The sequence below is a fragment of the Rhinichthys klamathensis genome, unplaced genomic scaffold (genome assembly GCF_029890125.1).
Source record: "Rhinichthys klamathensis goyatoka isolate OS25496 unplaced genomic scaffold, OSU_Roscu_1.1 h1tg000961l_1, whole genome shotgun sequence".
Lineage (NCBI taxonomy): Eukaryota > Metazoa > Chordata > Actinopteri > Cypriniformes > Leuciscidae > Rhinichthys > Rhinichthys klamathensis.
The window spans coordinates 135,192-276,890 of record NW_026607279.1 but is presented as its reverse complement, the minus strand read 5'-3'; the positions used below and the strand labels follow the sequence as shown (position 1 = coordinate 276,890).

The 141,699-nt window shown below is 38.5% G+C and overlaps 1 protein-coding gene across 3 annotated transcripts; it reads right to left on the bottom strand.

Moving 5' to 3' along the window:
- Positions 1 to 20,380: 20,380 nt before the first annotated feature.
- Positions 20,381 to 103,127, bottom strand: gli2a (GLI family zinc finger 2a). 3 transcript variants are annotated; one of them, XM_056244330.1, is made up of 14 exons: positions 102,709 to 103,127; positions 87,041 to 87,162; positions 58,560 to 58,662; positions 48,331 to 48,533; positions 45,286 to 45,465; positions 34,266 to 34,467; positions 33,948 to 34,149; positions 32,343 to 32,453; positions 29,967 to 30,095; positions 27,706 to 27,855; positions 26,544 to 26,708; positions 26,141 to 26,422; positions 23,721 to 24,057; positions 20,381 to 23,607 (listed from the first exon to the last, which is right to left on the bottom strand). In XM_056244330.1, the coding sequence occupies exons 2-14, from the start codon at positions 87,153 to 87,155 to the stop codon at positions 21,476 to 21,478; spliced, it is 4,311 nt and encodes a 1,436-aa protein (XP_056100305.1). In that variant the 5' UTR covers positions 87,156 to 87,162; positions 102,709 to 103,127; the 3' UTR covers positions 20,381 to 21,475. The 3 variants fall into 3 exon arrangements, with proteins under 3 accessions (XP_056100305.1, XP_056100306.1, XP_056100307.1); XM_056244331.1 differs by having other exon boundaries at positions 45,286 to 45,462; XM_056244332.1 differs by lacking the exons at positions 58,560 to 58,662; positions 87,041 to 87,162; positions 102,709 to 103,127 and adding an exon at positions 52,180 to 52,795.
- Positions 103,128 to 141,699: the final 38,572 nt, after the last annotated feature.

The following is a 141,699-nucleotide window of genomic DNA, read 5'->3' as shown; positions in this document are numbered from 1 at the left end:
CTTACAATAGTTATACAGTGTTATAAGTTTATTTGATAGTAGGCCTATAACTTAAAGTTAAACAGAAATTAGAGAAGATTTATGCCTCTATGGTTAACTTTAGTGAGTTAAATACATTCAGAAAGTGACTTAAAATTGACAATCCTGGTGTGATAATGTGAAAAAAGTGTAGCTACTGTTAAAAAGTAATACAATCACAGAGGGTTGTTTTGACACATTTTATTTGTTTTTTGTTTTCATTTACCTTGTCAAATTCATATTCTTGATCTATTTCATTTGATTTAAATACAAAGTTTCACTTTCATTGACATTTAATACAATTTTTTTATTGGTTTAAACGTTTATTTGTGAGTGTGTGGGTGATTTTTGCAGTTTAAAAGTAATATAGAAGCAACATGCTCTATAAGTAAATAGACTGCTTGCATAAAGTGATTCCTTGGAGGATAATCTATATTAGAAGACAGGGTTAAAAGATCATTTAGGAATAAAAGAACTCAGGTCCCTATCAGAAAACTCTGGCCTAGTGTAAATGGTTGGTGGATAGGGGTTACATAATGGAGGCACCGCTGGGATCTCCTGTCTTCTAAACAAAAGGTAAAAGAAAAATGTCGGAGAACGACCTTTCAAGGGAACTTTGCAGCTGGTCTGCAGATGAGAAAATTGATCCCCAACATGCTATTTTGCTTGTTGGTGTGCCAGCTGACACCGACGTTGCGTTTATCGAAGACACGGTGCAAACGGTCAAAGTCTTTGGTCGAGTACGGGCTCGTGCAACCAAAGATGGCACAGTTCCTGGGACACTTTTGGTATTGTGTGAGTGCAGAGAGAAAATATGCCCCGCTCAGGTGCCGTCTGAAGTGTTGCCATCCTCTGGAGAGACCTGGGAAATTGTGGTGATAAAAGATGAGGATCCTAATATGAATGCTTTTTCTGACCGATTGGCTCAGTTCTTAAATAGGGAGGGCAAAAGCGTGACTGACCTTCAAAGCCTGATAAACCCCTTGGTTTCAAATGTTACATCACCTGAGACGATCATTCGTGCCATTGGGGAGTTATTGGAGAAAACTAAGCCTACTAGCGATGGTCAAGCTTACCGTCGCTTACGCATATTTTCTGGTCTCGAGCCTACCCCAGTAGGTGAAGAGAATAGTGAGAATTGGCTTGAGCAAGCTAGATTGATGATTTCTGAGTCAGATTGCTCCGCCAAGGAGAAGCACAAACGTATTGTGGAAAGCCTTAAAGGGCCAGCCTTAGAGGTGATAAAGGCGGTAAGAGCCAACAACACAGATGCTACAGCACTTGAGTATATTGAGGCTTTGGAGAGTGCTTTTAGTACCTCAGAGTCGGGTGAGGACTTATATTTTGCTTTCCGTTTGCTTAGACAAGAGCCTGGGGAGGCCTTGTCTAATTTTCTTCGTAGACAAGAAAGATCGCTAACGTTAGTGATCAAAAGGGGGGGGGTTAACTCCTCAAAGAGCTGATCGTGCCCGTGTAGAACAGTTGTTAAGGGGTGCGATTGAATCAGATTTGATGCTTTTGAAATTGCGGCTGCATGAACGGAAAGAAAATCCCCCCACGTTTCTTAAACTTCTCAATGAGATTCGAGAAGAAGAAGAGAACGAAACGGCTAGACGTAAGCTTGGGGTCACTGTGAAAGATAAGACAGTAAAAGACAGAGTGAGAGGCTCACTGTCAAATCGAGACAACTTCAAAGTAGATGCTAAAGAGTTAAGACTACAACTGGGCAGCACAAGTCTGTCACGGACCTCAGAGAGGGATGATGATAAAAGCAAAACTGAGGTAAGGCCCTCAGACAACCCGTTAAATGCAGAGGTTCTAGCCCTAAAAGCTCAAGTAGAACAACTACAGAAACAATTGTCTGTGCTTAGTGTAGGGGCAAGTAGTCAGAATACTCCAGAGTTCCTTGTAAGCCGTGGTTCCGTTGCTCCAATAAGATCAGCAGGGAAAAGCAGTGACGGGTTTTTCTGTTACAATTGTGGAGGAGATGGCCACATCGCCAGCAAATGTGAACATGCTGCAAATTCTGCTTTAGTTATTCAGAAACTGCTACAATTACTTCGCAAATCTAAAGAGAAAAAACCCGCTTCAGGACAGAGAGATACTGATGTAGGGAAGAGTGATTGTTTCTCCAAGAAAAGCCTAATTGAGGTTCCTGAGCCTAGTCTTGTACCAGCTGGTTTAGTAGGGCCATCATCCACAGTCGAGGTCAAGGTTAATGGACAGCCTTGTGTAGCTTTGTTAGATAGTGGGTCACAGGTGACCATTGTCTTTGAGAAGTGGTACTTGCGTCATCTACCCCAAGTACCCTTAAATCACTTTGATGGTTTAGCTATCTGGGGTTTGAGTTCATCCAGCTATCCTTACCGAGGGTATATTGTGGTAGACATGGAATTCCCACAGGCTCTGATGGGCTCATCTGAGGTAATTTCAGTACTTGCATTGGTGTGTCCGGATCCAGTCGGGCCTGAACAAACGCCAGTGATTGTGGGGACCAATGCCAGCTTTTTCCGAAGATTAGTTGACATTTGTACTGGGAGCTCAGGGTCCAAGACCTCTCAAGTCATGAGGATACAGTCTCAGTGGATAACAGATAGGTTAGTCCCTTCACGTAACATTTCTGCTCCCGAAGAAAAGCCTGTGGGTGAGGTGAAGTGGGCGGGTGATAGCCCTCTCACACTCCCTCCTCAGACAGAGACATGTGTGGTGGGTCACATGGACTGTCAGTCTCCTTTGGAGAAAGATATTTACCTGGTAGAGGGTCCTGAGGAGGATGTTCTTCCTGCTGGAGTGTTAGTTCCTCCTGTGGTTGTTCCCTTTTCAGCTATGGAGGCAAACCAACTCAGAGTCTTGGTGCGCAATGACACTTTTAAGGAAAAGTCTATACCAAATGGGACGGTGTTAGCCAGAGTTTATGCTACAGACACAGTGAGAGACGCACGGGAGGAAACAAAGGGCCATCAAATACTTGATCCGGAATTGTTTGATTTTGGTAACTCCTCTGTGCCTCAGACATGGAAAGATCGACTCAGACAGAAATTATCAGAAAGAGTGAATGTGTTTTCCCTTTCGGATATTGATGTAGGGTTAGCGCAAGGAGTCAAACACAATATTCGGCTGAGGGACGACACCCCTTTCCGTGAGCGGTCCCGACGTATCGCCCCTGCGGATGTTGAAGATGTTCGTCGTCATTTAAAAAATCTGTTGACCGCCGGAATTATTAAAGAGTCGCGGAGCCCATATGCATCCCCGATCGTCATTGCTCGGAAGAAGAATGGGGATGTGAGAATGTGTGTGGACTACCGCACTCTAAATAGTCGCACCATACCCGACCAGTATACAACACCCAGGATAGATGACGCATTGGACTGCCTAGCTGGTAGCCAATGGTTTTCTGTCCTGGACCTCCGAAGCGGATATTATCAGATAGAGATGGCCGAGGAGGATAAAGAGAAAACCGCATTCATCTGCCCTTTGGGGTTTTTCCAATTTGAACGCATGCCCCAAGGAATAACTGGAGCCCCAGCCACATTCCAACGGCTGATGGAGAGGACCGTTGGGGACATGCACCTCCTCGAAGCCATCGTCTATCTTGATGATATCATCGTCTTTGGACGAACTTTAGAGCAACATGAAGAGCGTCTTCTCAAAGTTCTCGATCGGTTAGAAGAATGCGGTCTAAAAGTCTCTATTGACAAATGTCAATTTTGCCAGCCTGAGGTTAAATACGTTGGTCATATGGTGTCGGCAGAGGGTATTGCGGCCGACCCTGCAAAAATTGAGGCAGTAGCAAAATGGAAGCAGCCATATGATCTGAAATCGCTGCGGTCCTTTCTGGGCTTTTGCGGTTATTACCGCCGGTTCATAAAGGGTTACTCCTCTGTAGTCCGACCACTCACTGACTTAACGAAAGGTTTTCCACCTGCCGGTAAAGGGAAAATAAAGCCTAAGACCGCTGGTACTCAGGGGTACTTCAAAGAGTCAGAACCCTTTGGAGATCGCTGGACTCCCGAATGTACTGAGGCGTTTAGGGAAATTATTTACCGATTGACTCATGCACCAGTTTTGGCTTTTGCAGATCCGTCCAGGCCCTACATCTTGCATGTAGATGCAAGTATGAATGGTCTTGGAGCGGTCCTTAATCAAGAATACCCGGACGGGTTGCGCCCAGTCGCGTACGCCAGCCGTAAGTTGAGTGAAACGGAACAGCGCTACACCATCCATCAGCTTGAATTCCTTGCCCTTAAATGGGCTGTGGTCGATAAGTTTCATGATTATTTATATGGGGCAAGGTTTACCGTCCGTACCGACAACAATCCTCTCACTTACGTGCTGAGCAGTGCTAAACTGAACGCCACCGGACACCGTTGGTTGGCCAACCTCGCCACTTATGAGTTTACCATTCAGTATAAGCCAGGTCGCATTAATACGGATGCTGATCTGTTGTCCCGCTATCCGCACGATGACCCAGCTCCCATTAAGTGGACTGAGATCTCGCCATCTGGTGTCAAAGCTGTATGCAAACTCGCTCAAGTTGATGTTCCTTTCAGTACTCCTCACAGGTTTGCCGATCAGTTAGGGGTTCATCCGGATGGTCTCCCGGCGGCATTCATTTGTCCTGTACAGTTAGGTGGTGAGTCTTTGGAACTTTTATCCTTGGATGACTTAAAGGAGGCTCAGGATACTGACTCTGTAATTGGAGTTGTGAAGAGGGAACTAGACACCGGTAATGTAATGCCTACTGTGAAAGGAGATAACCCAGCTGTTACCCTACTTCAGCGACAGAGACAAAAATTACGCCTTTTGGATGATGTTTTGTATCGCGTAACGCAGACAGATAAGGGTGAGGAACGTACACAGTTAGTCTTGCCTGAAGTGTATCGCCTGACAGTTCTAAGGTCTCTTCATGATGAGTCAGGGCATTTAGGTATTGACAAGACCAAAGAATTGATTACAGACAGATTTTACTGGCCAAAAATGGGTAGCGACATCGAGTCTTACGTGAAAAACTGTGGTAGATGCATTGCTCGCAAGACTATCCCACAGAAGGCTGCCCCGTTAAATCAGATAACCAGTAGCGGGCCCCTTGATTTAATTTGTATAGACTTTTTATCCCTAGAGCCTGACAGCAAGGGATTTGCAAACGTGTTGGTAATTACCGATCATTATACCCGTTATGCTCAGGCGTATCCCACTAGGGATCAAAAAGCGACAACTGTGGCAAAGGTCCTGTTTGAGAAGTTTTTCGTCCACTATGGTCTACCTGCACGGGTACACTCTGACCAGGGGCGAGATTTTGAGTGCCAACTGATCCAGGAGTTTCTCCGAATGCTAGGCATCCGAAAATCCAGGACCACGCCCTACCATCCACAGGGTGACCCACAGCCGGAGCGTTTCAACAGGACGCTTTTGTCAATGCTGGGCACTCTGGAGTCAGCAAAGAGACAACGGTGGAGCCAATATGTTCCCTCACTGGTACATGCGTACAATTGCACTTTCAATGAGGCAACGGGATACTCGCCCTATTTTTTGTTATTTGGGCGAGAGGCTAGATTGCCCATTGATGTTTGTTTTGGACTTTTTCCCCATGGGAAGGAAAATACTACCCACACGCAGTATGTTCAAAAGTTGAAAGCTGATCTGCAGGAGGCCTACGAACTTGCTTCTGCTGCAGCATTGAAAAATCACCAGAAAAACAAAACTTACAATGATCGTAGAGTCCGACACCAGGTCTTAGTCAAAGGAGACAGAGTGTTGGTTAGAAATTTGGGACTCAAAGGGAAACACAAACTTCAAGATAAGTGGTGTTCCGTTCCGCACCTTGTAGTGGAACAATTGCCCAATTTGCCCGTATATCGTGTGAAACCTGAAAATGGATTTGGGCGAGAAAGAACGTTGCACAGAGATCATTTGCTCCCAATCGGAGAGTTTGTTCGGTTTGCTAACTCTGTTGAGAAAGAAAAAGTCTCTCGTAAACCGGTGACAAGGGCTGAACGAGCAAGGAGAGAATCCACAAAAGCATCAAGAACAGAGGCTGCTCAGTTACCTCGTGTTTCTGTAGATTTTTCAGTCAGCTCATCTAGTTCTGAGGATGAAATGTATTATGGTGAGTCAGAAATTTGCCAAGAGTTACTGGATTCCTTCAGAAAAGAGCCGAAACATGGTGATAAAAAGCCGGTAGTGGTGGCGGAAGATATTTTGTCTGTCAGTGAGCCGAGTGATGTAGAAGAACCACCTGTTGTAACTGATGAAATGGTGGGGAACGATGCTGAGTCTTCCGTGGCTGAAGAAGTGGAGTCGGAGTCTGAAGGGGGAGACAATCCCGTTTCAAATGACTCTGGTAAAGCTGAAGAAAGTAGGCATACTTATAGACTTAGACGCAGGATAGAACCCGTCATTCGACTTAGTTATGATGAGCCAGGAGTACCTACAAACCAGCCTATTACCTTAGTACATCGTGGGCTTGTCATTCGGATAAGTTACGAAACCCGAGATGTTAATTCCTTTGACACGGGTTGTAAATGTGTACCTGTCCCCTCTCAATATAAATGAGCATACGTTTTAAGTTTGGTCTTATGGGGGCATGAAGACCATTTGAAGGGGGAGAGTGTAACCCTGATGTATGTATTTGTCATTTTTCTATATTTACTGAGGGTGAAAGGATGATAAAATGTTTATTTTATTTTTTTGTAATTTGAAATGTTTAATGTTTAATATGTATTGTTTTTTTTCATTTCTATATTAGAGTTTGGTTGTGGGGTACATGCGGAAAACGTGTCTAACATCATTTTGGGTTGTGAATTGATGTGCATTGGTCGATTAAGAGACTGACAAGTTGGTGAGCCAATGAGATTGGGGGAGAGAAAAAAACGAGAGAGAGAAAGTTTGAGGGAGAACAGACATGATTTGAGTGATGCTTTGAGTGTTTGAAAAACGCGAATCTTTCTTGTAATGAGAAGTACTGCTCGTATTTCTTCGCTAAGGAAGTGGATCGTCATGACATCGGACTGTTTCATGTAAGTTGGCAGACGCTGTATGTTTGGCTCGGCCAGAGTTGAACGCTGTGCATGTGAATGTTCTCTGGACTGAAACTGGTGGTGTTATCTGCTTAAACCGAGCGGAGATTCAGGATAAATGTGCAGACTTTCGTTTCCGGGATGAAAAGGACTGCGAGCATTGTTAAGTAACTTTGAGAATTCAACGCGCAAACGACCACCGCATCTGTTGTGCACGGAGATTGCGACACGGGACTAAGGACCGTTTGAATGTGACGAATGTGTTTCAACGCACACTAATAACCAGATTGAGGTAACCCTAACCAATATTTTTGTTTGCTCTTTTGAGTGAAGGGGCCAGTTTCGTTTTCTCGGCCACTACACACTCAAGCTTCGAATCAGGCCTGCAACGGGGTGGGATGTGTATAAACATTTGAGTGCACTAATGATTCTGTGACTGTTTTTTCCCTTTTCGGTTTGAGTGTATATTTGCATATTTGAAAAGCTTAAAGGTTTAGTAAAGCTTACAATAGTTATACAGTGTTATAAGTTTATTTGATAGTAGGCCTATAACTTAAAGTTAAACAGAAATTAGAGAAGATTTATGCCTATATGGTTAACTTTAGTGAGTTAAATACATTCAGAAAGTGACTTAAAATTGACAATCCTGGTGTGATAATGTGAAAAAAGTGTTTAGCTACTGTTAAAAAGTAATACAATCACAGAGGGTTGTTTTGACACATTTTATTTGTTTTTTGTTTTCATTTACCTTGTCAAATTCATATTCTTGATCTATTTCATTTGATTTAAATACAAAGTTTCACTTTCATTGACATTTAATACAATTTTTTTATTGGTTTAAACGTTTATTTGTGAGTGTGTGGGTGATATTTGCAGTTTAAAAGTAATATAGAAGCAACATGCTCTATAAGTAAATAGACTGCTTGCATAAAGTGATTCCTTGGAGGATAATCTATATTAGAAGACAGGGTTAAAAGATCATTTAGGAATAAAAGAACTCAGGTCCCTATCAGAAAACTCTGGCCTAGTGTAAATGGTTGGTGGATAGGGGTTACACATACATACCGAAGCACTGCTACTTGGGCGGAGTGATAACCGCAGCACCTGAGACACGCTCTCAGCTCCTCACCACGGCGCGTCTCAAGCCTTGTTTATACTCGACGCGTCCGCAAGAGCGCGAAGTGCGCGCGGCAAAAATGACGTCATTGCGGTGTGGGCGGTCGTGCGCGTTGGGTGCGCAAGACCCCATTTCGCCTGGCGGTGTGCACGGCACTTTTTGTAACATCGCGCGCGGCGCCGCATCCGAAGATGAACGACTTCGAGCCGAATCTGGCCGAGCTGGTATGTCTGTACCACCATTTATGATCCTTCTATACACAGCTAGAGACATTTGCATTGATGGGCGACCATAAAAGCCTCTCATTTTGTGAATAGGAACACATTTACACTAAGAACCCAGTTTGCACTTGTATAAAGTAACTGCTTACATTTACAAAAGCCTACAATAGCAGAAGTAAGCCCTGCTGATGAAATTAAGGTTTAAACACTCTTCAATAAGGCTTCAGTTGTTTACTAGTTTACATGCAGTGAAAGTACAATAAACCTACTGCATTTATTACTCTTTTTATATGAATCAGAAATTAATAAACTACTAATAAATGGCAAACTACTTCTTCACTGCTGATTCCTGGTGGTTTAGAGGAGAATTACTCCGAGTCGCCCCCTGTCGTTTCACAGAATAGCACAACGGCGAGCGCGTCAAGTATAAACCGGTATAAACGCCTCGTCCATTATAGTCTAGATGGGATGTACCCAAAAAGTGAAAGTGAGGAGCATTTGTGGGTACAAGTCGGGAACCGGCCTACTTTACATATTTCAAGGGTGCTGAATCCAAAAAAACTGGTACCCAAGCGAAATTGTGAGTTGGAGAGGTGAGGTGAGAATGGAGAGGTGCGCGCGCAGGCAGCGGAGACTCGCGCTCGTGCGGACGCGTCGAGTAAACAAGGTGCTGCGCGGTTATCACTCCGCCCAAGTAGCAGTGCTTCGCCTTCAGAGAATATAGTTCCCAGTATTTATACGGTTAAAATATGTCTGTGTCTCATGTGACTTTGTTTTTTGTACACTCTGTGACTATACAAATCACAACATGTAAATAGGAAAATGTTTGCGTTATTTTGTCACTTATTTGGATTAGTATGCTAACTGCAACCATTTACATCCAGTCTTTGTGCTAAGCTAGGCTAGCGGTGGATGCGTCAAACAGACTTATAGCACGCACGGAGATGAAAAAGGTATGTATGGACTTATCTAACTCTGGGGGATAAGGTGAATAGGCTAAAGTCCCAAAAAGTCGGAGTGTTCCTTTAATAAACTTATCTGACTGTACAGAAGGTTACATCAATGTTAGCTCAAGTAGAACAAAATTGTACAAAATCTGGTTACCACTTTTTGCAATGTAGGCCCTACTCAATAAATGATAACTTGTGAACCCAAATGTTATAGAAAACCTGCTGCAAGTATGCAACATTAAGTGAACCCAACTGTTACAGGCATAATATAGGCCAAATAAACAGCGGTTTCACTTCAGGATACGATATAAACAAAGCATGCTGCAAAATAAAAAAACTGAACTAAATCTAGACAATTGAAAAATGAAATGCAAACATGCCAAGGTTTATGGTCTTGCAATAGCTACATGGTTTTGTGAGGTTTTGAACTTATTTTTTTTTAACTCACTTTTTTCCTCTTTCTGCAACTTTTTTAGCAAAGTAGGCCCCAACGTGAAAGGCTGATGCTCTGTAGTGGGTCGTCCGTCCGTCCGTCCGACCCGATGTGAGATCCACCAAAGAGGTTGGTTAAAGAGCATATTGCAGGTAAAAAAAAAATCTAAATTAATATATAACCTTGTATGAAAATACCATATGAAAAGTTAATGCAGGATTTAAAATGTTTTAAAACGACATAAGGGCACTAATTTAGTAGATAAAGTGAGCGTTTCTTGGACTGCTCGTAAAAACGGCCTTTTTTTTCAAAATCGCGTCATTTTACGTCACGCTAGGGAGCCTCAGCCTCGGCTCAGTGCAGAGTAGGCTGGTGTTCAGTGAGAGCGGCCGTGAGTCAGTGTGTTTTCGGTAGTTTTTGTATTTTAATTTATCATCGTCATGGTAAATTATTGTTTGTGGAGGTTGCAAAAACTCCGGCCTGTCAGGACATCGAGTCCACAGGTTTCCATAACAAGAAAAGGGACGGTGTTGTTGTATATCTTTCGTGCCTGGTGCGGTTTGTGCAGGTGAAGAGACGGGATTTCTCTTCCGCATCGGCTTCGAGAAACGCGGTCGTGTGTAGCGTTCACTTCAGATCGGAGGATTATCATCCCGGCGATATGATGGAGTTCAACATGGGATGCCGAAGCAAAAATATTGATCGTCTAATACTGTACCAATGGCATGAAATAGTGTGATATAGGTAGTCATGCCCTAAATAGAGGCAACTTGTAATTGAAAAACAAAATTACTCAGGTTGTTTAAATATTCAAATCTTTAATTTTCTATTTATGTTATAACCCAGGTGAAAAATATGTATTAAAAATGTACTTGGGTATTTTTAGTACAATAGAAATATACTCGAGTATAGTTTTTATACATTTAATAGTATAAATCTACCCTAAAAATACGAATGTCTGCTGGCCTGATATACGATGGTAATAATCTGTACAATATTGTGAGCACAGTGTATATCGTTAGCGAACGTGTATATCTATAAGCACGTCTCTCACCAAGACACCTGTCCTGTTCTCCACTGGTTCTCCTCACACCACAACTCATGGTGTCTCTGACCGTTCTGTCTGACATTAGTCCTGGCCTGTCCCTGCTCTCTTGGCAGCATAGCAGGCTCATAATTGTATGGCTGTGGTCCGTCATACGAGTAAGTACTTCCTCAGCGTCCGAAATGTCATTGCGATCCATTGTTTTCCTGTTGTTTGAATCGACCGCTCTCCCGCCCGTTATGTCACGCCCGCCACGCCCATTTTCAGACGCGGAAGTAAAATTTTCTCACAAAAACGACTCCAGAAGCTTCTGTAGCGTATTTATAAGTATATTTTAAAGAAAATCTAGTTCCTACATTATTTTTCTATACATTGACTCGTTGGGTCCTCTAACCTGCAATATGCCCTTTAAAATGAATAGAGAATATAGGCCTATCTCGTGTTTTCCCGTGAGTGCTCGAGCCCCCCGGCGCCTGCAGACTGCTCTGATGTGAACAGACCTGCTACAGACACACAGCAGTGTCACCAAATCCGACAAGGCATTATTAAAGGTACCGAAAACCGTTACACTCCTTCGCACAGCATGGCTTTAATGTTACCCAAATTCACTCTGGTCGTGTCTACCCACACAGATAGCAAATAATCTTCTCGATGTTATAGGCCTATCCTAAACTATTACTCTGATGATTCAGAGATACAGTAGGGTTAAAAAAATAAAATAAAATTAATGCCTGAAAAAAGTCAACATTTCCAATAAACTCCATAAGCTAGACAGCTTTTTGTGAGGACAATCTTCATAAAATCGTTACAAAATAGGCCAACCATTATCCAGAAATCAACAGCTGTGGAAAAGGCAGGCAATTCATTGTTAAAAAAACGAAATAAAAAAAACCTACGTGCTTAGTATTTATTCCCCCCCCCCTGTGAAAATATTTTAACGTAGAAAAAAAATTATACTCAACATCCTTAAATAAATGTATGAAAGAGTTATGGCTATCAAGCGGTATTTCGTCCAATCTAACACCAGAGGGCATCCTGGGATTTGTATTTGGCTGTGCAATCTGACAAACAGCAAATAACCAGTGTAATGACAGCACTGGAAATATCTAGTAAAAAAAAAAGTCGTTTAATTTTTTGTTTGTTTCCCTTGTTTAACCACCATTTCGCACCAGTCCAAGAGTAAAGAGGAATTTTATCTAGGCCTATATGTAATTGAAATGTGTTCTGCTCTGATCAGGGTCAGAAAAAGATCAGCAAAATGACAGAATGTGGCGAAAATGCACTATTAAACACTTAAAAAGTGCTATTTAAAATGATTACATATTTTAAAGCATTATTTATTGTTTTGTGGTACAATACTTACATATACAATGTAAGTATTGTGAATTGTTTTTATTTCTTTGTTCATTTCATTTCAATTCATTTAATTTAATTTCAATTCATATTGAAACAAAAGATGAGTTCTCTCAGAGCAAAGCTTGTTTTGGCTGCTTGCCTCATGCTCACTCTGATCGGCTATTACATCTTCTCAGTCCATGACTCCTGGGTCATTAAAGACCTCAAAATGGCCACTCTGGCCCTCAGCCCATCTCATGCTGTTTATTTGTCTATGAAATTACTATATTTAACAATAGAAGAAGCTGCCAAATTAAACAGACATAATTCAAAAACTGTTTGAAATCGTTATTTACTGATGGTTTTATCTTTCTACCTTCATGTGAAATGCTTATTATTTCAAGGAAAGAGATCAGACTTAGTAAAGTGTTACAAAAAGAAACAGTGAACTGTTCGTCATCTGAAAAACATTTGAGAATAACTGGAGATTTCCACAATAATAACACTGATATACTTTGGAACAATGCATTGCACTGCATGCACGCATGCACACACAAAATTATTGTACACTCTAAAAAATGCTGGATTATTATTTTTTAACCCAAATGCTGGATTCAGCCTAGGGTCATTTCATTCAAGAAGTTTCTTCTCAGGAAGTTATATATATATAAGAAAGTACATCCTCCTACTTTCAACTGTATGAACATACAAATATTTAACAACTGAGACATAAACTGAACAATTTTCACAGACATTTGATGAACAGAAATGGAATAATGAAACCCTGAACACAGAGGGTTGCATCCGATGTATGCAGTGTGCCTACACTCAGGTGATATGAGCGTTAACGGCCACTGCAGGGCCAGAGCACTAGCCCATGGCAGGAAAGGAGCTTGAGCCCACCGCAGAGCTGGAGGCTGCACTAATGCCCGCCACACACCCTGAGCTAATGCCAATGCCCACAATGGAGCCTGAGTATGAGACCACGTCTGTCCCGGAGCCGAAAGTATCCGCCCAATCTAACCAGGTGTGTGTGCCGACTTCTACCTGTTGATAATACACCTCCACTGCCCAGGCTAGTCTGTCCCTCGGCCCCGCCTTCACTGGCACCCTTCAGTCCCTCAGCTCCTCTATTGGCTCTAACCTGCTCGGATCCACCGTGGACTTCTAGTTTGCTAGCTCAGCCAAGGTGTGTTGACTCCTGTGTTCCACCTCAGACCTCCAGGCCCGTAGCTCCAACTTACCCCGTTGAGCAGTCGACTCCACCTTGGCTCCACCTGGGACCGTCGTCCCCTCGGCTTCACCATGCTTCCTCGTCCCACCGGCTCTGCCTTGGTCGGACTTGGACTTCAGCTCTCCACCCCTTCGGCTCCATCTGGCTTCCCTGTGGCTTCAGCAGGGTCCTCAGTCACTCCGCCTCAATCCTTCAACGCCCAGGTTCCACATCGGCAGCTCATCGCTGCGGCACCACACTGCCCTCCAGGACCTCCGTTGTCGCCTGGGTCCCTTCAGTCTCTCTGCTCCACCAGGGTCTCCAGACCTCTCGGCTACATCGCTGGTCGTGGTACCACTAACTGTGCAATGGCTCCTCCCACCATCAATTCCACCTAGGGCCCACGAATCACCTGTGCTCTGGGCGTCCACCTTTACCATCCTGCCATTGCCTCCTCCTGGTTCCTTCCACCATCAGATCCTTCATGGCGGTGTCCATCAACTCCTACAGGGGTCCTTCCGTTGTCTGCTCCACCCCAGTTTCTCCTGCCTAGTTCTGGTTTTTCGCTAGGCCCTCATCCGCCTCCAGAGACCCCACCCTCCCTATCCCTCTGTCGACCCGTTATGGCGCAAAGCCGCCCGGAGTCACAGGCAGCAATGGGACTATGATTCGGCTCGGCGCGGCACAGGCTTGGCATGGCTTGGTTTGCTTTTCAATTGCAGTTTAGTACCGCTTCAAAGTGGGTGGGATTATAGACTGATCGTTATAGTTGTGCCGCCTCTACTGCCGTGAAATAATCATAAACTCGCCACGAACAAATGCGCAACAAAAAAAAAAAAAAGGGAAAATACAGGAGCAATGGAGCATATCGATGGAATGGTGTTCTTGATTCTCGGCATGTTGATGTTTTTCACTGCAAGACGAAGACGTTTGTTCAGGTTTGGTGTCTCGTGTCGCAAATCCAATGACGCTGGTAGTGACGATTCTCTCTGAGCAATCAGTAATCTACAGTGTTTACACGTCACATTAAAACAAAGTGACAAAATTATACGACTCACTTAAATAGTACCACCTCAGTTGAGGTTCCAAGCGGGCCGTACCGATACACGTCACATTTCACATCGGTACGGCTCGCTTGGAACCTCAACTGAGGTGGTACTATTTAAGTGAGTCGTATCATTTTGTCACTTTGTTTTAATAAACACGCTTCAAGTTGAATCTTTTTCACCATCATTGGACTAAAACGTGACACTTGCGCATGTCTGGGGGGACAATTGGTTACATGTGGTTTGGCACTGCAAGGACGATCAGCTGTCCTTTCTCCCGGTAGCTCTGTCTTAGGCATCTTACATCAATGGAAATTGCAGTTTATTATTATTATCTGTCCACATCTGCAGTTCTCATTCTTCCCTGCAGCAGGACTATGGCATGTTCTCACAGGTGATCAGGGACCCTGGGCATCTTTCTCCATGGTGTTTTTCAGAGTAAGTGGAAAGGTTATTGTAACCATGACACTAATTGTCTATTGCCTGTAAACTATTTGTGTCTTAAGGACTTTTCACATGGTGCACGTACAATAATTGTTCATGGTTCACTGAAATAGCATGTCATTTTTCTTAAACCCTTTCCGATAAAGATCTGTAAAACTTATTTGGATAAAGTTTTTTTCCATTATGGTTTATTTTTAATTATATATTATTATCTCAAACAAATAAATAGCCTAAGCAATTTTAATAGTGGCTTTTATCCAGTCATAACATTTGTTAAAGTTTACCTTTTTAATTTTAATACCATAAAATATATATGCCACCAGGGACTGAAGCCTTTTTCTCTGATCTAGGCATTTCTCAGATTTGAATCAGTTTTAAATAAAAAGTCAATTTTTTTCTGACCCCCACCCTTGTTTTTCAAAGATCTTCTCCTCTTTACTGGCTCTGGACAAGAGAATATTTTGCCCCCCAGAGACCCTGTTCAAACACCACACTTAAAAAAAAAAAAAAAAAAAAAAAAAAAAAAAAAAATGGTTTCCAAGATCTCAGCACACTAATGAACATACTCTCCATCTTCAGGCTGTGGAATGATGGATATCAGATGGTTAATAGCCATCTGGAACTTTACAAGTGTGATATGATGATCAGAAAATGAAATGATCATTATAATTGACATTGAACAATGACATTAATATTAACATTGAAATGTGACACTTGTTACAAGATATCCTGGGCATCAGATTCAGGTACAATGACCTGATCATGGGCGTAGCCATCATTTCAGAAGTGACGGGGACAGAAATGTCAAGTGTTAGGGCTGGTTCACACAGAACTCATGTTTGCTTGGAAAAACGATAGACACGGGCAGTGGAATGGGGAAAACCGCAAAGTCTCGCGATGCTTCTTTCAAAAATTTAACTTAGCCTATTTTAACTTGAGCGCCATGTTTTTAGAATGCTGTGCCTTGCGTGTGATGCTGCGAAAGACGCAAGGCATGAATGCAACGGTCAAACAGATCCGTCTAGTGCTTGTTTCCATAGAAAATATGGGAAAAGTAGCGCAGTGGAATGGAAAAACGCGTTCTGTGTGAACAGGCCCTAATACATTTTTTGTCTAATTGACAGATTTTATTTTTTTCTTATCTCTTGCTTCTAACTGCCTAAGAATACACTGCTGACCAATAACCAATAATTTGTGTTCTATATAAAAATATAATAATATTTCTTGTATTTTCCTAATGACAATTTTTTGGTGTATGCAGGCTAATGTTATGTGCATCACACTTGTGCATTGTCATCATGGATTTTATACAATGTAATAAAAAAAGTTTTTATCACAGAATAAGGCAGAAACTAGGCTATATTGTATAGTTTCTATACTGTAATAAAGTCTATGTCAATTAGCACTGCATTATTTGTATACTTTATTGTTATGAAAATACACTGAGATGGGTTGAAAAACACACTTAAACCATAAATTGTTGCAGTCGTCTGTTTATTGCATTGCCTCGTTTTTTAAATAAAAATAAAATGTAAATCCAGTAAAATTTGACTCCATTTTGGATTCCTAGAGTAAACAAATTTTTGGTCTGATTTTTTTTTTTTTTTTAAGTGTACAGACAACTTCTGTTTAGCAAGTTTTCCCTCTTAATCTTCAAGATATCTTTTGCCTTTTCTCTGAAGAGATGCTACACTGACATTATGACAAGTACAGAGTTGAATGGATGTTTATTAAATAAAAAGTACTTTAACATTTACTTTTGTTAGCAGGCCTAAAATAGTCAACAGATCTCACTTTCCTAGTGCAGTGCTTGGTGCTTAAAGTCCCAGATCAAAGTGAGGAGCTCTTATTGTTCAGCTCACACTACACACAATGTCACCATTCATGCATGGGTGTCTTTTAAGCCAAAAGCCTCTCATAACCCAAAGTATTGCTGGGTAAGGAGAGGAGGGTGCACTTACGCCCCAAACCCTGACCCGGTCAGACGTCTTTGATCCCGAAGCCTGTGTTCTTCGCGAGCATCCTTTGATGGGAAGTATTAACCAACACAATGAAAGTACAGAGGACAGGCCGCAGTAGTGGATTAGTTTAATGTGATGACCTTCTCCTGAGGTCAAATTGAGACAATTTTTTAATGCACTGAAACAGCACTTGAAGCCTTTATGATGCAGGGATATATGATGATGTCATAAAAGCCGGTACAGGTGCCAAGTTATTCCTAGAATAAATATATAGTTTGCATATTTTGTTCGTCCCTGAAATACTTTTTCGACTTGGCCTAAAAATTAAACCCTTTAACCGGGCAACTGACCTTTTCTCAGCTGTTCGATGTCTTCCTAAGATGGGACCACTGCACAATGTCCATGGGACTTTCAAAAGTTTGGGGTCAGTAAGATTTAAAAAAAAAGAAAAGAAATGAATACTTCTATTCAGCAAGGGTGCATTAAATTGATTAAAAGTGACAGTAAAGACTTTCACAATATTAAAAAAAGATTTTGATTGCAAATTAACACTGTTCTTTGGAATTTTCTATTCATCACACAATCATGATAAATAATAAACCAAGGTTTCCACAAAAATATTACAAATGCAGCTTTGGTGAGCATATAACATTACATGTGAGCATTCCAAAACATGAAAAAAAGACCTAACCAACCCCAAAATTTGGAAACATGTCATACCATGTCATTGTACTGTTGGACAAACTTTTCTGGAATCATCAGAGTGGTGCCTTATCAGTTGCTAGTCAACTCCACTTTCATGCTATCCTCCTGTTCTTCATGCTTCTGAGATTTACCCTGGGGCTATTTTTCCTCCATCATTTCTCTGAGAGAATAAAGAATTACAAGGCAAGAGAAATTATTTGTATGCGGATCAAATAAATTCTCAACAAAAAATTTCTGTAAGGCTGGAATTAAATAATTTGCTCCCTATGCGTATCATCCAGTACCCACGATTCGCAGCTATTCAACTAAAATCAATAATTCAAACTATAGGAAGTGCTCAGTATGCATTTAGTTTTTGTTCATTTTCAAACTAGGGTTTATCCTATTTGAAGAAAAGCATTCAAAGTTGTTGTCATGCATACAAATTTAGAAATAAATGCTGTTACACAATGTTACACAACTACTTGCACAACTACTTCCGCGTTCTAGTTAGTAGGCCACATAGGGAGTTTCCGGTTAGAGCGTTCAGCGCACCTAATCACCTACATACATGAGAATGCAGATTATCACTATATTTTATGGCTGCCAATTGATTAAAACAATGAATAAATGATCTCTGTATTAATTATCTTGAGTCTGCTGAAATGTTTCTATAAATATATTTTCTTTCATTCTGCATTTTGAATAATAAATAGGCTAAATATACACTCACCTAAAGGATTATTAGGAACACCATACTAATACTGTGTTTGACCCCCTTTCGCCTTCAGAACTGCCTTAATTCTACGTGGCATTGATTCAACAAGGTGCTGAAAGCATTCTTTAGAAATGTTGGCCCATATTGATAGGATAGCATCTTGCAGTTGATGGAGATTTGTGGGATGCACATCCAGGGCACGAAGCTCCCGTTCCACCACATCCCAAAGATGCTCTATTGGGTTGAGATCTGGTGACTGTGGGGGCCATTTTAGTACAGTGAACTCATTGTCATGTTCAAGAAACCAATTTGAAATGATTCGAGCTTTGTGACATGGTGCATTATCCTGCTGGAAGTAGCCATCAGAGGATGGGTACATGGTGGCCATAAAGGGATGGACATGGTCAGAAACAATGCCCAGGTAGGCCGTGGCATTTAAACGATGCCCAATTGGCACTAAGGGGCCTAAAGTGTGCCAAGAAAACATCCCTCACACCATTACACCACCACCACCAGCCTGCACAGTGGTAACAAGGCATGATGGATCCATGTTCTCATTCTGTTTACGCCAAATTCTGACTCTACCATCTGAATCTCAGACAGAAATCGAGACTCATCAGACCAGGCAACATTTTTCCAGTCTTCAACTGTCCAATTTTGGTGAGCTCTTGCAAATTGTAGCCTCTTTTTCCTATTTGTAGTGGAGATGAGTGGTACCCGGTGGGGTCTTCTGCTGTTGTAGCCCATGCATCCGCCTCAAGGTTGTGCGTGTTGTGGCTTCACAAATGCTTTGCTGCAAACCTTGGTTGTAACGAGTGGTTATTTCAGTCAAAGTTGCTCTTCTATCAGCTTGAATCAGTCGGCCCATTCTCCTCTGACCTCTAGCTTTAACAAGGCATTTTCGCCCACAGGACTGCCGCATACTGGATGTTCTTCCCTTTTCACACCATTCTTTGTAAACCCTAGAAATGGTTGTGCGTGGAAATCCCAGTAACTGAGCAGATTGTGAAATACTCAGACCGGCGCGTCTGGCACCAACAACCATGCCACGCTCAAAATTGCTTAAATCACCTTTCTTTCCCATTCTGACATTCAGTTTGGAGTTCAGGAGATTGTCTTGACCAGGACCACACCCCTAAATGCATTGAAGCAACTGCCGTGTGATTGGTTGATTAGATAATCGCATTAATGAGAAATTGAACAGGTGTTCCTAATAATCCTTTAGGTGAGTGTATTTATCCAAGCTGCAGGAGTCTATGTTCGTCTTCTCATTAACAGTTTTTTTTCTCCTTCTGACATTTCATACCTGTTGGGTTTACATTTTTAAATGAAATTAACTATTAAAATGATTGCTTGTGTGCGCTGGTGTTTATTCCAGTCTTTTAAAATAGTTGAATGAATGAATGCTGGCGCGGTGCCTGTTACGATATTAAATAGGCTATTTAATCAATTATGTACACAGCGTAGAGGAGAATGACATAATTCTAATAATGGGATATTATAGCATTTTGGGCGAACGATTAAAATATTTAATCCAAATATATAAATGTTTGTACTGATGTTATTCATCGTTCTCATACACTCCAGCGTCACGGTCACTATAGTTTTAGACGAACACTGACGATAGTGAAATAATGGCGTATTTTTAACACCCGCTGCTTTCTCAGATTGGCTTGGGTTGGATTAAAAACTTCATGTTCCGATAAGTTTGGAAAATTCTGCACACAGTAAACATCAGAATATACCTTCTCCTGTCAATAAAAATTGCAAAATTTTTAAATCTTATTGCGGACACTCATTTTAGGTGGCGTTTGTTCAACTCGTTGACCACTGTACATTGAAAGTAAACATAACCGGAAATAAGTGAGATGTAACATTTCCAAACGTAAGTGCGTCACGAAGCTCAGTGCAAGTGGTCCATTAAGGCAGTTAATAGAGTGAAATTCCCTCTTACAGTACACATCTACAAAATACCTAAACCTATACAAATGAACAATACATATCTGTGTTATGACAAGCTCATGATGATATTATTACTTTTTGCTACTGCATTTTAATAAACATGCTCACTTTGCACTTTGTCCACACCCATTTCTTAAATTTAAAAGGGTGCGCTAGAGAGCTTCTGAAACAAAACCCACTCCACAAGGAGCAGACAGAAGAGACCAAACAAACCCAGTAAACAGAAAAATTAAGATGCTGTATTGAAAATGTACAAAAGCTATACATATGCTGAGTACTGCAAATGGCATCACAAATACCAACCAACTCCGATAGTTCAGACTTTCAGAATCGCTCTGTCCTTGGTGGGAATTAAATCGGTCCTAAATCAAAGGCAGAAGTCATTTTAGTTTGTGCCTGTGGTTTATCACAAGCTCAAGAGGGTGATGGACCTGTTAATTGGGATGCGATGTCCGCTGAGAGTATACAGAGTACTTGCATATTCCTTTAAAGACATCTCAAATATTCGCACGGGTTGCAGTCCATGGACGTAATGCTACATCACACAGCCAGATGAGAAGCAACTACAGAGATCTGAAACTCCTGGAGCATGCTTCGAGGGAATCTGTCAATACAGATGAAATTGATCAGCTCCGAGGAAATGTGCAGACATTTATGTCCATCAGTTTCTTATAATTCCCCTTAGGAGTGACAAGGGGGTACATCAGAGCATTGTGCACATTATGAAGAAGCATGTGCAGTTCATATGCAGTACACATAATTTAAAGCATGAAGGATATGGAATAACTATAAACAAAACAGCAAAATGCAATAAAGATACCCATAACTATTAGTTTAGCTACATACCAGATTACATAGCATTATATGAGTTTAAATCTTATTACTTCTTTTATGTGAGGCACTTAGTGAATTTCAGTGCACTGTTGAGAAAGGGGAAAATCAGACTTATACAAATCCAATAACCATTACCCTGATGTACACTAATAAGCATTAACAAACAAACTTACATAAAACATATGGCTTTGTGAAACATCATCTTGAGGTTTTTGCCAGCCTGGTTGCATACAACAGTTGTGTTAGCAAATGTCTGATAATGTAATTGACAGTGTCCACCTGAATGCTGCAAGTTTAACTTTTGCAAGATACTGTACTTCAGTGCCTTTGCTCATGAAATAATGCATAAACATGTTTTTCACCCCTTTAGAGAACAAATTAGCGTTCATTTTTATTCTGTGTCACTTTATTGTTCAATGTCTTTACATTTAAAGAACATTAAAAGCCACCCCTGATTTTTGAATAAATTCTTTAATTCTCAAGCCATCATGTTTAAGAATTTGCTTTCCTCTGCAAGGGCCGTTAACATTGAGCTCATGTCACCAATGGCCATGTTGCCAATACCTGCCGGTATCGAGGCTAAAGTAACAGAGTTACGAGGGGTGGTGAGCCGTGAGGAATTCTGCGAAAGACTCTGCAGAATGCCCGGACTTAATGTGCCGGACATTAGGCTTGAATGGTCTCCATCATCCAAAATGGCATCGAAGTCTATTTGAGTGTGCTCAAGGGTTTGAGTGGAGTCCACTGTGCTGGTGACCTGATTAACCCCAGGAGACGGCATTGTAGACACTGAAGCAACAGGGGCTTGGTTTGCGCACGGGGACATGGGTGAACCGTAATCCACACTGGGGTCCAACATATGGATCTCTCCTGAATAGTACACAGTGCCGTTCCCATTGCTGTGTTGACCAAAGTCACCTGGTCTCTTTGGGATAGCTTCTGAGGAGTTGGCGTTAGACAAGGAGCAACCATTCTGCTGAACCATACCTGTCCCTGAGTGTTGCCTATTCAAAGGTTTGGGCTCGGATGGAGGTCTGGGCTGTATCAGTCCTCTGCCTGCATTTTGACCGGCAGTCTGAGTAAGGGGAACATAACTTTGCTGGTTGGCGTTATTCAAATGTGTAAAGTTTGATCTGAAATTCTGCATCTGTTGGTTTTGCACCGCTCTTCCATTATGTGGACCCATGCTGTTGCATGTTAGGTGTTGACTGGAGTTGAAGTTATATACCGGTTGAGGGTTTACTTGCTCGCCGAGATTCTGACATGGATTGGTAATAGACTGCCGACACAGCTGGACAGAGTTCATCCTCTGGATGGTCCTCTGTGGATAACCCTGTTGCATGCTAGCCAGATTCTGGCTCATTGGTACAATATGTTGATTAGAGCCAAAGCCCTGGTAAGGGCCAAAATTCTGCTTCTGCTGAACCACAGCCAAGTTCCCTCTGAGTTGTTGCTGCTTTGGAAGCCTTGCATTTGTTTCTACAGAACCAGAACTGACCTCGTTCCATTGCACAGGCATGTTGTTCTTGTTCATGTCTTGCGTATTGGCCATTTGCTCTGGATGTGAGCAAATAGGCTCTACATGGCTTCCATTGTTGCTTGTCATGCTAATTCGCCGTTGCCCGTAGAACTGTTGTTGTTGAGAGGTCATATTACCATGGAAGTCTAGTGCATGACCACCATTGAAAGAAATCCCTGGGTCCTGATTGGAGCTACCATTCTGGGACCTGAGGTACTGTACCATATCATCCGGAAGCACCAAATCATCCTCTTGCTGATCACCTCCATCACTGGCCATATTCTCCATTAAAACGTTCTCTGAAATACTAGGAGGCCTTTGGCTGAAGGGATGACGGTGCAAGCTGCCATCAGAACAAGCGTTGCTCTGCAAGTTGAAAGCACGTCGATCTAATGCAGGCAGACGAGAAAAGTTCATGTTGCTGATGCTGTTGAATCGCTGAACCCTTGGCAAGGAGAGCGGGTCGAAAGTTGTACGACGAACAGGATCACTTGCTCGTCGCAGAAGATTAGCCTGAACTTCATGAGGCATCATGCCAGGGGCACTGTAGCCGGTGTCACTGCAGCGTCTTGAGTTGACTACACCTTGGGAATGGTGCAAATGTGTTGAACTTTCTTGCGAGTCATTGTACAGGGCCATTCTAGTTCTAAGACTCATGCGATCCATGTTCGGTAGAGGTGTCGGTGGCGCACCCCCTGTGGCTGCAGCGTATTTCGCCTTAAGATGGTAGTGTTGTGCCGGCGTGAGATTTAGTAAACTTGGGAGTCCACCTGCACCGCCGCAGTGGCTAGCTTCACTGGAGCGCCGCGACATATCTGTGGAGATGGGGTCATAGGAATCTGCTGAGCTGACGTTGTTGTTGCGGACTCCAAATTGCGAAGTCTCGCTAGAGCGACGACTGGAGTAGCAGGGTGAAATACCAGAGGACCGACGACTTAGCGTGTATGCTGAGCTCATCGTGCTGGTGGAGCTGTCTCTGCGCTCATGCAGCTGATTAAGGATTGTCATCTCATACGAAGACAAATCTCCTGAACGTTGGGTTGGAGGTCCAGGCATCTGAGTGCCCATATTTGAAGTCTCCAGCAATGAGTCTAAAAAACAGAGTAATGAGAGTAATGTTACTTTCTCACAAAGCATGAGAATGCAAACATGGAACTCAATTTCCAAAGTAATAAATCACACATTTTTTGGCTGCAGTACTCACCAATGGTGGGTATTGGAGGCAGCTTGGTATTTCGGACTTGAGGTGAAGCATTCGCCCAGGAGCAGGAGTCTCTTACAGTTTTTAGTTTTTCCTTCTTGATGTGATCAAGATTTAGTAGTCCTCCCCTGTTTTTACGCAGCTGAAGACCTACTCCTGCAGAAGAACCTGGAGAACCGGTAGAATCTACTACAGGCGTGTCATCTAAAGCATTCAGGTCCCCCAAACTGCCTCCACTGTGTATGGCCATCTCTACTCCACTGTCATTGTTGGTGGCACTGCCAAGTGGCGATGGCTCACTGCTACATGATGACTGACCACCAGGGCTGGACTGATACATCTACAGAAGGACAGTAATAAGCAAAGGTCAGTTCCACAGTTCCATTTAAACACAGAATCAGTGACATTTGTGGAATTAGGGAAAAAATGGTCATGTGAAATTGAAACATTCAGATGTTTGCTGCCTCATATTTATTATCTGGTTAATGAAATCTTGAAATAAAACTAATACTGTTATGTATTTGTTTTAGCATTAAGATTAGTTCTTCATTAATGTTAGATACAAACTTGTGTAAGGGCAAGTTCCTTTGGGTTTCTCCTTGTGAAATGTACAGCTTACTTGCATATAAGGGAACATGTTTAAATATTTTTCTTTTTAAAATGTTTCTACTGATAGTCTACAATAAACTGAATTGAAAAGTTCTTTAATAGTTCTACAGATAATGAGCTTTTAACACTAAAAGCAGGATGTGATAGTGTTGGCCTCTATCATAGCACGCAATGAAGTTAACATCAAATCACTTATTTTACAACTTTTATTTAGTTTCGGTTACAAAGATTTTCACAGTACAACTAAATCAAACATTACTGAAGTTTTTTTAAGTATTGACTTTGCCATGCATTATAAAGAGATTTCTCCAGTGCTCACCTTAGTACAGTCTGTCCATTATTTTCAAAGAGAAGCAAGTTAGTTAAGAAGAAAGGACAGTGTTAGTATATTAGTAGAGGAAATGGTTAGTACATTAGTTTGAATTCTGCATTAAAGGACAACTCCGGCGCAAAATGAACCTCGGGTGTAATAACACATTGGTACAGACTAAATCGTTCCCTGAGATTTGTTTTCATGATAATCGAATATAAAGAGTTTTATCTCTAAAAACAGTTTAGCTTATAACGCTAGTATATTGGGCATCGAGTAAGCAAAAAGAGATCGCTAGTTAATACCATTAACAAGGCTCAAATTAGCCCCACACTAACACGGCAGCATAATGAGTGTCCTTACATGCAAACCGAAGCATTGAGAACTTTGTAAGTGTATAGACAGTTTAATAAGAAGATACTTTACACAGACAGTACAGTTAGCGCATACAGACAGCAGCCATCTTGGAAAACAGCCTCGATCAATCGAACCACGAAGGTGAGCGAACAGTACGTGTAGATATTGAAGATAAGATAAATTATATTTATTTTTTTATTTTCTCTGTTGCGTTCAGTGCTTCTCTTATGCGCTCAGTGCTTTCTTCCGGAAACAACGGACCATATGAGATTCCAAGTCACAGTTCAGCTCACGTATCACCGTGTTCGTGGTTTGACTGATCGAGGCTGTTTTCCAAGATGGCTGCTGTCTGTATGCGCTAACTGTACTGTCTGTGTAAAGTATCTTCTTATTAAACTGTCTATACACTTACAAAGTTCTCAATGCTTCGGTTTGCATGTAAGGACACTCATTATGCTGCCGTGTTAGTGTGGGGCTAATTTGAGCCTTGTTAATGGTATTAACTAGCGATCTCTTTTTGCTTACTCGATGCCCAATATACTAGCGTTATAAGCTAAACTGTTTTTAGAGATAAAACTCTTTATATTCGATTATCATGAAAACAAATCTCAGGGAACGATTTAGTCTGTACCAATGTGTTATTACACCCGAGGTTCATTTTGCACCGGAGTTGTCCTTTAAGAGCATTCCACACAGTACACGATAAACAGCAAGCTCTGCACATGCTGCAATCTGCATGAGATGATTACTGTAAATACTGCATATCTTACATGCAAAAAACTAATATCTTAGTCAACAAAAGTAGTTATGGCATTTATCCCTCCATAAAATAGATTAGACACAATCTTAAATTTTAAATTGCAGCAGCATGGAGCAGCAACAATGGGCATTGTTTTCTCTTCCATTTTATTTGACCAGATAAAAGCTAAATAATGAATTGATTGTACTGGTTGTAAATAACATCACCTTTGATTGTTCAATAACATACCACAGTAATGAATCTTGTACTGCCTCTCTCCCATTGGAAAATAATCTGGGAACTTGCACTTACCATGCACCGTGTAAAACGGCTTTTAGTCAAAAACTTTGACAGAATCTCTCATCAGTGATGTAATCATTTGTGAAGACCGAAACTGACTATTCTTACCACTGTGTTTTCCGTCTTGATAGACTGGACATGTTGGCAATCCTCCACTCCTCGAGTAGTGCTGTTGGCCTCCCCTAACCCGTCTGGTCTTTCCCTTGCATGCTTTGTGTGGGCCTCATTTTCTCCATTCCCTTTAGGGGGATGAGGTTTAGGTGGTACATCACCACGCTGCTTCTTAGTGACATGTGCGTCTGGACCATGAACGGTCTTCACATGTTTCCTGAGAGAACTGGGGTCTGTATAGCGTTTTGTGCAACCTGGGATCTTACACACATATGGTTTCTGCAAAGGAGTGACAGATAGCTTTCAGAGTGCAATGAAATCTGCCTTAAATCAAATCTCTTGGTCTCAATGAGATGAGAAACAAGATGCACATAATGAAACAGATGTTGAATGCTCGAACCTCATTTGAGTGTGTGCGGTTCTGGTGCTTGGCTCGGTCTGAAGCATTGGAAAACGCCTTGTTGCAACCCTCATGCTCGCATACATAAGGCTTCTCCCCTGTGTGGGACCTCAAGTGAGTTTTGAGGTTTTCCAGTCGAGAGTAAGCTTTCGAGCAACCTTCAAACTAGACAGAGAGAGTAAGAGAAAGAGAAAAGCAAGTCATTACATCAGCCCTCTTCAGTCTGAACCCCAAATCAAACAGCTTTATGAGTGAATCTCATAAAACCTGTCAAGAACATGTCTGGGTTATATTGCACCCCTAAATCAAAAATAAAATAAGAAATTATATTTTTCTTAAAAGACAATGTAGTCTATTAGACAATAAAGCATATTTTCTATACAATTCTCATTACAATAATGATTTTTTTTTAAATGTGACCTGGATATGTTTTCAAGAGATTCACCCTTAAAGAAACATTTTTTATTGTGATAACTTTGATCATTTTTTTAGTTCAGATCATGTCATCCTCAGTTATTATGATCAATCTACTGGGTTATATATATATATATATATATATATATATATATATATATATACACACACACACACACTGAAGGTGTGTGGAAACTTCAGTAAAATTTAATAAAGAACCGTGGCACCTTCCTCTCCTCAGACTTTAATTATGTCTCCATCCTGTCAATCAGCACGCTCAGAAGTTCACTTTTTAATAGGGTCTCAAACCACTACAATTGGCTAGAAACGCATGACAGCAGATCAGAGTGCCTTCATGATGTTTTAGGAAAATAAAAGTAGCCAAGATGAAATTGTGTCCTGTTTAAAATCATATGTTCTGCTGAAATAAGAAACAAGCCTATTTATGTAAAGCAATAGCTTGCTCTACTTGTGGGTTCAGAAATAGATGTGTGTATTCTTGCAATTAAAAGTAAAAGCGGTATAGGTTTTTAAATAGTGAGGGGGAGGTAGTAAGTGTGGTTACACTTTATTTCGATAGTCCACTTTAGACATTCTCCTGAGTCCTAACTATAAGTACCTTTGCAAATATGTGTCAACTAACTCTCTTTAGAGTATTAATAGACTGTTAGGTTAGGATTAGGGTTAAGGGTCTGTTGGGGGACCATCAATGAAATGAAGGCCCAATGAGCAGTGGTGCATCACTTACTGTGCACTTATGGGGCTTCTCCCCAGTGTGTCGACGCATGTGAACCACAAGCATGTACTGGGCCTTAAACGGCTTCTGTTCTCGCGAGCACTCCTCCCATCGGCACACAAACTCCTTCTTCTCTCCATGGATGTGGTCATTGTTGATATGCTGCAGGTAGAGAAAAGTGACAACATGGCCTTAATGGAATCAACAATGGCCTTAATTCGTTAACTCTGCAATGAACAGCCAATGATATATATTTCTGTCATCATGACAACTCTCTTGAGTGCTTGTCAAGGTAATGGATATGACAACGTAATATATTTGGTCTTGGCGGAATAGATCTGCAATGATTCCACATATATATATATATATATATATATGTATATATATACATATATATACACAAATAACTGTATTATGTGTAGTTTGAACAGTACTTGCTTTGTATTCTTCTAACAGCACCTAACCTAACCCTGAATGAAGTTCTTCAGGGAAGGATTGCATGAAATAAAATCAAACCATGCCATTATTTTGTTTCTTGAGGTATATAATTTAGATCGCAAGCAGAGAGCACAGACTATAGCCTTAGGACTAAAAAGGGTGTGTAGGAAGGAAGTCCAGGCTCTCAGTTTTGCTCTGGTCTCTAAACATTCCTTTGTTTCCACTTCTGATTCCTCTTCCTTGTCTTCTCTGGCTGTAATTATACCTTACACTTAGTCTCGCTTTTCAAAACCATTTTATCGTATTTCTTTGAAATCCGAATAATGACGGACAGCAATCTTGTAATCCCCAACAACAATTCACTTGCAACTACTTAAGACCATATGTTTATTTGTGCCTTTATATTAGTCTAGTGTGGGTTTTAGAAGAAAGAAGAAAAAAACACACTAGGCTCAGCTTAGACTGGTTCGGGCTTGTTCTGGAATTGGAGAATGGCAGGAACCTAATTCCACTGATCCAGAACCCCAGAGAATTCCAAAGCTCCAGGTCCAGGTCTCATGAGGAGCCAGACTGGCTCGGTGTGTTCCTGTCTAAGCACTGAGTCTGACTCTGGGCCCAAGTGTATCTGTCACATTGTGGCTTTCAGATTGTTAATAACGCCCAGCAAAGGGGCTGAGGTGTCAGAGGTGGAAAGGGCCACTCCAGAGCTGCTGGCATGATGACGGATTTACTATACGGCCTCAGGGAAGTTAAAAGGTCAGAGGGTGCACAGAGACAGGAGCCATACATACGAAAGCATGTGTGTGTAAGTGAATGTGTTCTGCACCTCTGTGGGTATCAACATGCTCATTAACCTTACACGTGTCAGTGACAGGAAAGGATCAGTTACAGCTCTGGCTAAAGCGGTCGATGAGAAACTTGTCCAACATGTGTAGTGTTTCTAATTATTTACAGTTGTTTCTGCTTTAAAAAGGCAGATAAGATGTTTGCAATTTGTGTTTGTTTTGGTTAGTCACAATGACCATTACAAGAAAATAGCTCTGTTCCAAAACTTAGTAAGCTGTCTAGCTTGCCAGCATTTTAAGGCATCATATGCACACCCCTAACATGAAGGCTCTTTTATTTTTTAATTAATTAAGATGCTTTATTAGATTATTCTTCTAACATAGATGCATTAAATTGCTCAACAGTGATAGTGAAGACATTATACAATTTTACAAAAGAGTTGTATTTAAATTAATTGCTGTTCTTTTGACTTTTCATCAAATAATCCTTTAAAACATATCTATAAAAAAAAGCCCTGACTCCAAGAATCAGGGTTCCAAAGGTCTTGAGAAACCTGGAAATTTCAAGTTTATAATATGTACTACTGTTTAAAAGTCAGTAAGTTTTTTTTTTTTTTTTTTAAATAAATGAACACTTTTATTCTGCAAGGATGCATTAAATTGATTCAAAGTGACAGTAATCCTTAAAAAAAAAAAAACAAAAAAAAAAAAACATTTTTGAGCAGCAGATTAGAATGATTTCTGACGGATCATGTTACACTGAAGACTGGAGTAATGGCTGCTGAAAATTCAGCTTTACCATCAAAGGAATAAATTACAATACATTACATAAGACACTTTTAAAAAAAAAACATTCAAAATCTTCTCAATTGATAGTGAAACTAATGAAGTTCCATAACAGTTAGGATGCTGCTACAGAATGTAGGCAGGAGACAGAAAAGGCAGCTCACTAGGTTTTGAAAAAGAGCACTTGTGCTGTGGAAATTAATTGTGCTTAGAGTTAGAATACATTTCAAAATCAAAGGAGTTTAATAGAACAGTGTGACTAACATGAACTAGCTGGTCCTGGGTGTCATACTCTTTGGAACATCCTTCCCAGTGACAGTTGGTCTCATACACAGCCTCAGGTTCTTGCTTGCATTCGTCTTTATCAAGTTCCTCCCGTAATTCCATATGATCCTGTTGAGGAGACAACACTGGTAAACTTTATTTGTATACTTAATTTTATTAAGCCTATCGTACATGTCAGTCAAGAGAAAATGTTGTTGCTCAGTGTTTGCTTTTTAGCTTGTGAGACAATGTTATATATAGTTGATATATTGTAAAAGCGTAGAGCTGTAAGCTATAAGCCATTGACTGATATGGATAATGTAGCTTTGATTATTTGGTCTTGGAAGAATTTGATGAGAACTGTTTGAGTTCATTTTGTGATCTCTGACTTCTGATTCCAGACTTTGTAGTCATGGGAAATCCTGGCAAAGCCTGAGATATGCTTGTCTGATACTCTAGAAGAGACATGATAAGTTAATAGGCTGTTTTTCTCAGAAGAAAAATATGACAAGCAGGGTACCCAAGGAACCATTTGGTCTCACTGTGGTCTAGAAAAAATATATATATATATATATATTAAAGAGATCTCATTAGTGTTTTATATTTCTTATGGGAACTGATCCAAGTCTTGAGTTATTGAGAATCAGATGGGAACTATTGTTGGTGATCATGTCGATTTAGCAACCCTCGTTTCTCTTAAGGTTTGGGAATGTTAAGAATGCTTTTGAGCTTTAATGAAGTTTAAAGCTAAATGGTTCGAAACCTCTATTATGTGGTGAGAGAACGGAATGCTTCATGGCCACATCTAATGTCACCTCCCACATGCTAATTTGTGTGATATCCAGTCAAAAGTCAAGGGTATGTCTACCAGCGAGTGCTATGTTGTTAAGAGCACTAAAGCAACAACTGATAATGGTTCCTTTGAAACTATCCAGAGTTTGGTTTCTTTCATTCCAAGTGTTGAAACTTAAAATATGAAGGGTTTTGAAAGAGGTCCTGTTTATATTTGGCCCACTATTGTGTGCTCATCAATTCACATCTGCCCTGATCACACTCCACACCTCTCCTCATGTATCTTACTAGCACACTGTCACTGAACTGGAAATGAGCCGAGAATTCATCAAAAGAGTAAGATACAAGAGAGACTTAAAAGAGGTGAGCAGAGATGAACAGAGAGATACATATAAACACTGTTGGGTAAGTTACTTTAAAAAGTAATTAGTTATAGTTACTAGTTACTTCTCACAAAAAGTAACAGAGTTACATCATTCCAAAAGTAACTAATTACCAGGGAAAGTAACTATTGCGTTACTTAAAAAAAAAAAAACGTTTAAATATGTGAAATAACTTGGATACCCCCAATATTAAATATGTTAAATGAATGAAATGGACACTAAATAGAACACAGTTTAATTATAAAACATTGTACACTAATCTACACTATTTTAATGTTGCTGTGGGACAATGTGAGAGACACCTATTAACATAAATATTAAAATTATCATTACTATAGTGGAAAAACTAAGCACAATATGGTTTAGAACTTTTAATATTTATTGCACAGACCACAACTGGCCAACAAATAAGTCTAAAAATAAATTATGTTTCTTAAGAAATGTACCAAAAATAAATAAATAGTAATAAAAAAAATACATACACAAACTCTTTGTAGTGCAAATTAAAATTATAAAACTCACACACCTTTACAACTGGTAGACATACTGTATAGCCTACTTGAAGTATTTTCTTCCTCACAAAAGTAAACAGTTATAATATAATACTGAACAATGTACCAACATACCTAATAATAATAAAATATAATATTTGGGGGTTTTATTTTTATAACCTACAGAGAACGTCATCATCAGAGGTTATTTAAGCCAAATTCTAGCTGTGTTTGCCGCACGTGTTCACAACTGGTCAAACAAAGATGTTTTCTTGGAACGTTTCCTGCAGGTTATTTTGGAGTTTTATTTTATAACCATGTAAACTAATTAAAACGTTGCAGATGATAGCCTACCAATAGGCTACAGAGATTATCCTAATGCTGAAATGTGTAATTTACTTATAAACAAACTATATTATGCTCGGACACAGTCGCCCTCTCTCGCGCACTGTCGAGCACGCTCGCGGCGTTCCCTTCGCTTTTGTCCAGTCCGGCTCCTCATAAAAACACACACCAGAGAATTTACATTTTTTTACTTAAATGTAGGGCTGTTTGACTCACAAAGCCATTGTTTAGCTTCAGAAGACTTGGAATATAGAGCAAAAATCATATGGACTATTTAATGAACCTTTAATAGTTATTTTGAGTCCATTTTGAAGCTTGAAAACCTCATGATGACCTAAAGTGATAATGAACATAATCCCACAAACCTGAGAACCAGGTGAGATGGGGTGGGGTCCATCTGCTTCAGTCTTCACCTTTGACCTCTTGAATATCATAGGGTTGACAGTGCTGCTGACAGCAGGATCTCCACCAGCATTCTGCAAGAGAGCAAGGAAAGAGTCATTGGAGACACCATGTCGACGGTTTGGCTTCTGGCATGAGTGGTGATTTCACGCCTACAAAGGCACCATGCTCCAGATGCCATATTTCACAAAGCAACTTGCCGCAGAGACTAAACAGTTTAGACTGCACTATGAGCATCTGTCAGATGGAAATATGAAAAGGAAGAAATTATTACGCCCAGAGAGCGACTACAGACTTTGATCCTCAGATGGATTCATAATTCAACAGACAGTCTCTGAGAAACATGCAGGCTCTCCGTTGAAGTGGGGGTGCTTTTTCTTCCAACCACTATAGTATGGCAGAGGCCCATGTTTTCTATTAACTCAATAACCCTGACATGGTTTGCTCAAAAGTGAGGGAAATGTGTTTCTCATAACTATAGTGTGTGTATGTGGTTTGGAGATCAGCAATAAAGCTGGAATGAAAACTGATTTGGTGAGTGTCTGTATAGAGTGAGAGAAGGTTAGAGGAAGTTTATATTCTGGATGGCCACAGTGTTTACATGGGAGTGGATCCTTGGTCGATGAGCATTACACAGCCTTCTATAGAAGCTGATGAATGAAAAATGGGGATGAATGAAAAGATTAGTTCAGATTAGCCTGAATTCCCTGGTTTGTTTATATGGTGTACCACTATAGCAATGCTATTCACCTTTGCCTTTATTTAACGCTTAAAGGTAATCTTTAAAAACACTAACAATTACATCTTAGATACCAAAATGAATATCCATTTTTCATGCAGTACATTATAATATCGTGATCCCTTAATTCACTTGTAGCGTTTGATGTTTTTTTTTTGTTAGTTAATGTTTTTAATTTACTTAAAAACAAAAGTAATTTCAACATCTGCAATTATTGACCATAATATGAAAGCAATTATTGGCCTCTGTATCGGAAATAATTATTTATTGGTGCATCCTTAAACTATACACTACTGTTCAAAAGTTTGGGGTCAGTCGGATTTTTTAAATATTTTTTAATACAAGTCTCTTATGGTCACCAAGGTGGCATTTATTTTGATCAAAAATAGTCAAAACAGCAATATTGGGAAATATTACAATTTAAATCTATTTTAAAATTGAATTAATTCCTGTGATGGCAAAGCTAAATTTGCAGCAGCCAGTCTTCAGTAACAGGATCGTTCAGAAATCCTTCTAATATGCTGATTTGCTGCTCAAGAAACATTTCTTCTCATTATCAATGTTGAACAGTCTTGCTGCTTAATATTTTTGTGTAAACCGTGCTTAATTTTTTTCAGGATTACGGTAACTTTTAATCAATTTAAATGCTTCCTTGCTAAAACAAAAGTATTTCTTTCTTTCAAAAAACAAACAAAACAAAACAGAAAAAAAACATACTGACCCCAAACTTCTGAATAGTAGTGGATATTATAAACATGAAATTTCCAGGTTCCTCAAGTCAAGACCTTTGGAACCCAGAAAACACGTATGGAAACCTCTGTAAAATCACCTGGCTGGACTCTGTGTTGGTGTCGGCGCTGTTGTTGTTGGTCAGTGCAGCAGCTGCCACCAGCGTCTGCTGCCTGGAACTGAGGGAAGGAGAAGGCTGTAGGAGGGGGGGAGTGTGTCCAAATGGATTCAGACTTCTCTGTTGGGACAGCAGCTGGTGGTATGCAACTGGTGTGATAGGATGTGGGAATGTGAAGGACGGACTGAGATGTGAGAAAAAGGAAATAGTCAAATTTAGTGTGAGTTCAAACAATGGGCAACCTGCAATAACATTTACAAGGAGAAATCAACACAGATGGGAGAATGGTCATTCCTGTACCTGATGGCCCCGACGGAGAGGTGGCCGTAAGAGCTGCTGGCAGCCGAGCTGGAACGGGAGTTATTGATGTAGGCCACCAGAGAGTTGGGCGAAGTGCGGATCATGGTCTGCAGGTCGATGCTGGCATCCGAGACTGGAGAGATGGACAGCGCTCGCTTCCTGCTTACCCTCGGCGTCAGTCTGGGACTGGGGAAACGGGACACTGGAGAGAAAAGACACTTTTTTCACTCTCACCTTAAAGAGATCCGTTCAATTCTCTTTATCTCCAGAATCACTCCTATGTTGACTTGCATACAACTCACTATGAATAATTTCACAGCCTAATCATACCAATCTCACCCAATGAGGTGTTCTGCAGAATGCCAAACCGATGCTATTTAAAGGAGCTGTATGTAAGAAATGTATTTCAATTAATCATAAAATGGCCCTGATATGTCACTAGACATTAAGAAATCATGTTCATTTCAAATACTTATATCACTGACAACAGTAGTCCGGCCAGGATATTGTCATTTAAAAAGTGAAGTTGCAGCCCTCAACTGATGTTGATGTTGTCATGTTGTGTTTTGGTCTGATGCTCCACCCTCCACCTATCTACCAATCACAAAGTCAGTAGTGTTGCGGGATCCGGTTTGCCAGCTCTGCTCTAGTTACCACTTCTTGGAGCAGACTACATTCCTGCTGGATCCTGCAGCCTATCTGGCAACCTCGAGTCAGGGAGGAGGGGGAGGGGATACACCGCTCTACAGTAATTTGAAAGTGATTGCAGTACCAGTTTTGGCCACACTCTTACATACAGCTCCTTTAACAACATTGATCAGAGTAAAATTAGGCAAACAAGCAAGCAAATAATGTTTGGAATGCTGAACAGTCTATATAGAGGAGATTTGAGTAAGATTCCTTAGGAGTGCCTTTCCGTTGATAATTATCTCCAAGAATATATATATCGGTGTATGTTAATCATCTTTAAAAAATAGCCAAGTTAGATTTGTTTACAATTCCGTACAAAGTTTGGGGTTGGTAAGATTAAAAATAAATAAATTATTAACTATTTATTTTACTATTGTGTACAATAATAATAATAATAATACAAAATATACTTATTTAAAAATTACTTAAAAAAACATGCTGAAAATCCAGCTTTGCCTTCACAGGAATAATTTACATTCTCATTACTCCAGTCTTCAGTGTCACGTGATCCTTCAAAAATCATTCTAATATGCTGATTTGGAGCTCAAGAAACATTTCATAGTATTATTAATGTCACAAGCAGTTGTTCTGCTTAATATTTTTGTGGAAACTGATGAAAAAGAACAGCACTTACAGTATTTAAAATTACAGTATTTCTTTAAAAAAAATATATATTCTGTATACTTTACAGACTCCCTTACTGAATAAAATTATTAATTTCTTTAGAAAAAATATTTCCAAAACAAAATTGAAACGAAGCTTCAAATGCTGATGTCAAAAGTTATGTAACAATCATATCCACATTCACACTTGATAATTATAAGGGCAAAAAAGAGGGTGAAAAATTACAAAAGTACTCTTCCACAAAATGTAAAAACGGTATAATTTGCATTTCCATTTGCATTCCAATTGCGGAGTGAGTGTTGACTTAAAGGCCATGTTTCTATGGGCATGTGCTCTGAACTGTAGTAAACAGGTGCTGTGCATTAAGCACTGGTGTAAGCGGACAGAGAACAGCAGACGGGCATGGAGGCTTTTTGGCCCTCCAGGGGGGCATCAGCAAAGGTGCTACAACAGGAAACATGTAATGGGTCCATTAAACTACACACAAACACGAGCACCTCACAAAAAACTTTCAACTGACATTTCAAACAGACGCCTGTCAAACTCTCACAAATCCACAGCCTCCAACCAGTTAATTACTCCCCTGCCATTCTTTAAGCAACAGTTTTAATGTGCACAGCAAACAGCAACTATTATAGGTTGTTACGCTAAAAGAATGAGATTTTGACATTTGATCCCTCAATGCTTCATTTAAAGGTTAAGTGTCATTCTGCACCATTACATCAAACGGAAATGTAATAATTTTAATATATTAGCGAAATTTCACAATTATAGATATTTCAGCAAAAACTAATACTAACTAATGTAAGAAAAAGGCCCTCAAAACAATTACATTAGACAAATTAACAGTCAGCAATACAATAAAAACAAAAACTAATTACAAACAAAACGGACAAATACAACAGAACGAAAATACAAATTAAATAAAAGTTTTTTTTAAAAGTTTTTCAGGAAGATATACTAACAGTGGTATTCAGACAAGTAAATAGCCTACAACAAAAAATGTAATAATCAATTGTAAAAAAACACTGCATAGTCTTACTGTGCACAATAAATATAGATTAATCCTTATTAAAGCCACATCAGTGAGTGATGTTCCTTTGACATTTGTTGTTTGATTATCATTAATGACAGATTGCAGCAGGTTTATTAGGCTGCTGTCACACACGGATCCAATATACAGTACTGTTACACAAGTGTTTTCTTTTTTAACTGTGTACGTTTACATCAGACAAAACCCACCGTTTACGTGAATACTCTCCAAAAAGGCATTTTGACATTTTTGTGTGTACTTGTTTAGGTGGGTATCCGAAGTAAATTTGCTGATTCGTGTTTAGCTCAGACTCGGAGCGCGCGCACAGAAAGCTGTCTGGGTAACAGTGTCTCTTTTGTGGCTTATTGGATGCGCTTTTAATAACACTGTTTAATATCAAACGCGTCCCGCAGTTTAGCAACAATAGACTGCATTTAATGTTTAATGTTAACATCTGATTTAGATGTTAAGTTTGGGCTTTTACGGAGGAACAAAAGCGCACCACTGTGAAGGAAAGGAATGTGCGCTTGACGGAATGCGGCAGTGGCACAATAATCGTTTTAACTCGATTATCTGGTTTTCATAATCGTTGGAAGTCAGAATCAAAAATCAATTACGATTAAAGCAGCACTAAGTAGGAATTCCGTTTTTGTCAAACAGCGACCCCTAGAGTCGCTGTGGAGTACTTGTACTGTCGTGAATAGCACTCACGCAGAGATGGCTCGCACTCACGGCCGGATCCTCTCCCCCTGTACACCGGTACCTGTTCAGTAGGATGGACGCTGTAACGAGTGGAAATAAGGTATGGCCCCTTTAAGAGCTGCGCGCGCCCAACACCACATGTATACGGCGCCGGGTTATTTCTGTTTGATGCTCATTTTATCAGAATTTTATCAGATCTGTTTTTTGCTGTAAAGCAATTCGTTACCTCGCGAGACCTGATATCACACGATACTTCCTAACACCGAGGAAAGTTGCAAGGGTGGTTTTGCGGCTCACAGGCACCAGGGGGGTGCGAGACGACCACCATTCAACACGAAATCAGTAATATAAACATTACAATGACTCCAAAGCTGTTCGGTTAAGGTAAAAAAGTTACTTAGTTCACCTTTAAATCGCACAGCACTAGAGGTAAGTATTAAAAAAAAAAAAGTAATTTCCATCTTAGCAAGACTAAATAAATGAGTAATTTCATTCAGTGTTTTGAAGATTGGGAGGTTGGCTTTGGTTGGAGAGGAGCAGCAATAGTTTGCGAGTCTGGGGTCAGACGGCGAACCTCAGGATGACAAAAACAAGAAACTTGAAATTAGTTTTTCATTTAGTTGTATATATATATAAAAAAGTCTCTCGATTTAATTATACCAAAATAAACTATAAATATACCTAAAACCCCTAATAGATTCTGTCTAAAAACTTTTCCAGTTTTCTGTGCGACTGCCACGTTGATGGGACAGCGTGTGGCAGCACTTAGCAGTCCGCTGCCCACAGAGTGAAGAGAACAGCAGGGGGTAGCAGCGCCTGCCTGCCCTCAGCTGCCGAGTCCCACACACTCTGCAATGGTCTGTTTTTATAGGCAGTGTCTCTAATTTAGGGGTGCACAGGTTCCTGGGAGAGAGCTAAACCAGATGTGCAGTGCTGTGAGGCGGTGGTGGCAGAGGCTGGCTCGGGCAGTCCTGTCGACCCTGTGGGATGGGGAATGGTGGGTAGGAGGAGGTGCTTCTAATTGAGGATCTGGCCTGATATATAGCTTTATAATTACAGGCGCTCTCTGCACGTATACAAAAGAGGCAATTATATTAGGCATCTGCTCTGATGTTTTTATTGGGATGCCAGAAAAAATTATTTGGAAGGTGTTATTCCTATGTTCCTTCTCTGCTTTAATTTCTGACAATCTATCATCTAACCATTATCAAAAAAAAAAAATCAACTAATCGTATAAATCATAAATACTTGAATATAAAAATGAAACAAGTAAATAAATAAATAAATGATGCAATCAGTACTGATTTTGTTTTAGTTTTTGAAAGAAGTCCAAATCTGCATTTATTTGATAAGAAAATTGTAAAAACAGTATTATTGTTTACAATTTAAAATAGAAACAGTTATTTTAAATTGTAAACAATAATACTGTTTTTACAATTTTCTTATCAAATAAATGCAGATTTGGACTTCTTTCAAAAACTAAAACAAAATCATAAATACTTGAATATAAAAATGAAACAAGTAAATAAATAAATAAATGATGCAATCAGTACTGATTTTGTTTTAGTTTTTGAAAGAAGTCCAAATCTGCATTTATTTGATAAGAAAATTGTAAAAACAGTATTATTGTTTACAATTTAAAATAGAAACAGTTATTTTAAATTGTAAACAATAATACTGTTTTTACAATTTTCTTATCAAATAAATGCAGATTTGGACTTCTTTCAAAAACTAAAACAAAATCATAAATACTTGAATATAAAAATGAAACAAGTAAATAAATAAATAAATGATGCAATCAGTACTGATTTTGTTTTAGTTTTTGAAAGAAGTCCAAATCTGCATTTATTTGATAAGAAAATTGTAAAAACAGTATTATTGTTTACAATTTAAAATAACTGTTTCTATTTTATTATATTTAAAAATGTCATTTATTCCTGTAATGGCAAAGCTGAATTTTCAGCAGAAATGACTGCAGTCTTCAGTGTCACATGATCCTTCAGAAATCTTTCTAATATGTCGATTTCTCAGTGCTCAAGAAACATTAGTTATTATCATCAATCTAGAAAACAGTTGTGTTGTTTAATACTTTTGTGGAAACCGCGTACAGTAGATCTTTTCAGGATAAAAAAAACAACAACTTTTGAACAAGTGTACAGTATATTACAATTTAAAAAAATGTTGAAGTGCAAAATGGGAGCGTCTTGTGTTAGTGTCTGTTGTGCAGGCATATGTATGTGTGAGTATGTTGGACTGAGCTGCAGTGGTGACAAGACTCCCTTCCTATACACCCAAAAACCTCCGTTCCAAAACACCAGAGTCCTGCCTGTAGCCGGACAGCAGACATTTGCTTTGGCAGTAACTATTATCACGGGACCTTAAACTGTTCCCTCTGGCTATGCCATACAAATGAGTTCAGCACTTGTTTCCCCCCTCTTTCCATTCATAATCTTGAAGCATTCCTGTGTAAGCAACTCAATTAGAGGCTGCAAACCCCTTCACTTCAACATAGAGTTAAGAAGCAGAGCTGAATTGAGCCATCGATAAAACAGAGGTCTGTTCAACCTATTATCCTGCTGTTTCGGGCATCAGGCAGAGTCTGACTGTGAGCCGGAGGCTGTGGTGATTTATTTATTCACTTTCATCCATCCAGAGGGCGTAAGGCCAGCATTTCCCATCTCACCCATTGAGAAGCAATGACTGAGACTTCTCATAACATTGCATGCGCAATAGATTCACTGAAAGTACACAAAAAGGGCCTAAGGAACGTGCCCATTGAGTAAAAACCCGTCTGGGTGTGATGGGGAAATGCGGCTGTGTTGTTTTTAGTGGCGACTGTGCTTTCAATCGGCGTGTCGCCCTGTCAGACGCAGACCATAATTAACATGTAAAATGCACGCCATTGGCATGCACATGCACTTGGCTCAGCAATGGAGCATTTCAGCAAGACGTGCACTCATAGCCGACGCCGTCTCCTTTCATTGTTTTCCTCTATTTGTTATTTTGGGGCCTGTTGGGGCAAATGCGTTTGGCATTCACATTGCTGGCAGGAGGAAAGTGATCTGTAGGAGTGAGCTACATGTATTCAAAGCTTTTTGGGTTTAAATTCAAGAGGGGGTGATGATCCATCATTCTTGCGTCTTAAGAGTTTACTCTTCCCTTTATAAGTCATGGATGACTGATGTGGGGTTACATACTAATCATATTTAAAGACAGGAGATTTGTTTTAAACACTACTCTCGGCAGCAAAGTCATGTGCATGTGAGTGAAAAATAGCAGTATTCACTGCACTATAGCATATTTATTTAAATTTGCTTGTTAAAATAATAATATAACAAATGAAATAAAATGCAAAAAAGTTAACAAAATAAATAAATCTAAAATGAATTTTTTTTTTATATATAATATAATATATAAAATAGCATTTAATTTTCTCAACTCATCGTGTATTGTGATGGGGTCTTATTGGTGGATTTTATCCAAAGTGGAGTTTGTAGAAAATACAGCTTTACAGTGAGGTTTACAGATATATGAAATGTCAAAATGCTTATTTTGCCGTACAGTGAAGTCTATAACAACCTATTCAACACCGCATGCCTCCAGTTAGTGTCTTGGTTTGACCCAGTAGTGCGTGTAAAACTGCCGAATGACCAAATAAATTTACAGTGCTGCACATGTTGGCTCTAATGACAAGCTGGACAGATTTTCCATGTGCACAGTTTTCATTTTTTACAACAACGATCACCATTTATAGGAAAACCTCAACCTTCTCTCTCCAAGTCAGCTAATGGGCAAATGGGAATCATGAAGGGAAAAACAAGAGGGTCACTTTGTGCATGCTGAACACTCACTCTAGTGGTGGGTCTGCTGAATTTATTAGAACATAAATTGATTTTTAAATACGCATACGAATTTTATCTGCACACCATTCCAAGACAAACGCTAGGCTCTGCAATGCATATTTATCAGGACTTTGCTCTACTGAAGGGCTTGCTTTATGCCACCACGCCATGAGCTGACATCGACCATCAATGAAAGCCCTGTGTCTGTGGGTTGGTGTGGAGAGCCGTGAACACCTGAGTGCCCAGAGTGAGACCACATCAAGCCAGGCGGACGAGAAGGCCAAAGACACAAGCCGGGAAGGGGAAAGGCCCATGATGTGTTGAGCTAACAAGCCTCACTAAACAAACTGTGGGCAGTCAGCTCCGCGGCGGGCAGCGTTAGCAGTCAGAGATGCAGGAACTCTCATGACCGACTCATTACAGTCATAAAAACGCAAAGGTCCGTGTTTGATTTGTGATTGGAAGTAATTGGGGCATGTGATGTGAGCGGGTGCGTGGATATGTGGCACTAAAAGTTACTGTGGGTGGCTGGACTGTTCTATACACAGGTGAAGATTGAAAGACTAATTTTTTTTATGTGGAAAGCTTTTTTACACAATGTTTCGCTAAGTGCAGTACATTAGTTAGCTGTTTGTACTTGCCTGGGTTATTATCATTAGCTAAAACTAAAAACATTTCTGTTAAATGCAATAAAATAAATGTAAACTGAAATAAAATAAAATATAAAAAAATTGTGGCACAATGGCCCCAATATATTCTTTTTTTTTTTGTTCTTCGCTTAGGGGTAAAAATAAGTTCAAAATACCACACTGTTTGGAGCAGTGTTTAAATGAATATGTAAAGATGTGCTGTGCAGTTTCCTTTCAATAAAAAAAACAACAACAACAAAAATGACAATAGTGAGAAAACAGCAGTTAAGAAAGCATCCGATCATAGCGATGTGGATATATGTTCGCACGAGCTCTGCAATTCGGCACTCGAGTCAAGTCACGTTTATTTATGAAGCACTTTATACAATAGATCGCTTCAAATCAAGCAGCTTTACAGTATTAAACATGAAAAAACAGTGTCAGTATCACTTTCAGTTTGAACTACAATTTCAGTTTCTACTATAAAGCAGCTCTCCAGTGTGTTCATGTTTTTACCTGCGTATTACACCTAGCTATTACGTAATAGGCACGGACCAATGGTAGCTTGAAGGTGTTCATCAGCCAGAGCAAACTTTTCCATAAAGTTCACTTTGGGAAGCTGTTTTGAACTCCAGAAAACAAACTCCAAACAAACTTCACTTCGGCCTGATTTTGTTCGAAATGACGTCACACCAGTTCGCTCTTTGATTTCACTTGTAGTATATTGGGGCCTTAAGAGTTACTGTGTGTGGCTGGACTGGATCATAGCAAGAGTGAGTGCCAGCCTGATTACTTTCAAATTAGCTATTTGTACTGGCCAGGGTAATTATAGTTAACTAAAAGTAAAACCATAAAAAAAAAACATTTTTGTTACTTGAAATAAAATAAACGTATGTTGATATAAAATATTGAAAAGTTGAAAAAGTGCGGATTTGTGACACTAAGAGTTACTGTGGGTGGCTGGACTGGATCAAGGCAAGAGTGCGTGCCAGCTTGATTATTTACAATCGCAAGTTTCCTGAGCAGACACCCTACACTGACTTCCCCCTCATCCTCTCTCACAGAGTTACCCATTCACAACACTGTATTTTTTCCCCTAAACTCTGGATGAGAGCCGAAAACCTGCTTGGCACCGTGAGACCTGCAACCTACTCGCCCTGGTTCACCCCTAAAGATTACGCAACGACATGCAATCGTGATCCTCTGGGCATCTTTTAACAATGGTACATTATTTAGCCAGGAGTAATCAGTACCTTACAAGATCAAGAACATACACCCGTCCATTACATGACTAATTGGATCACATTACAAAGAAGCAGAAGGGGGTACATAGCTGCCATAACACATCCTTGAAAACAAAGAGCAGAGATGAAAGACCTGGCATTACAGCCACAGCAAAAAAATATGTCTCCTCCAAACACTGTATTTCCCTTTTAAGGTAATGTTGGAGGGAAGTCGAATGTTACTTATAATAACACATCACACCTGCAGCCCAATCTGAATTAGAGGCCGTAACAGAAACGCCTCGTAAATTGTTGAGATGGCTCATGTTTACAGCCGATTGCCGCGTGAGTCATGTTTTATACACAGGTGAAGATCGAAAGACTTATTCTTTGATGTGGAAAGCTTCTAGTCTATTATTTTTTACACAATTTTTTGCAGAGTGTAGCAAATTAGTTAGCTATTCGTTCTGGGCAGGGTTATAATCGTTAACTAAACCTTAAAACCATTAAAAAATTTTTTTTTGTTAATTAAAATAAAAGAAATTAAATGTTGACTGAAAAAAAACAACAAAAAAAACAACAAAAAAAAACCTTAAACTTATTTTATTTCAGCTAGTTGCCAAGGCAATTTTTTTTCCATTTTTGTTTAGTCTAACTTGAAGTATTAAAATAAAACTTTATAGTTTTTATTAATACATTTTTATTGATTTATTTTCTAGATTATATAGACATTTTAAAAAATGACAAAAACGCACAACAAAATTACTAATACCTGAATAAAAAAAAATGTAAAAAAAATTCTATAATAGTATATCAATGATACTAAAATAACACTGGTACTGATTGCATCTAATTTTGGTCCTGTAAGTAAGACTGTTTTTGTTTTGTGAAGATGTCTAAAGTTTCAGCGCTAATAGTGGCATTAAACAGAATTGGAAAAATAAAGATTATCTCCAAACAGGTTTTCCATACTCCCCCTGTTTGTCCTGCTAGATATACAGGAAGTCAAAACACCATTGGTTGAGTTATAAAATGATATATCTGCCCATTTAAACCTTAGAACAATATTTTGAAAGCACCACAAAGCCACAGTGTTTACACTCTTGGAGAAGCAGGGGTCCAAATAAATAAATAAAAACGAGCCCTTCGGGAGACAGTGGCTCATAAATTTTTACTTTTAGGAGCCAAATGATTTTTTTGTTTATTTTACAAAACTGCAATTGCATTTTTACCTTACTTATTTTAATTGTTAAAATATTAGAATATAATTTACAGTGTAAAAAACATGCTGTTTATATGGCAACATGCAGTTAAAGATGCATGAGTTGGTAATCAGATAGGCTCAGACTCGCTATAATAGATATTGGAATAAGCCTTGCATTAATTAGTTGAATTAATATAAACTGATGACTGCTAATCAGATGAAATCTGACAAGGCCACAAATTGACAAAGTTTTCATTCTTTCAATCTAATATTAGATCTGACATTATTGTCACAAATGTATATTTTGTCACATTTGCGACTTTTTTAAGTTGCACCCATGGGAACCCAATGCTTACTTATATCTCTCTTTACATGAAACAAAGTATTGCAGCACAAATTCCTTAAAGGGGTTGTATAATGCCCTTTTCACAAGATGCAAAATAAGTCTTTGATGTATGCATGTGAAGTTTTAGCTCAAACTACCCCACAGATATTTTTATATAGCATGTTAAAATTGTTACTTTTTGAGGGTGAGCAAAAACACAGTTTTTGTGTGTGTCCCTTTAAATGCAAATGAGCTGCTGCTCCAGAGGGCGGAGCTTCAGGAGCTCCTGTGTTAGCAGCTATGATTACCTCACACAGACATGCACTGAGAATTTCAAACACTTTTAGCCTTTTATGTTCAAACCGGAGTCGATAAAAGATGGAGAGACTCAAGAAGAAGTGACAACATGTAGACAACATTTCTGAATGGTTAGTTGATGAATTTATGTAGCTTATGTGTAGTTATCTTCTAGTCATTGATTAGCATATTCTGTCATGATAATCTTTAAGGCGGGTTTATGTAAATTGTAGGGTTCATGATGTCACTAACCCGGGAAGAATGTTGTGTGGTCCCTACCAGCCGTTTGTTGTAGTCCTTAAAAAGAAACTTTGAGCTTCGTAACTTTGCAGATGTTGTTTATGCTCAAACAGCAACATTACACACTAACTAAAGTTAGAAAAATGAAATGAACCACCCCTTTAAGGTGATAGTATATCGGTTAGTGCTGTACTAGTGGAGAATAACTCACTGTCCACTGGGCTCATGTAGTCAGGGAGATGAGCAGCCGCGGCCCCCGTCTGCATGAGCAGGTCTCCGTAAGGGCTGCGGTGACTGGTGATGAGGTGATAGTACTCTGAGGGGTTGGCCCCAGGGGGGGGAGGGGGCAGGCCAAACAAGCTCCGCTCCTTCAGGTGTTCATGGGTCACTGCTAAGACAGAGAAGCGTTTAGTATTTCAGGAGTCACACAAACACATTCCCCTGCACAATGTTTGTCACATGACCTTATACAGTATTTAAATACAGTATACCGCTGCTTATGAGAGATGTACATGGTTTTTAATTCTAAAAACACAAATTGTAAATTATCTAGCCATGAATTATTCAATGAAGCCTTTTGTGTACCAGATGATTTGGGGCAAGTTGTGCCAGTAGCTTTACTAATATTGATAGTAAGCTTTGCCTTCAAATATTAAATATTACAAATGCTGAGTAATGAACTGTTTAATAACATTGAAAGTAAAAATTTGTCTGTATTTAATCGATCAAAAAAATTCAGTAAAAACTGCAATTTAAAATAACGGTTTTCTATTTAATATATAGTTTATAGTAGACATCTTGAAATATAGCTAAAAGTAAAAAGTGGCACAGATTACTTTGCTCTCCCCTTCCCCTTAAGCCTCTTGCCAAAACTTTAACACCTGCACATAGTAAACGCTAATCTAAAGGTGTCAAAGGCAATACATGCAAGTGATATATTTATTTTTCTGTCTGCTGAGGTCAGATAACCATTAGTGCCTCCTACGTTATTTCCGTAACACTCGCCTACGACGAAGAAATAACAGCAATTCACGCCCATGCTGCTTAAGTTATGGGACGCTCAGGATGGGGGAGGGTTCCACCCCATTCTTGCTTGCTTGGCCATTCATACCATAACAGCTCTATCAGGAACAATTAGGCCCCAGCGAGGTTAAAAAAGAACAGGCGTGTGTTTGTGCTGGATTCATGGCAGAACAAGGCCGTTTATTTTCTCCACGCTCGCCGGATCGTATAACTGCGTCCCTAGAGGGGCTCAGAAACGGTGTAAGGAGGGGTGCAGCAGAGGCTGGGGCTAAAAAAGCCCTGAGGCAGTGGACCAATGAAGGCAGATCAGCAGTCAGAACACCGCTCTGGGGCTCGGGACATCTTCAGTGATCTTAATCAGCAATTCTTTAAGGACCGTCTGTTAAACAGAGAATATGATTGACTTCTGCAAGCCTGAAGCTCTGTCTCAAAGTTAGTTGACTGTATAATGTGCGGACACAATGGATGTAGAGCTAAAAAAAAAATCCAATTTAGACTAGGATTAGTGTGGTATTTTATGCAAATCATTGAATTAATCACCTGTAATTCTTTTATGCGAGACCTTTTAAAGTGTAGGTGGACTGTTGGGAACACGGTGTATACGAGAACGTCAAAAAAGGCTTTTTAGGTTTTATTTGGATCCATTCAAGCTCAATTCCTTCCATTATCTCTGCCACCATTTAATCACCAACACAATCTTTTCCACATTGCTTATTTAAGTGTGAAAGCAAACCCATTACTGGAAGGAGAATGTGCTTGGTGACTTATCTCTGGTTTGGGGTGCTCGTCCCAACCTGTTATAGTAACAGGGCTGAGAGGACCATGTTTTTTGGCAAGGGAGATAATGTCTGGGAAATTGTTTCTTTCTCAATATTAGGCTATCTATTTGCAAATTCAGGCTAACATGCCATGTAAGAGCAGGTCTGCAGTAATGTTTTTAGCATTCCAAATGTCCAAGTCATTGACACAATAAAGGAGATAAACAATGGTAGACAGCGTCTGGGGTCTTTGAGTTTGTGGAGGAGCAGAACCATTAGCTTCTTTCCTCCTTAACCAATATTTGTATTCTTCCTCCTAGACATACAATCCATTTTTAGGTGGTACAATGGGTGATTTGAAGGTGCTCTTGGATTTTTACTGGCACATATTAGCACGCACACACACACACACACACACACACACACACACACACACACACACACACACACACACACACACACACACACACACACACACACAAATATCATTCCAAACCTGTTAGACTTTTTAATGTTTAAAGTGAAGATAATGTACCTGGGGGACTTTCTTTCTTTTTTAAGCACAAAATAAGATGTTAGACAGGATGTTCACAAAATGAAAGTGAATGTTTCCCAGGGGCTGTCAAGTGCACAAAACATAAAAATAAAAATCACAATAGAAGTATTGTAAATGTGCTTCGTTACGGTCTTTCCTCACACAATATTATCATATGGTTTCAGACTACATGAATTACAGCACATGAATCACATTACTTTTATGGTGGTTTTAATCATTTTTGAAGCTTGGTCACAATTCACTTCCATTGTACAGAAACAAGCAATGTGAACATTTTGCGAAACATCTTTTTTTGTTTTTAACAAAAGAAAGAAAGTCATATGAATATAGAAATACATGAGGGTGAGTAAATGAATATTTGAATTTACAGCTGACCTTACAGTACTGTTCAAAAGTTTGGGGTTGGAAAGATGTTTCTGAAAGAAATCTCTTATGCTAAACATAACAAGGCTGCATTTTTTGTGGGGATAAAAACAGTAATATTGTGAAATATTATTGCAATTTAAAAGAACGGTTTACTATTTTAATATGCAACTTATTCCTATGACATCGAAGCTAAATTTCATTACTTCAGTTTTCAGTGTCACATTATCCTTCAGAAATAATTCTAATATGATGATGTGCTGCTCAAGAAACATTCGTTATTATTATCAATGTTGAAAACAGTTGTGCTGCTTAATATTTTTGTGGAAGCCATAAATAAAAAAGAAAAATCCGGATTTTTTGATGAACAGTAAGTTCAAAAGAGCAGGATCTATGTGGAATAGGAATCTTTTGTAACAATATACAAATCTATGTCTCTTTTGATCAATTTAAAGTGTCCTTGCTGAATAAAAGTATTAATTTCTTACTGAACGGTAGTGTATTTGTCAGCGACGACAACAACACACTGGTACATGGAGAACAATATGACACTCACCGTCAGCAGGGCTCAGTCCTCGTGCTGCGGAGATCATGGAGAGAGTGGGGCTGCTGTGGACTGAGCGCAGGTAGTGCTCCATGTGTGGGTTGACATACGGGTGTGGTGGGTTGAAGGGGGATTCTCCGGTAGTCGCAGCGTGAGGCGATAGTCGGATGAGAGAGATATCAGAGATAACTGGACTGCCAGCTAATCCATGAGGTCTAGCAAAAGACAAAGAAAAAGAAGACCGCAGTTAGTTTCTTACACAAAGACAGGGTGCCACATAGTTTAAGTGCTTAAGTGTAGAGTAATTAGGAAACCTCTGTGCAAATCCATGTCTTAAGGTCACGTAAAAATACTTTTTACCATCCCTATCTTTAATCACTGTGTCAGTGACGGACCTTAATTATTTCACTTAAAACAAGCTCGGAACTCATCAGGAAATTACCATTTACTTCCTTAATGCATATTCCTTATTTTATGGTGCAGGATTCATTGACTTTTAGATGACATCACAAATCCATCTGGCTCTCTTCTGGTATGTAACACTCACTTTTCACAATTCAACACATTTCTGATGGATACAATTAAATCTCTCCTTGAATATCCAGTTTCACTTTGAATTATGTTGCATATTAAAGTAAAGTAAATAAATAAAATGGTTCATAAACAGTGTTATTCAACAATCTAGACTTTAAAACGTTGTCTTGCCTTCCATTCAAAATGTCTAAACATTCTCAAAAGTTTACCTGAGAAGCAAAATTATAAATATTCAGATTTTTTTTTTTAAATCAGAAAACATATCTTCAATTATAGAGCTGACCTAACTAACAGTTTATTTTTTTTACCTTATTGACAAATTGTTGTTTTTCTTGTTGTAATGTTATTATGATGTTTCAAGATTTAAATATATATATATATATATATATATTAAAAAAAGATATGTATATACCAAGCGGCAACCTTCAGATCTCTCTCTTGAATCCAACACGGAAGTGACTTAAACTGCAATTCATTGACTGGCCACAAGAGACAGGCTCCAGAAGAAAGTCAATCCCCTAGACCCCAATGTAAATATGCCCAACTTTACAGCAGAAAAAAAAAATGTTTACTTACAGCCTGGTACAAAAAGTGGTTTTGGTCTATATAGCTAATTTTGCCCTTCATGACAACTATGAGGGAGGTGATTTATTTTTTTATAACTTTTTAAAAATTATATTAAGCCTTAAAGTTATGCATAATTAAGGGCAGGGCCACTTGAGTGACAGGTGGATTGCACTGTTGTCACTACTAGCCATTTGTCTGCGGTCTGTTTGCCATCAAGTCACCTCAGCTAATCCCACCTTTTTGCCCATTTTCAATTATCTGGGAGCGACGGCCGGCTCAGCCCACTTTGGGCTTCAAAAATGCTCCAGGTCCAGATGTAACATCTGAAAGCACCAATTGGGTCAAAAAGGGTCTTGGGCTTCAGACCTAGGGTTTGGGATTCAGACCTTTACTGTCAAACTGTTCATATATATATATTTTTTTCACAACTCCCAAACATAGACAAGCTACTCCTCCCTTTACGACTGAGGTATTGAACAAGTCGAAACTGAGAGAGCTGTAGTACATGGTTGGTTGTAATGTTTGCGTGGGATTGATGCCTCTGAAGACACACGCCTGAAGTGTTATGATGATACTGCTTAATACTCCCTCCCCATTTCTCAGTCACTGTTTGAAGAGGCTGATGTGTAGAACAAGATAATGGGGCAGAAGTTCACAGATAGCCCACAGGTCAAGGTGAGGATATAAATGTGTCACGTCTTGGCAGGTATATCATGCCCGTCCAAAGAACACCAGCCAGGAGGCAGCTGCAACTCTTACATTTCCTGAAAGTAGAGCACACATCTCTGATCTTCAGTAGCAAGAGGACTTTGAAGAGATGTTTGCGTGTGGTTCCCTTGATGACATATTAGTATACTGTGGTTAAACACTTGGACGAGAGCAAGATCAGAACCTGATGTCCCACATTTACATTTACGTATTTGGCAAAAACTTTTATTCAAAGTGCAACCCATAATCTTGCCGTTGATATACTGCCATCATCTACTGTTTGAGATACAGGAAGGTCATGAAAGAAAAAAAAACAAACAGCTGGTCATTATTTCAAAATAAACCCAATTATATGATCTGGAACCTAATGTCAAACTGATTCTGACTGGCTAATGCTGTGTTTGACCAATCAGAATTAAGTATTCGAGAGAGCTCTGTAACAGTTGAGTCCCTAAATGGAGCGTTCTTGAACACAGAGGTAATGTCAGACAGTGTTAAATAAAGCAGACCTGTCTATGTCCCCATACTACTTCACTTTCCACTGGGAGAGGAAATGACCATGCGTATGAATTAGAGCCTGCGTTCCACAAGGGTGTGTTCTGCGCTCGGGCTGGAAATTATGGGGGGATGGTCGGTTCTTCTGGGGATTTGATGGCAAGCAGGCTACAACTATAGCTACACATTCATTTTGTATCGAGGAAAATTAGACCATACTCAATGGGGGAGAAAAAAAAAAGCCTTTGCCTAAATGAAAGGGGAATGTTTCTTTTATGAAAGTGTGCGTTGTTTACAATTGTTTGACATGTGAATGAAGAGGATTACAGATTGCCTCCATCAAAATGCATTTAGTTATGTGCCAAATCTTTTAAGTAACAGTTCTGTCATCATCTACTCACTGTCATGTTTTTCAAAACCAAGGAGAAAGTTCAGTCCTGCTCTTTTGCATACAATGAAAGTGAATGGTGACCATGGCCTGTCAAGTTGCAAAAAATGACCAAAAGCACTTTAAAAGTATCATAGGCCCTGTTTCCAGAGGTTCAACTACCTCTGGAAGTGGTCGAAAGTGGACAAGCTCAAAACGTTTTAGACCCCGTTTACACCTGTATTTATTTAGTGTTGTCTAAATGTGATCTGATCGACCAAAACACATCTTAATACCAGGGCCATTCAGGGTAAACAGGTGTAAACAGGGCCAAACATGTAAAATGATTATATTAAAACATTTCTGGTGAGGAACAAACTGAAATGCAATTAGCTAATTATTTAAAGCCCCACTGTAGTCAATCATTTTATCCCTTAAAACTAATCTTTGATCACCAAAATGACATATTTATAGTATACGAGGTTCTATGAATATGCAAATTAGCCCTGCCTCCACCCAATCACACTAGCTCAGAGATCCACTCGTTGACGATCACACATTGACGTGATTGGTTACAAGGTAGTTTGTGACGTCAGAAACACCGGCGATTTCAAACCGCGTTTTTGAGACTCAGCAATGGTGTTGACATGAATTTGCACATGGTTTGTCTTAAACATTAAAAACACCACATAGACATATAAACAACATTAAAAGCTAGATTTTCAACACAGGGGGACTTCTTTCAAAAATCTCCCAATATGACATCAAGACATGTAACAGTAGATTTGATGTTGATGATGCCAAACGCCATTGGTTATTGTGTGGTTAGTAATTGATTATGATGCATGTGTGTATATTCAGATTGCACAAACAACATTTGAGAACCGAGGGGAGGAATTAACTTCAGTAAATAACTTGAATTTTGGTCTGTTTATCACACAAAGCTAATCTATGACTTTATAAGACGTTATTGCACTTATGATGTATTTTTGTAGCTTGACAGGCCCCGATTACAATTCACTTTCATTGTATGCAGCAGTGTGAACATTCTGCTTAACATCTCCTTCTGCGTTGACCTGAAGAAAGACTACAGGTTTAAAATGACATGAGGGTGAGTAAATGATGACAGAATTTGAAACCATTGCTTTAATACATGCATTTTTCAAAAAGGGATAAACCGTTTTTTGTACCTTTAATGAGATGCGAGCAAGGCCTACAGTGACTATCTGAATGGCAGGTATCAGATGCATTATGCTTGGCACAGTCTGGCTTCATCTCAGTCTCTCATTTATACCATCTCTGTTCGGAGGCCAACCTGCACCCAGCCGGAGTCGTGCTCAGTTTCCAGTAAACGCCTGCAGACTACCAGGCTTGTCCTGTTGCCAACTTTCTGCCATAAGCCTCCTTGAAAGGATAGCCATAAAGACGTCTCTGTTCTTGAGGAGCTGAAAGAAAACAGACTCGCCATACACAAACCACCAAACCCTCCCCCCATTTGTAGAGGGGGGTGGGGGTGAAGCAAATGCTCAAAATTAATATTCGCCTGCAATAGTGCTATGATTTTACAAACTGCCAGCAAAGGCGTGTTATCTGCATGTGGCCATAAGCACGTGTTGGTTGTCATCTTGACCACTGACAACAGTATGCAAACAGATGGCATCACCACAGAAAATGTCATGATGGTTGTATTGTAAATATTGTGACCATTGGTTTCAGTGTCCCAAACTGAACATCAAAAGATGTCAATTAAAATGGTTAATTAAAAACACACAAATATATTTGATGCAGAAGACAGCTTGACAGAAATCGCCTTCTTTACATTGACAAATGTAAGTTGTTAGTAGGAGACAGAGTATTCTTTCTTAATGTACTGATTCTTTACACAATGTTTTTTACATTTAAAACCCCCGACTAAAGCTTAAAGCCACGTGAAACACCAATTGCAACCCTCAAATCATGCACAAGAAGTCCAGCAATGTGCATTAAAAAAGTAAACAGGATTAATTTTGATTTCATGCTGACTTTAAAGCTCCTGTAGGTAACTTTTGAAAACATGTATTTGCCAAAACTGTCATTATGTCCTGACAGTAGAATATGAGACAGATAATCTGTGTAAAAATCAAGCTCCTCTGGCTCCTCCCAGTGGTCCTATTGCCATTTGCAAGAAATACACGCTCCCGGTCAGAAACAACCAATCAGAGCCAGGAGGAGTGTCTTAGCACTGTCAATCACGCTCGTGTACGCGCTGATCCCCTCTCTTGCACAGCGCGAGCGCCGGAGCGCGAGCCGTCGTTCAAACTCAAGATTGCCGGCGAGCTGCAGCTGTGCTTATGACGGAGAAACAACCTAAACTGCCAATTCTCGAGTGACACCTGCTCATAAAACAAAGAGGTAAAAGGAAAAAGACTGACGACGATAAACAAGCGAAAAAGAAAGAATTACACAGAGCCCATTGACTCGGTGTCAAAACTCTAGCCGCATAACATGTAGATAAAATGTCACGCACTCTGCTAAGCAACAATTGAAACCTGCTAATTCACTGGCTTGTCATGTTGCTGAAATAATGTACTAGCACACCTTATCTAGCATTATATATCGCTAGAATAATTACTTACATACTCTAACGTTAGTTACCGTTATATTAACGCTATCTTACTAGCTATTTATAACTTATAGAAAGAGAGCAACGTTATAAAGTTACATGTAGGCTATTGCAAAATACATAATGATTTGAGGACCAAGTTTGTAGTCAAAGTATGGGCAGGCCATAGTCAATGTAAAGCATATTGTTGACGTTTAGTCCCTATTAGTGAATGTGCCATATAACTTTTTATCCACCGTCATCGGTGGGCCTGTTTACTAGCCTGCGCGTTCATGACAGGCTCCGCTGTGGAGGACGAGCTGTGGAGGGAGGGCTGTAGCGCAGCAGAGAGCAAGGGGGTGGGACCTGTAAGTTGTGCTTGTTCAAATTTTTAGGCTAAGTCAACGTTTTCTCAAAACTCCCTACTGCAGCTTTAAGCATAATGTCATTATGAATTCTCAGCCTTATTGGCACATAATTAAAGATTTGGAGTAATATTTACAGTGGTTTTGAAGTCTTGCCTACAATAATTGAACTACTATGAGAAAGTATGTCAACAACAGTGAGAGACAACGCTTAAATATACATAAACACATATTAACCCAGTTTTGGGTACATTCCCACATTTCTCAATGTTCGCCAGACAGTCAAAATCGACAAGACAACATGTCAACGCATTAATAAATCAGGAAAACTGCTCTGGGTGTTTGAACCCTCAATAAGCCATTATTTACAACTTTACCTGTCAGGGGATAAGAAAAAGTGGGCCCCTACTGACAAGAATGATAGCCAAGGTCTTGTTGTTACGCCCTCTCTCTGACAAGATGGTACTTGAACAGTTGAGGAGACCTTAGTCATAGACAGGGTATGTCATGGTGCATTTAGAGAGCTTCTTCTTAATAGCTACCTGTCATTTTTAGCAGTCTTCCATCGTAGCACCATGGGTGGTACCAGCCCATAGTAACAAAACACAATAACTGTCTCCATTTGACATTCTTTTTAGTGTCTCTATTACCACACGCAAAAAAAGATGCAATAATAACGTGAAGGTACTGTTACCATCTTACTGCAGTCAATAGCAATGTTCCTCGTGACCTAACTGCTGTAGAAAACCTTTGCAAAAACCACCGACTTGATAAGTAACTTGAAACGGTCATGACAAGTATATTGGCAACAAAGATTATGGTTTTAAGTTTATATATATATATATATATATATATATATATATAGCCTGGATGCCAGCCCGAACCCCGCCCACAACATTTTTTGGTCGGGAAGTTCGGTCTAGACTCGATCCATTGAGGAGTAATTATGATCGGTTCAGAATTAGTCGGGCCAATCAAATTGCCAGGGCGGGCTTTATACGATGATGGACAGATGATCTGCAGTTACGTAATCATCACGTTATCAAAGAGCGCTTGGGTTGAACTGGTTTCCCTCAGAGATGACTGCAGCTGGAGAATTGAGATGTATAGATTCCGCTATTGCGTCTGTTGTAAAAGAAATCGACAGCGCATTAACTTTAAAAGACGAACAGAGAACTGCAATCAAGGCATTTGTCTATCGGAAAGATGTGTTTGCCGTCCTTCCTACGGGATTCGGCAAAAGTTTATTTTATCAGCTGGCTCCGATGGTCGCTAAGAAGATGGGACGCAATGAAAACCCTGTGGTCGTTGTGGTTTCTCCTTTGGTCGCAGTCATTGAGGACCAAGTAAAAGAAGCAACATATTATTTTACTACTTCTTCCAGCGTGCGTGTAGTTGAGTTCTATTGACAATTTGCGTAGCTCATAAAAAAACACTTACTGCGTTGCTCTGATTGGTTGTAGGTCTATCCAATTGAGTGCAGAGTTTTTTTTTTTCCTGGTTCGGTTAAGACACGCCTCATAATCAAAGCCCTATGGAGCAGTATCAGACTCACATTCTGACTAGAATATGAGTATGACGAAGTCAGGCTAATATATATATATAATGCTTCTGTAAACTTCATAAATGCTCATATTTTGACAATATGCGTTATTTCATTCCACAGGCTCTGTGGAAATATTCAGAATATGCCTATTCCCTGCTGACTCCAGAGAGAATATCAGTATGCCACATCTCTGGTCAGGTGCTCTGAATGATTTAGATGAATCACATCTTATCCCACAGAGACTGCAGTTAACTGCCACTGTGGCAGCCGTGGGAACCTTTTCCAAACTCAATGCATGCTCTCCAGTCACTCTCTTTCTCTGCAGTATTACTGTATGTCCAAAACTTACAAACATGCATTATCTACCATCACATTTACCAAAAGATATGTGCAAAGTTTCCCTTCACTATATAAAAAGACTTATTAGTTTAGACAACTTCTTTTTAGTACATTCATTGGTTTGAAAAAAATGTTGGGTGGTGTTTGATACCACTGCAATCTGAAACTGTTTTCCAAAAGAAAAATTATTTTGAGCAAATTATGTGTTTTTCTCATTCACTCTGCTGTCATTGAGGTTTGGGGGAAGGAAAGCTAGATTCTGGATGCTAATTGCTTTGTTTACATGTTGAAATACTCTACAAACATTTAGACATTCATCTGGAAGACTTGTCAACTATTCCTATTTATGTGTGTGTGGAGAGATTTGATTGCTTTGGAAGATTTTTTGGCAATCACATATCTGCAGCATATCTAAATAGATACAAACCACTATTTTAAACTGCTGGCCACAAGCCAAAATATCACGATTGCCAGTGTTATATGACAATAAATGAAGATGTTAATATTGTTGAGTAACTTAAAACCGCTGCAACACTGTAATGGCATCCCGGAATGAATCAGTGTTTGCATGAATCATTTAAGAGAGCAAATCAATTAATCAGAATTAATTAAATTAGCCAGCAGCCATATAGCCAGCAGCCATATCACCCTGTAGCCCAAGACTGGTTGCCCAGTAAAGCTAAGCAGGGCTGAGCCTGGTTAGTACCTGGATGGGAGACCTCCTGAGAAAACCAGGTTGCTGCTGGAAGAGGTGTTAGTGAGGCCAGCAGGGGGCGCTCACCCTGTGGTCTGTGTGGGTCCTAACACCCCAGTATAGTGACGGGGACACTATAATGTCAAAGAGCACCGTCCTTCGGATGAGACGTTAAACCCCCAGGATGTCTTTCGAAAGAGTAGGGGTGTAACCCTGGCATCCTGGCCAAATTTGCCCAGTGGCCTCTGTCCATCATGGCCTCCTAATCAATCCCATATATATATACCAATTGGCTTCATCACTCTGTCTCCTCTCCACCAGTAAGCTGGTGTGTGGTGGGCGTTCTGGCGCAATATGGCTGCCGTCGCATCATCCAGGTGGATGCTGCACATCGGTGGTGGTTGAGGAGATTCCCCCTTCTATGTAAAGCGCTTTGAGTGCTGAGAAAAGCGCTATATAAATGTAATTAATTATTATTATTATTAAATTAATCAGTATGTTTGAACAAATTAGTTGAATTAATGACTCAGTGACTCACTCCTATTACCTATTGGTGTGACATACAAAAAGAGACATTGAAAAATCCCTACCACCAATGCACAGATCTTATTGTATTTATTTGTTTCGCAAATGTTTGTCTAAGGGTGTGTTCACACTTGGCATGTTTGGTTAGATTAAAACGAACCCTGGTGCGATTGCTCAGTTAGTGCGGTTCATTTGAATAAGTGTGAACGCTTTGAATAAGTGAGTCGCGATGTTGCCCATTACAGTTCGGTACAGGAAGTTCTTTCACAAGTTCTTATCAGGGCAAAATACCATCATACAGTATGTAGGCTATGCACATAAAACGAGTGCATTTATCCCAGCACACAGCATTGTTTTTGGACGTTCGTTAAGTTCTGAAGTGAAGTCTACGTAATAAAAGCTGACCAATCAGGTTGTGAACATATCCCTATGCCTTTAGGTTCAGTGCTAAAATGCCAACGTGAACGCTAAGAGGACCAGGACTAAATGTTTTTTTTTGTGGTCCGGACCAAACGAACCAAGCAAACCGGACTATAAGTGTGAACACACCCTAAATGTTCCTCTAACAACTACTCTTACATATGGCAAAGATGTATATATTAAGGGTGAGCATAAAACCTATGTATCATGAATCATTCTATATCCGATCACTAAATCAGACCCTTGCCACTACTACTCCAAAAGATAACATTGTGCTTAATTTGCTGTGCAATACATGTAATTAGGTGAATTGGGCACAGACAATGAAAAGTACAGCTAAATCAAGGTCTTGATGAATTAGGGGGCCTCTGTCAAGGCCAAGTCACATTAATCAAAGAAGCCAGAGCACACAGAAAGAGAGAGGCCAGGAATTCTCTTTCTCGGGCTGTTCTATCCTGTGATAAATTGTTCTGGTGTCGCTGGACTCACAGTATGTACTGCTATCAAATCTGGGATTTTCAATGCAAATGCACAGATTGTTTCACAGATTGTCTTCATATATGTGAACATTTTTTCTTTTTATGATTATGATTTTTAACATAACTTGAGTGAATGCTTAACCTGATAAAAAAAAAAAATCCTTAAAAAATGTCTTATTATTTGGTTTGTCTCATTTGCTTTTAATATATTTAAACCCAAGACTTTCTTATTATTCCCAGGTTTAAACGTCAAAACCTTCCAAAATGGTTTCAGTAAATGCCAGACTCACAGATGCTGTCCAAAACAATGAAATATTACAAGGATGAGAGATGTTAATATTCTGTCTGTGACATGAAACTGCTTGAAACATTGGCATTTGTTTCTCACTACTTGGACATTTGTTCTCCATGTGTTGCACATCTCCGACTAGAGCTGAACAATCTTTCACGCAGAAGACAAACTGCTATACTGGGCGTGACCTGACCACAGCATGTCCTGAATCTGTGTGCTTTATACGGAAGACGACTCAACAGGTTATTTTTTTCTTTGAGACTTGATTAATGATGATTCCATCAGTGCAGACAGAGGAAAATAAATGTCGAAGTGCAAAACAAACTTACCCATGCATGGAGTGCAGAGGGTGTGGCTCGTAATGGTACCTCCCCTCATGGTGTCGCATGTCGATCGGAATCGGCGTGTGGAAGGTTGAGAATAAATGAGGAGCTGTGGAGTCAAGGACAGAAGAGAAAAAAGACAAATAAGACAGAGGCCAAAATGGGTGTTTTGTGCGTTTTGTGACCACTGTTCCTAAAATATATATATAATTAAAATTCAGTATAGTGTTATTCTAGTACCATTGCGATAGTATTATAGTTTTTATTAACAGCTTAAATTATTATTTTATTTATTTTAGTTAAAGTTTTAGTAATTTTGCTGTGTGTTTTGTCATTTTTATTCGTTTTTTTTAACATGTCTATATGGGTTTCATTTATTTTTTATTTGAGTTTTAGTTATTTTAGTATATCTAGTTAAACTAAAATCAGATTTTGGAAACTAGCTGAAATTAAATAAATTCAATTTATTTAAATTAAAAAAAAATATTTTTTTATGGTTTTAGTTTTACAATACAATACAATAACCCTGATTCAAACCACATTAAACACAAACACGTTATGCATAACACCATAGAAACAAGGAGAAAAAGTGTCTTGGAACAAATTCTTGTTCACAAAGTGCTATGTAGCCTATTTGAGCCCAAGTACAGTGTTGTTAGCTTAGCAACATGCTAATTCCAAACTATGTTTGATTTTAAAACTGAGTTTGCAAACTTAGACAATTCGTCAATATTAGTGGTCTTACATGTGCAATGAGTGAATTACAGTTTCTCATGATGAGTTTTTATTTGTCTGGGCTAGAAAAAAAAGAGGACTGAAACATGCTCTTCCTGTCATAAAAAGGTTGATTGCTTTTAAGGGGGTCTTGTTAAAAAACAACATGCTTTCATTAATGACTGGAACTTACTTGAGGTGGTGGTTATAGATCTTTGAGTAAGCACTAAATAGAGTATACTGTCTGCGTCTTAATGTGTGTTTGTCATTACTTTTTGCTCTTAATGAGCTCCTGAAGCTATTTTTGGATCGACTCAACTCATCTCCTGTGCGTGTCTGTCTGTGCCCATTCCTTGCCTGTATTAAAATTCTTGGGCATAACATGCACCGCTGAGTCAGACTTGACCTGAGAACGGAGAACATGGGGGTAAAGTCTTCAGATCATTATCTTCTCCTGTGAGAAGATCAGGGTAGATCAAGGTGGGGAAGGGCCACAGGAGCCTCTCAGGGGCCCATCAGGAGGAGACCCATATGAGTCAGCATTCCAGAGCTGCCGCTTTCACTTCAATCATCATGGTGACTCAAGCATGCATTATCCCGATTCAAGACTATAAAGAATGTGTCCTAAAAAGTTTTCTGCACAATTTCTAGTGCAAAAACCTGGTAAGGTAACCTGCTTTCTATCCAAGTTATTCTTATCATTTAGTATGAGCAGATTTTACACCACAGGGAACGAGACCAATAACGGTAAAAATTTGGACACGCCTACTCAGACCACAATCATTTTACGTTATTTACTGGAATTGTAAGTATGAAAGAGGCCTATCAAATAAAATAACTTTTTTCTTCTTTTAGAAAATGAAGAAAAAAAAACAATACTGTACAAGATCGCTGTAATCCGAGTATCCTTAATTTAATTATTATTAATATAAATATTATTTAATTCCACTGCCAAATGCATACTAATTTACTAGACTACCAATCAATCTACCAAATATAAAAATTATTATATAAATAATATTATAATAAAAAATGTGAATCAATATGTAATTTAATATGTATAAAACAGTGGCCAAAAGTGATGTCCAGAGGGGTTATGTGTGTTTAATGACCTTACAAGTTTGATTCAACTATTTGAAAAATATATTTAAAAAATCCTCATATTTTGGTTTAAGTATGAGCAAAAACATATTGCCAAACTTTGCAAAGAAAAACTAAAAGCTCACAGGAAAATGCATACATTGACTAACATAATCAAGTCATTTTTTGTTGGTTCTCTCTTGTTTTTGCAAGTGTTTATCATTTCTTCATCCAAAAATAATGTCTGCTCAATTCAAAGATTTTGAGCTGTAATAACAGTCACATTTTTAAAACCAAAGCTTTACAAAAAAACAGCGTATGGTAATGTACTTTGTGAGCTTGCATTAGATTTAAATGTTGGTATTTCCAGTGGAATTTGTCCTGGAGAAATGATCAACTCTTCAACCCCTTCATCACTGTCAAAAGCGGAAAGTACAACTGACAGGTAAGCAGCCTACTTCACAACTGCAGGGAGGGATGGTGGTGTGATGGCTTAAATCCATCTCAAAAGCTCAAAATGACTGCATACTTTCAGGCTGTAGTAGAGCATTTTTCCTTGCCAATTAGGTGGACTCCCTTTCCTTGGTGAGTTGGATATAGAGAGGCATTTCTCAAATCCTGGTGTAGAGGCCAACGTAATGAGGGCTTGCGTGTATGAGAATAAGCATGCATATACATAACATATTCATTGATGCTTTGGCCAAGTGTGCAGCATGTCAGCGCTTGAGTAAGCCGTTGGAAACTCATGGGATTCCTGTGTGTTTAAGAATGATGGGAACTGGTGCTGTAAAGCGTGGAGGATCATATATGAGCTAAAACGTTTAGAAAGCTATGCTTGGTGTTCATTACTACTAAGAGCAGTTTTTCATTTTTTTCTCTCACTGAGCTAATGCAATGCTTCACATTAAACATCATAAATTCCCTGAAAAAAAAAGACCAAACATCATATAATAGTCATTCTCTGGATGGCAACCACTGAATGACCTAATCTTGGATGCACTAACTCTGACCAGAGATAGGGCAAATACTTATGAGGCAGGGATGGCCTGAGAAGGGGTTATTTCATCATCATCATCCATTGTTTTTGGAGCAAAAAAAAGGACCAAAGTCCACTGCTCGTGAAGATACACAGGTGTGATCTTATGGTTTGACCCACTTTCTTCCCTGATTGAAAAACATGATATAATCCTACCAAAGGCAAGAGGCTTGCGCTTGAGCATAACAATTCTCCATAAAACAGACTGTGGCCAGGTTCATGAAAATTAAAATAATAATAATAATAATAATACAGAACATTTGAGATTAAAAGTGTTTTGTAAGATTTGTAAGAATATTTTTAAGAATGTTCTAAATCTTTCGATTTTATGAATAAAATGACAGATTTTGACATCTTTTGATTGAATATTCCAGAAAAAATAGGAATGGCCAATTTTGATTTCATGATGACTTTAAAGTAAATTTCAATTATTTTAATATATACATATTCTGTTATGCACATTCTAGGATTAAAAATATTACATTAAAATTCACCAAAATACGAAATGTATGATTTTTTTTTGCTGCAATCCAATCCAATCATAATGGATCTAAATTAAACTTTTAAGTAAAATTGTATTATTTTATTCTATCCCCCCCCCCCCCCCCCATTTATATATATATAGATATATATATATATATTTTATTATTATTCATATTTTTTTTATTAGCACCATGTTTAGGTTACAAAAAGTAGTATTGTTTCAGTCCCCCATTATAATTTTTTAAATGTGCAAAACATCCTCTCAGGACCTGGTGAGAACAGGTATCCACCTTCTGTTGCAGGATTAGCTTGTGGTTTTATATCCTTTTAAAGACAATAGCAGGTGGTAGACATTATCAACGGCTACTAAAAGTAGAGGAAAAACATTCACTTTTCATGTCCGAACGAAGCCGAGAGACAGGCGGCTTTGTACTGAGAGTAGCTCATCTTTAGAGGAAGCACTCAAGAACAATAATAATATCCTGAGAGGCCAGGCAGCAGCGGTGTAATTAAAAAGGCTTTTCTGTCTCGCTCCAGGAACGAGGAGGGAGTCGATTCAGACAGGAAATTCCAGCAGAATGGCCTGGCAAGGGGCCTAACTACACAGCACCATGCAAACCGCTCCACACCAGATCCCTAAGCTGCCTTGAACCCTGGGAAGCCGCAGGCCGAGTGCTAACCACCAGTGGAGTCAGCCGATCATGGTAGCATGCAATTTGTTCCCATTTTTGAACAACCTTGTGAGGCCTTTTTTGACTTAATGTCACGCATCATCGATGTGCAGCAGTACGCAACATTTAAATGCTCAGGGGGGAAAAAGGAGGCTTGTCTTCTCTATCCATCCTGCACCTGGGAAATGTCACACTGTATAACATCCCTATTTAGCCTGTGTTGATGGTTTTTTCCCAAGGCGTTAGTTGTGGCGGCAGAAGGATTAGGGGTTTAGGGAAGAGCACGAAAACTGCTTCCAGCACTGAAAGGAAGTATTAAGTGAATGACTCTTCTTTTAACACCCCAGGGGCTTTGTAAAACGATACATTTCTTATTAATAGAGGATTTCTGGCAAAGGCCAAGTAGATTAAGTTATGGCATCCATACAGCCATAACTGATATACCTCTTGTTAACTGTAGATCCTTTAAGATGTGTCAAATTAGAATATTGTAAGAGTCGCTTATTTGCCTCTTACATTGAAAAGGAAAATTGTCTATCATCACTATGGGATATGTTAAGATGTCAATTGTAATATTGACCACAATGTTGATTACAATGTAACAGTGGTGTTCAAAACTCAATAAAATACTAATTATAAAAAAGAAAAAAGAAAACGAAAATTGTCCAAAAAAAATCAAATCAAATATTGGTCATTGCCAGAGTGTTGCTATGCTAAAGCCCAAAGTATACTTCGGGGTCCGCGCACTGTAATTTTCATCATCAGGAGGGTCCGCGGACGGTGCGCTTACGAGTGCATGTGCGACTGACTCAAGCTCTTGAAAACATAGTCCACTCATGTCTTCCTGCGCACACAGCCAAAGGAGTATACGTTGAAAGGGTCGCGTGCTCAACTGTGCAAGAGACGGAGCAGAATGCGGAAAATGAAGTACACCCGGGCCTTTAGGTGTTCTGAGTAGTTTTAGTGCATTGCTTTGATGTTGCTTACCAGCCTAAACAAAACCTAAACAAAACCATATACTACTGTTCAAAAGTGAGTGATTTTTTTATGTTTATGAAATTGTGCTCATTTATTTGATAAAAATACAGTAAAAATAGTAATATTGTGAAATATTATTACAATTTAAATGAGCTGATTTCTATTTTAATAGATTTAAAAATGTAATTTATTCCTGTGATGGCAAAGCTGAATTTTTTAAAGGCCATAGTTTTACAGCCAGTGTCACACGATCCTTCAGTAATCATTCTAATATGCTGATTTGCATATTAAAAAATTATATTTATATTTATCATCAATGTTGAAAACGGTTGTTTTGCTTGAAATCCAAATTTTTTTTCTAGGATTTTTTGATGAAAACAAAGTAAAAAAATGTTTTTATTTGAAATAGAAATCTTTTGTAACATTAACAATTGTCACTTTTCATCAATATAATACTTGATGAATAAGTCCTTATAAGTAAAACTATCAAAAAACCAAACAAAAGAATCTTACCCAGTTAGTGACCGGTCATGCGCTATATAATGCTTGCCGACTTAGTCATAAAAAAAACGTTTTCATTAAAATGTGTTAAGACACAAGGTATCATTTTAATGTTTGAAGTTTTTTTTTGACTAATGTTTTCCTAATGTCATTAATGAAAGAGGTTTAGTTCATAGCAGGTCCTAGGTTTACAATACCCTGTCATAAATACAGTAGCTCCAGATCCTCGGCAGGCCTTATGTGCCTTTCCTGTTAATGTTTACAATCGCTGGCTTCTCTCCGGCAGTCTAAGGCCATGTCAAACAACTGGCAAAATCCATCCAATCACTCACAAAATTTCCAGCATGCTGCTGGCCCTTATAAGCCCTGAGAGCCGAATGTGATTTATTAAGCCTCTCTGAGGCGCTGGACTAGTTACCTTAAGTTGTCTCGATACTTCCACAGTGTCTCAGACTTTGGACAAAAGCTATCAGGGCAGTGGGGTCACCAGCAAATAACCCCAATGTATCACAGCACAAGGTATAGAGCTGGCACTATGTGAGTGTGTGTTTTGCTACACATTAACATGCTTTTGGTGTACACTTAGATGATGATAAAAGTCTCAGCAAGACTTTTTCCACGTAAAGCTAATCACCCACCTGATTTATCATTAGAGTCGTCATGAAACAATTATTGTTTTATAAATAAATACTCACCAAGGCTGCATTTATTGGATCAAAATACACTAAAACAGTATTACTGAGAAATATAATTACAATGTACATTATTACATTTAAATATTACTACAATTATCAACAGCAATTGCTCCAGTGTTCAGTGTCAAATTATCCTTCAGAAATCATTTTAATATGCTGATGTTAAATATAAATCTTTGTAACATTATAACTGTTTTACTGACGTGACTTTTAATCAATTTAATGCATCCTCGCATAACAAAAAGTACTATTTTTAAAGAGTACACACACACTTTTTGAAATTAATTAATATGAAATTACTAAATATTAACTATAATTAAAGGATATTTGAATCAATAAAATGAACACTGAACACATGTGTTTTGTCAAGATTAAGTACATACTTTTGCACTAAGATGTCCATGATCTGCAGGGCTGTAGATATTATGAGGTTACAGAATGCCAAAGCCCTCAAAACCAAAGTTAGTCATTTCAAATGGGTGGATTAAAACAATCATACTGAAGATCTGACATCCATATAGCATGCCTCAAAATCTCATTGGATGACTGGTTGCGGGGTCACAGCACTGATATTTGTGGTTTTGAAAATGGCACTTAGACATCCTCTTAAGAGCTACTTTGTGCCTTTGGTGCTTGCTTGAATCAGTGATTTACTGCTCCTTAGAGTACACACTATCGTTCCTTACCCATGAAAACCCAGAAAACATCAGCTTAGCATGATTGAGGGTTTCCAATACATGCTCATGGTTATGCACTCCCTTAAGCTCTACAAATCTAAAAACGGAAAAGGGAGTTCATTTTCTTCATCTTCTCTTGGGAACGCTGGTCTCTATGGTGTTCCACGAGGCCCTTTGGCCTCTGCACTGCGGCTGATACAAAGGATGTCCATTAACACAATGGATGCACTAACAGTGGTCAGTGCTGCTTCAGCACTACTGGTCCACCAAAAGATCTTTTACAACAGGAACTATGGCCGTGAAGGAAGTATTCTCACATCAAGACAAAGCAAGAGCTCAAGAGCCACAGTGATTCATTTGAGGGAATCCCTGCTTGGGTTCACATGGGGGTGAGACCTTGTTATCTGAGTGGACTAGAAAAAGGCAACACTCAAAATTGTGAGATGATATTTTCCCCAGTTTTGCATAAAGCAGTGGTTTCCAAAAGTTTTCATGTTAAGGCCCACTGTGAGACCTACAGTACTACCAAAAACTTTACTACCAGGTAAAAATTTTTTTTTTAATACACTATGTCTTCTTGGCTAATTGTCTTCTTTCAGACTAGTGTAATGAAAACACCCCAAAATACACATTTAAGTGTTTATTTTACCATACTTTTTCTATTTGGTCTGTAGATTTCAATAACAATACAGGTCTTTAAAGGCCGTTTTCTCAAAAAGATTTTTTTTTCATGCAATGAGCCAGAAATCTTCACTGTAATACTTTCATACCAAACTTTACAGGTTTTTTATATATATATATATTAGGGGTGGGAGAAAAAATCGATCCATCGATGCATCGCGATTCTCTCTCCAACGATTCTGGATCGATTCTGAGAATTCCAGAATCGATTCTGAGCTTAGTTTTTAACCAGATGTGCGATGACGTTGAGTTTGGTTTAGAAACACCCGTATTCTGCTTGCTTCCAATTCCTCACACACATACACCACTCGAACCTTCCGTAAAATAATCTTTCATAAAGTTCGGAAAGGTTGAAGCGAATTACAAGGACATTCACAGGCTTCATTGCACAGGATACGCTGTGAGAGACGCGCGCTTTCTTTGATGTTACACTTGAAGTGTGCTGTCTCGCCCGTCGGTATTTTCCTTACAAATGCTCTACGAAGTCATCATTTCTGTGGTTTGGAATGCAGTGGACTTATTTATTTAAAATATGAACCTCACTAACAGAAGGCTGCTTTCAATTTCAAATGCTGACGCGCGCTTTGTTTGTGAGACTGCTCGCGCATGCGGCTGTGCGACTCCGCGACTCCGTGTAGTGGTTTAATGTACTTGTGCAAAATTAATGTAAACACAGCCAGTTATGTCAATTATGATTAAACGGACAGGACACACCGCATTACTTCTTTTATTTCAAAAGAGATGCGTGCGTGAATGCAGCTTAATAGATCTCCCGCAGTGACAGTCTATGATGTCATAGTAAAAAACAATAGTAAAGATGAAGAAAAATCACTCACAGTTCTTGAATGGAAAACGTTCAGATAATCTATAGGCTACTGAAAGCTCTTTTTGTTTGTTGTTTGTTATATTTTTCTATGCTCCTCTTTATTATTTGTTATATTAGTTATATTAGTTTAAAATTCTTAACATACAACTGTTTTAACAAAAACAAATTAATTTGTAATTATTTTTTAAAAAGTAAAAAGGGGGGGGGGGAGGGGGGGGGGGGGGGGGGTAGATAAAGGATCGTTCTGGAATCGGATCGTGACTCCCAGAATCGGAACCGGATCGGATCGTGAGGTGACCAAAGATTCCCACCCCTAATATATATATATATATTTTGCTGTTAACAATTTCTGATTTATGGAGTGATAAAACAAGAAATCACCTATAATCTATAATATATAAACAAAAATGCCTGTATGACTTTCTTTATTCAGTGAAACAGTATTGCCATTCATACAATGAAAGCCATCAGGTTCCAATGTTGTTTTGGACCCCACTGATCTTTATTGTATATACAACAACAGTTGTTTAAAATATCATCTTTTGTGTTATGCAGAAGAAAGAAAGTCATACAGGTTTGGAACAACATGAGGGCGAGTTAATCATCATCGGGTGAACAATGCTTTAAAACAAGACTTTCAAGCTCAGAGAGAGGTTTCCAGGTGGAATAAGATACAGTTAAGCTAATAGTCCATTTACATAAAACAGGATCCTAACTTTCTAGCCAAATGTTGGCTCTGATTGCAACATGCTCTGGGGAATTATGCGAAAGAATTTGTTGTAAACCCTTTAAACTGAAAACATCTGTGAAGGCACACTGTTATTGGTCTTGTGGATGCCTCAGTTGGGGGTCAGACAGGCTGGTTGCGGTACCTCTTCTTTGCCCTCTCTAGGGGGCCCTCCATTTTCTGTTTGTATTCCTACTTCAGATGCCTCTGGCCACAAACGCTAAGCAATTCTGTGCTTTTCATAAACCAAAGAAGCTTTGGTTCATTCTCCATTTCGGCCTCTTTGTTATTCTTCTACACCCAGGCAGTGGTCTTCCTGGCAGGTTGGAATGAAATAAGTAATCGCAGCAAAGCACTCATTCCTGTTACTCAGCATTTAACATCCTTTTTGTGCAATTCCAGGTCACAAATGCTTTGCCTCAATGCCACAGACAATAAGACCCCTCATTAAAATTCTTTTCCATTGTGAATGCATCACTTCCCGTGGATGAAACTTCCCCTCTTGCTGCCATATCCCCGTGGCTCATGCCTTTCATTGCCATCCATTACTTTTTACTCAGCCGTTTGGACCCTACATGCTTCAAAGAGTCCTGTCATTACCACCAGTGCCGACATTGGCAGCATTCTTTACTTTAACCAGAAGCGTCTTGGCTCGCGATAGCCATCTCATGCCATCACGCTGAGAAAGTGAGATGATTTACAGACGGCTGCAATTTTTTTTACAGCATTTACGACCAGGAGAGGCACTGCCAGCATCAGCGCCATTGGACACATAGATAATGAACTGCAAGGAAACGTTTCCCGTCAGCCCTCCTCTTTTCTGCGGATGAGAGGATTAGGACTCTTAATTAGTGCCTCCAAAGGGAGAGCTCAATTTACGGGATAGCAACAGAGTGCTGTGGGGGGGGGGGGGGGGGGGGGGAGGGTGCAGGAAAAAATGTCTAACAGGCCGGAATGGGGGCCTCCCATTAGAGAAGGGAAAGGGGGATGGGAGGATGAGAGCTTCTTTCTCCCAGACAAAAGGGGTGCATTCCGCCTGTACCATGATTCACAAAGTTTTAGAAGGAGGGTGCACAAGAGTCTCAAATTCTGGATGACCCATTATTATGTCAGGTCATGGAGGTAATGAGCATAAATAAATTTTTGTTAAAAATGTAAAAACACTAATATTTTTTTTTTTTACTTAATAAATGTAAAATCAAAAAGATTATTTATAAGAATTAAGTTTGACATCTATACAAAAGATTCACATTATGTAATACTTGAGGTAAAAATATTTTTTAAAAATTCAAATAAGGCTTAAAAAGAGTATGTATAAAAAAAAAATTCTGAGAGATAGAATATGCAAATAACTTGTATACACACAGTTGCTCACCTGTAACAGTAGTTGCGTTTTTATGGACCCTAAAAATCCGATTGCAATCGGACTAGTAGCACAGTCGGAATAAAAAAAAAAAGTCACATGTAACCACGTTAATGGGAATGAATTGGCCGAATCCAAATTGTAAGGGGTGGTTTAAACCTTTTCCAATCCGATCGAGAGGACATGTAAACACTTTATCGGATTGATAACCGAAACTGGAGAGTTGTACAATGTACATGTACCATGAAGCAGAAATGGCGTAATAGTGTATGACGCGTAGAACGAGCTGTTCTTGTTGAATGAAGTGTCATAAATGACTGTCGTGTCATTCTAAAAGTTTCCTTCGACTCATCGTCTGTGAATTGGAGTAGGACAACTGTCTCACCAGTCCTTGTTTCGGACTCTTATCTACAGACGCCTTGTTTTGGGCGCGAGAAGGGGTGTATTTTACTGGTTGATAAATATAAGCAGCATAGCACAACGGTTCATGTGCTCGTCGTCTCCTAGTGTGGTCTGCTCTTTAAAACAAAGAAAAGAAGCAATGTAGGAGAATAGCATGTGTAAACAAACTGCGGGAAACTCAGTATATTGCTGGAGTGTGTGCATTTCAAAAAATCAATTCTGATTTGAAGCTTGTGACATATAAACAAGCACATCAACCAGATCACTTTATTTAGCGTTCATGTAAACAATACGTTTGGATTCATCAATCAGAATTAATTCATTCCGATTGAAACAAGAGGCGCCCATGTAAACGTAGCTAGTGACCACAGTTTAATTCTATATTCACTTGAGAAATTACAATGTTGCTTGGGAACCATTCGACCTTTAGTTACACAGTATGGTTTTTAAGAACATACAACATCATTTCCATTGGTTGACGCATTTCTACCATCGAATCATTAATGACAATTGTCATACTGGCCAGCTCTACTTCACAAAAATGTTGGCTCTAGTAGTGGTAAAAACAAGGCTGAGAGGTGAAGTAAAGAAAAGCAGACCTGTTCCTTTCCGGTGATGAGTAAGATTTAAGGAACTTACAAGTTTCTTTGTGCCATGCCGCCTGGTGCCCATAAATCATTGTGGTAGTCCTGTGCTATCCAGTGAATGTCCTTTCTTGTGGGAAACCTTTCAGTCAAGTCATGCTTTTCCCACCATTGTTTCCAATTTGGGAGCCCACCTGTTTACTACTTTTAGTGCTCTAAATGTTTACACAGGACCTTATCCTGTAAGCGTATTTTTTCAGTTGGCTTCACCTACCCTGACCAAGATGTTTTGAATGCTGAACATGTAATTTAAGTGGTTGGTGTGAACTTTACGTTAATATCCACGTACAGAATAAATATGATTCCAGTTGAAATTTTAATTAATGTTTAAACGTGTCAACTTTAAATCCTGTTCGTTTTCAGTCAAAAATCTCCCTGTAAATAGACTAATTCTATGTTTTGGTGGTTGCTGAGGTGAACCCAGGTAAGGAGGCACTAGAGACCAGCTCTAATGTAAGGGTCTTCTGAATGCAGCACACAGAGCAATCTGCTATCCTGCCCCATACCTCTGAAACCACAGTTTGCAAAAGTGACTTTCTAACAGACTGCAACTGAAATGTTTACTTGGCGGCAATGAAAGCATAAAACTAAATAAACAAGAACCCATGAGTAACACGTGTAGTTTTTTTTCCCTACCCACACTGGTAGGGAGGTCAGGGAGGGGAGACGTGGGCAAATGTTAGTCTATATGTCTCTCTTCATTCAAGTCTAAATGAAAGAACACAAACAAGACAAATTAATGGGAGCGCCTCGTCATTGTGACCGACCAATAATATTTGCCTGGACAGACCCATGCTACATGTTGCTACTGTGTGGGGCACTGTTTTTTTAAAGCATTTCCCCATAGGATAGGATGGATCATAGGATAGGATAGAAAAATCAAATAGAAAATAAGATTAAACTTGATAAATAAAAACAATGACTTTCATTGTCAGTGGGGTCCAAAACATCATTTGCTGTCAGACAGCAACCAGGGCTACCCTCTATGAGCACAAAAATTATGTAAAATTGTCACTGTTTAATTAAATTATTGCTATAACATATACATATAATGTTTTGGAGGAAACTTGCTCTTCATTTTTGTGCACACGCCTAAGCGTGTTTAGTGGTAGTGGTTTAGTTTTTAGTGGTGTCTTGTATCAAAGCTAAAAGTTCAAAACATCCTTGTCTTTAACGTCGGGACAAAAGTCAACTGGGAGTCTACTACGTTTTGTTCACACACTCGTTTAACTCCTCTTAGAGCTCTTGTAAATATTGTCAGACGAGCAGAAGCTTGCCTCTGTCTGCCTCTCAGAGAGCTCTCTACACAGGGCAATATTTATCTTAGTGCGGGCCGCAGGGAGGGCTAAAGCTGAAGAAAGGGGTCTAGGTAAACACTTCAGAGGGGTCTGAGACAGCCCTCCAACACTTTACTGAAAAGTGCCAGTGACTGACCTCACAGCTCAATGGCACGGTGCTAACTAGGACAGAGACAAAGCGGGCAAACAGCCAATTGTTTGAAGATAGAGCCTGCAGTGCTACATAGGGGACGGGAGGATGGGGGCAGGGGGAAATGCCAAAACTCTTCTGGAGCTGTAATTTACAGCATTAGTGTGCAGCATTAAGACAACTTGTGCTTCTTCTAATGCAGTGGTTACAGTCTTAACATGTCCAGGTCATATTTCAGCCCACAAAACTACTAAACAACTCTCTGAAAAACTCATTCTGATTTGTCAATTGTGGCATTATGTATTCAAACATGTTTGCATAATGACTAATCAAAAAATATCCATCTAATAGGAGGGATAATGGTTGCATTATGACAATTAACTACATTTACTAATACATAATGCTAAAAAACAACAAAACCCAATGATATCATATTTAACTAAATATTCATACATAGCCTACGTCCTAGTAGCAGTTTTGTTAGTTAACTAAAACTAAAAATTGTTTTTGATTATTCAAATAGTTGAAATACAATAAAACATACATATTTTATTAAAAACTTGAAGTACTAAAAGTTGATTTTTTGTACTTTCATTTTTAGATAGTTAAACTAAAATTAAGTTTAGTAAAATCTTAATATTTAAACTGAAGCTAAATCGAAATATCAAAAACAAAATTACAAGAACACATATATATATATAGGCCTATATATATATATATATATATATATATATATGTGTGTGTGTGTGTGTGTGTGTACACTGAAAACATAAAAATAAAAGATAATACAAATATAAATTACTATAATAGTATATAATTAATACTGAAATAACACTTTTTGTACTGGCTTTAATTTCTGAAGTTTTTAAAAACTGAGAAGTAAAATGCCTATGCATTAGAGTAATGAAAAGGAATTGTGTTTATTTGTCATAAAAATCAAAATGTAAAAAAGTGCATTGGTCCTACCAATAGGCTTCATGCACACAATTTGTGTTAAAAAAACGTATTTCTTATTTTTTGGTAGGCTAAATTTGGTTGTTGTGATCTGTTGCAGGTTTGCATGAGATTCCCGTTTACTGTTCAGCCGAATAGGAGAAAGGAGACTACAAAGATAAGATAGCTTTGAATTTTCTATGAGTATCTTTTCATTCTATACAGTCAAACCTTACACCTGCAGGAAAAACTGACAATAAAGACCATCAGAACATCTTTGTGCTAAAGTTTCTTTTAACTGTTAAAGTCTGCACCCACTCAAGAGTACTGACCTGTCTGAATTAGTGCGTTCTCATTACTTGTGGTCACAGAAATGACGACGATAGAGTAAAATTAGGATTGATAATTGTCAGCAATCAGCTCGAGGCAAAGAAAGAGAAGACGACCAGCTTCAAGATATGTGTTGTGAATACTTAAAACAAGTGGAGACTAAGAGCCACTGTGGCTAACTGGTCACATCCTGACAGCCAGGACGAGCAATACAATATACTCTGTCTGAGCTAAGAGGCAGGTCATTAACACATAATAGAGAGGGGTGTCACTTTAGACACCTTAATTTGATAATTACTGACAGGTAAAATTACACTATTGAATGATGACAGACTAAGGAATAGAAAAGTTTGCTGTGCCTTCAGCCAGTAAGGTACAATGAAACAGTTCGGCCAGCTTGTTCTACAGTATCTAACCCACAAAATGCAACACCAGGTGATTTTCCAGAATAAAATGACTCCCATGTGGATTTATCCTGCGGGGCAGCACATGAGTCTCAATATTTTTTAATGCGTCTTAAAACATGTAACCCAAATTTTGCATTCATCGCTCATGATGCCTTTGATGAAGCTTTTGTTCTGAATCAGTTTTTGTCACTAGGCCAAAAATCGAAATAACTGCCAGAAGTTTTCTCTTACAAAGATATTCAGACAGTAATCAAAGCAACTCGAAATGTTCCTGTTTTCCATTTAGAGTTTGCTAAGGAGGGTGTTGACTCTAGTTATCTTTATCTTTTGTATCTTAACAGGACAGCTCACCCAAAAAGTATAAATTATTCACCCTCTGTAGGGTACCTTGAAAAATCATGTGTTGTTTTTTTTGTCCATACAATTCAAGTCAATGGGGTACGGTGCTGTTTTGGACCCCATTGACTTTCATTGTTTGAACAAAAACATTCCTCAAAATATCTTCTTTCATGTCCCGCAAAAAAAAATTAAATGCAATTGCATGTTTACAAATGTAAACAGAGACGGCAATTAGAGTAGCACATCCACGCACGCAAAATAAACATCTGGTTTTCTAACTGTCTGTCGCGATAGAAACGGTGGCGTAAAACAGAACCATGCTTTACCGAGAAATCTGATTAAAAAGCAGTTATCCTCTCTCGCAAAGTAATCTCAAAGTGCATTGAAGTTTAACAGTTGCCGCCGTCTTGATGAAGATACACATGTGCCACAGATGTATTCACATCCACAAGCTGATCCTTCAATGGGTATCAGATGCTGCCCTGCATCAGCGTTTGGTTTCTGAAAGACTTACTTACAGTGAGCTGACATGACATAGGTACAAAGATATCAAGTTTAGACAGAACGATAGACAGATAGATTGATAGACAGATAGATTGATAGAAAGATAGATAGAAGATAGAAAGATAGATAGAAGATAGAATGATAGAACAATAGACAAATAGAATGATAGAACGATAGACAGAGAATGACAAAACGATAGACAGAATGACAGACAGATAGATAGAATAGATAAAACGATAGATAGAACAGACAAAAGAAAGAAAGAAAGATATAGAACGATAGACAGGAAATGACAGAATGATAGATAGACAGAACAATATATAGACAGAAAGATAGATAGAATAACAGACAGATAGAACGATACACGGAATGATAGAACGATAGACAGACAGACAGACAGAACAAAATATAGACAAAGACAGACAGAACGTCAGACAGATAGACAGACAGATAGATAGACAGAGAACGGTAAAACGATAGATAGAATGACAGACAGACAGACAGAACGATAGATAGATAGAATGACAGACAGACAGAGAATGATAGAACGATAAAATGATTGAACGATAGACAGACAGAATGATAGAACGACAGACAGATAGACAGAAAATGATAGAACGATAGATAGAATGACAGACAGACAGAACGATAGTAGATAGATTAATGCATAACTATGTATATAAACATAGTTTGTGTGAACTGAACATGTGAGTGTGTCACACTGAGTATTCTTCTGTTTGAGCACATTATCATTAGCAGTTATATGCCAATTACACCGTCTCAGAGCATTTGACAACCTGCCAGCTCGAGGTTTCTTGAGGTGTCAGAATTGGGCTACACAAACAGATGAGAACACAAGGTCTATTTAGGGGGATAAGCAGGCTCCATTTCCAGAGTTAGCATGAACCCACCTGCAATAACAGATTTCAGACATGCCTGATTCTTGAAAAAAATATAGCCTCTAATAACAGTAAGCATACTGCTTTGAATGGAAAGCCTTAAAGGCCAGCCCAGTAAATATTAAAATAAGTAAATGCCCGAAATTATTATTATTAATCTATACTACTATTAATGGGAAAAAAAATTAAACCTAAAATCAACAATTTAGGCATCATACCATTATAATGGTATACAGTATACAATGGTATACAGTAAAAATAAAAAATGTGTATTAAGCAAAAATGACACTTGAGTATGTTATTAAATTCATGTAAAGTGAGGTAATCTAAATATAAAAAGAGTAAATGACCATGCACAATTAAATATCCAATATCAACTGAAACAAATAAATAAATGTGTGTGTGTACATCTAAGATAACATTCCCTTGGGTGTAAATTTGAAAAATCAATTCTTGAGAACATACTTCGCTTTGTTAAATCATTTCCCATTGGAATCTATCAGCAAAGTAAAAAGGCAAATCAAAAGATTGCTGGATGATATCTGTGCTCTGAATGCCTGCGGTATTCGCTGTCTACTTCAATTAGATAACAGAAAGCATATTTACACACTGGCCCAACACTACAGATCAGTCTGTCAGTGACAAGGTCTCAGTCAACATTGCTCTCAATCCATTTAACTATTCTGTGGTTGCGCAAACAATGGTTTTATAAAGGCAATGATGTTTATGCTATTAAGTGGTGGGTTGTGTGGGAGAAACTGTTCCTTTTTGGCAGAGCCAGCACAGCTCCCTCTGGCTCCAGACGCCTCTATGTCGCTGCCAGCGGGGCGAGACTCGCTCGACAGAAGAAAACGTTACCTGGAGCAGACTGCTAATTGGCTATGTCCCAAACACCAGTGAAGAGCTAATGAATACATAACAGGGGAATGAAAAGTTATATTCTTTAATACAAATACAGTCAACAAGAAAACACCAAGAAATACGAATTTAAGTGATAAGAATTCAAAAAATGCTAAATGTAGGATTACAACAACTAATCAATAAAATGTATTAAAACAAATATTAACATTAATATTGACATGCAACATTAAGCAGCAAGTTTGAAGTTTTTTTAAATGTTTTTATGTTATGCTAACCAAGGCTGCATTTATTTGTTTAAAAACAGTAATATTGTGAAATATTATTACTATTTAAAATTAATTTTCTATTTTAATACATTTAATAATGTAATTTATTCCAGTGGTGGCAAAGCTGAATTTTCAGCATCATTACTCCCGTCTTCAGTGTCACATGATCCTTCAGAAATCATTCTGCTGATTTGCTGCTCAATAAACATTTATTATTTTTATAAATGTTGATAACTGTTGTTCTGCTAAATATTTTGTGGAAACCGTGACCATTTTTTTGATGAATAGAAAGTTCAAATGAACATTTATTTGAAATTGAACATAAAATGTGTTTAAAAAGTACTGACCCCAAACTTTTGAATGGTAGTGTATTTTCGATGTGACGTCACTTAAAAATGGCAGCGACCACTACGGTTACGTTTGATTTCCCTGTAAAGAAATGTATCTTCTATTAGCCTTTAAATCCCATAATTCACCAGAGGCAGACAGAGTACAGAGCTTTGTCACTTGAGTAAAAGTACAGATACCCCTTGCTAAATTTTACTCAAGTACAAGTAAAAGTACTACAGTCAGATGTCTACTTAAGTAAAAGTACTAAAGTACTTGTTTTTAAAAGTACTTGAGTATCAAGAGTACAAGAGTAGATTTTCTAAATATTGCATTACTAGTCTACTGCCACAGTGCTTACATTTATGCACAGAAACGTCCTACATGGAGTTATGAAAAATGTTAATGTTAATACCTTGGAGAATGTAAAAGGAATTGAAAGTAAAATCAAGTCATTTTCATCTTTTTACCATGTTGCTTTATTTAATTTAATTTAATTTTTGGGGGGTCCCATCTTTAAATGTGGGGACAACACACACACACACACATCACATGTAAGGGTGGCGCTGCCAATAAAGCACCTAAAAGCTGTCACAAAGAACCGGCAAAAGGAATGATTATGAATAGGTAAAATATAGCAAGGAGATATTTTAATTGTTTATTAATAAACACTTGTTAATAAACAAGAGTTTTCTTTGTCAGTGTCGGCTAAGATGAAGTTGACGATGCCGACTCGCGATCTTCAGTAGTGAACGCGCCAGAGAGAAATGCACATTTCATACGGATGACATAAGCAGAGAGCAGTCTGTCGTCTGTTTTCTTTCGTTTTAAATTGTTCTGTTTAAAAGACATGTCTGTGAGGCGAGTATAATCTTATTCTGAGTTTCGGTTCATTATGAGACGCGCTCCAGTTCACGCGCCGGCGCCTCCGTTTCTTATCTATCGTCTGCTATATTTACTTCTTATTTATTAAACCCAGGCAATTGGTTGATGAAACATTGATTAAAATTAAGATACAATTAATGCAAAACGAAATTCAGGTTAAAGAAAGGTTTTGTGTTTTCTGTTTGATGTCTCTGTGAAAGTTTTATAGCATCTTTTATGCCGCTTTCAGAGCGCTTGCGTCCGTAACGGAGAACACATCCATAACATTGTTTTTTCCTCATGCGAACACGAAAAATAAAATAAAACAAAATTAATATTTTATGTACTGTGGAGATTGAGCGCCAACCCTTCTTCATTCGCTGGGTAGTAGCCTACTTTGGTTTGCGCAGTGTAATTCACATAATCAGTAAAAATATATTTTGCCTCCGTAAGTTTTTTTTTTTTTTTTTAAGCAATCAGAAATCCCTCGTGGCTACGCCACTGCCACATTTAAACCTGACTGTGTTAAACACACCGCATACTCAAGAACATCACAGCAAATGCTTAGCTTACATTAATGTGTAATATAAAATCTGACCATGGAGTTGACTTTGGCGGAAAGCTGATTGCTGATAGGCTGTCCCAATCAGTGGCGCCTGCACAATCCAATCACGTTTGAGAGGGAAACAACAAATTGAGGGTTTCCGAGATTTTTTTTTTTTTTTTTCTTACTCGGGTACTCACGGTTATGGATAGAAATGTAGTGGAGTAAAGAGTACAATATTTGCCTCTCAAATGTACTTGAGTAAAGTCATGAGTACTCATGAGTATTGTACTTAAGTACTGTACTCAAGTAAATGTACTCCGTTACTGTCCGGCTCTGTAATTCACTGTGCATTATCAGAACATTCTGATTGAGCACAAATACATGCTGAAATGTTTGAGATTTTACTCTGCTTCCTGTTACTTTTTGATCTTTCATACCTTTGTTGATACCTTCATGGCTCCATGCCACAACATGTCAAGTGCATGTCTTGTTTATTCCATCGGTCTCATGCCGTGTGAGTCAAAGATAAGATACTATCCTACTGGATCCACGTTAAACCGCTCGGCTCCAGGAGGAGGAGGGTTAGAAGGAACGCTGGGGCCGGGAACAAGTCCGTATCTGCTGGTGCCATGCAATGACCTTTTTTCTCTCTCTTTGAAGCACAGACCAAGAATGCATAGTTTACACTGTGGGAAATTACCTGAGCCACAACAGAGTTTAAATTCACACCAATTTATACCTGAAGAATCAGACAGACCATGAACTTGGACTTTGCATGACCAAAAACTTGCTTTCTGAACCGTTTGGGTGTGTAGGCGCTGGTTCCAGCCGAATAAGTATTCCGATGGCATGGATTTCAGTTGGAAATGATGTCCATTTTCCTGAAAGCTACACTTTTTTTTTCACTTCGTCTCTTAACATAAGCCAGACTTATTTTGGGAAAATTGTTTTAAGAATGATTAAGACTGTAAGCTGCTGCCAGCAGTGTGAGCTGGCCTTTACAAGAAGCAAATGAGTAAGGAAACATTTTGATTCCATTTCCCATGTACAAGCTTTCAAAATTCCAAAAGATTTTGGTCTCTGGCAGCTTTTCCCTGCTGCCCACAGGCCACACAGAAGGAGAGGAGCGAGCAGTACATATGATACTGTACATCCTGGGGCTTCCTCTTGAGGCCAATGCTTCAGCAAATCTGAGCAAATAGATATCAATGTATTATTTTCTTAAAGCTGTTTTCTCTGACATTTCGACCAGCAGGTTTACGGGCACTTGTTCGGCGAATCAATCAAATCTGCAAGGCGGAAATTCAAAGAGCCAGCTAGCTAACATGGCAAGCCCCACATAAGGCTTCAAATTGTGCACAGCAGACATTTCTGATGATTTTTTCCCCCTACCTCTTTAGACAATCTTCTCTCGGAATGATTCTTGGTTTCATTAGAGTCTTAGCTGAAAACCAAGTCTCAGAGAAATAGTTAAGTCATCATTTATTCACCATTATGTCATTCCAAACCTGTCATTTTTTTTCTGTTAACACAAAAGATGTTTTCAAGACTGTACTAGTTGCCCTTTTCCATGCAATTACAATGAAGTGTTCTTCAAAAATGGTGCAAAAGCACCTTAGAAATGTAATACATTTGTTAATATTGAATGTCTTCTGATACCAGACTGAATTTTATGTCATTATTTTTATTTACAAATGTTTTCACATTCATCCCAGCTCTCATCGACTCATTCACTGAGAGTTTACAAGTTCACGACAGAAGTCGCTATTTGGTTTGTGAACCAATATTTCTTTTTAGTCAGATATTTTGGTTCACAAATCCAGTATGAGTGATTCATTCATGAATCAAACTGATTTGGTTCTCAAGTTCAAATCACTGACTCGTTCATTTATTCGCAGTGGTTCTCAAGTTAACAGCTCATTGGAAGGAACAATTATTACTGAATAATGTCTCACCAAAAGCTAAAGTATAATTTCAAAACATCTGGAATACAGCATATGAGTGCTTTGGACAACTTTCTATGATGCTTTTGAGCCATTTCCTCATTCATTGCAATTGCGTGGTGGAAAAGAGCCACCACTATTATAACACATCATACAGGCTTGGGGTGAGTATAATAATGACATAATAGTAATTTTTTTTAGATCAAATATTGCATTAATATATTGATTATGTGTCATTTTGTGGACCAAGCATCCATATTTTACCCAAAGTGACTACATTACATTAATAACAGAAACAGTCTCTCCTTTGCAATCTTGGGTTCAGTGCTTTGCTGGAGGGGACAACAGTTTCTCAGTACCTCTGTGATCATGGGTTACTACTATCTGGATTTATTTCTACAACTGTTACGTTAGTAGCCCAACTCCATCACTAGGTCACTGCCATCCTATCAAGGGCACAAAGATAACAGCACAGGATTGTGTTGATACAGTCCTGACGTGGTTATAATTTGCCAATCTATCTAAGATACTGTGCAAGAAAAAGTGTATGACAGAGCTACTACAGCACTGGCCACTGACATTCAGCACTTGAATGAATGGCCAAAGGAGCCGCCGCATGCTTCTATGCTTCTGTGCGTCTGTCTGTCCACCCGCGGTCGGAGGATTCCTCTGTTTGTTATCACTTGACTGACTGCATTTACACAGTCAACCCCCTCTGCTTATTTTGCTGGTCGCACAGTTTACTATAGCGCATCTAGGGCCTGTCCTTGGAGCGTGTCCAGAAATGACTACTGCTGTCGGCCCCCCTCCGCCTGTCTTCAACGCAGGACAACCTGCTGACACACCAACCGCCAATCTGTGGGAAAATTTTCCTGGAAAGCAGCATATTCTAGACGCTCTGCAGCTGTGCATTTGATTGTAGTAATAAATGTGCTTCGAGATATTATATTTAACATACATTTCTGTGCAGACCTCCTACAATGGTCCCCGTATTTAGAAAAAACTGACCATTTGCTAGGCTCCACCCCTCTTGGTTTACAGTTTGCTAACGCCTTTCACAGTCAACAAAAAAAAAGAAAGAAGAAGCCTCACCTGACATAATTTACAAGTTATAACATTAGTGTAAGAGAAAATACATTTTTAATGTTTTTTTTGTACAGCATACTCACTATACTGTGAGTTACTTTCGCCTATAGGGATGCACCGATTTTAAAATGTATGCCTGTAGCGATTAGCTGATAATTGATTTTATGTTATGGGCAATATCCAATAAATGTCCGATAATAAATTATTATACAAATGAAAATTAAGTAACCAAAAACTAAAAACATCTTTAAAAACAACTTTTAAATGCTTCTATAAAAACTAAAATCCACTTTTAGTCACATTTAGTCATTGCAACATTATAATGTACAGAATGAAGAATGTATATTCATTTTGATTTGCTAAAAATTACATTTGACAATGTAATTAAATTGTTAATGTTGTTAAAGATGAACTCTAAATGAGACAATATACATGTAAAAATAGATCAAATTAGCCATTAAATATCCAATATTGACTGACAGCAATAAATCAAAAATAAACATCATTAAAATGGTCCCAAATATTTTTGTGCATCCCTAAATGCCTGTACTATGACCTGAATTAATACATACATGAAAAGAGTGCATTATTGCAAATGCTTAAAAAAAAAAGAGTTTTTTTCTGTTTGTATTGTAATGAAGCAAAGTTACAAATTTGGTCTTTGTTTATCCTCTGTAAATGTCTGGAAGACTTCAGACATTCTCTTCCTGTCATGCTTCACTGGGATGCGGGTCTGGCTCAGGACTGTGTGTGGGTAGAGGTTCACACCCTGTTTTCATTAACGACAGTACAGACGTGTTAGGTACAGACCTAATTTCACCGTATGCTGCCTGAGCCCAAGCCTTATATATGTATCCTAATCTTTCATTCTCAAGAAAGTAAAAATGACAGTAAAGGGGCCACCAAAAACACCTGTGTGTGAGCGAGTCTCCAAAGCCTTTGAATACACACCAGGAAACATAAAATGGATGGAATTATCTCAGAGTTTGAAGTCAGGACTAAACGGTTCATGCTGGGAATGGCACGCTGTTAAAAAAAAAGGAGAAAAAAGGAGGCAGAGATGAACAGGGAAGGAGAAGGGGAGTGGGCTAATCCCCCGAAGCATCCATATATTGCTCCTTACTCCTCTCCCACTGCTTGTAAACGCCCTGGAATGTAACATGTTGTCTTTGGACCCTGTGTGTGTGGATGTCTCCAGTATGGAGAGATTTATGTGCGCAGACGTTGCCTAAAGCTCCCTCTTTTTGACTTTTAACAAGGGGCTTTGAAGCAAGGAGCCTTTCAGCATTAAAGTAATATCAGAGGCACATTCTTTCATTTCTCAGTCAGTTATGCATTGTATCTTTGTGTGGTGGGTGTATCGTTGTCAACGCGCTAGTCTGGCAGATACAACATCTGAGAAATGGGTCAAAACGAGTTTGTCTTCCCTTGTAATAGCGAATCTTCTCAAAGTTTGCAATGCATAAGGCTGTTTAAAAAAAAAAAAAAAAGTACTTTCAGAGCACTTTAAATATTCCTCAGAACTCAGATGTTAACAGTGTACATATATTATTCTTTATTTTCAAGCACACTAATGTTCGAAATACACCAGACATTTTTTTTTTAACATCAAACTGTCGAAAAGTAAAAAGACTAAAACCCACGTGACCGAATTCAAGCAAACTTGAAGGAAAAGCGCACTGGACTTCCTTTTTCCAGTCTCAATCCGTATGTAGGGCACCACTTCTCTGACTTTTACTTTCTTTAATGAGTGTGGAAGCGGAGCTACTTCTTTAACTTCTTGATCAGAATCTCATGTTTTTCCAAGTAGACTTTATGCCACAATCAAATGCCTGTGGACTCTTCGAAAAAAAACAAAAATCAAGACATCCCCCTTTCTTTCACTTACCATATCTAATCTTTAAATCCCCTTTTGGGGCTGGTCAGTCCCCCATGTGAAATTTAAGATGAGGAGAGCAGGGGGATCTTGGAAAGCCATTTACTTAACTGTTTATAAAAGCCACATGAAGGAAACTTTGCACAAATCCCTTTAACCGCTGGTGAAAGAGCTTGTTTCCACACAGAGAGAACAAGCAGCACAAAAGAACAAAATGGGAAGAAAAATTAAGCACATTATGTGCTGACAGCAATAAAATGATCCTTTAGTTTTTCTTGTCGAGGAAGGATCAAGGCTAGGTGCTTTTACGCAGTCTTGGTCACGTTTTGGGAAACCGAACTGAAAGTATTTCCCACTCTAAAATGATATCAATCTTCTGCAAAGAGTGCAGCCTGTTCCAGATAGTGGGCGGTCATACATCTGACAGGAACAAAAAAAAAAAAAACAGACTCAGTCAATAGGCCTTCCTGTAAACTCCCTGCATGACTTCTCGGGTGTCGGGCAACGGTGGGGTCAGTATTGACTGAGGTAGTTTCGAAAGCAAGAGAAAAAGTAACTATTCGTTTCATAAATTTGTAGGGTTTGCGCTAATTTTGCCAAATCACATCGCCAATGGTAACAACGCCAATGGTTCTAGCATATTGACTAAAGCCGGTTACACAAGACGGCAGTCCAAAAAAGTGAATCTAATCACTGTACAGGCCAAAGTTCACTTAAAGAATGAACAAAGTGCCATTAATGTAAAAGGAAAGCAAAAGGGTGATCTATATTATAATATTTCTCTATACGAAGCATAGACTTTATTCAAGCCACAAAAAGACAAACTTATTACTGAAACACTAATAGAAAACAAAGTGTTGGAAGACATAGCACTGCTGTTGTCACCCAATGTGTGAAGTACAGGGGTACAGATTAATGTCTCAAATTCCGTCACACAAACTAACGTACAGCTAAAAACAATTGGAACAAAGCACTAAGTTGTATAGACTACTATTGATGATATGATAGTTTTATGGTGCTTTTTCTCCATTTTGGAGAATTTTACAGAAACAAAAATCACTTTTTGTGTTCCACAGCAAAAATAAATCATGTGCATACAACTTGTAATAGTTCTAAGACATGACAAACTGGTAAACATAAGACCAAAAAAACTTCACCTCCAGTATAAATGCAGCCTGCTCATGCTATCCTGTCAAGAGATCCTCTTTCTTTGGACCAGAAAACCCACTGCAGCGGAAGGGCCTCATTTAGAGAAACAGAAAGGAAAGGCGGAGGGAAAAAAAGAGAATAAATCCCTTTCTCAGGAAGATTAGTGGCTGTCCCTTTAGAGTGGGCTGTGGATAGAGCGGCTTTTCAAGCCACATTTTTCTCTGCCAGTGGCTTGACCCCTGGTGGACTGCCTCTCTCCCCTGGGCTGCCCGCTGTACTGCTCTCTGCTCCTCCCACCCAGCCTCCTTACCCATTCTTCACCGTCTCTACGGAGAACTATTTAGAAGGGATAAAGAAATACCTCTTTTTTTACTTTTTTATTAAATAAATGTAGCCTTACTGAGAACGAGAGACTTTAAAAAATCTAACCAATCCCAAACTTTTGAATGGTAGTGTGTTCGAAAAATGTTTGCAAAGCTTTGCATTTTAATGTCTTTGCCGTTCATACAGCAGTAGCTGTGCTTGCATCATTAGAAGTAACTGCCCACGGGTGTTACAAAGATGGCCGCCAACTGGACTGACTTTGGTCGGGATCATGTCAGGATACATTAAATTTGAGAACACCGGTTTAAAATTAGGCCTGAACTGGTGGGAAAGAATGTGTTGTGGTCGGAGAATTTTCTTTGCAGATTTTCCTTTGAAACATCGACACCTTTCCTTGTTCCTGCTTCATATCATGTACCTACACTGAGCACACATTGTCTTGAGGTACTGAACAAAAGTTGGACCGAGCAGCTAATAAATCCTGCAGATCCCCTGTAACCACTAAACTGACCTCAATAAAACAAATTCTGCACCATAAAATCTGTAAATAGACATAAAAGTGAGATGAAACAAAAGGTATCGAATATCTCAGAAATGCTTTAAAGAAGTTCAGTCCTGCTCCAGGAGATCTATATATCGCACTGCAGGGTTCAGATCCTCTAGTCAAACACACTTCAACCAGCAAATCCAAGTCTTCAGGTTCATTGGCAATTACAGGCAGGGTTTGAAATAAACCATACAGGGAGGCAGATTTCCAGGGACTGTAATGAGTATATGTAACTTTCCAAATATTTTTACAGCAATGCTTTTCAAAGTTTTAAAGGGATCGTTTCTGTCCGTTCGTTCCAAACCGGTATGACTTTCTTTCTTCTGTTGAACACAAAATGATAGCCTACTACTGGTTGTTTTTCCCCCAGTGCAATTGCAATGAATAGGGTAGGAAGCTTTCAAGCTTAAAAAAAAATGACAGAAAAGCACCAAGTTGTTCATATTGTGCACTATATTTTAAATGAATTAAAATGAAATTGAATTACAGTAAGTACTTGGTACGTTCACAAATCATATTTAGATCAGATCAACGTTGTGAACTGGATCAGTGATTCATTGAAAAGATCCGACTCATAAGAATCATTTGTTTATGAATTGGGCATTGCTACTTCTCTCATAAACACTTTTCAATTAACAACTTAATTTTCAGTCATATGGACCACTTAAATGATAGATTTTGAAAGCTTCACCCATTTATTGTTTTATTTATTTATTCATTTATGATTTAACGCTATATCAGCAGTAATGGCTATATTCATGGCAATCAACAGTAAAAATATTTATGATTACAATCATATAATGTAACTGCATATAAAGATAATGACCAGGACATTCTTTAAAATGTTTCCTTATGATTCACAGAAGAAATAAAAAGTCATAAAGGTTAGGAATGACATAAGAGTGAGTAATGTTTGAGAGAATCATTCCAGTGTAACACTAAATTAAAAGCAAAATTCATGTAAAGATCCCAACTTCCTTGTCAACATCTTTTTATACACGCTTGTAAAACTTCTGGTCTCTAGTGGTGAGAACAAGGTCCTTCACCATCACTGACGTTTGTATTCAAAAGCCTTTTCAGCAGGCAACTAATGAAATGAAGTACTATTCCTTGAGTACTTCCTATATTCATATTTTTTTACGTTTTAAATATGAATTTTCACATTCAAAATAACCCACAACATCATACACCGAGACAAAAAATAACACCCTTCTGAAGAGCGGGTACACCGATGCCCTATTTCTACTTTTGTCTTAAACAATTTATGATCATTGCTTTCTTATGGCAGGCCACCAAACCCCTCATTAAACAGTGTGATGCAATAACATGAGCAGGTCATTAGCATTTCAAAGGTCTTTCACCATCTTCATGTTTGTCAGATGGACAGCGCAGTCCACTGCTCTCCCTGAAGCTTTAAGAAATTTATAACATAATACTCTGGAGGTAAGAACAAGGTCTTTCAACCTAGTTAGAGAAGGGTTTTCATCACACATTCACTGACATCTTTTAAACATGTACAGCCTCTCGTCCATTCTCTTCACTCTTTCCTTTGCATCTTTGAGTCAACAAGTGATACACGAGCAAACCGGTCCGACACACAATGAATTTCTATACATCTCTCAGCCGATATATGAACACGTCTTTTCTAATATGGCGTATTCTAGGGTCTTAATAATAATTTAAAACTAATATTTTTACGAAATGTTATATTATCATAAATATTTTTTAATTAAATAATTTAACAAACTACTAAGCATACCAAATTTAACTTAAAATAATAATAATAATAGTAACAGCCAAACCAGTGTAGTTATTGTTAAGTAAAACTAAAACCATTCAAAATTGTTTTTTAATAATTTAAATAAAAATGAAACAAAATATAAATATTAAATGAAAAACTTGTTGTTCAATGTTGCCATCGCATCTAACTGATTGGTACTACTCTAAGTACCAGAATTACTAAAAATAAAACAAATGCAAATAAATTAAAGCCAAGTAAAAAAAAAAAAAAAAAAAGAATTACAATGAAAACTGAAAATATAAAAATAAAAGCTTATTAAAAATATTGATAAATACTATAATAGTATATAAATAATAATAAAATAACACTGTTTTAAACTGGTTTCCCAAACACTCCTGGTCATCAATGGAGTTTCAGCATTTACCACCAGGGGCAAGCTGAGCCATGCTAACCAGCTAACTGTAACCCTTTGGTAGTAGGACAACAAAAACAAATAAAGAAAAGTTTTGAAAGCGCAGAGTCACACTTCGCAAGTCAAGCTACGAATTGCCTCTACACAATTTACTGGGATAGGAAAGAAAGTAGTTAAACATCAGAAAAATAAGACCATGCACCTTTTCCATTTGAGAATACAGTACCTCGAGATGCTGTGGTCGGTGAGGGCTTTTTGGGAAGGTCTGAGAAACTACTGCCATCCAGGCCTGACCCCTTGCATTCCTTCTTTTCTGTGGTGCTGGGACTTGTGGTCTCCATGATGAGCCTGAAAGAGAAAAACTGATTTTTACTGTATTCTGAGTCACACAAATAGATGACCTGAAACATGCTACGAAGTAGGTTAGCGGACAAAAAGAGGTGTCGCAACCTGTCATCGCTAGGTTTTTAAAAACATACGCAACGACTGATGCAAAATGTAATAATATCACTTCCCTCGAAAGTCCTACAAATGCATGAAATCTTCAGAGGGAGTGACTGAAATGTTTCCATTATATAAACTACAATTCTACAGAAAAATCCTTCACTTCCCTCTGCCCTGTCTCATGACTTGTCTGTTTGTTTTGAGAGCTTAGAGGAGCCGTTATAGAAATGCCATGTTACCAGAAGAGACAAAGCAGAGAGCGTGCAGAGCACCTCCTCTATGGCAGCTCTGTCAGAGCGCTCAAGTGCCTGTGCTGAAGGCAGATGACTTGGCAGCACGCCGCTTGTTTAACTTTGTGTAACCTACAAGATTATCCTTGGTTCAGAGCAAACAGCGAGCGGTTTAGGACTGAAAAGAGGTCCAAACTGAGGCCATTCAGTCTCTGATTGTGGCTGCCCATGTTGTTTGTTCTTCAGCAAATTAACAAGTTTATACTTTATACTATATGTTTATAAGCAAGGTTTAAAGTTTAATAAATGCATGAAGTCAGTGAGTAATTATGTAAATATTCCTGATCTCAATACTGACCAAAATAATCAGTTATTTTTATTAATTATAATAATGAGTATCATTTTTGTCATAATCAAGAATCCCTGCCCTAGTGAAAAAAAATCTATATCAAAATGTATTTAAAATACATGTATTACATACTAAGTATACAACAAACCCATAAACATATTTATTGACATATCGCTTGGGAATTACTGACATTAATATTATAGTTAAACTTTATTTGGAGCACTTCTTTATTGCACAATGCACATTAATTAATATTAAGCCTAAAATGTGTTTTAATATTCAAATGCAAGATATTTAAAGTGCATCAATAGTTCCACTTTAGCACAATCAAATATACTTTAAGTATATTTTTAGTAGGACCTTAGCACTATTTCCAGATAACTAAAGTGTTTTAAGTACAAAATTAGTGGTTCCAATTTAGCAGACTTTAAATACCAATTTAGTATACCAAAAGTACAATTGCATTGTATTTATATTGTACATAAATATGTGAATGTATTTGTAGTATACTTAGCATAAAATAAATGTATTTCAAATACAGTTTAGTATATTTATTTTTTCACTTGGGTATAGACTGTGGTATTTGGAAGCCTGAAAAAAAAAAGAAAAAGTAAAATAAAGTCATAATTGTGAGACAAGGCACATTGTGATACACTTTATATTTTCCTTCTACCAAAACAAACAAATGAATTTGTTTTTTAATCATATCACAACAGCTCATTAGAGAAAATAACTAGCATATTATCTGTAGTGTGCTCCAAAAGGAAAATGATGCATGCAAACTAAATGATGCTTTCCTTTTGACCTTTTGAATGTTGTTTCTACATGCTAATTCAAAATGTAATTTTCTTATGTTCAGTATCCTGTAAGAGTACCTGTGGCCACATTCATCAGCCTTTTCTCGTGCCAGTCAAACATCCCTTTGCCAAGATAAGCCGATTAGAGGTGGACTGACTGTTGGAGTTGGCCAGCATTTGTCTCACTACTTGTTAGCCAAGAGGGTACATTTGCCATCCTGTCTCACTGACACCTCCTCATAGATGTAACTAAACATTGTAGCTGTCAAAGGATTCATTTATACATTAATAATGAGGCCTCCAAATGCTGCTTGTGAACTCAGTGTTGTCATCAAAAGTACACAGGCCAATTATAACAACTGGGACATTCCTATACGTCTCTTATGGAAACCACCTTCCAGGACTCAAAGTCTTTCTTGTTCCATATCATTACCACGATTGTTAAAAGAGAATGTTAAATGAAATGAATCCCTGTTTGAGGACATTAGTCAAACACAAACATGATATTCCTGGCACTGGTCACCTTTATTTGCCAGAAACACCTATTACTGCAGCCAAAGCTGCCCTGGAACAGACGCACAGTAACAATGACTCATAAACACCTGTCAAAGATGATCAATTATTATAACTTCAATAACATTCATCATACAAGGAGTCATTTCAATACTTCAACGATTATCTATCTATATATATCTATATATATATATCTATATATAATATATATATATATATATATGTATGTGTGTGTGTGTGTGTGTGTGTGCGCGCGTGTGTATTAATTTCTTTAAAAAAAAAAAAAAGATAAACAAATTACTGACCCCAAACTTTTAAACAGTAGTGTATAGTGTTACAAAAGATTTCTATTTTAAATAAATGCTGTTCTTTTTGTTCCTGAAATCCTGAAAAAAGTATCATAGGTTATAAAAAAATATTAAGCAGCACAACTGTTTCCAACATTGATAATAAATCAGCATTAGAATGATTTCTGAAGGACCATGTGACACTTAAGACTGGTGTAATGGCGGCTAAAAATTCAACTTTGCATCACAAAAATACATTTTAAAGTATATTCAACTAGAAAAACATTATTTTTAATTGTAATAATATTTCACAATTTTTTCTGTATTTTTTATCAAATAAATCAGGCTTGATGAGTTTAAGAGACTTCTTTCAAAAACATTAAAAATAGTAAAGTTTCCAAACTTTTGACCAGTACACAAATGTGACCATGGACCACAAAACCAGTCACATGGGTAAATTTTTTTAAAATCGAGACGTATACATCAATGAAAAGCTTATTTATTCAGCTTTCAGATGATGTATGGTTTGTTAGGATAGGACAATATTTGGCCAAGATACAACTATTTGAAAATCTGGGATCTGAGGGTTCAAAAACAAAATTTAAAATTGAGAAAATCACCTTTAAAGTTGTCCATTTATGTTCGCGATTGTGCTGCATTCACTCACAAAAATAAATGCTTTATATATTTACGGTAGGAAATTGACTAAATATCTTAATGGAACATGATCTTTACTTAAAGTCCTAATGTTTTTTGGCATAAAAGAAAAATCGATCATTTTGAATTTAGAATTATTATTTTTATATATACAAAAAAAACCTTATTCAATTTCAAAATTCACAAAAAATATCTGAAAAGCTCACATTATTCAAATGGCAGGGTTGTTAGCTATTGGTTCAAAAGTTAAGGCTAAAAAAGGCTAACGTAGTATGGCTAATCATCCCAAAATGGCCAAAATTCTAACGTTTGATTAGCATAGCCAATATATCAGTACCCCATATTGCCATTTGCTTGTCACAGTCTGTAGTCTAAACCTAACTCTGACCCTTTGATGAGAAGATCTGACAGTACAGGTGTACATAACCGAGTGGACAGGTGGCGGTGAGGGGGGAAAACGACAAGAAAGCAACTCTGTTCTTCTGCGTGACTGCTTTGACAAATGCAGCGTGCGAAAAGGATCAGAATCTCAGGTCCGCATGACAGAGGGGTGTGAGACCACGCAGGCCTGCAGGCTAATCCTCCATAGCCGCCCCCTACCGCATCACCCCACCTACTGCTGGGCCAGAAAGTTCAGCCGTGACCGCTCACAAAAATCCCCCCTTTGAACGCTCCGTGTAGACCACCAAATTCACAATCACAGATAATGATTAGAACTGATTGTGAAACTGAGCTACAAGGGAACAGCAGAAGGAGGACATTTCATTAACTTCATACTTCTTGCAAATTTGATTTCCCTTCCAGCCAATAGTTTGACAAAGACGAGTGAAGTCAAGCAATAAAGCTGGACACAATCCACTTTATCTTCACACAACTTTCCCTCCATTTTTAGGAAAGCAATTACACCGACTACTTAGCACCAGCAATTATGTGGACTCCAAAAGTGTCAAAAGTGTTTTTCTTCCAGGAAGCTCCATGAACTTTTCTTCATTTTCCCTGAATACATGACAGGCAGCTTTGACTGCTTCTTTCTGTGCCTGTCATCAGTTTGAAAGGAAGCAACAGGTGTGAAAAAGACCATCCACCCCAAAGGACTGGGAGGGCGAAGAAAAAGGACAAAAACAGAGATAATGAGAGAGAACACCATGTGGCACTTCTGAACAATCAAACTGATGCTGAAGAAACACCTTGAACCATCTTATAGAGCTGACCATTTTTTATCAATAATTCTAGAAGCCCACGCTTCTGTTCAACACTCCAATAGCATCATAAGCTCTTAGCAGAAAAACAATCCAAAGGATAAACAGATAAATAAACAGCTAAATTAACAAATAAACACTTTCTGTATGATAATGACATGAACATGTTTGGCTTAGAGCCTCATTTCTTTTCAACTGTGTTATGGCTTGCCTCTCACACAACATGGAATGCAAACTTGACTTCCTCTTATTTGAGGATCTCTCCAGTCTTCGGTGTCATCGTGTGTTTTGGGGAGGACATAAATCACCGCTTCTTCATCTGTACAGTTATACATGCAAGTGAGAGCTATATTCAAAAGAACAATTATAGTGCAATAGTAGAGCAAAGTGATTAGACAAGATTATTTCTTTACATTTAACCATAATCTTGTAATCCAGGAACATGGATAACATTACAAGAATGAAGTGCATCTAATGTCACCAGGTCAGCAGGGTCAGGGAAGTTACACCAAAACGGTTCTCAATAATAAATCACTAATCGCTTTCTCTACACATTATAATGGGACCACTTTTCTAATTACTTCCACTGAGACAAAATTACATCACTCAACACTTTTGAGTGATAAAACATAGTATGCCATCTTCAATTTATTTTTTAAAGAAATGTACACTTTTAATCCACCAGGATGCATTAAACTGATCAAAAGTGAAAGTGAAGACATTTATAATGAATTTAAATAAATTCTGTTCTTTTTAACTTTATATTCTTCAAAGAATCCTGAAAATAAAGTATCACGGTTTCCACAAAAATATATTTTTTTTAAGCCGTGGAACTGTTAATAACAACATGGATAATAAAAATAAGAATTTCTTGAGCACCAAATCAGCATATTAGAATGATTTCTGAAGGATCATGTGACACTGAAGACTAGAGTAATGGCTGCTGAATATTCAGATTTGCCATCATAGGAATACTTGTTTTTTTAAATATATTAAAATAGAAAGCAGTTATTTTAAATTGTAATAATATTTCACAATATGGTTTTACAGTTTTTTTTTTATCAAATACATGCAGCTTTGGTGAGCATAAGAGACTTCTGTTAAAAACATTAACAAAATCTTACATTTTGAATGGTAGTGCATGAATAAAAGTACAAGAACAATAACTAATTTTATGAATGAAAAATAGATGGTAATATCTTGCAGTGAAAACAGAAAAAAACATGATGATTACATGTTACTATGTTATTGTAAAAGTTTATAATGCACTACTCTAACGCAACACGAGGTCACTGAAACAGGACATTTAAAGGGGTAGTTCACCCAAAAATGAAAATTATGTAATTAATTACTCGCCATCGTGTCGTTCCAAACCAATAAGACTTTTGTTCATCTTCGGAACACAAATGAAGATCTTTTTGATTAAATCTGAGAGCTTTCTGTCCCTCCGTTGACAGCAACTGACACTTTGATGCTTCAAAAAGTTCATGAAAAAAGGATTGAATTGAGCCGTTTAGTCCAAATTTTCAAATCGGTTTATATGACGAAGAGATTGAATTTAGGCTTTTATTCACATATAAACATTGATCAGATATGGTAAACGGAAGCTCAAGCATGCTTGAGTGACATGCAAGAAACAACAAGGTTTGTTCTCACGCGTCAAGCATGTTCGGTTGATCGTCTGTTTATGTTCGCTGATCAATGTTTATATGCTGCTAAAAGTCTAAATTCAATCCGTTCATCATATAAAGCGATCAAGTCTCCTCAGAAAATTTGGACTAAACCGCTCAATTCATATGGATTAGTTTTACGATCTGTTTATCACAAACTTTTTTAAGAGACAGAAATCTCTCAGATTTAATTTAAAATATCTTCATTTGTATTTTCGAAAATGAATGAAGGTCTACAGGTTTGGAACGACATGAGGGTGAGTAAATGATGGGGTGAACTAACCTTTTAAAATCTCCTCAACTCAAGGAACCCACCCCAAAAGAATTCAGCAAAGGTATACCTACAGTAGATCTTGATCATTTGAAGTCAAGATTTTATGGCATTCTTCTAAAACAAAAGCACTATTTTTAATCTTTTTCAACTTTTTAATTTTCCTCGAAATGTTGTTCTCAACTAATGCTTACTACCAGACAAAAATATTTGACATTTTCCTTCTTAATTTTTCTTTGATGTTTATTGTTCGTGAGCATTTTAGCTCCAAGAGCTCGCTACATATCAACAGGCATTCAATATAACAAGTGTGTTATATTCCGGAATATGACAATGCTGCACCCAGTCAATGTTGGAATCAGACTATCTTACTATTGACTTCCATAACAAACCTGATGCAGAGATCAATATGAATGAGCATGGAGATTAGATTCATAGCAAAGCAGCAGAACTATAACATCCTCCTCCTCTCAACACTGAAAGACCTGATGAGTTGGCACTGACCAGCAGGGAAAAGACCAGAGGATGACCTTACCCCCACCACCCCCCGCCCCGCAACCCAACCCCTGCATATATGCAATATCCTGTGCTTGATCTCTTTGTCCTCCTAAAAATCTGAAACAGATGTTTACTTTACAACCAAGTCTATCGTTTAAGAAACTGTCCCAGCGAGGGTCTCAGCGAAGCTCTGTTGAGTGCGCTGAGAATGTCGTTGTATATGTTTGTGCACCTAATTAAATCGTTATGAGAGCTGTGTTTATACTACAAGTGTTTATAAATAAGGTGAGGCTTACTGAGAGGATACTTTAACAGAGCGTAGTGCAGCTGTTGCGTGTCACATCACAGATCTCATGAAAGAATTTGCTCTCTCTGCACACCATTTGCTCGGGTCACTAAACCAAATGGGTAGTTAGCGCTCTCTCGCTACAGGCCCAGCTGTCATCCCTCCGTCTGTCCTCCCAGAAAGAAACAGACACAAATGTTAATTACATGCTTGTGAAAGCAATTATAGTTGCGGTGTAATGTAGTTTCAACGTAATTAGCAGCTAACTTACTGAATGGGACGTATTTTATTGTACAGTTTGGCTCGGCAGCTTGAGGGTGTACTGTATCATTAAGGGTAAATATCATTTAGGCTAAGGAAACATTATGAATGCCGACCGCATAACCAGCACATGACTGTTTTTGGGATTATGCATGTTCTAAAACATCCAATGTATTTTAATAAGACAATTACTCAAAATTAAAAAAATAATAAATAGGAAAATCGCTATACACTCCAAAAAAAATGTATATCAATACGTTATGACATCATGCTTTTACATTGCTTTAACTCATCAAAATAAGTTCAGCAATCTTTAACTTTTTTACAAGTTATACATTTTTTAAGTCAGTTTAATGTAATTTAAGTTGAAATGCCTTAAACATACAAGTTGATTTACTTAAATTTAAGGCAGAAACTTTTTTTTACAGTGTAGAAAAGTATTAAATGTTGTTTTTAATATAGTTGTATAAGTGTAATGCATTCATAAAACGTCAGAAAAGGCAATATTTAAAATTTTCATATTGTTTAAATGTATTTACTATTTCATTTTAATTAATAATCAGAATAAACAAAAGCATGTAATGTTGTTCATTAGCTAACTGACTATTTATGAATGGTGTGAACACAGAATTTATCAGCAAAGAACGCGGCTCATCCAATCAGAATTTAGAGTCATAGAGTCCATTTCATAATATCATTTCACTGTTTGGTTTACACATGCACAAACTTGAAAATATCGGTCCATCATCATGGTCACATATAAAGTCATTCTAAACCCGAACCCTTATGCTCGTCTTCTCAGTTCAAAGTTGAAATCTTCTGTTATCTAGATCTCTCTGATGATTTCTTCATGGTGTCGGCATGTGTGATCTTATTTCACAGCTTTTTTTGTTGTCTGTTTTGCAAGTCAGGGGTCTGTCAGCTGTGCGGAGGGTGGAGAAACACTGGTATCTGTAACGTGTGAAGGTGTCTGTGTGGATTCCCAACTCTACCAGCTGCTTTACACCCTGACACTTGACACCTGACACCCGTCTGTGTGTTGGACAATTAGACACATTCAGATTATCGGTCAGCACTAATACGACTATGAAATCAGCCAAAAATACATATTCAGTCATTATTTACCTCACCTGCATGATGTTCCAGGCCTTTTTTGGTCAATTATTATCTAGTTCTTGCCTAACAACAACAGCTAAACACTGCTAAAATATCTTTTCAAGAAATTGCAGTAGACAAAAACCTCCAAACAAAATGAGCAGTGGAAAATTATAAGTGATCTAGGATCTTTTTACAGCAGATGCCATTGAAAACACAGAAAGTCTATCATGACACTGCTTTGAATAAGGTCTATATAGTGAGTGACCAGGGGCTGTAAAGCTACAAAAAGCACAAAATGGACCATAAAAGCATCATAAAAGTGGTCCAAACTAAAGTTTTCTGAAGTTATACAATAGACTGCTGCAGGGATGATGTAGTTTTGAAGGCCAACCCATCAGTTTGCATCACCCTGGTTCCCTCGACAAAAAGCCAATAGGATTGGCATTTTGGATTATTGTAGAAAATACCAACAAACCAATACAAATGACATGAATTTTGAATTCAAAATACAAAAATCTTCACAAGTATAAAAAAATAAGTTAGTCATGGTCACATGACATCAACGTTAACACCGCGGTAAACTTCAGACAAATCATTTAATCATTATTTAAAATCTTCAAGTTGAATAAGAATAGTTTGCAAGAGTATAAACACAACAACAAGGCTGTAAAAGCAGACTAATGAGTCGATGATTTACTGTTCGGTGGGATGTTAAATGTCCCCAACAACCTCTGTAGTCCCATTTAGCCACTTGCTAGCAAGTCTTCTTCAAGACATATAAAAGATTAAAAAACATGGAGTAGTGTATTATTGATGCATTTTAAGTCATCGAATAAAACAATAAAATATCCTGAACTTACCACAGACCTCATTTCAGCCATTTAACAAACAAACAAACAAAAAAACCCCACAGACTTCAGGACGATGGAACCAGAAGTTATAAAATGCTAACTCGCTTCTGGGTTTTAGGATTAATTTTTTTCCAGCAATCTATTGTTTTGAGTAGAGAATAGACCAAAACCGAACTTGGTTATCCTTGTGTCTAGCCTGCGTAGAGAGTGGCTCTTTTTTTTTTTTTTTTTTTACACTTTTATGGTACTTTTTTCATCAGCATCTACAGTATATGAACTGTTGTTTGTATGGCAAGGGCTGTGTAAAGCTTCTTTCAAAAAAAAAATTTGTGGTACAATGAAAAAACTATTTTCCCATCCCTTTTTATGAATGTTTCTAGTCTTTGAGATGCACACTGTTCTAACTACCCCAATGTGGGGAGTCATATATTTCAGCTACACCGGGAATACACTGCGAGATGATGACAGGGACACACATGATCCTTATCCAGCATAACGTAGTGAGAGAATTCCACAGTGAGCCTGGCCGTGATCCAGCACGGCGTTCAGGGAGAGGCCACGAGCGGGAGTGGACATGTGTGATGGGGGAACAAGCGGGCTGATTGCTAAAGATTACCACATGGCTTCTCCTTGCTCAACACATCCAGCTCGTCTTCCAGTCTGTTGGAGGAGTCTGTGGCCTGGCAGGAATTCAGCGCTCCTCTTTGGATCTCCCTGCTCATCCTATGGAACGCAATGAGACTGATCTATCTACCCACTCCATTCCTTGCAAGTCTGGTCAGGAGCTGGGAGGCCGCCTGATAAATCACAACTCCCTTGCATCGACTTCTCCGTTTCCAATAACTCCGGAAACAGAAGACTACCCTGCCGAACCGCTGGTGGCCTCTGTGCAGTTCAGACTCGGTTTCTGCATCCGATTAGCTCCGACAACAAACACTTGGAACAGCGTGCTATTGTTTGAGCCTGCGACGTTGAGAGGGTAAACTGCGACTCACAGGCTGTGAAGATGATACAATAACTGTAATAACGATACAGACAGCCACTGTGAAGAGGTTCCCATAATGAAGAACTGGATAGCACGTCAGCAGCCCTTCAGGAATTAATTAACTAGCACATCAAAGCTAACCCTCAGAGGCCACAGTGTCACACGGTACTTTGATTTAACGCTGGCTGTTGACTGCACATAATGCCTATCCTGACATTCACTGGTTTATATTCCGTCCTCTTACATTAAGTAAAACTTCTAACTTTTCTCACAAACTTTTCAGGATAAGTACCACCTTTGATCAAAACACTCAAGTCAAGGATGGGAATTGTAAAGAATTTATCGATTCCTGTTCGGATTCATCTTAACAACTCGGGTTCCTTAACAGCTTCATCAATGATTCTTTCAGTAGTGTGTAGGATATTTGAATAAAAAAATACATGCAATTCCACTGCAAAAATGGTGAGATAATTTCAGTAATAAATTAAACACACTCTTTGTATCGAGTTGTCAGTGACTTTTTAGAGACAGCATAAATGTACTCCAAAAACTGGCCTTAATATTTAACAACAGCACTAAACAAACAAATAATGCAGAAACATTCATTAAAGTGTCACTCGTTTCAGGAATCAGTTTACGGTAATTGCACTGTTTTTGATCCACTAAAAAAAACAACTTATTGGAATCATTTGGTTGTAAATCAATCTACGCTGCACTGGTTGTGCTATATGTTTTTTAGTCACTAAGAATCGATTCAGAGTCATTCGTTTGGGAATCGAGTCATTCGTTTGGGAATCAATACACTGGTTGTTCTATTTGTTTTTGATTCACTAACAAAAATCGACTCACTAGAGTCATTCGTTTGGGAATCAATATACTCTGGTTGCATTGAAAGTTCTTGATTCCCTAAAAAAAGGAGCGACTCAGAGTCATATTTCCGAAAATTAAACTATGCTGGTCATGTATAACAATTGTATTCACTTCAGTGGACTTTTTATGGTTCAAGAATATAAATGAGCTGGATAAAGGTGTATACAGATCATAAATTAGAAATAAAACACTGAACATATTTAAATAAACTAAAATAAATATAAAGTAAAAAAAAAAAAAGCTATATTGAGTTGTGCCGTCTACCAGCCGGGAAAACTCCCATGCAGTTTGAGAACCACTGAACTCATTCTGACAGTAATCTAAATATAATTCCCAGCACCACAGCTTGTTTTCATGTTCTATGGATATTCCAACAGACTCAGCTGTCACTACACCTCATCTAAAATTCAAATACAGACTTGTAATTTTGGTCTAGTAAGATGTTTATTCATGGTCAGCTAATAACATAAATTTAGGTCCGTCCTCCGCATACTGTGTCTGGAGGTTTGCATGAATCACAGGTGGACGTGTGGTTTGGGAAAGGTTAGCCATTCACTGTGTATAGAGTCACAGCACTGGCAAGTCAAATATAACTTAATGTAAACAGTATACATTTCAACTGTTCATTTTCCAGCTGTCTTTAAAGGGTGGCACGCCAGCCAACAGCACTAAAGAAATGAAAGAGTTAGAGCAAAAAAAATAACTAATAATAAAATAAAACTTTGCGAAAGAGAACAAAGCAGAAGGCTTGCAGCTTAACAAGCCTTTGAGGAAGGTGAACAGCGTTCCTGCTTGTGTACTTTATTTACCCGCACACATGCGCATGCATTAAACCAACAACTTTTACCCAATGCACTGGGATCTGGAATTCATATAAAACTGCACTGCTGCATTATTAAAAAAAAACATATGGCGAGTCTCCACTATATGTAAAAGATCAAGCAGTTCCTCAAAATGAAAACGTGCTATTTCATCTAAGGCACTAGGACTCCATGTAATGGCAACAGTTGATGACTACGGTAATAAGATCAATCAATCAAACTCTGGCCTTTCACTTATTTGCCGTTTGCCATTTAATGGCATATTAAAGTCTTTTTATATACATTTGCGTGTGTGTGTGTGTGTGGTTTTTGTGATGATATCTGTACAGACTTAAAGGGATAGTTCAGCCAAAATTGAAAATTCTGTCATTAATTACTCACCCTCTTGTCCTCTCACACTCCAAACCCATAAGACTTTTGTTTATCTTCGGAACACAAATGAAGATATTTTAATAAAACTTGAGAGCTTTCTGTCCCTCTATTGAGAGCTACGCAACTACCACTTTGGCACTTCAAAAATTGATCGAAAAACTAATCCATATGAATTGAGCGGTGTAGTCCAAATTTTCTGAAGAGATACGATCGCTTTATATGATGATGAACATATTGAATTGATACATTTTTTATTCATATATAAAAACATTCATCAACTCACACATCAGTTGTGGTTAACGGAAGCTCAAGCATGTTCGCTTTACGTACGAGAACTAATCATTTGAGCTTCCGCAAGAACCCATGAGGTTTGTTCTCACGCGTCAAGCAGGTTCGGTTGAGCTTCGGTTTATATTCACTGATCAATATTTACACGTGAATAAAAGCCTAAATTCAATCTGTTCATCATATAAAGCGATCAAGTCTCTTCAGAAAATTTGGACTAAACCGCTCAATTCATATGGATTAGTTTTACGATCTCTTTATGAACTTTTGGAAGTGGTATTTTTTCATCAAAAAGATCTTAATTTGTGTTCCGAAGATGAACAAAACTATTACAGGTTTGGAACGACATGAGGGTGAGTAATTAATGACAGAATTTTCACTTTTGGGTGAACTGACCCTTTAACAATGCCCTGATAGTTGCATGAGAGAATGAGGGAGGAACAAGCTGTGAAGGATCTCATCCACACTCATAAACCGGATGTGATGTGATCCTTATTAACCCCAGACACTTGTGAGAGAATGAGGCGGATGTCTGGAGGGGTGTCCGACACAAACTACTAAAATGCAGGGATTGTCCCGTGTCCTACGGGCCAAAGCTGAGGAGATGGGTTTCAAAGAACAGCCTTTGAGAGGGCAAATGAATGTAAGCAGCTACCACTTCTCACATCTCTCTGTTTTCTCACCACACTGCCCTCATCTTCAATTCAGTCCGACACTAGAGACGCAGCACACAAACTTGAAACACAGCTGTCTTTCACAGCACTTTAAACGGCCATTAAAGTCTCATCAATTCACTTCGAGGCACAAGTGTACTTCAGGCACTCCTCGAAGCTTTTTCTTACCGATAAAGAGATTCAAGGTCTTGCCCGGCACACAACATTGACCAAGATACAAAGTGTAGTTCTAGTTCATCTCTTTGAGATTCCAAATAATTTCAGCTTTTTCTGTTGACAATTAATTTCCTGTGTTTGCTGAGGATGTACAATGAAAATAACTGTATCTCTATCATAAAAGTCAGCATAAAAAGGAAGTTTCGATGGTCTTTTCTTTCCTATTGTGACGTATATCAGAGCAAAACGCTTCTTGAACAAAACAAAAAATGTAGTGCGGTACTTGATTTTGTCCAGCAATTGTTGTTTGCTTTTGCTGTGATCTCATGTGAGAAAAGAAGTGGTAGCAAGACTACGAGGGCACATGAAAACAAAACAAAAAACAGATGTACAATGGATAATTAATTTATAATAAATACTGCAATATTTCATAAAAACAAAGAGTTTTTGCTTTTGATTTAACGGTGACTAAACATTTATAATACATCCTATTTTCTGTATAGAAAATTCAATGATGTTTTACATCCTAACAGTAGAGTTACTCTACTTTTTCTTTGATTGTCACTGCACTGTCTTGTCTCGTCCTTGTGCGGTGCATGTGCAATGTCATTCAAGGTCCCCCCTTTTTATGAGCATTTGTTAAAATCTCCCGCGGAATTCCAAGGCTGAACAGCCCTGATTTAGGCAGCAGGACAAGAGGGAAATGTGTGAAAATGTGCAGAGCAGCAGGAAGGGAAGATGAAAGTGACACGGTCAACCCATGTTTCAGAAGCTGATGACCATAGCCCAAACCAGGCTGAATAATCTGAATGGGCCATCATTTTTTTCCCCCCTTTTTGAATCCTTTCACTCGCTCTGCCTCTGACTGCTGGCGCTTCTCATTCTACACAATGGGAAATTCACTAAGACCTTTTATTCTTATGCTAATGCTCTCAACTGGGCATCACATTAAATTTAACACAAGCACACACTTTTCTGTTTTTCAGGAAAACAAGGCACACTCTTGCCACTCTTTTTGCCAATCCTTTAAACACAAAAATGACATTTACATAATACATTAAATTCTTTGCAATATTTTTGTAGAAAGTTATGGCAACTATAGTAACTTGAGTTTGTCAACAGAAAAATCAAAGAAAAGCCCACAGTAGCCAGCATAGCCTATAGGATTGTCTGTACTGATGATGTTGCTCTTTGGTAGCTAAATTATAGACATAGCTACCGTATTAAAAAAATCTTCTTTGGGAACTTGAACTATGTTTACAACGCTAACTATGATACAATATTTTGAAGGAACTGAGAACCAGTTTTTATTCAGAAACGTTTAAAAAAACGTTTAAACACTTTCAATGAATCTTAAACATGCTTCCTACCGGTATAGTACCTACGACTCTTATCAATCGGTTCTTTTAGGTGAATCACAAACAAACAGCGTGAATAGCGTAGACCAACTCATGAAGGGATGACATGATTCCAAATCTGAACGAATGACTCTTATGAGCCGGTTCTTTTAGTGATTCAAAAACTACAACTCGATAAGTGAGGATATTTATTGTATTTTCTGTTCTCAGCAGTCTGTTGTCCAATTTCGAGATAATTTCAGATTTGAACATACAACATATATGAGAAATCATATAGCCTACAGAATTTTTAAACATGTTTAGGCTTTAGACTTTTGTGCAATAGGCTAGCCTACCAATATATTATTAACAACAAAACGCAGTGTGTATATTTAACATTAACGTTATCAAACGAGCAATCACTCAGTAACTACTTTTAGGTTTCCAAAACCTTAAATACAACCCTCTAACATTTGGTTTATTCTCCAAGCATGATAAAAGTAGTAACTTGTAGTTCAGTAAGTGAATCAAATTTATTCAGTAATCGACTCATTTATATGCCCATAACAGCTATTGAATATTCGTTCGGGAAACAAACCAAATATTACTTTAAAATACTAAACGAATCTTTAATAGAACCATTAAAGAACCGGAATCGTTTAGAGGAATCCGAATCGGAAACGCTAAATTCTTTACGATTCCCATCCCTACCTGGGACACAAGTTGACAAAAGTTTGAGCTTGCAAAAGTCACAATATATGCCTCTAAGTTACGAAATGTAAAGCGCCGAAACCTCTTCTCGTCAGCATAGCTATAATATGTAGTTTATATGACACATTTCAATAGCTATACAGCAAGTTAATGTCGCGACACTTGTAACAACTGAAAGATGTAGCCTAATGAATTGAAAACACATTCAAGCTGCGTACACATTGTGATCAGTAACCTTATGAGTAAATCATCATAACGAAATACATATTTACCTCCTTTGATGTTGTATAGTTCGTCAGTTGCTCAGTTGTCCAGCGTGCATCCGAAAAACAACGCAATTGTACTTAAAACAAAATTGTTAAAAGTGATTCTGTCACGAAACTCCATCAGCGGTTTGTTTTGTTTTGCAAGAGCAAATGTTTTAGCAAAACTACATCATTCGGGGACGACGAAGCGCTACAGTTGCACCTCGCAAACTTTGACGATCCATCACACGCGTCTTCAAAAGACTGTACTTAGCCTACTCGAACATTAGAAAGTAATTTAGCCGTCAACACGGCAGAAATGTACCCCATGCAAGTTTGTTGAGTCGTCGGTTTTGATGTGCGGTGGGAGATCTGTTTTCGATCCGATCTGCCCTCCTCTATCTCCACTTCTCCCCCCAGTTCTTTGAGTTTTGGGCCACTCACTCTCTTCACCAGATGGGCCGGGTTACATCAAACCAAAGGTAGTTGCATGAGGCTTAAGAGGAGTTTGATTTCAAGTTTCACTGGAGTCTGGAGATTTGCAAAACCTTTGCATAAGAATATTTTACTTGGTTTAAAGTAAATCGATGAGCAGTTTAAGTTTGGTTGACTTCAATATAGGCTATGCCTAGCCTACCTCTATTAACCCATACAAATCAAAAAGTAATCATGTCGTGATTTTCCTAATCATTTGTTAAATTAAAAGTGTGTTGAACTGTAAGTTACTGATTATTTTTCAGAGGTTAGGCTAAGTTGCATGGAGATTGAAGTTTTTAGACTGTTTGTAAGTTGTGTGTGTAGTTCGATTATCAGTTAAAACATGACATAAAAATAAAAAAATCTTAATGTTTTTGTGGTTGATGCTCTCCACATTGCCTGATTACCAGCCTAAACTAGTTTGTTGGTCTTAGCTGGTTCAAGATGGTCTCCCAGCATGGCCAAGTTGGCCTTCAACTGGTTTACAACCACTATAAAATTTCTTTATAGTATTTATAGTATAAATCCATCATTCTATATATTTTTTTAAAGCAAGGACGTATGCTACTGTTTTACCAAACGGTAAACATAATACATCGCCACCTAGTGGAGAAGTAGGGGACGTTTATATATTGGAGTGGTGCTTAGCCTAGTGTTGGGATTAAAGGATTAGTTCACCTCAAAATTAAAATTTCCTGATAATTTACTCAACCCCATACCATCCAAGATGTTCATGTCTTTCTTTCTTCAGTGGAAAAGAAATTAAGTTTTTTGAGGAAAGCATTTCAGGATTTTTCTCCACACAATGGACTTCAATTGCAACCAACATGTTGAAGTCCAAATCAATGCAGTTTCAAAGAGCTATGAAGTGCTTCAAAGGGCTCTGCACGTTCCCAGCTGAGGAATAGGGTCTTATCTAGCGAAACGATCGGTAATTTTTCCAAAAAATAAACATTTATATACGTTTTAACCACAATTGTTCATCTTGTTTTTTCTTCTTCAATTGTTCGTCTTGTGGTGGTATAGGCGACGCGCCAGGCATTACGTCATCACGTTGGAAACGTCACGTTTAACTTCTTAACCCGCATCGGCCCGCGAGCGGGCCGTCGAGGGCGTGGCTATACTTTTATTACCTTTTTTAAGCTTTGTTTTATAACAAATATTCATCTGACTATCATAAACTATGCATCATTTGAAAGCTAAAACACTCAAGAACCATGTTCTAGACTTGTTTTTGCAATCAATACACCAGAGAGGAAAGGGTTAAATAAAATGCAAAAGGACTGCTCATTTGAAAATGAGCAAAATGAACCGCTATACTCATCTTTCATCTCGTATGGTTCAGATCAGTTCGGAAGAATCCAAGAAACAACAGCATACATTTCAATGTAAGGGTCCACTCTTCAAAATGCATCCCACTTTTTAATCCAAAACAACGAAAAATAGGGGAAAAAAATGAAATATCCTCCTTTGTTTTCATGAGCGTTTTCGAGATAGAGTTCGCATCATGTTCATTTTCAAAGAAATATCGATTCTAATCCATATTCCAACACTCAAAAGCCATCTCACCCCCGCAGTTTAGACTCTTCCGGATCGAATGATACATCCTACTTCTCTCTCGTTCAATCACAGGCTCTGTTACAGACCAAAACAGTAAGAGAGTCCCTGACAGGCTGAGCGCGCTGTCCATCGCGCAGCTGGGCTTTCGACTGGATAAAAGCCTGGATAATGCTATCCAATGTCCTTTGAGCTACGTTTTGATTGATGGGAGTATTAGCCAACTAAAATCGATTGCAGTGATAGACAGTTCATGCAAGCACATTCGTCAAATTCAACTGCGCAAAGTTTTCATTCACATGTGCGCTTTCGCCACGCGCGCAGCACGCACACACATAGTCAGCCGACCAGAATGTAAACAGACACATAAACGCGATGTTTTGACACATGGAGCTTGCATAAATGCACGGATTTACTCTAAAGCTTATATCTGAGCATCTGTATCATGGATCGTCGACTACAGAAGAGATTTGAAGGTTTTTTTGCAGAAAATGACGAAGAGCAACAGGAAGTAATAGGATATTCATTATAAGTATCAGTTTATTGCAATTTATTTGGGTAAAAACCACGTTTGTAATTACAAATGTTCTAAAACATTTATGTTTTTCTTTTTATATATTTTATACATTAGTTGGAAAATGAACACTTCTGCAATGTCTATACATGTAGTGAGAAATCACTGTTTTTGCTATTAGAATTGTTCAAAATAAAGATAATTTTGGTAAAATGTTCAAATGTTGTGCTGAAATCGTTTTTTTCTTGTGTGGTTTGAAGGGCATAACAGTTCTGAATTGTTGTTGCAGACCTATAGTGTTTACTCCCTATGTAAAGTGTTTGGGTGCCAGGTGTCCATTTGGAGTCTCCAAATTGCATTTTGGAAAGGACGCCTATACTTTTCTTGAATAAAAGCTTACAGAAACTACATTTTTGGGAGTATCATCCTCAAATTTGAATCTAAACATGGTCAGACATTCAATTTTATCTTTATGGTGTTTTCAGGCCCTTAACATAAAAGTCTGATCATTTTTTCCCTAAGTGAAGTTAATTAAAAGAAATCGTGAGTCACATTCATGTAAATTTTACCTTGTTTTACTCTGTTCCTATGCTACTTTGAGTAATAATGACTCTTGGGTAACAAAGTTTCAAGTGTCTAGTTTAAAAAAAGATCAGAGTTATGAATGTGGACCATAGGGTTTAAGAGCTACAGACATTTGTATTTGGGTATGTCATTTTCAGAAAATTCTCAAAAAATGGGGCGCTGGTTAAGAGGTTAAAAAAATAATAATAATAATAATAAATTAAAACAAAGCTGTCAGACGATTTTGAAGTTGGAGGAGAAAGCGGGAGAAAATGAGATGGAATTTTTCGCCCTTCCCTGCCTTTTTGAACCGGAGTATTTTCTTTTTTCTTTTCTTTTTCTTTTTTGAACCGGAGTACACAGACAAATAACTTAGATTGATGACGTGACGCGTGACGTTTCCAACGTGATGATGTAACGTTAGTCACTGGTGCGTCGCAGACCAGCACAAGACGAACAATTGTGGTTAAAAAACGCAATAAATGTTTTTTTGTTTTTTTAGAAAATGACCGATCATTTCGCTAGATAAGACCCTATTCCTCAGCTGGCAACGTGCAGAGCCGAAACTGCATTGATTTGGACTGTGGAGAAAAATCCTGAAATGTTTTCCTCAAAAAACGTGTATTCACACCTGCCTTGTTTGGTTCGATTGAATCGAACTCTAGTTCGTTTCCCCCCTTGGTGCGGACCTTTTGGGCAGGTGTGAATACAGCAATCGAACTCGGGTGCGGACCAAACAACCGAACCGAGACCGAGCTGAAGAGGTGGTCTCGGTACGCTTCCAAACGAACTCTGGTACGGTTCGTTTACGGTGTGAACATGAACCGACCCAATTGCAAGAAAGCACTGCGCCTTTGAGTTAAAAGGCTTCCGTAGTCGGAGATTTTGGCATAATGGTTTGTGTTATTGTTGTTCAAGTGCGAAAGAGAATTCCATGCCGGCGCGCTGTCTGGCCGCACGATACTGTTGCGCGTCTTTCTGCGCGCCGTGTGTGCATCATTGGAATGGAATGAATGAATGAGTGTGTGCATCAGGACATTCACATACAGCACGTTCTCTTTAGTCTAATCGCGCATAGATGCAAAAAAAGCTTTTGCAGTTCATAACGATAGTTACAATACAAGGATGACGCTGCATTAAACTGGACAAACTTAAATCGCAAGCGTTAACATTGACAGCACTTGTTAGCAGTAGCCTATATACAATAAGAATCTCATTATTTGAATGTGTGAACATAGCCCCTCTCTATGAATAAAAACTTTATACCTTATCCGTCTTCTGCGCAGTTTCTTCATATTGCGTTTGAATAACACAAAATTAGTAAAATAACAAATATTGCAGTACGAAATATCTCCATGCTGAACCTTTTTTGCACTTCCTGATTTCCCTACTTGAGAATCCTTGTCCAATGAATGGACGACCTAAGCACACGTGTGGTTTTGTTGACAAATTTTGGTTCACTTGCAAAAAGAGCAGTGTGAAAGCAAACCGTACCAAAAAAAAAAAAAAAAAAAATTATTTGGTCCGGACCAAAGCAAGTGAACTATCGGACTTTCCTGGTGTGAATACACCCTGGTGATGAACTAATCCTCAAAATTAGTTCACCCCAAAATGAAATTATGTCAGTAAGTTAATTACTCACCCTCATGTTGTTCCAACCCTGTAAGATGTTCGTTCATCTTCGGAACACAAATTAAGATACTGGGGCGGCAGTGGCTCAGTGGTTCATGTGGGTTGTCTACAAACCGGAAGGTTGGTGGTTCAATCCTCGGTTCCACCTGACCAAGTGTCGAGGTGTCCTTGAGCAAGACACCTAACCCCGGCTGCTCCCGACGAGCTGGATGGCGCCTTGCATGGCTGCCGTCGCCCGTCGGTGTATGAATGAGTGTGTGAATGGGTGAATGTGAGGCAAATGTAAAGCGCTTTGGTGGCCATTGGGTCTGTGAAAGCGCTATATAAATGCAGTCCATTTACCATTTACCATTTACCATATTATTGATTATATCTGAGAGCTGGATCACTCCTCCATAAAGGGATCGAAACTATCCCGGCCCAGAAAAGTTAAAGACATCGTTAAAGACATCGTTAAAATAGTCCAAGTGACTACAGTGGCTCAATCTTAAGTTTATCAAGACACGAGAATAGTTTTTGTGCGCAAAAATAACGACTTTATTATTACTATTCATTTCCTTCACTGTGGGCCTCGAGTTAGTTCACGTAGTGAAACTGCGCAGCGCTTCTAGGTTGTACTCACACGCATCACATGACCAGCGTCAGCCAATAGTGAGTCTACGTGTGACGTACAACACAGAAGCGCTGTGCAGTTTCACTACGTGAACTAACTCGAGGCCCACAGAGAAGGAAATGAATAGTAGAATAAAGTCGTTATTTTTGCTTGTTTTTTTGCACACAAAAAGTATTCTCGTCCCTTGATAAACTGAAGATTGAGCCACTGTAGTCACTTGGACTATTTTAATGATGTCTTTAACTTTTATGGGCTGGGAAGTTTCAATCCCTTAGCCTATGGAGGAGTGATCCAGCTCTCAGATTTAATCAAAAATATCTTAATTTGTGTTCCGAAGATGAACGAAAGTCTTACGGGGTTGGAACAACATGAGGGTGAGTAATTAGGCTACTGACAGAATTTTCATTTTGGGGTGAACTAACCCTTTAAAGTAGCCTACTTGCAAGATGATTCAGACATTATTGCACTTTCCAAATAGTTCCAAATCATCTGTACCTTATCATTATCGTATGATATATAGGCTAGTAACATAACACGACCAAGGGAGCTGTTTTGCTCACGAAGTAGCCATAATTATCATACATATTTATTGTCATAAACAAGTAGCCTATACGTTACTTACATTTTAGACACTATTGAATGTTTTAGTTATTTCACCAACGAAAATAGTTCCAAAGGAAAACAACAATCACCACGGTGTTTGAATGATTATGATTCAGCGTTTTGAACGAATCGTTTGAACGACTCACTTATTAAGACGGCCACTTGCCGCCACCTACTGGCGGTTTAGTTTCATGTTTAAAACTATTATTGAATTTTTTCTTGTATATTTAAACATTTATTTAAAACATCAATCTCATAACATTAGGCTATTTATTGCAGTTTTAATTTTGCAGTGTAGGCTAAATTATTTAATTTGATTGGTAACAGCCCCGTTTTATTATTATAACTGAATTTATTGATCGAATGTAAGAATTTGACATGAAAGATGATGCATACATTTAATAAGGTAAAAATAAAAATCAGCACCTTTATAAAGGTAAATAACGCCCTGGGGTAAATATAACAAATATGCAGATTTAAGCAACACTGATCTTGAATACCCCTCAGCAACTGTGCAGTTGCGCCCCTGACCTTATGGATTATAAACAAATCTGTTTTTAATGTATCCAAACATATACGTATGTCTCAAGACATTATATAAAAACTAAAAGAATAAAGAAAATAAAAGCAAAATCAACCCATTAATTTGTAAATTAATATAATACATTTAAAGTAAGCAAATATTTTTTTTCCATATACAGTATATGTTTTTCAAGATGTGCATTACATACTATTAAAAGACATTGAATAAGACATTTGTTCGCAGGCTATGCTGGTGCTAGACAGACAGAAGTGTCTTTAAAAAAAGCCTTTACATTTTAAAGTTGATTACTTAACTAACATAAAATGATCCCCTTTACATCAAACAGGGGTTTCGAATTTACACTTGAGACTATCTAAAGCTTCCATGATATGTGTCGTAAAACTTATCAAGAAATTGACAAAGGCCTTTTGTACTAAAATGCATACAGGCTGGCTTTCTCCTGACTCACATTAGGCTACATGTCATAGTCTACATCAAATACTGCAAAGACAATCGTTGTACATTATCTCAGAAGCTTTGAATGAGTGTTAGCAAAAAATCTAAGGCAGAGACACTCCATCTGGACGATTGCAATTGATTCACACCTGTAGAACCACATTCACCTTTTCTCAGTCGTGTGTCTGTCGAGAAAGCAAGACCAATGGAGACACCGCCATCTAGTGGTACACACTCTGACTCAAATTCTGTCTGCCAGTTGCTTAAACTGCTTAGAACTAGTCTTAAAACATTTTAATCGAATTTTTTTTCTTCAAGACGAATCATAATTTTTAAGTCAAATAGATCGGTATAATTTGATTTGGAAAAGAAGGACGGTTTACTCCTTGTTTGGTTAATGGTTGTAGGCTGTAGTCTTAACAGTGGTGGCTGTTTATGCAACTGGAAACAGTTCTTACAAGAACAGACAGATAGATAAGGTCTCTTTTTAATTAATAATTTTATTTATTAGTGCCATATTCAGTTTATTGTGACGTTAGTACGCTGATATGCGAGAAGGTCAGTCAACTTCACAAGATTACTTCGTCAGTTCATCTCCTCGTCGCTGGGTGGCGCCAAATATAAACTACTGTCCTAGCTCAGGGTTTAAGTACCTCCAGATTTAGATTTAAAACTTAAGTCTTAAAATACTATGTATCCAAAAAATAGTTTCAGTTTTAACTGTATTAGTTTATTCTGAAGCACTGTTGTTATCAACAGTGCAATTTAAGATACAGTTTTATATTTGAAACTCCATATGCCACATGAAAAGGCACGTTTGTGTTGTACTCTTTTTTTTCCTTTACAGTCTATGGTTCTACTAGTTTCACAAAAGTTTCAAATGATCTCCAGCGTAATAGTACGAAATATACTTGTGGAAAATTTTGAGTTACAAACTGGGACAATTGAAAATAGTAAATGGTTGTGGTCAGTCTTTGTTTTAGATAAATAAAGATTGTTGTTGACTATTTAGGGTTCTTTGTATTTGAAAGCTCTTGGTCAAGACCAAGGATTATGGTCTAACCAAAAACACTGTGATCAGAACTCATGTTCGTCATTTTGGTTGGGCCTAACCAGATGCTCCTTTGTCTTTTCAAGGGCATCGTTTAAATATTTAGATGAAAATTAGACTGCTTCATATAACAAATGCTATATTGCTTTTTTGAACTATTTGTCTTTTATCTGGTATTTTTAACCATTTATTTGGAGAATTAGTGCTCTTTTGTTTAACCCAATTTAGCTTTATGTTAGAAATAGCATTGCTTGGTTTTTAATGTAAATAAGTAAGTGGATGAAAGCATGTTGAGGTTGGTCATGCTGGTGGATTGAGATAGAGGCCCATCATGTCTAGACTTTCTTTGAACCCTAAATTAATACCCATTGTTTAACTGCCCTATCGATGTTATCACAAAGCAAGTCTAAATTTTCATGCTAAAGTTTCCATGAAACTAACGGAAAGGCCATTCAGGAGGTGGTTATTGAGCTGGTTTGTCGTGGGAAGGTTTATTTTGCTTTGACCAGTGTCGCCACTTCAAAGAACAGGAAAGTTGGTGGTGATGGTGGGGGAATACTGTGCCCTCCACTGACTCATGCCCATGGTTTAGATTGTGGCTTACCAATTTATTTTAGGCAGATTATATGTTGCCATCTATATAAATGTCAAAAGATGGTTCAATAGTTTTTTTTGAAAAGGAATACTTAAATAATTCAGTCACCATTTACTCACCCTCATGTTGTTACAAACCTCGAAAACGCAACACAAAAGAAGACATTTTTGCCTATACAAGGAAAGTAATTGGGGTACAGTGTTGTTTTGGACCCCATTGGCTTTCATTATGGACAAAAACAGTATACAGGTTTGAAACGACAAGAAGGTGAGTAAATGATGACAGAATTGAACTTTTTGGGTAATCTATTCCGTTAAATCAAATTTAAATCTTTTGCTTTTGCTTGTAATTTAACTCTTCTTTTGAAAAATGAAAATTTCCTCAAATTTCCTGAATTTCTTTCAACAGAAGATCCAGTTATGACATTTTGACTGAACATTATGATGTCAAAATAAAAATGAAACATGCACTGATGAATTGTTCACAATAACATGCATTTATTAAACAGATATGGGTCATTTTCATGTCATGTCGACTTTAAGCACAATGTCAGACAAGTATACATTGTTTTCCAGACAGTGTACTGATGCTGATCTTGTCTGAGGGCCAAACTGAGTGTGGGGCCGATCATGGATGTTGTCTGACCCTAGATGCTAATCTAGTGCTAAATATGTTTGTACCAGGCAGGCGACACTCATCTGTGACTCATAAACGACTCTTTCCTCCATGTCGTGCTAGCAGTTCCTGAGCCAGAGCACGTGACCCGACCATAATATCCTCCTTGCTAATGACAAACTTGCGCTTCCAGAGAAAAAAAAATTAAAGGCCTCTGAAGTGGGACGGTGACCTGGAAAAACGCCTCCGGGTTTCCCGTAATGTGTGGTTCTGTGCGGTTTGGCCTGCTTTTTACTTTAATGATAGAGATGCTTTATCACTAGTTTGAGAACCTGGAAGAAAAGAGTGCCATAGTTTGGGAAGCTGATAATGAAAAGTTCTTAATTTGGGCACTAGAGGGCAGCAGTGAACTTTTGATTGCAGGTTTGTTCACATATACTGCTTGCCAAATATTGTAGTATTTAAAAAGAAAAAACGCAATTATTTGCTTTTCTGACTGATTCTGATTTTATAGGGTTGTTTTTTTATGTAATGAAATACAAAAACATCACATTTGTGGGTGTCTGGGTGCGGTGCAGACAGTTCTGCTTCAAATTAGATTACTAAATTGTTCCAAATTGCCTATAATCTGTAAACGCATTATGACAAAAGGGTTTGAATCATCATTCAGGGGAGTGGAATTTTGCCAGGGATTACTCTTTATATCGTATTGTTTTGTGATTTATGTCTTTATTTGATAGGATAGTAAAGTGAGGACATTGAAGTGGAGGCAGAGAGAGGGATGGGATTGGGATATGACGCAGGCCAGGTTCAAACCCATGTCTATGAGAGAACACAATTCGTATGCATCATAAGCATGGGCTGAATTTGATTCTGATTTCTTATGGAAAAGAATAAAACTGTGTCTAATGGAGTGAGATGTTGAATAGCAGGTGAAGTGTTTCACAGCGGTCAAAGTTCATGCTAAACCGCAAGAATTCATTCTGTGTGAATTGCCATTGAGTGTGTGCAAATTATGCTAAGACAGTAATTAGTTTACCGCATGTTATCTTACATATTTTCCCAGAAGTCACTTGGATATTTACGGGTGTGTCTGTCCGCTTGCACGCATTCACACTCACATTAAACTTAGCGTGTGACCTTGTTTAAGCACTGACACTGAGAAGAATCACCCAGCAACTTCGCCACAGTATTTTTAGAAAATCCAGTGGGCAAACAAATTGCATGGTGACCCTCTTTCACCTCTCCATGTAAAAGCTTGACAGGTGTGTAACTTATAGCCTGGTCTCCTCCACCCTTCTGATTACATGCCCCGGACCCCCTCTACCCCCACCTTCTAGTATGCGAGGACCTCTGTCATGGGAGGAGTTCACCTCTGACCCCTATTTCTCCTTGAACTCCACGCTTTTTGTGTGTTAAATTGTGCCATGTCCCTTGTGCTGGTGTATCCTACCCTATTTTACAAGGAGGAGAGGAAGAACAAGCCTTTACTTTTTAGCACAAACAGCTTTTTTCCTGTGACATTCCAATGAGACTGTGGTTTTTAACAGGTGGTTTGAGCAGCTGTGTGTCCTAAAAGATACCACAGAAATAGCCTTTGGTATGATCTATTCAAGGAAATCTCCTGTTGTTTTATCACTGAAATCTGTTTATAATCAAGTTCTTTAGGCTAGTTCACTATTGATAACTGATTTCCACACTTTTGGCTTTTGGCCGAGCATGTCTGAAATTCATAAACGCTGATTAAAAAAATTCTGACCAGTACTGATAAGCTATAATAATTTTTTTTATGTAATGGCTGATATTAAAAATCTGTACTACTTTGCCAAAAAAGAAAGAAAAAAAGATAAGACTAAAATCAGTCATTTTAAATGGAGCAAGTGAAATCTTTTAAAATGAGTGTTTTTAAAGTTTAACTTTAAATTACCTTTAATATAAAAATGACCTTGGACTATATACATGAAACATATAATAAAATCTGTCAATAAAAATGTCAATATAATATAATTCTCATAATAAAAAAATCTGTAACATCTGCTGCCAACTATAGTATATCTATATATAAATATCATGCATCCCTCCCTAGTCAGAAACAATATTTACCAGGTTTTCTAGAGGGCAAGAGTCACAATGTCTCTATTCTTGAGTTGTAATGTTTGACGTAATGAAGATTTACTGCAGATATTTCTTTCCACTTCAATCATCTTTTTGCTTGGCATCTGATATCTAGCTATATTGTCTATGGGTTGCATTGTCTAATATTAGATGAATCGTGGCGCTCATGGTTCTTTTCTCAGTGTTGGTGCTGTCAAAACGTGAACTGACAGGAATGTGTCTGATGTTCCGATAAAACGCTGAAGTTTCGTGCGTCACTCTCTGGGTATAGTGCTTTGAATGCTATCTTCTCCCTTTCAATCCCAAACACCAGGGAGGGTTGTAAGGATTCTCGGGTGAGGCTACATCTTGATATGAGTTTGGATATGCAAGATATGATATCATTCGTGTATGCATAAAAAGAGGAAACCCTCCTGCTCACTTGGCGACACTTTCATGCTTCTGGTTTGTGCCACCCAGAAAAGTACTGTATGTGCCTGATAATGACAGAGAGTGTAGCTGGGTTGTTTAAGGATCAAAGTGAGAACATCTACCTAACTTGTGTCTAGCTGCTTTGTCAATATTCGGTGTGTTTGTGCACAAAACATTTTAGTAGAAGCCAGGTTCTCTGGTGTTCAAGATCTTTTCCAGACCTTTGTTTTGCATATGACGAATTGAGATCACTTAACCAAGTCCCCCAAGCTAAGGTTAAGCTACAATGGTGTGGATCACTTTTGGGATCATATAAGCTTCATCAGAGTTACTTGATTCCTCTTGGGAGCACCGCAGGAAGAGGAGGTCAGAGGTTGTTAGGTTGCCCTGTTGTGCTTTTGTAACCCTTCCATTGCTTCTCTGTTAGAGCAGTGAATTAACTCTTCACTACTTGCCTTTCCACACATGCTTTGTGGCTTCTTTGATGTCCTTTTGCCAAAGGGTAAGGGCGATTGTTCTTTTGGCAGGTAGGCTTGATGAAGTTTCAGACCCCTTGAAATCAAGACTTATTTTAGGCATTTGAGAATTTAGAATAGAGGGGAAAATGAACCTCAAATGTTCCTCGATATGTTAAAAAAAAAAAAAAAAATAGTACTTTAAGCATTAAGCACTTCAACAAATTTTGATAGTCATCCCATCAGCAAATGACTTCTCATGTTACCACTGTGGTTTTGTGGGCGTTTGATGGACAACGAAGCAATTGCATAAGAAAGAGTTGCATGTTTACTGGATAAAAAAAGATTATTCACTCAACAAAGCTTTTGCATCTCTTTTGGTGTCAAGGTGCATGATGTGAACCAAACCAGCTGATAACATCTTTATTCTGGCTGTTTTGCCTTTGACGTTATCTTCCCATTTCCATGCCGATCTACCCACTCACTGAGATTCTCAGGGATGTAGCTTTGCTGCGTTTTCTCACGGTCCACTAACTCTGTGTACAACATCCCACCTCCTCAGTTTTCTTTCAAGATTTTTTCTCTTACCTATTTTCCATAATCAATATTCCTTTTTCCACCATGTTGTTTCATCCATCTTCGGGGTAGCAGGTGGTGACTTCTCTAACCAAACTGGGGTAGAGTAGTTAACTCTTAACTCTCTGTAGAGTAGTTTTTGTCATTTTATTTTTAATTTATTTGAATGCACCCGCGGAACCAAATGTACATTGTGAAAAGAGACCAGCATGATTAAATTTCAAACTCTGATTCGGACCAATTAAAACAAGTCTGAAAACAGCCTAAAACTGTATTCTATAAGTTTACCTTTTTTTTTTTTTTTTTTTTGAAAATGCTACTTATAGTGATCATATTCACAAGTCTCTTCACGGTGTCTGAGGTCTGTAGGCTTGTTTCTACTATCTACTAGAGGGGAGAGCCAAGAATTCTGGGTATTTCAGAATACCTGTCATAAACATGGGCTGTAAACTGGACAGTCCATCTGAGAATGTCCTGGGGCCTCTTGCCTGTCTTAAAGCCCCCCACCAGCTGCAGTCATTCCTCTCATTTCTCCTTGTCACTTAACACCTCAAACCACTGCAGTCCACTTGGGCCCATAGAAATGCCTTCCCTTGAATTACCTTCCTTACTTTCAAATGTGGTGAAAGCTATGATGTCTTCATTTTCAAATGGCAGTGTGTCATATTTTGTAGCTTGATCAAGCTACATTTTATTTGTCTGCTTACTTCTATTACTGTATGTTTAAGAAAAACGATTAAACTTGTTGTTTTGATGACTAAGGTTGGTCAGTTTGCTGTATTATGAGCACTAAGTTAATCACAGCAAATCTCATTAAAACGCTACCGGAGTCTAGACTGTCTCTATGAGCACAGCAGCCTTTGCAACACAAACTAACATCACCGGGACACTTACTCCATCCGCCCCCATTTCAGAAGCACTGGCTTAATCCAGGAAACAAAAACCCCCACTGAGGTCACGTAACATCAGCCAGACAATGACCTGTGATCTGCTAGGGGGGAAAAAGTAGGAGCTAGAAACTTTAATTCAGGGAGAAAGCTGTTTTTCCTATTTATACTTGTTTTTCCACTTAAGGGTTTTGTGTTTTCCTGTTTTTTAAGTATTTATCTTTTTTTTTTTTCAAAGGCCCTTTGCTTGATTGGATAGTAAGTCCGATTTGTTGGGAAGGATATGTTCCAGACAGTCAAAAGGATTAAATAAACAAACACTCTGAACATCATGTTTTCATATCAGAACACACAAGCTGATTACATCAATAGAACAATAAGTCATTTATTTTGCAAATAATAGTACCTTACAATCCCCAGCAAGCAAATCAAACAAATTTATTTTTGAAGGGACACCACTGGTGGTCCTGACACACGTTCAATACATGAACAAAGAAAAATTATATTTTTTAATTAACTAAGCAGTGTTGCAACTGAACTTGACAGCCAATGATCATTATGCATTTTCACTGTATGGAAAAAGGCACTTTTGACATTTTGATGAGTGACAATCAGCTCTTATTTTCTGTTGTGTGTAGGGGTTGGGTAACACACCTGACATCCAGTTTTTGAGGAAGCTTTTTGACCAGAGATGTGAAGGTTGAAGATCAAGTTCATCCTTGAGCGCATCTGGATGTATCCCAGTGGTAACTTATTTTTCAAGTCTTTCATATTTATAATTGTTATAACCTCTTTAATTAAATTAAATTAAGTTTGTTACCTACAACAGAAGTCTTAGCCAATAGTTTTTTTGGCCACTGGTCAATATTAACCAACTGTCTGTGTTGTCTATGTTGTCAGTTGAAACTATGAGGAAACAACTATGTTGTTTTGGAAAAAAATTGCATTGTTGAATTCTGCATAACAAACCATAAGAAAATGCATTAAGAAAGTAAACAAGGTTGATTTGGATTTTATAGACTTGCCAAGTATAGTTTAATGTGAGTGTGGCCGACTGCGATTAATATCATATTAGTGCACATTGCATCCTTTGAGTATTGCTTTCATTCACAAATAGTGAGTCACATGTATTATTGTGTCTCTTGAGTTTATTGTTAGAAGGGCTTGGAGGCGTAAGTGACTATTCTTGAGTTCCTCTGGATAACTTGTTCTTGGCTCCCCCCCCCCCCCCCCCAACTAACAAAAAAACGTATCTACTCCATCAGATCAGCCACCCACGGTAAGAGTAAATTCCTGTGTACAAATATTTTCAGGGTCTTGATTATATTATAACTGGGAAATATGAACAAGCAAATATTTTCGCCTTATATTTGTTTGAACTTTTTTTTGTTTAAGGATATGCAAAAATTTTTATCTTTCACCTATTGCCTTTTTTTCTCCCAAAGACTCTTCCTCCTTCCTGAACATCCGTATGGTATTTATTTACCATGAGTAGCAAGAGATACTGGAAAAGGTGGGGTGGTGTTTATTCAGAGTTCTGGGAAGTCTGACACGGGAATGCCTGCAGCAAAAGACTAACAATTTCAAAAAATGGTTGGGAAGGGAGCATGAAGAATCATTTCCACACATGAATTGGCAACTAAGTCCAGAAAGTCTTTGGGATGTCCTGGAGTAGACTTTACAGAGTGCTTGAATCTTGCATTGTCAATACAAGATCTTGGCCAAAAATTGATGCACCTTTTGGTGGAAATAACATCACCACATTTATTTCCATCAAGAGGTGCATCAATTTTCTATTGACAATGCAAGAGTCGAGCACTCTATAAAGTCTACTCCAGCACATCCCAAAGACCTTCAATGCAATTAAGGTCTGGACTCAGGTGCCAATTCATGTGAATTAATGAATCTTTAATGAAAATGAATCTATGCTCCTTCCCAACCATTCTTTCACAATTTGACCCTGATGAATCTTGACATTATCATCCTTTAATATGGTCATGATGTGTGTTCCAACATGGTTTAAGAAATGAAAAGCTACACACTCCATCAATTGAAGGAATGAATGAATGAATAAATGGCTTTATTTAGAAAATGTTAAAAAGATACAATAAAAGCTAATATACAAAAGCAAAGACAAAAAAACAACAACAAAAAAACAAACAATATTAACTTAAGGAGTAGGAAGAAGCATAAGCTTATTTAATCCAACCCCTTCTCCACTACTTTTTAATAATCATCAGATTGGCTTCATAATTATATAACCCTAATCCTAACTTAATACATAATTTACAATTTACTACATATATTTGTTTATCTCAACACACCAAAAAATACAAAGAAAACATAAATATTTACATATATATATATATATATTCACCGTAGAGAATAAATAGTGTAATTTTTTTTAATAAATATTTTACTACATATATTTATGTTTATCCCAACACACCAAAAAATACAAAGAAAACCAAAATAGTTACGTATGTATATATCCACCATAGAGAATAAATAGTGTAAAAAAAATTTAATCTGTGAGAACACCTATTCAAAGCCCTTCTTCCTCCGTACCTTGTGAAAACCCTAGTTTTGTACCGCTTTTTGAACTGGGTCATGCTTGGACATTGCTTGAGCACTGAACTTAATCAGTTCTACATCTTCATTCCACATATAGAAAGAAATACAAAAAAAAGAAAAAAATGTATGGTGTACGGACACAAAGATGTTTTTAAGTTGCACTCCCCCTAAAATTATATCTCCCTTCTCTATTAAAAAACATTTTTTATATATTGCCAGGGAGTAGGTTGTTTTTTGTTTTCAATGTCTTTGATTTAAAACAAATAATGGTAAAATGGTAAATGGACTGCATTTATATTATGTTATAATGAATTTGTGTATAATGAATCTCTATAACCAGTATTAAGAATTATCCTCCTGGCTCTTTTTTGCAACATAGATAGTGATGATAATCTGCATTTATAAGTATTGCCTCAAACCTCCGCACAGTAATATGAATGTGGTAACATCAGTGCACAATAAAGAATGTGGAGGGATTTGTGGTCCAGAACATGGTTTGCTCTATTCAGTACTGAAATGCTTCTTGAAAGTTTGTGTACATGTTTTATGTCAGATTTCCAGTTTATTTTGTCATCTATTATCACCCCAAGAAACTTATTTTTAGTAACCCTTTCTATGTCCACACCATCTACCTGCATCTGGACTTGTGTACTCTTTTTACAGTTACATTTACTCTTAACATTTCTGTCAAACCACCTTTTTAATTTACAAATTTCTGCAGTAATAGTCTCCAGTAGCTCCTTTAAATCCCCCCCAGAACAAAAATATTTGTGTCATCCATGAATAGAACTAATTTTACTATTTTTGATACTTTGCAAATATCATTTATATAAAGCAGAAATAATTTTGGACCCAGTACTGACCCCTGGGGGATGCCACAAACAATGTCCAAGCACAACGATGAATATTCCCCCAACTTCACAAATTGTTTCCTGTCTCTTAAATAACTTTTCACCCAATTGCAATACTACATCCCCCCCCCCGATCCCATACCGTTCCAGTTTATTGAATATGTTATGATTGATTGTGTCAAAGGCTTTTTTAAGATATATGAAAACTCCAACTGCATACTGTTTGTAATCTCTAGCTTTTGTAATTTCCTCAATTGAATCAATTATTGCCAGTGATGTTGAACTGTTTGATCTGAATCCGTATTGACTGTCAGAAAGTAGTTATGTTTATCTAATAAATTGTCTAATCTGTTGGTAAATAGTTTTTTTCACATTTTGGAAAATTGTGGAAGTAGAAAAACAGGCATGTAATTTGTGAAGTTGTGTCTATCCCCAGTCTTTCCCAATTTGTATACTTGTGTGTAGTCTCTCTTACATCGTGATGCCCTTATTTACTGTTTGTCAGGCTTAAATGCTCTTCCTGACAAATACTTTGAGGCTAACGTTTCTCCTTTAAGGAGGTGTCTGGTTACCTCAGGTAAAGCTGGCTCAGTCTGTTTTGATTTGATTCGGGATGTGGGTGACACACTTACACAGGAGTCACACCCTGCTTTAAGCTGTGTAGGTGTTAAGTCGAGAAGCATGATTATGTGGCCTCTGGCAGCAGAGGTGGTGTGGGCAAATATTGTGGCTATTGTTTCGCTAAGTTTGAGCAGTTTTAAAATATTGACTTAATATTAAATATTTTTGATTCTATGTTTTCCATAAGGTAGTGGTGTAAGGGATGGATAATCTGGAATAATCTTCTGCCATTACTTACATCCAAATAAAACAAAATAATCACCTTACCTCAGTTAAGTGAGTTTTGTGGCCTTTCACACTGTTTCACACACAATTTCAGTCTTTCTACTTCAAAAGGGTCATGTTTAATTCAATGTGTTACTTGCTGTTTCTTTGTAATTATTTGTGAAATATCTGTGTGAAAGTTGTTTCAAAGTAAATCCTTCACCAGATATTTTTTTCGGTGCAGTATCTATCTCCAGGGTCTGCATGGTCACCAAAGTCCAGACCGAAGGAATTGACCTTATGAGCAGACCTGGATGACTTCCACGTTCGTGTACCAAATGCCATCTGCCCTATTTTTTCTTGGCCCAGACTACAAAAGTCCTTGGCTCTTGGTACATATCCAACCCAAACCATTATGTTATTTGAATCAAATCGCGGTACAGTCACAGTGAAAATGACCTGTTTGATAAGATGCATGTATCTAGCTGTGATTAGAGAATGAAACATTATTTGCATTAAACATTCAAGTGGATCTTGAACTTTGGATAAGGTGTTAGGATATGAAACTTCACTTTTTGATTTACCTTGAAATAATACGGTAGGAGACCATTATGTCTACTATGCTACATTCCTTTCTAATTCTCCTGTTTATTGTACATTCATCAGGACCAAAGTATTGTTTTATACATTTGTGGCTGAGCTGTAAATAGGCTCCTCGTAACGTGCAGCGTTGAAAGGGTTGCGTTCAGGCATGAGAATGAATACTCACCTAATGTTCTGCAATCAGAAAGTCATGCTCCCAAAATAAAAGAAAATGCTGTGCAAACACGCTGCTTGTCAAGAGCTCATTAAAGCCGAGAGGCGTTTATAATGCAGTAGAGGCATAGTAAATCACTCTATCCCCTAAAGCCCTGTTAGAAAGGCAGCCTTTTTTAGCCGTGTTTGCCCTCTTACGAGTTAATGTGCCACACCTCTAACCCACTGCTGTCAGACCTGCTGCCACATTACCGCTGAAAGCAGCCATTGGAACAGAAGGATGCATTCAGCTCACTTTCCTTTCTCTCTTACAGACGTGCGGTCTGCCAACACACAGTTACATAGAACCATTTGCACAGAACAGGGTCAGAAATTAACTTTTCCATTTAGGGGCAATATTTGCCCCCTAGAATATATATATACTGTAACTAATAATATACACTCTCCAGACTTTTTATTAGGTACACCTTGCTAGTACTGGGTTGGACCCCCTTTTGTCTTCAGAACTGCCTTAATTCTTCGTTACATAGTTTGAACAAGGTGCTGGAAACATTCCTCAGAGATTTTGTTCCATATTGACATAATAGCATTACGCAGTTGCTGCAGATTTGTCGGCTGCACATTCATGATCCAAATCTTCCGTTCCACCACATCCCAAAGGTGCTCTACTGGATTGAGATCTGGTGACTGTGGATGACATTTGAGTATAGTGAACTCATTGTCATGTTCAAGAAACCAGTTTGAGATGATTTGAGCTTTGTGACATGCCGCATTATCCTGCTGGAAGTAGCCATGAGAAAACGAGTACACTGTGGTCATAAAGGGATGGACATGGTCAGCAACAATACTCAGGCAGGCTGTGGCTTTTAAACAATGCTCAATTGGCTTTATGCCACAGCTTCACTACTTCCTGAACTTCAGCCAGCCCTTTGTTTCCTGTCTGTCATTATTGGACAAACTGATTTATCCAGGTGTGCCTGGCCTCAGTAACAATAATCAGGCACACCTGGATTAATCAGTTTGTCCAATAATGACAGACAGGAAACAAAGGGCTGGCTGAAGTTCAGGAAGTAGTGAAGCTGTGCATAAAGCCTATTGGTACTAAGGGACCCAAAGTGTGCCAAGCCTAAACCGTTGACACAAGGCAGGATGGATCCATGCTTTCATGTAGTTCTGAGATGCTCTTCTGCAGACCTCGGTTGTAACGAGTGGTTATTTGAATTACTGTTGCCTTTTTTATCAGCTCATACTAGTCTAGCCATTCTCCTCTGACCTCTGGCATCAACAAGGCATTTTCTCCCACAGAACTGGCGCTCACTGGATATTTTCTATTTTTCGGACCATTCTCTGTAAACCCTAGAGAAAGATATGATTTAAAATCCCAGTAGATCAGCAGTTTCTGGTATACTCAATGTTGGGTGATTTGTTATAATACTCAATGTTGCAAAAAACATGTAAAGAAATTTTTGATTCAATGTGACCAGATCTAAATGTAATTTTGCAATCAACACTTTTTTTTTAAATTAATTCTCATTTCACATCACTGCAGTCGTAGGTAATAGTACAGGGTATTTTTTTTTGCTGCCTCATCTTGAATTTGGGAGTATTTTTGTTAATATTAGTCGAATTTTTCCCCCAAGCCCTGTTAATTTTTGAAATTGATACATATATATTGTGGCAATTTTAATGGAATTCATATCATCAGATGGTACATTTCTGAACAAACAATGAACAGCCAGCAGACAGATATGATCGGCTCTCCTCAGCTGATATGAATAGAATTGGATAACAAGCGTGGAGAATGACTGCTTTCTTGTTCAAATTAATTGCTGCTCTGGGCTTCCCTCTAGGCCACACTGTCTGTTTTTGTGTGAGGTAAATGCCCTCCATTCAGCAGCCCAGTTAATGTTAATAGGCATTATTTAAACAACTGTTAAACAGTGGATTAAGTTGGATTTGGCTCAAGCAGACTTGAGGGTGCTGTGTTTTCTCTCTGTGTGTGCTCACACACACACACACACATACGTGCAGGGTGACACGGTATGCAGGTAGACAAGAGCTTAGAGTGGCAGGATGTACTACATCAAGTCACCCAAACACGTATCAATAAAGCCAAGGCTTTTAGCTTCCACAATTCCTACGTCTACAACGATGACATTCTGATATATTCCAGGAGCCTGGCCGAACATCGCCACCACGTTGCGGAGGTCCTCCACTTCAGCATTTCCTCGGATTCGCAAATTTATATCGCCAGTTCATTCACAACTACAGCTCCAACACCTCTCCGTTAACCAAGAATAAGCCCAAGTCTCTGTCCTGGAGACCTGCTGCCACCCAGGCTTTCCAGAGCCTCAAGGACTCTTTCACCAATGCGCCGTTCCTAATTCACCCAGATCCCAACAGGCCGTTCATCGTTGAGGTCGACACCTCCACCACCGGGGTAGGAGCGGTGCTATCTCAGCAGCAGGGGAATCCATCACGTCTCCATCCATGCGCCTTCTTTTCCAAAAAGTTATCCCCGGCGGAGATCAATTACGCCATCGGTAACCATGAGCTACTGGCGATCAAGCTTGTATTGGAGGAGTGGAGACACTGGTTTGAGGGTGCGAAGGAAAAATTCACAGTACTCACCAACCACAAAAATCTCCAATACCTCAGAGAAGCCAAATGACTCAACCCCAGACAGGCAAGATGGGCTTTATTTTTTACACATTTCCATTTCACCATCTCCTATCGTCCAGGTACAAGAAATCTTAAAGGAGATGCTCTATCCCGTCTCCATACTCCCGAAGAAAGATCCGAAGAACCTGAGCCCATCTTGCCTCAAAGGATCATCGCTTGCCCCATCCAGTGGTCCCTCGATCAACAACTCTCCTCCTCCAGTGTCTCCGAGCCATCTCCGCTGGGGTGTCCTCCCGACCGCACCTATGTCCCCAAGTCTCAACGCACCAATCTCACTCACTCGGCACATGCATCCGTGGGCACTGGCCATCCAGGGGCCAACCGGACTGCAAGATCGCTTCTGGTGGCCCAACATGCCCAGGGACGTAAGAAGGTTCGTCCAAGGATGTCCTGATTGCCCCATCTTGAAGAGCCCACGCCATCTTCCATCCGGCAAGGTCCTTCCGTTGCCCGTTCACCAACGACCCTGGTCACACCTGGAAGTAGATTTCACCTCGATCAGATACTATGTCTTCTGGAATTCTATAGTACCGAAATACGTGGTTGAAGAGGAGCTCTGCAGTGGTTATGGCCGTGGGTAAGCCTTTCAGAGGGGCTTACTATGGAATTCCAGAAGACATAGTATCTGATCGAGGTCCCCAATTCATCTTCAAGCTTCTAGGTGTGACCATCAGTCTCTCGTCTGGATATCATCCTCATTTGAACCGGCAAACGGAGAGGAAGATCCAAGAGATTGGCCACTTTCTATGAACCTTCTGCCATGGCTACCAGAACTCTTGGAACCAATTTCTTGGCTGGGCCGAGTACGCGCAGAACTCCCTCCGCCAGCCTGCCACTGGACTTACTCCCTTCCAGTGCATACTCGATTACCAGCCTCCACTGTTCCCGTTGTCCGGGGAACCATCCGACGTCCCTTCCGTCGACCATTGGTTACGAGAGAGTGAGAGGGTCTGGGACGAAGCACATCATCACATCCAGAGGGCAGTACGCAGACAGAACACCCAAGCGGACACTTGGAGAGCCGAACCACCTACATTCCAGCCAGGACAGAAGTTCTGGCTATCCACGTGGGACATCAAGCTGCACCTGCCCTGCAAGAAGCTGAGTCCCAGATACGTTGGCCCCTTCACCATCATCCGACAGATCAACCCCGTTACCTACCAGCTCCAGTTACCCTCACACTACAGAATCCACTCTACATTTAATGTCTCACTCCTCAAACCTCACCACTCACCTGTGTCTGTTCCCTCCACAGAGCCTGGCCCGACAGAGGAACCCCCTCTTCCACTGATTCAGGAAGACGGAACCATCTACACAGTCCGAGAGATCTTGGACTCCTGGCGCCATGGTGGCCGTTTGGAGTATCTCGTGGACTGGGAGAGTTATGTACCAGAGGAACGTTCATGGACACCACGGGGTCCGTGGGCTGTAGGAGGGGGGGTACTGTCAGAGATCAGCCAGGCTCCACCACCATCCAATCACAAGCACTATCACAATCACTATAAGTGATTTTTGTTCGGCAGGAAAAATGTCCAACGAATCGTTCGGTTTGTAATGCGTACCGAACCGAAAGCCTTGTACCGAACTGTTCAATACGAATACGTGTATCGTTACACCCCTAATAAATCCTTATCAAAGTTAGAAAAGTCATTCAGTCAAAAGCCATGGGTATTTTTCTTTTTATATTTTGTTGTAAGATGGACATAGAGGACAAAGACAGCAGTATGGTCATTAGGCTGCTTTCACTTTAAGAGCTGCACGTATCCAAAATACTGTTACACACACGTTTTCTTTCACAAATGTTTATGTTCACTGAAGACATAACCGACTATGTTTCACAAGGAAGGATACTCACTGATACATGTACTCACTGAAACATGCATTTTGACATGTTTCTGTGTTAATTTGTCCGTTCAAACGCAAGAAGACGTGAAAGAGAACTCAATTCAGTAGGCTATTCACACTCTGTCTGAGAGGCAGCTTTGTGGGCACGAGCTTCCCACTTTTAGTGATGAGTTGATTGCAATTTTGCAATCAACACTTTTTTTTTAAAATTAATTCTCATTTCACATCACTGCAGTCGTAGGTAATAGTACAGGGTATTTTTTTTTGCTGCCTCATCTTGAATTTGGGAGTATTTTTGTTAATATTAGTCGAATTTTTCCCCCAAGCCCTGTTAATTTTTGAAATTGATACATATATATTGTGGCAATTTTAATGGAATTCATATCATCAGATGGTACATTTCTGAACAAACAATGAACAGCCAGCAGACAGATATGATCGGCTCTCCTCAGCTGATATGAATAGAATTGGATAACAAGCGTGGAGAATGACTGCTTTCTTGTTCAAATTAATTGCTGCTCTGGGCTTCCCTCTAGGCCACACTGTCTGTTTTTGTGTGAGGTAAATGCCCTCCATTCAGCAGCCCAGTTAATGTTAATAGGCATTATTTAAACAACTGTTAAACAGTGGATTAAGTTGGATTTGGCTCAAGCAGACTTGAGGGTGCTGTGTTTTCTCTCTGTGTGTGCTCACACACACACACACACACACATACGTGCAGGGTGACACGGTATGCAGGTAGACAAGAGCTTAGAGTGGCAGGATGTACTACATCAAGTCACCCAAACACGTATCAATAAAGCCAAGGCTTTTAGCTTCCACAATTCCTACGTCTACAACGATGACATTCTGATATATTCCAGGAGCCTGGCCGAACATCGCCACCACGTTGCGGAGGTCCTCCACTTCAGCATTTCCTCGGATTCGCAAATTTATATCGCCAGTTCATTCACAACTACAGCTCCAACACCTCTCCGTTAACCAAGAATAAGCCCAAGTCTCTGTCCTGGAGACCTGCTGCCACCCAGGCTTTCCAGAGCCTCAAGGACTCTTTCACCAATGCGCCGTTCCTAATCCACCCAGATCCCAACAGGCCGTTCATCGTTGAGGTCGACACCTCCACCACCGGGGTAGGAGCGGTGCTATCTCAGCAGCAGGGGAATCCATCACGTCTCCATCCATGCACCTTCTTTTCCAAAAAGTTATCCCCGGCGGAGATCAATTACGCCATCGGTAACCATGAGCTACTGGCGATCAAGCTTGTATTGGAGGAGTGGAGACACTGGTTTGAGGGTGCGAAGGAAAAATTCACAGTACTCACCAACCACAAAAATCTCCAATACCTCAGAGAAGCCAAATGACTCAACCCCAGACAGGCAAGATGGGCTTTATTTTTTACACATTTCCATTTCACCATCTCCTATCGTCCAGGTACAAGAAATCTTAAAGGAGATGCTCTATCCCGTCTCCATACTCCCGAAGAAAGATCCGAAGAACCTGAGCCCATCTTGCCTCAAAGGATCATCGCTTGCCCCATCCAGTGGTCCCTCGATCAACAACTCTCCTCCTCCAGTGTCTCCGAGCCATCTCCGCTGGGGTGTCCTCCCGACCGCACCTATGTCCCCAAGTCTCAACGCACCAATCTCACTCACTCGGCACATGCATCCGTGGGCACTGGCCATCCAGGGGCCAACCGGACTGCAAGATCGCTTCTGGTGGCCCAACATGCCCAGGGACGTAAGAAGGTTCGTCCAAGGATGTCCTGATTGCCCCATCTTGAAGAGCCCACGCCATCTTCCATCCGGCAAGGTCCTTCCGTTGCCCGTTCACCAACGACCCTGGTCACACCTGGAAGTAGATTTCACCTCGATCAGATACTATGTCTTCTGGAATTCTATAGTACCGAAATACGTGGTTGAAGAGGAGCTCTGCAGTGGTTATGGCCGTGGGTAAGCCTTTCAGAGGGGCTTACTATGGAATTCCAGAAGACATAGTATCTGATCGAGGTCCCCAATTCATCTTCAAGCTTCTAGGTGTGACCATCAGTCTCTCGTCTGGATATCATCCTCATTTGAACCGGCAAACGGAGAGGAAGATCCAAGAGATTGGCCACTTTCTATGAACCTTCTGCCATGGCTACCAGAACTCTTGGAACCAATTTCTTGGCTGGGCCGAGTACGCGCAGAACTCCCTCCGCCAGCCTGCCACTGGACTTACTCCCTTCCAGTGCATACTCGATTACCAGCCTCCACTGTTCCCGTTGTCCGGGGAACCATCCGACGTCCCTTCCGTCGACCATTGGTTACGAGAGAGTGAGAGGGTCTGGGACGAAGCACATCATCACATCCAGAGGGCAGTACGCAGACAGAACACCCAAGCGGACACTTGGAGAGCCGAACCACCTACATTCCAGCCAGGACAGAAGTTCTGGCTATCCACGTGGGACATCAAGCTGCACCTGCCCTGCAAGAAGCTGAGTCCCAGATACGTTGGCCCCTTCACCATCATCCGACAGATCAACCCCGTTACCTACCAGCTCCAGTTACCCTCACACTACAGAATCCACTCTACATTTAATGTCTCACTCCTCAAACCTCACCACTCACCTGTGTCTGTTCCCTCCACAGAGCCTGGCCCGACAGAGGAACCCCCTCTTCCACTGATTCAGGAAGACGGAACCATCTACACAGTCCGAGAGATCTTGGACTCCTGGCGCCATGGTGGCCGTTTGGAGTATCTCGTGGACTGGGAGAGTTATGTACCAGAGGAACGTTCATGGACACCACGGGGTCCGTGGGCTGTAGGAGGGGGGGTACTTTCAGAGATCAGCCAGGCTCCACCACCATCCAATCACAAGCACTATCACAATCACTATAAGTGATTTTTGTTCGGCAGGAAAAATGTCCAACGAATCGTTCGGTTTGTAATGCGTACCGAACCGAAAGCCTTGTACCGAACTGTTCAATACGAATACGTGTATCGTTACACCCCTAATAAATCCTTATCAAAGTTAGAAAAGTCATTCAGTCAAAAGCCATGGGTATTTTTCTTTTTATATTTTGTTGTAAGATGGACATAGAGGACAAAGACAGCAGTATGGTCATTAGGCTGCTTTCACTTTAAGAGCTGCACGTATCCAAAATACTGTTACACACACGTTTTCTTTCACAAATGTTTATGTTCACTGAAGACATAACCGACTATGTTTCACAAGGAAGGATACTCACTGATACATGTACTCACTGAAACATGCATTTTGACATGTTTCTGTGTTAATTTGTCCGTTCAAACGCAAGAAGACGTGAAAGAGAACTCAATTCAGTAGGCTATTCACACTCTGTCTGAGAGGCAGCTTTGTGGGCACGAGCTTCCCACTTTTAGTGATGAGTTGATTGTGTCAGTATGCTGATATAGAGATCTGTGGCAGGTTATGCACACATTATCTGTGGCAGGTTATGCACACATTATCTAATCAGTCTGTGCATCATCACTCTTCTATCCCCACTGTTGTCTGACCCTGTGTATACATTTTTTAAGCCAGTAGTTTAAAAGTTAATACTTTTCTTTTTAAGGTAAAAACCAAACCGCAAGATTTATTCTCCCTTAATTCTAATTTAACAAAATAATTGCACTGCTTGCTAGTGCTACCTGCATGTATTTGAGAGCAGGTAATTCTTGCAAACTTATATATAAGTATATAAGCTAATTACCTCACTTCCACTTGCAGGTAGACAGTGCTCTCATTCCCAGTCGGAGTGTTGTGGCTGAGAGTGAGATGGCGAAGACTGATCTCTTTCTCTTGCTGACTGGAAAGTGATTTAGGTGAGACTTTTTAAAGTTGTCTATCTGGGCCACCTTGTCACGAGACTCTCAGAAATTCAGCCTCTCTTTCTAAGATAACTAGCCTCATTCTGAGTTCATCGCCCCCTCCTCCTCTTGCGCTTTCCTTTCCAATGTGTAATTACAAGGCAGACTCCAGTCAAGGTAGGAAATGCTATGATGTCATCACACTCACTGTTGGTTATGCATGCATTGCCTCTACATATTGTTTGGACATTGATGGTGGTTTAAAATGATCAACATACAGGCAATGTTAAATCCGTGAATATATATTTGGTTTATGTTGTTCATTGTTTTTGGCTCACAAAATCAAAATTTTTACTCGTTATGTAACTGCTGTAATAATTGTAATGATTTTGTAATAATAATTGTGCAAGAATTGTTATGGAAATAATGCTATAAATGGGTTCTTGCATAATTATGGAATGATTAAGAACGAACAGAGGCGTATCAACTGAATTATAATACCTGTTGTTTTTGGGTTGTGTTTTGTCCCGCCCCACTTAATGAACTGAAACGGGGTGGAAATGAGAAGTGAGTGGGGGTGGTGTGGACAGCTGGCCCGTCTGATCCCCTGAGTCTGCTGCTAAATTGGTTTTAGCAGCACTAATAAAGCTGATTATCTCTCTGCTTCCAAGTCCCACTAACCCTGACACCCAGGCAGCTGGGGCTCTCTTACGCCAGCCCGGCCTCAGCTCACACACTGCAGTCACTCCGCTTCCCTCCTTTTCTCTCTGCTCTTATCAGTCTAAGCAGCTGCCATTAAGCTTTCATTCATGCCTCCGTTTAGGGTGGCACATGATGCTTTTTAGTATTTTTATATTAGGATTGTAAATCGTTTAAACTTTAATTGACTTATATGATATGTAAATTATTTTAAATTTAGGTCAGAATATTGTTTGTTTTTAATCATAGGACATCAGCCTGTCACTGGCCTGAAGTCCACATCAATTCTTTTTTGCAATTCAGTTTGTTAATCTGTCTGATGTAGCAGCATAGTCTCCTGAAAATATTTTTGGCTCCTATGACATATTTATTTTGTTGTTCAAAAGTTAAAAGCATCTGCTAAAAGAATACATTTAAATGTAGACTTGAGGGCTGTTCTAACAGGAGGCGTTCTTGTACGGTTTTTGTCATATATATTTGTATGTCTATTTACACTTGTCGATTGATGACTTTTGGTCTTGTCACTGCTTTTCTGCATTTAATGCCATGAGCCTTGATTAATTGCTTTTTTATCACATTATTGTTTTTTTAAATAATTAATGTTCAATTTACTTAATTTTACAGATTTACATATAGGGCTTTAATATTATTGGTATCGCTTTTATTAGCTTTAGGGTTAGACGTTTTATTATGTTACAAAATTTACATGCTACCCTAATCTGTTAGTTCTGGTCCTATATTTTGATTAGACAGTTGGAAATAAATAATGCAGATCTTTCTAACACTAGCATTCCACCTGTCTGTGTTTGCACTGATCCCTTCATCAATTTGCATTTTAACTAAGCTATTGTTTAAAAGTTTGGGGTCAGAAAGATTATTTAAAAAAAAAAGATTTTTATTTAGCAAGGATGCATTAAATTGATCAAAAGTGACAGTAAAGACTATGACAAAATATTTCGAATAAATGCTGTTCTTTTGAACTTTCTATTCATCAGAGAATCTTGAAAAAAAAATCGATCAGTTTCCACAAAAATATTAAGCCGTGGTAATGGAGTAATGGCTGCAGAAAATTCAGCTTTGGTGTCATAGTAATAAATGACATTTTAAAATATATTCAAATTATTTACAATTGTATTAACATCTCACAGAATTACTAGTTTTACTGTATTTTAGATCAAATAAATGCAGCCTTGGTAAGCATGAGAGTTCTTTCAAAAACATCTTACCAACCCCAAACGTTTGAATGGTGGTGTACTTTCAATTGCTATCTATTGAAGTATCTTTTGTTCGAATTACTTTCTAATTTATTTATATTTTAAAAAATAAGCACTATTAGATATTACTCATCCTACCATTTACAAAGCATTTATATACCAGTATCGTTTTTTTTTTTGTCATTTAGTTTTCAACGTGTTTGAAAACTTTAACTAAAGATAATTTGTGCCTTCATAGTGGATGTAGTTTTTTTTTTTTTTAAACAATTTGTGGTTTAAAACTCTCCCTTATGATTAAAAGAAATGATTAAAGAGAATCCAATGGGAAATTGGATCTGTGGCTGTGTCAGATATGATATAATTGGCCTTAATTCCTTCCCTTAATTACATGTGAATTAGAATTATTTCTTGTAAGTGTCATTTGTTTCATTGGGTCTAGTGACGCACGCATCCAGAACACATGGCCTTCCATAACACTCACATAGGTCTCACAGACAACCCCCATGTTAATAAAAACCACAGATATCCCAATCCCATTCAAATAAGTACATGAAATCACAGGCATCCAATGCTAATAACTGTAACTCAAACAGCATTTGGAAAACAAATTTAGTCCGATAAGTGCTTGAAAACAAGTTCATTAGCTTTAAGTCACACGTTGGTTAATTGAAAGGTTATGTATCTGCTCATTAAATGTGAAATTGCTATTTTAATGAACAGTGAGATTGTAATTGTAACACCGACTGTAGGAACATCATGTGCTGTTCTGTCCTTCCTCTGTGATACACCCTCTGAAAATGAACTATCCAGTTCATCCTTCTTGTTTTGCAAAACATTAAAGGCACCCAAAAAGGGCTTACCATGTAATCATGGTCCCTGCTACCTAGTTTTGCATTCATTCCTTTAATCGCATTCTATCCCGGCACATTCTGTCTCCGTACTCCAGAATTTACATTCTCATGTCTGACATTTTTAATAACTATTTTGATAACTGGTCTTCATAACATAGGTTTTCCTGATTGAGTCGTCAAAATTTGCTCTGCAGCTGTTTTCAGGTTGAAATCAGCCATAAGTATTTTATTAAACATGTAAACAGAAAATTACCTCGTAAACATGCCACTTTGCTTTGACATTTTAATGAGTACACGGCTAGATGCAAGTTTCAGCTGTTTATAGAATATAGTCGAATATACCAGATGGTTTACGCTCTGCGTTCTGCAATTGAGTCAAACATCTTAAAATGGTTTCATGTTGTTGCGTTTCCTGTAACTGGACTGTGAGGTTGCCGGTGGCCTATAAAAAAAAAAAGAGCACATTTTTGAAAGCCAATTCGATAAATAACTGTGAATTATCAAATTGGTTCAATGGATGGTGGTTTTGCTCATGTTTGGGGAGATTGTGGAGTACTTTACAGGAAGAAAAATTAAGATATTTGGGTAGAGGAAGGAGAGAAAGGGGAGTAAGAATTTGGACCTGTTGGATTGAAACCCAAATTTCCCTTAAGAACGGGAACTGCCTGAGAGCAGGAAACGACTTCAAAGCTTCGGATACGTCTCAAACATTTGTAGACACCACAATTGCGATGTTCTTTTCTCTGCTGCCTGGTTTTTATGCTGGAATGCTGGGAAGTTTACTTGGCTGTTTGACTAGCTTAATTGACAATAAACGGATTGTTTTTGTTTAGTTTTTTTCCCCACAAGATGTTCTATACGACTTTTCTTACACTAACTGGAACATAACCAGAACCAGTTGCACAGCAGATGTGGAGTCAATGGCTGAGACTTGTGAATTACACACAGGCTGATATATGTCTTCTGAGATGGTCATTTTACTCTCACTCATTTCAGGCTTTTGCATGTGAAACTCTCATTATGTTCATCTTACTTCCCTCATAAATTTGGAAAGTCTGATATAGCAGGGGTAAATAAGTATTTTCTTATACATTGTGTAGTTTATTTATGGTTTTTAAAGATGAGGGCATGTTTTGCAATCTGTTGTTGTTGCAGCTGACTAATCTAACTAGTTTCTACCAAGATTATATATTGTACACATTAAAAAGGTATAGGAAGAAATGATTAGAATTCCAAATATATTGGAAGTGTTTTCTCCTCCCATTTGGAGCAAAAAAATCTTTATAAATAAACTGCATTCTCTCCTAAAAAAAACAACTCTTAAAACTACATACCGTGACACAACATTAGTATTTGTAAACTTATGGTGGGTTTGCTCCTCTGCCATGACACTCGCTGTGAGAGAGGCTGCATCAACTTTTTAATTACTGAATTGTTTTTACTCCAATTTGTTGGTGAAATATAAACCTTTAAACAACAATAAACCATAATGACTTGTCTTCATGACAGATTTATTCAAACATTACATTAAATAAGACCTCACGTTAAGTAAAAATAGTATGAATATGTAATGCAGTGCATATTAGCAAAATGCTCTTCTCTAATGTTATTTTTTTCTAACTAATGACTTTATGGACATTAAATAGCTTTCTTGAGGTAAATGTAACGTTAAGTGACATTGTATAGCCTACAAGCTGTTTTATTGACGTATTTCCCCGGTTGAAACACTGATTGAGCGATTATATGAGACAGGATTAATTTCGGTATGTTAATGCATCTTTCAACATCTGGTGTTTACCCATGTTTATTTTGTGCTGTACATTAATCTGTCACGCCGTATTAAAAAGCGACAAAATGATTTTTTTGTTGAATTTCATAACAAAATCGACAACATTTATAAGTTGAGACTTTAAATTAATATTGTCGAGCTGGTGTACATACGGTCACCTTTATTTATATAGCGCTTTGTAGAGATAGTCAAAGCAGCTTTATCTCAAACTTTTGAACGGCAGTGTATATTCAATAATAGATATTGAAAGTGGTTCTACTCCCATACACAAAATACACTTTTATAATTTATATATATATATATATATATATATATATATATATATATATATATGTGTGTGTTTATATTCAGTAATTTCATGGTTTTGCTAATGCGTTATTGTCAATAAATAGTTGTTTTAACACATCATTTACAATATTAATTATTAGCTTGAAAGGAATTAAATGAAAAATTGCATTTCATACTCACGAACATCATACAACATCAGTTCAGATCAGTCAAACCTTGTCATGGCTCATTAAGTCTGTAGTTTGTAATTTATCTCTGAAGACATGTCAAGTCTGTAGCTTATGTATGTCTATCAGGGTGGACGTGTGTGGTGCAGGTTACTAAGCAGAACAACAGAAGTAACACGTCAGAACAAGCACGTTTCAACACATCTTGTTGGACCCTTAACAATATGTGGAGTTAAGATAAGATTAATATGCCATGGATTTTAACATTGTAATTTCAAAGTAACTCTGAGCCTGACCTGTTCCCCTGTTGAAGGTAATGTCTTCATCATTATCTTTTTTACGATGGCAAAATACTTTCTCCTGTCCAAGATTAGCACATGAGTAACAATTTTATGTAAGCCATTTGTTCAAAAAAACACTGGGCTCAAGCAAGTGATTTTTCAAAGCAAGGCATTTTGTGGTCAGAAGACCCTGCATTTTTAATTAGTCAACATAATTTTCTATTCTGCAGTCTGTGTTGAGTGTTGTGTGGCAGCTGAGGTTGTGGGCAGAGCCTGACTGAGTCACACTGGCAGGAGCTCAGAGTGGCGGTTCACCACAGTCAGCGCTGAGAGCAGAGAAGCACAGCAGGACCTATTACACAGTCAAACACCAAGTGCAAATGGCCCAGAGCTGTTAAATAATGTCTAACACTCTTCTCACATGTGAAAAAAAACAGCAACAAAAAAAAACAAAGTCCCGTTGAGAGCCAAATGCTACTCTGTAAAAACAAATCATTCGGCCTCCCCTTTACCCCACAGCGCTTTCAATTAATTACATATTTTAATCAAATTTAACAATATGCTGTCTTAGTTGATTTATTAGATTAACTGCATATCAGCAGTGCTTAATTCACCCAAATGAGGAGCTGAATACAATAGACCGTAGCAGTAATAGACCTGAATAGAATAGCCAAAAAAAGGTTTATGCTATGACAGTTGTAAGTTCATTATAATAAAATAAACAATAAATTGATTTCTATAAAGTCACTTTTTTAATTCCTATAGACCTTGGTCAGGGTTGGACCTTATTTATTTGTTTGACAGGAATGAAGGCTGTGAGGGATGGACCTATCTTTACAATAGCATGCACTGTATAAAGATGCTACATCTTGTAATTTTCTAAGTTTTGTAGGATTTGTGGTTGATTTAGTTTGGAAATGTGAGAGTTTATCCTCAGGATAAAAAGAACGAGAAAAATGAACAAGCTGACTAAAGCTGATTTCGTACGTAAGCAACCGTGATGAACTGTTTATACCAATGCCCTTTATTTAAAGTTAGCAAACTAGAACTGATGGCATTATGATTATTCCACACTTGTGCTGTTGCACTTCAAAGGGATAAGCTACTTTAATAATTGCTCAGTTATACATGTAAGTGTTTGCTGTGTAGCAATAAATGAAATCCTGGGGCCTAAAACAAAGCTTCTTAAAATTTTTTTCAGTGCTAACACTTTTTCCTCCCAGCTTAATATGCAGAGATAACTGCAAGTAAGCTATTCGTAGATTGAGTCTACAAAATTTGTATACACTGTGTACCCAATGAGATGATTTGTGGGCGGGGCTATCTGTTTGGCCGACCAATGACAGTGGGTTCTAGAAACATAGTGTAAACCGTCTTTATTTTTCAATTTTGTTTAGTGTCTTTAAACACAGCTGCATGTAAAAGGCCCATTAAAATTATAAAAATGTATTTATCCCACAAACATTCTTTCCTTGTATGCACTAGAATTCCTTCCCTTGCTCTGTGTTTGTAGCATTTATTTCATGTGTCCGTGTTGCTGGGCGTTTATGCATGTGCATATATGTAGTGTGTTTTGTTTTCAGCAGCACTATTCCTGTTTTTAGAGCACATAACCTTAGATAACTACTTTTACCTTTGATTTCTTAGCTTCAGGGTCTTATGCTGTCTTTGTGATAAAAAAGTGAATAAAACTGCATTAACAAAAGCCAAGTTGGTTCGTTCTATTGTGCTTGTAAAAGTCACATCACACTGTGTTAATTGAACTCTTCAAGCACATTTTGACAACTTTGAGTCTGATCTGTGCTGATGTACAGCCAATGCCATAACAATCTATTTTTAGTGATCCATGGAAATAAACCGGTTTGGAAATAACATGAGGGTGAGAAAAAATTATGACATAATTTTAATTTTTTGGGTGAACAATTCCTTTAATGCTTGATCTGTCTCATGAGTCTCATAAATATCAATCAAAGACCAATCCACCATGGATGGTTCATTGTTTCCTCTAAGGCAAAAACCCAACAACGAGTAGCACTTGGGGAATGAGCCATTGACAGTAATGTTCAGTGCCCACATTTTGGTCCATATCCAGTTTGATGCCTCTCCTCACATAACTTTGATGAAACCAGCGCAGCTTGAGCAGCAAAGTCCATTGAAAGGTCATCACATCTCAGTGATGTAATTCAATGCTGACACATCTGGAGCTTGTCAAAGTATGTGGGTGTACGTGTGTCCACATGTAAGTGTGAGCATATGTTCATGACTTTCATACATGTTTGTGCATGTCTTGAAACAGAAAAGTGTCACTCTTCTGGTAATGTGAGATGCTCTGTCATGTGTGTTTGGGACGTAGAGAACGCATGGGCGTAGCAACCATTATAGCAGCTTTTAGAAATGTCTTAGTTCATCCCTCCCACTTTGAAGGGGATAATCATTATATTTAAGAGTTTCATTTTGCTTGGCTGCAGGGCAAATAAAAAAAATGTAGCTGGTCCTGTAAATGTATGACTTTAAGACCAAGTAGAAGCCTTGGAGCTGGCAGGGCATTTTTATGAATACTTCTTTAGCATTGTTTTGCTAGGTTTGATCCTGTACTTTATTTTAGATGTGTGTCTTTATGGTATAATACAATACAATACAATATAGAATTTCAATATAAAAGTTTGGAGTCAGATTTTATAATGGTTTTGAAAGACATCTCTTGCCTACCAATGCTGCATTTATTTGATAAAAAATAATGTAAAAGACAGTAATATTGTGATGTATTACAATTTAATAATATATTTAATACTTTTAAAAATGTAATTTATTCCAGTGGTGGCAAAGCTGAATTTTCAGCATTGTTACTCCATTCTTCAGTGTCACATGATCCTTCAGAAATCTGATTTGGTGCTCAAGAAACATTTCTTATTATCAGTTGAAAACAGTTGTGCTGCATGCTAAATATTTTTGTGGAAACGGTGATGTATATTTTTTCAGTCTTCTGAATTCTAAATAATAAACAGCATTTATTTAACTTTTTTTGGTAACAGTGTCCAAGTCTGTACTGTCACCATTAATCAATTTAATGTTTCCTTGCTGAATAGAAGAAAAACCTTTAAAACTTTTGAATGGAAGTGTACATACAGGGTCGTGTACATTTGGGGCAGTGCCCAGTGCTATTTAGAGGAAGCAGGGCCCCCTGAGTCTATTCGTGATCGGGGGCGGGTGGGGGTCCTTTCACTACGGGGCCCTCATGACCTGGTGCGATTGTGCCCGTTGCACCGCCCTAAGGACGGCCCTGTGTACATACACGTTTTGTTATCCATCTGCACAGACACGCTATATAAGAAGTGTTCTTAATGGCTTGAGCAATAGTTAAAAAAAATCCCCTGACAAAAGAACTAATTCAGTGTATGATACTGTCCCATCTTCAGTTACCTCATGGCAATGGTTCAGTCAGATTCTCAAGCATGACTGATGGGTCTTTCCCAAACAATGTGAACATTATCTATTTACCACCGAAAAACAGCTCACACCATTGGAATCAGAGTCAAAGCCAAGTGAGAGCAATTAGCTAGTGTTTGCTTGTCCTGTCCTTTTCCCCTGGATTGCAGTGGCTGCTGCTCTGTTTTTGGATCTTGGATCAAACACTGGGGAGCGGAGTATATTTAGCCCATAGATCTCATCTCTCATAATGTGCTGTCTTAGAAAATTATTAAAATGAAAACTAGTTGCGGTTACTTGCTCACCTTTAAAGGGATAGTTCACCCAAAAAATGCAAATTTGCTGTTAATTTACTGACCCTCAGGCCATCCAAGATGTAGGTAACTTTTTTTTCTCCAGTAGAACAGTAATCAAGATTGTTTAGCAGAAACCGTGGTCCTCGATGATTCATATAATGGAAGTCAATGGGTGCCATCACTTTGAGATTCAAATAAACATGCAGACAAAACAAAGACCCCATTTACACCTGGTGTTAAAATGAGATCTGTATCCAGATAAGTTATCCGGATAATAAGTGTTCTGATCTTACCTTTGCGTTTACACCTTGTATTTTTAATGCGTTCTCGTTATCCACATTGAGTTCGGATCTCTGTCCTCCAGAAAAAAAATGAAAAAATCATTGTAAAGATCCGAACACAATGCGAGCCAGACTACCTCCAGATGTGGTCAGGCAGATCCGATCACAATCCGATCACAACGTATTTACACCTTGCATTAACATGCGTTTTTTATTATCCGGATAACTTATCTGGATACAGATCGCATTTTAATACCAGGTGTAAATGGGGTCTTTAATACCAGGTGTAAATGGGGTCGAAATGAATACCTGCGGCTCCAGATGATACACTGAGGTCTTAAGAAGCTAAATGATCGATCTATGCAAGAAACTTATAACGTTATCTTCAACATTTGTACCTCTAATCCACAGCCTTGGCAAAGGCTGCCCGTTTGCAGACGCTGTGGATTAATGATTTTAATGTGGAGGTAATAATTTTGTAAATAATGTTCAGTTTCTTGCATAGACCAATTGTTTTGCTTCTTAAGACCTCAATGTTTCATCAGGAGCCGCGGGTATTAATTTTGTTTTGTCTGCATATGTTTTTTTGAATCTCAAAGTAATGACACCCATTGACTTCCATTATACAGTATGAGTCACCAAGGACCACCTGCTGAATCTCTTCTTTACTGTTCTATTGGAGAAAGAAATAGAAAAAAGAAATTGGGGGTGAACTATCCCCTTAAGGTTATTTCAAGTCATTTTCAAGTTGAAAAAAAATGGATCTTCTTTGAAGTGCACTACATGGCCAAAAGTATGTGAACACCCCCTTCTAATTAACGGGTGTGTTTCAGCCCCATAATCTTAATGCTACACCATACAGTGACATTCTAGAGATTTGTGAGCTTCTAACCTTATGGCAGCAGTTTGGGGAAGGGTCTTTTTCTGCTCCAGAATGACAAGACCCCTTTGCAGAAATTGCTCCATTACTGCCCATGATTTAGAAAATTACATGTTCAACAAGCAAGTGCTGTCCAGGTGTCTACATACTTTTTGCTATATAATTTATAACTGTATCAGTTCATTCCTTGGAAGGTGACTATGTCGCCATCAACGGACTTTGCAATAACAAGGTCATCAGTATAGCAACATCCGATTGTGACACTGGCTTTTCAGTGCTTGATAGTGGGAGAAACACCTGCAGAACACATGTTCACCATCTCTGCTTCTTAAAGGGTTAGTTACCCCCAAAAAGTGAAAATTATCCCTTAATTTACTCTCCCTCAAGCCATGGTGTATAGAACTTTCTTCTTTCAGCCAAACACAGTCAGAGTTATATTAAAAAATATCCTGGCTCTTCCAAGCTTTATAATGGGAGTGAATGGTCATTTGGATTTTAAGCCAAAAAAAAGTGCATCCATCCATCATAAAAGTTATCCATAAGGCTCCAGGGGGTTAATAAAGGCCTTCTGAAGCGAAGTGATACAAATCCATATTTATAACTTTATAAACTATAATCAGTAGCTTACGGTTATTGTCCTACGTGAGTCTAGTTCCTGCAGAAGAGTGACCTCTGACCTGACGCATAATGCAGGATGTAGGAGTTGCGAAAGTTTAGGTGAGAGTAGACGCCACTCGCAGTTCAAACAAATAGGGCTGGGCAACAAACTCAAGCTCCTCCAACATTTCTCTTTAAAAAATATTGTGACCGGTGTTTTGTTTTGCTCTATCCTCTGCCCTTCAGCGTTCATCAATATGACATGCGTCAGGACAAAGGCCACTCTTTCGCAGGAACTTGACTCTTGTACAGCCGTTACTGGAAGCCAGTGATTATTTTATTTTGTTCTTTTGAATTTTCTTTTCATCAAAGAATCGTTGGGGAAAATATGTATAACGGTTTCCACAAACTGTTTTCAACATTTCAAAAACAGCAAAATGTTTTCAACATTGATAATGTTTCTTGAGCACCAAATTTAGAATGTTTTCTAAAGCAACGCATGTAGAATTTTCTCCTTAATAAATGTATTACAATAGTTATTTTAAAATGTAATATTTTACAATATTGCTGTTTCAACTGTATTTTTGATCAAATAAATGCAGCCTGGATGAGCATGAAATACTTCTCTCAAAAACACTAATAAAAAAAAAAACTTGATTAACGTGAACAAAAATGATAATAATATCTTGAAGTTTGAAATTACTTTGCTAGATTTCACACTGCTGGCTTGTGGTGTAGTTTACACTGGTTAATGTGGTCCAGTTAGCCTCTGCTGGTAAAAGCCATAACTACATCTTTATGCTGCCAGAACTTATCTGTCATTCAAAACTATTCCTGTATATTGAAGAAATTATTTTTGGGGTTGTGTATTGAAAATATTTCATAATTATGTTTTGCCAGTGACCATGCCAATTTTGACATGACAGCTCAGGCTTAAGAAAGTTCGCCAATCTGCATTATATGATTTTTTTGCTGCGGCTCCAAAATAATTAGTCAGATGGCACTTACAGCTCAGGTGATTGGTTCATAAAGTTCTGTTATCCAATGAGCAAAGATGATAGCAAACTGGTTGCATTCTTCTGGCTTTGTAATTTCATGGAAGAATCAGACATTTGAACACATTGACAGTGTATTGAATTTGGTCTGATCCATAAACTGCAAACTCCATAAACAAATCCAAGCAGTGGAGTGGATTGTCAATTTGCAGATTAATCTGTAAATGATTAACCAATCAAAAAAGTTCTGAAAGGGAAAACAATACTAAT

Coding starts and splice junctions, on each gene's coding strand:
- gli2a (XM_056244330.1), bottom strand. CDS start 87,155: ATGGAGACCACAAGTCCCAGCACCACAGAAAAGAAGGAATGCAAGGGG. Junction 45,466..48,330: donor AGGACTGAGCCCTGCTGACG/GTGAGTGTCATA, acceptor TCTCTGTCTTAG/CAGTGACCCATGAACACCTG. Junction 26,709..27,705: donor AGAAGCCCCATAAGTGCACA/GTAAGTGATGCA, acceptor CTCTCTGTCTAG/TTTGAAGGTTGCTCGAAAGC.